At 37.2% G+C, this 144,179-nt stretch overlaps 1 protein-coding gene, 1 non-coding gene and 1 pseudogene across 3 annotated transcripts in view; 2 read left to right on the top strand and 1 right to left on the bottom strand.

The window, feature by feature from the left end:
• LMO3 (LIM domain only 3) overlaps positions 1–35,344 on the top strand; it is a 58,122-nt gene extending 22,778 nt beyond the window's left edge. For both annotated transcript variants that reach the window (XM_029206248.1, XM_029206247.1), the window contains exons 3-4: positions 22,544–22,669; positions 32,392–35,344. In XM_029206248.1, coding sequence (XP_029062081.1) covers positions 22,544–22,669; positions 32,392–32,497 — 232 coding nt within the window. In that variant the 3' untranslated portion in view covers positions 32,498–35,344. The remainder of the gene's footprint in view (positions 1–22,543; positions 22,670–32,391) is intronic.
• A 46,025-nt stretch (positions 35,345–81,369) lies between these two features.
• LOC114885449 lies at positions 81,370–139,982 on the bottom strand (annotated as a pseudogene).
• Positions 139,736–139,861, top strand: LOC114886282. The gene has a single exon (XR_003791289.1). It is a non-coding gene; the product is annotated as a small nucleolar RNA ACA64 (small nucleolar RNA).
• Positions 139,983–144,179: the final 4,197 nt, after the last annotated feature.

The following is a 144,179-nucleotide window of genomic DNA, read 5'->3' as shown; positions in this document are numbered from 1 at the left end:
CCCATTTTCTGTATTTTGACTGCTGCCTCAACTCAACACTTTTCCATTGGGTCCTCTGGAAGCCACATGTCGTTGTCAATAGTTATTCTATGTCTACAATATTTTGGCTTTTTCCATCAAAATATTGTCTTTAACTGAGTTTCATCATCGCTTTAACTGAATTTGCCTCTCCTTTAAGGAGGCGGTGTCCCTGTCAGTTGTCCATAAGGGCATAGTCCTACTTAGGCTTGTAAATCCCATGCTCCATGAAACCAAAAGAAGAAGTTGGCATTCTCTTGGCTACACACAACCATCTCCATCCACTAATAAAAATGCATCGTCATTCAATAAAATTCATACAATCTGGTTACACTACTTTTTACCTTTCTCATTCCTGTCAATTTCTCTCTTGCTATAAATTGTAGGAGATTTGAAAAGGTTTACAGTTGACCCATCTGAAACCAGTCCTAACTTGTTGAACCTCCTTAACCCTACATCCCCCCAGTCCAAGGATCACATACAGCTTCTTGTCCTTAAAGAAAAATATTTTATCTCAGGAATCTTTTTTTTTTTTTTTTTGGCCACGCCATGCGGCATACAGGATATGAGTTCCCCAACCAGGGATTGAACCCATGCCCCCTGCGGTGGAAGCATGGGGGTCTCAACCACTGGACCACCAGGGAAGTCCCCATCTCAGGAATCTTAAACTCCATAATATCATCTTGACTCACTTGCAATACAGCTGCTCTTTGATTTCAGGCATTCAGCTCTTCCATTATGTCTTTTTCTCCTAATTTGGTCAAATCTATCAGGCTTCTGTGCTTCACTGCCCGGCATGAACCCAACTGTTGGTCATTCAAGACTTCCATCTTCTACTATGCCTGCCTTTGTATCTCAGAGCCCAGCAAGGCTCTAGGGTGACAAATTGGCATTGGTATACCACTCCCTGCTTTTCTACTCCAATAGCATGGCTGAGCATTACTGGAAACAAGTAAATAAAATATAGATTGATGCTCTCACAAATAATTGGTTTTTCCTCTCACCCAGCCTCAAGGGATGAGCCAGTTATTGGTACTTGGCCGCCATCCTTGCCCACGACCTTCAACAGCTCTACTGAACATTCACAGTTCCCCTCGAGGCCCTTTTTTTGGATAGTTGTCCTGTCTCTTCATTCTCAGCAGATGCCTTTGCTGCCTCCTTCAAAATTGAAGCCATCAGGCTTGATATAAATCAGCTTCTTGCTACCATTTACATTTCATCTACTTTTCCATTTATCTTTAACTTGTTTTATCTCATCTTTGTGAATGAGGTGTTCCTGTTACTTTTCCAATTCTATGTCCTTGGCTCCGTTCCCTCCAGTATCCTGTGGGTTTTCTTGTGATGAGTTATCTCCTTTCTCCTTATTATCTTTAATATTTCCTTTTCTATAAACTTTTGACCCTCAACATATGAATATACTCAAGACTTTCTGGTTCTGAAAGAAAAAGCCTTATCCTACAGATATATGTTGATATTGTCCAATTCCTTTATTGTCCAATATTTTTAGAAGTATAATCTCCCCTTCTTCAACCTCATCCACTTGTGATCTGGCTTCTACCTCTACTCTGCTGAAATTGCTTTTCTTGATATCTAATTGCTGAAACTAATGGACATTTTCTCAGGGATCATCTTATAGTTTTTTTTCCTTTTAATAATGTTGATCACTCCTTTATAAAAGCTTTCTACTATCTTGGATGCCATGACCCTACACAGTTCAGATTCTTTTCTGGGTGTCTCATCCCCATCAGATACTTAAAAGTGTGAAGGAAAGTACCTTAGGAACACTGATCTTATTGAGGTATACTCTTTCCTGGGAGATATTATCTATCTTCATGATTTTAATTCCTCTCCTATTGTGATGACTCTTAAATCTCTACCTGCAGTACATTACTCTCCTCCACGCTTAAGCCATATATATTTAGCAACTTCCTTGGCATCTGCAATTTAATGTTAACAGGAAACAATATCCAAAACTCAACTTATACAAAATTAACGTAACTCTAATACAGTACCATATAGTACTCTAACCTGATAAAGATAATATAAAAATATATAGAAACTAATTGCATTTATGATTAATACTCAAAAAGTATTAGCAACTAATCTGTCAGTGTATAAAATAAATAATACACTAGGAACAAGTAAGATTATTTCTGGAATGCAAAGAAGGAACACCAGGATGATTTGCAACCTCATTTATTGTATTATCAAACTAAAGGAGAAAACACCGTGCCTAGAGCAGTATGTGCCAAAAAGGCAATTGATAAAAATTCAGCAGCCATTGCAAAACTTCCAGCTAAAGAGAAATAAGAGGAATCCAATTAAATGTGATTAAGAGAATTTACTGAAACCTAACAGCAAATATATAAAACAGTTAAATACTAAAGTCATTTCCACTAAACTCAGGGAAAAGACAGGGGTATCCACTATTGTCACTTTTCTTCAATGTTGTTTTAAAGGTTTTAGCTAATGTAACAAGATAAGAAAATGAAATAATCAGTATAAATATTAAAAAGAGAATTATTTTCTTTGGGGATGATTGGGAAAACTCAAGAATTAATAAGAAAATTTGGCAGAGTAGCTAGCTAAAAGAAAAGGTAAATAGAATTTGCAGTTTTACTCTATGCCAAAAAGTGACATTTTAGAAATGGAGAAGAAAATAAATTCATTGAGTGGTAATAAAACTTAAAAAATTCATAAGCATTCAGCCAGCATTTATATGAAGAAATATTTTTAAAGAAAAACTCTACTAAAAAGATTGTCCTATATTTTTCTGTTTACAAGTACTTGGCAAATATAGAAAAATTTCAACTGGACTGAGGGTAAAGGTGTTATCATGACAGTGGAATTATGAGGGTCGGTTTTAACATTGTGAAATAAAGTCAGCAGAAGTGAGACTCAGATGGTGGCAAATATTTCTTGAGGATCTACTCTATTCTGGATACTGAGATAGTAGCAGTGAAAATAAACAAGACAAAAATCTTTGCCTCCTGTATCTTACCTTTTAGTACTATTTAGGAGGTATTTGCCACCAGATGGGAACTGTGCTGAGTGCTTTACAGATGTAATCTCATGTAGCCTTTGGGAACTATTATTACACCCATTTTTGAGACAAAGATACTGAGGCACAAGATGATTAGGTTATTTAGCCAAAGTTCCCAAGGTTCAAGGGGTATACTTTAGTCTGCAGTAACTGTAGTCATAGTGTGCCATAATGCTGCCTATAGGAAGCAAGAGAACTATATTCACTCATACATCTGTGTTACCTTTTTAAGCCAATGGTACACCACGGCTAACTTGTTAGTTAATTAAATGTACACCTGGGAGGGCATGTAGTACCTACCAGAAACGTGTTTCTGATCAGTGGCATCAGATACATTAGATTTTAATTCTGTTCTGTGGCTCACCAAATAGCTCCCTATGAAGCCTGCCATTATCTTTCTGGTGATAATTTTCTGAACAAATAGAGAAATTTAGAATTATTCTTTGTTTTTGGTTTCTTAAGCCTATTGGAAAACAGCCAAACCATTTCATAATGGTTTCTCTAAATATATTAATAAAGTGAATGTAAGTGGGGGGTGTATGTATAAATATATATAATGCTAGAACAGAAGAAATTTTGTTCTCTTTAAAAAAAAAATCCCTATGGAAGTTTAGGACCTTTGTAATCAATGCTTTTTTTTTTTTTTTTTAACTAGGCTCTAGAGAGTGTTTGGGTTGGAAAAGGTCACCTATTTACAATGATATATTCTGTCAAGCATGTGTATAAGTGTAATATACTAGACCTTAACAATGCAATATATTTCGTTGGAATAAAGAACATTTTTTTGCTTTTTTATTTCAAGTGAGACTTTATTAAAGTTTACAGCTATGAATGATTTCTTCTTGAATGTATTCTTTTAGTGAATTAATGTAATTTAATTATTGTAGTGCTTTAAAATTTTTATTTGGTTATTAAGATGTAATTGACATATAACATTTTATTAGTTTCAGGTGTACAATATAATTATTCAATATTTATGTATATTGTGAAATGATCACCACAATAAATCTAGTTAACATCCATCACCACACAGTTACTATTTTTTTCTTGTGATAAGAACTTTTAAGATCTACTCTCCTAGCAACTTTCAAATATATAATACAGTATTATTAACTATAGTCACTGTGCTCTACATTACACCCCCAGGACTTACTTGTTTTATAACTGGAAGTTTGTACCTTTTGATCCCCTTCAGCCATTTTGCTCACCTCCCCAAACCCCACCTCTGGCTGTCACCAATCTACCTCTGTATTCTTTTTTTTTTTTTTTTGCGGTACGCGGGCCTCTCACTGTTGTGGCCTCTCCCGTTGCGGAGCACAGGCTCCGGACGCGCAGGCTCAGCGGCCACGGCTCACGGGCCCAGCCGCTCCGCGGCATGTGGGATCCTCCCAGACCGGGGCACGCACCCGCGTCCCCTGCATCGGCAGGCGGACTCTCAACCACTGCGCCACCAGGGAAGCCCTATCTCTGTATTCTTAAGTCTTGGATTTTTTTTTGGGTTGTTGTTTGTTTTTAGATTTCACATATAACTGAGATCATACAATATTTGTCTTTCTCTGTCTGACTTATTTCACTTCGAATAATGACCTCAAGGTCCATTCATGTTGGCAAGATTTCCTTCATTTTTTATGGCTGAACAATATTTCATCATGTATATACATCACATTTTCTTTATCCATTTATTCATTGATGAACATTCAGGTTGTTTCCAATCATGGCTATTGTAAATAATGCTGCAGTAAACATGGGGTGCATATATCTTCTCAAGTTAGTGTTCTTGTTTCTTTTGGCTAAATACCCAGAAGTGGAATTGCTGGATCATATGGTAGCTCTATTTTCGAATTTTTGAGGAACCTTCACATTTGTTCTCCATAGTGGCTGCACCAATTTACTTTCCCACCAAGAGTGCATGAGGGTTCCCTTTTCTCCGCATTCTCACCCCCACTAATTACTTCTTGTCATTTTAATAATAGCCATCCTAACAGGTGTGAGGTATGGAATTTTTAGAGTGAGATGTGAGCCTGGCCCAGGTTGGGATGGGTCTGTACTAAAGAGAGCACAACTTCCACCCCTCCCCCCGCTCACTCCCTTTCTACTCAGCTCCTCCCACTGAAGAGGTGAGAAATTATTTCGAATTATTTATATTGTCCAAGTGAACTAGGTAAAACAATATTTCTCAAACTTGAGTAGTTTATTCAATCTTTAGAAGGAAAAAAATTCTTAGAATGCCTCAGATACTCCATTCTATTTGAGACAGTTGCAATAACTGTCACTTTAGGTAGTTACTTAATATTTTCTAAGTTGAATTAAGCTATAAGAGATCAAAGCAAAGTCTCTGTTGCTTGGGAAGACTTATGGGAGGAGATGAGATTGATATGAAAGATGAGGAGAGAATACATTTCAGATGGAGTAGCTGCTCACCCAAGCACTGGAATCTATTGCAAATTTAACAATGAGGCAAATGGGCTGGTCCAATTAAGTGCAGAGTTGCCAAACAAAATCCAGGATCCCTAGTTAAATTTAAATTTCAGATCAGTAATAGGTAATATTTTTAGTATAAGTGGGCCCCAGGCAATATTTAGGAATCTTAAATTAGAAAAGAGGGAGAACTGTGGTCCTGTAGAATTGGCTCAGAGAGGCAACCTGGGCAGAATGAATATAATTATGTCAGTAATATGGAGCCTTTGAAAGTCATTGATCATATTAATGAAATGAAGAAAGTGGTGTTTTAAGGAAAAATCCTCTTCCAAATGTGTGCAGACTGGTTTGTTATGAGGAGAGAATGAACTTTTGTTGTCATTGTTATACCTACTTGTCTATCACTCCAGCACTAGACTGCAAACCTTTTGAGGACAGGGAAGGGTCTTATTTGTTTGACTGTATCCAGCATCTGGTAGAAAACCTGGCAGGTAGTAGGTGCTCAATAAATATTGAATGGAAGGCAGGAGGAGGGAGTGGGATAGAATGAAATACTTAGCAATGCTTGATTGCAATAAAGTAACAACATATATCATCAAAATAGCAATGAATAATTGTCAGATGGTTAGGAAAATGTGATTTTAAATAGCTGAGCTTCATGGAAGAGTTGCAGTGAGAGAAGGTTCTGGAAGCTGGAAAGGAGATTTAGGAGATGGATCTTGAGAATAAGAAGGAGTTGGGCTTCCTCACAACATGGAGGCTGAATGTTGGTGCACTTTTAGAGCTGCCTACCTAAGTTAGATACATCATATTATGACCTGTGCTTTGTGTTACTCTTTAGGGCAATGGGGTAATGATGGTAAAGAAATGTCACCAGATATGATGAGTAAAGATGACACCAGTTGCAAGTTTTCTGCAGCTGCTAATAGCTAAGTTCTGATGTTGCCACCTAAACCATCTTGAATATGATCCAAGACAGACCTAATTTGTTCTTAGTTTCAGCAAGTACTGATGATGTTGCCTAACATGGTCCTAGGGTAGCTTTACTTAGTGTAGCTTTGCCCTAATTGGGTTATTTCTGTAAGGTATAGTTCAGGAAAGGACATGGGGATGGTGGTCTAGTCATGTCTTTGTAACAGTTTCTAAATACTTTATTTTTGACTTCCACCTACAGGTGTTATAGCCATTATACACTGAGTTCAAAGTGGGATTTCAAAAATAGGACCTACTGTATAGCACAGGGAACTCGACTTAATAATCTATGATAACCTATTTGAGAAGAGAATCTGAAAAAGAATGAATATATGTATATGATAACTTTACTGCACACCTGAAACTAACACAGCATTGTAAATCAACTATACTCCAATAAAGCTTTTTTAAAAATAGGTGATATGAGTGTAGTAGGTATAAGTAAAATTCCTATATAAAATCTATTTACTTGACAAGGGAAGAGTGCTAATTTCCAGTTATGGCCCCGCTCTGTCATTCAGTCGTTTCAAAGCATAGGAATCTTATACGTGTCAGGCACTGAGGAAAGGAGAGAGCGTGCTCTCAGGGAGCTCACTATCCAGCAAGAAAGAAACAAACAGAAGGACATGAACTGGTACCAATGCTGTAAGGGCCATTAGTATATGAAAACAAGTGCTTAAATAGCCAAAGGAGGGTGTTACTCATTTTGCCTCAGGGAAATCAGAGGGATTTCATAGATCCAGTGGCATTTGAGCTGAATATAGAAAAAGAGTCATAGTTTGCCAGGAAAAATAAATTTAGTAGGGGCTCAACAGGCAGGTATGATAGAACAGGCATGAAAGTAGATGGTAAGTCCAAGGAGAGAATATTTTGAGGGTGAGGCACAGCTGTGGAACGGAAGACCAGGGCCAGAGAGAGTGACCCTCTCATGCCTTTGTGCATTTATTCTGCATGCAGGGAGGAGCCATAGAAGGTTATAGACAGAAGCAATGAATTGAATCTGTGTCATAGCCAGGTAACTGGCTGCAGAGTAGAGAGTGGAGAGCAGGACAAGGCAGGCTGGTAGAAAAGTCATTCAACTAGGAAATCACAGCCTGAGTCCAGGGGAGAGGTGATGCATGCAAAGGAGCATTTCCTTCAGGATCATTTCTAGAAGGATGTCTCTGAGAAGGAAGAAAAAGGAAAGGTTCTTATGGCATTTACGAGAGAGAACTAGCAGGGTTGGCTTTGGGGGTCTGAGGAGAGGAAGAACAGTCAGAGATGAATTTGAGAAGTCTGGTGTGAGGGACTTGCAGATGGTCCCGATGTTCATTTCAACATTGAATGTGACGGGGAAGGGTGGGGATGTGGTCTGCAGAAGAGAAAGATGTTATATATAAGGAGAAGCAAACTTGTTAAGTAAAGCCCCAGTGAGTGGAAGGTCTGAGGAGACAGAATTTAGCTTTATGTATGTGTAAGCCCTTCCTAGAGGTCAAGAAGTGAAAAGAGATCCTTAAGAGGTGGTAATAGTGAATTGCCCTTGAAGTTCCCTCTGTTCTATTGGGGTAAGAGGGAGATCCGTGTAGTTCAGCTCTGGGCATGTTACATAAGTCTGAATACCTCATTTTCCTTATCCATAAAATGGGAGAATAAACTACCACCTGCGTCATGCATTTGTTGTGAGGGTTAATGAGATAACTCATGTAAAATGCTTAGAACAGTGTCAGGTACAGAGGCAAGACTGAATAAACATTAGCCCTTACATAATTGTCCAGATTTCATATTGATATTGATTTGAGATGTTTCTTTAAAATGTAAGCACAGGAAAATCTTTTGACTGATTTGTCTAATTTGCTGAGGTCTAATTATCAGCGAGGACTTAGTCTTTTAGTTGCTTTTTCCATTATAAATGCTCTGTAGACAGAATTACCTTTAGTTTGTGGACATTTATCTCATGCTTATGTTTTCTAAAATAAGTAAAGCCTCAACTTTAGTGGTGTTCTATTCTTGTGGGTTTACTTATTAATTTTGTGCTCCAAAAGAGAATGATGAACCTTTTATAAAAAACACAACAGACATCGTAATATTAAGCTTAGATTATGCCTTGGAAGGCAATGCTGGGTTATATAACACATTGGATTGCCCTGTCACCTTTTGCTGGGTAAGAAAATATCTTTTCTCTTGTGTGTTTTTTGTGTGTTTCTCTTTGTTACCATATTATCACACTGTTTTATCGGTCAACGTGGATTAAGGGCAAGAGAGAAAATCCAGTAGAGTGAGCACCCGCATCTGGGTATCAGAAAACATAGACCTGCTAGGTTTCCATCAGTGCTACTAATTGACTGAAAGTTCCGAGGTGAGTCACTGCTGCCTCTGTGCCTCAGTTTCCCTACCTATAGAATGGCTGCCACCTCCCACCTCCCGATAAGCATGGTAAAGATAAATTTTCCTTTTACAAATTTATATAAGAATTTTTTTGTAATGGCAAAAAAAAAAAAAAAACTTTGCAGTTGGAAACAAGCTATTTATTTCCCTGTGTACCCTGCAGTTAACAGAGGACAGATACGAATTAATTCCATTGTCTCAGCTAAAAACACATACACACCTAAAACACATTGTTGGTGAAGTGCTTTGAACCTGTCAGAAATAGAGTGTAGAAAAAACACCAAGTAATATCAGCCTGCCAGTCCGGGCTGTCGGGAATATCTATTATGCCATCTGTCACAGGAGATTTTAGGTTGGAGAGCAGCAAATCCGTGACTGGGGACTCAAAGTTCAAAAGCAGGAGGCCTCTCCTCTCTTCAGCACACCATGCAGCGTCTAAATCACTATCCATTTTCAGGCGATTTCGTTGATCATACGTCGTGAATCTGCAACTTCATAAAAAAGGAAGGGAGGAAGGAAGGAAGGAAGGGAGGGAGGGAGGGAGGAAGGGAAGTAAAGAAAAAAGTTGTAAAGAGCCATCCTTTAGAAACCGTTCCAAGGGTTCTGTAATTTACATCCACGTGATTGCCACATGTAATACCAAATTTCGAGCCCTACTCTCTTCCTCTAACTGGTTCCGGGGTTTAGCGGTGGTAACATTTTTTGTAATAGCAAAGATGGGCAGAGTGGGTGGAGGAAGACTGGTTTTCCGGAGGGAACAGGTAAGCTGCAGGTCCACCACGTGGACACGTCTGCTACTTGGGGAAAAGAAGAGAAGTAGCAGTTAGGCGGTGGAGTAACGGGCTTCGGCGCGGGCTCCGGTTCCTAATACATTCCTTTCTTAATGTGACTTGATGTAGATGGAGTGAGGGCCTATCAGGTGTGAAAAGCCCTGCTGCTCCTGGCGTGGAGTGGCCTCCAGACGGTGATTTGGCAATGTCAATCTAGTCATGCTTGATTTCGACACTTAACGTGGTAAAGCAGGATTTCTCTACCCCCGATCAACTTCTCAATTAGCAAGCTGCCTTGTGTAACGGCCTTGTTTTGCAATCCCTCAGGGCTGCTTCAGGGGTCATTAGGGTGAGAAAACTTGAACGCCAGTTCCGGCTGAAGCAGAGCTGGGAAGGGAGCCTGAGAGCTTTTTCCTAAATACATATAACCCGTTTTCAAGTTGTTTGCTTTCATGGGATTGATTCTTGGCACATTAAGAAGCTTAAGGCTCCAGTATCTTCTTTAAACTACCCCCCTTATCGCTTTTGCAGCTGACAGGTTTTTTTGACAGGCTGAGGGTAAAAAGAGATAACTAGTAGGTTAGTACTTTATTTATACACGTGGACACACAAGCACATAGAAAGACATGCACGCACGCGTTCAAATATCTTTTAAGTTGTCTTTTCAGGGCCTCTGGTTACCAGTAAATATGAGCTGTCCAACAAATCCAGTACCTCTCTTCTCCATATTCAATATGTCTGAGTTCGACATCTTTGTTTCTGCTATGTCTGACTTTGTTCACGAATGATACTAAGTTTTTCAAGCCTTATTCACTATTTTCTCACTTAACCCCAGATAATATTTACATGAGTAATGTATGTTAATTGAAGGTTTATGTAATGAGCATTTATGAATCGACATTGAAATATCTGTAATTAATATTTTCCCATCATCTATGATTTAACTAAATGGCTTATTCCCAACTTTAATAGAAAAAAATTAAAATTTCAAGTGATTTTAAGCATCATTTTATCCTTCATAAGATGTATCTGGATAGGAAAACATGTAATAAATGCATAGAAAAGTATTTTGAGAATGGTACTCGTTACTTTGAAAACATCTCTGCTTTCAATCACTATAGGTTTCATATTTGTAATTTCCCATTTTGATAACCCACTTTCATATCCACATGGTATTATCACACCATTAGAAAATTAGATGAATGAGTTCATTCCAAATATTTTAGCAGATTCTGCCTTAATGTAATATTCTTAGAGTAAATTATTCTAACATATATTCCATGAACAGATTTTCCCAAAGTGGTTTGTGTAGATTTCTTACAAAAATATTTACTTTATTGACATTGAGCAGAGCTTTATATGGTTAATAGTATATGCGTGGCTCTAGAGATAACGGAACTCAGTGTATTTTATAAATTGGAAGGTGGATATATATTGATGTTACACACCCCAATACACTGTCTCTTTATGAAGGGTTTGACATCCAGCTTTAGAAGTGTTTAAGGAATAGTTAAAATTCTGGACACTGTGGCATAGCAATTTCTAAGAAGTACTTCAAATAATAAGTCCTAAAGGTGACACAACAAAGGAAATACCTCAATAGCTCTATCTTTTTATAAAGAAAATACATACACATTCCAAAAATGAAGTCTTTACTTAAACTCAGTGCTAGGGAAATAAGAGGCATTTTACAAAGGAAAATGCTTTAAAAAACTATGCAGAAAACATCATTTATGTTTATGAATGATTTTGTATGTGTATATATAAAAATCTACAGGTTTGACTGTAATTCCTTTTGTATAGTTTTACTACACAAAAATTTAACTTCAATATTTCTCCTCCATAGTGCTGTGTTAAGTGAGTGTTGTGATAATTTATTATGGAAAGCATCAAGCTTGGACAAATTAATACTCAAGAATTATACTTCTTTCCACAAAACTGTTTTTTTTTGTGTGTGTGGGGGGGAAGGGGGTCTTCTATCTTTTATGATTTCTTATTCCAAAAAGGAATTTGTCTAAGCCTACAAATAATTGTTTTCTTGGCTTTATTTTTATAATTCTTCTAAATCCTACTTTAAAGCAATTCAAAAATCCTTTAAAGGCTTCTCAAATTAAAAATTCAATTTGAATATATATAATATGCATTTTTTTTTTAAATACTAACTCATGTTGAATAAAAGTTGTATACTTTCCCATTTAACTGGGTTTTAAGAGAGTGTTACAAATTTAGTCTGACAACTAAAAGTCAGATTTTCCAAATTAACATTTACCTGAATCATCCAGTTACACTTCAACTAGAATGAAGAATCACAGAATTTAAAAATTATACAAAAGCCTTGGAGGGTATTTAGTTCAATACGACTATTTGGGTAAAAAAAGGAGCTGAAGAACAGAAAGTGTGAAACCTCTGAATTCTCATTGATCTTTGGCTTTACTAGAGTTGCCATATAATTTTCTATTCAACCCAGGACGCTTTCGATCAAGACAGAGCGCTGCTGAGAATTAGACTGGGCTAACGGTATACGTGCCAGCTTGTCCTGGACAAACTGTGACTTATGAATACCCTTACTACTATAGATAGTTAATCCATATATGATCTTTTAATGATAGCTTTTTTAAATGATAGTTTTTTAAATGGTAGTTTTGAAACCACTTTCTTGTAAGAATTAAGAACAATTGTCCATTAAAATTCTAAAGAAGTAAATGGTGTCAGATGTTAAATTTGTTTTGCAGAAAATAAATTTTTAAAAGAGAACAAATAAGATGTATTCCATGAATCTTTGGTGATTTATGTTAATGGAATTCAGAGCTAGGGTATACTGTGATGCCTCTGTAACAAAATATCCTCAGTTACAAACGAAGGTAAATATCTATGATAACATTTTCTGCACCTCTTTTCTTTAGTAAAGTTAACTTATAAAATCAATTATACAATGTCCCACATCCTGCTATTTACTTTAAAAGAAAATATTGTAATTAAATTGTTTCTTCAAAGAAGTAAGGTAAAAGATTTAAATAAAATTTGAAACTAAGTTGTAGATAACAGGTTCTCAGACAGATTGTCACTCTTATCCTATAAAGCACTTTTTCTTTGAAGTAAGACATAATAATTAATCCTAGAAGAAATGTTTGTCTGAAATTTTACAGGCTAGTCGCAAGAATAAATAAATGCTTTACCTATTCTAGCTTAAGTGACTTATTTACCTTTTATAAATAATGGAGCCATTACTGTCACTAACTCATAATCTCTGGATGTGAAAGATACACTTTACATCAGAATAAATGACTTTTGCATTGCAGTTTCGATTACACTGCCATCATGGCGTCAGAATTTCCCAGTGGAGCTTTAGTGAGTCTTGGTCAGTGCCGGAATGAATGAGTGAGTGGCACCTGGAAATACAGTGAAATTGACATATAAAATATTACTGGCTTATTCAAAGAAAGGTCTTTCCCATGGTTAGTTCTCAAATAACTGTTTACAAAATGACCTTCATCACTTCCCTGAAAATGCTTTGTTTTCTCATTTCTTTTCTGTTGAAACATTACAGTACTTCAGGTTCATTAGTTCTGAGATGGGTAAAAATAATATTTTCAAATAAGATACCTCTTCACTTACTTTCTGTTCACTTATTATATAATATATACAGATAAAAGTGTGAAAAGGAAAGTTAAAAGAGAAGGTAGTTATGGGCCTCTAAGAAGTCTGTAAAGATAGTAAAAGACTTCCTTGCTGATTTTTTAAGGAAAATATTACTTACTTAAAAAGTTTCCACCATGAAAGACCTATACAATTTTAAGTAGACAAAGCTTTTTGAAAAACTCATGATAGAACAGATTATCAGTTTAAAAAGTTATTTAAAACTTTTATTATAAAGTTGTATATAGCACAATCCAATTAGCATTTATTGTACTGTGGCTAAAACCAGTGAGGAATTTATTTTGATCTACCAACGACTTCCTTAGTTACATCGAGGGAGAGATATACAGTGATTAAATTGCCCACAATGTCTGTAAAAATAGTCATAGACTTTTTATGCTCATATAATTGTGACTGATTTGCCCTCCCCTTCATTAAAAACTTAAAATTAGAGCAGAGACGCTATAATGATTAGTTGAAATCTCCACCTCTATTATTTTAAAAAATCTATTCCCAGTTTCAGTTCATATATATTATCCTTTATTTTACTGTTTCTTGTTATTTCTACCTCTTATTATTCTAGCCTTTTCCATAACTGTATCTAAAAATTTGAAAAACCTTGTCTTTTACATATCACAGCCATAAATAGCAAGCTTGACACATTTCTTCTGTTCTAGCTAGAGAAAATTCTTTTGAGGACTAAGATTTTATGATTCTTGTATGAAATGTTGGTACAATTGCCATGTTTGCCCAGAAGTATTATCCTCATCAAGTACTGAAGGAAAAATACGCAATTTTACTTTTCTCTGAATCGCTTCTCCCAGTAGGTTGCTGTGATGATCATAAACAGCAGAAACACCTGCTCGTAAGGCTTTGGAAAGTGGGTATGAGAAGAAATTGACAGTAGTTTGTTGAAAGTGGAAGTATAATATTGAAACACTGTTTGCAACTTCTAACTGAGTCAGGTGTGGAGCGAGATGCCAATTCTGTAAATCAGCCCTCAGGTCAGCAACTTAAAGACTTTTGTCCAGTGCAACCCCTTCTTGCCAGATTTTTTTTTTTTTTTTTTTTGCGGTACGCGGGCCTCTCACTGTTGTGGCCTCTCCCGTTGTGGAGCACAGGCTCCGGACGCGCAGGCTTAGCGGCCATGGCTCACGGGCCCAGCTGCCGCGCGGCACGTGGGATCTTCCCGGACCGGGGCACGAAACCGTGTCCCCTGCATCGGCAGGCGGACTCTCAACCACAGCGCCACCAGGGAAGTCCTCTCGCCAGATTTTTACAGATGAAAACAGAGAAGCAGAGTGAGAAAAGGACCAGATTTGGGTAAGGAGGGTTAGGTTATTAGGTTAGTTCTGATACTAAATAGTGGTATAAGCTTCTGTACGTAGACGTGGGGTATCCCCTGCCCTTTATAGCAGCACTAGGGTGGGGAGGTAGCACAGGCCGTCAGCTCATTTTTCTTTACGTGTTATTCTGTTGCTGCCTTCATGGAAAAGAAAATAAGTTTAGAATGAAGTTAACACTGAGTAAGCCTAAAACTGGAAAACTAGGTGGGACATTGTCTTCTATTTCAGATTATGGGTGTGCTATCACGATTCACACTATTAGCATACCTACTTTTAAGTTGGAATAAAATATCTCTGGCCTACAGCAAGGATTTACTGTATAGCACAGGGAACCATATTCAATGTCTTGTAATAACCTATAATGGAAAAGAATCTGAAAAAATATATATATATATATCTTTTTCAGAATATATATATATTCTTTTTCAAAAAATATATATATATATAACGGAATCACTTTGCTGTGCACCTGAAACTAACAGAATATTGTAAATCAACTATAGCTCCATAAAAAAAATAATAAAATATCTCTGACCTTAGGTATAGAACACTGGCAGAGAGATTTCTAGGATGAATTTCAATTAGAAAATTCTATCTCTCCATTTATTTAACTATTTTAAGCCTTGTATATCCATGGGTGCAAGGAAAGCTGAGGATGTAGACCAGCGCTGTCCAATAGAAATATAATGTGATCCACATATTAATTTTAACTTTTCTAGTAGCCTTGTTAAAAGGCAAGTTTTTTAAAGGTGAAAATAATTTTAAAAACATATTTTTTAACCAAATGGATTCAAAAGATTATCATGTCAATATGTATTCAATATTTTTTAAATTATTCATGAAATATTTTCTGTGCTAAACGTTGAAATTTGGTGTGTATGTCACACTTAGCAAGACCCAGAGAGAGGGATGGCAATGGCTTCCACCAAAAGCTCTTTCTTCACATTTAGCACTCCTCTTTATTTTTCTATCGTTCCCAGTATAGTGCTAAGTAAGGATCACAAGAGGTCTGAAAACTAAAAACTTAACGTCTTCTCCCTTCCCAGGATTTCCCTGGTGGTCCAGCGGTGAAGACTCTGCACTCCCAATGCAGGGGGACCGGGTTCCATCCCTGGTCAGGGAACTAGATCCCTCATGCTGCAACTGAAACCCAGAACAGACAAATAAATAAATAAATATATTTTTTTTAAATCCCTTTAAAAAAAAAGTCTTCTCCCTTCCTATTTCAGGGGTAACTGTTTACCTATAATTTGATTATCCTCGCCACATTGTTTGAACGGTTTGGGTCGTGAGCTGATACTCTAAATCCAACTGGTCGTTGGCAGGTGCTGAGGAAGCAGCCCACTGTGTTGGTTTGAACACCCAGTCTCTCGCTGCCTAGGGCGATTCTGTCTGATTCAAGGAAGAGTGGAGTTTTGCTGAAGCGTGGGTGAGAGACAGATGCTGAGGATCCTCGGAAAATACTGCTGCACCAGACATGAACCCTCAGTCACCCAGGCCAGAGTCACCCATCCAGGCTTCCAGGCTTCTCTTCTTACTTGACCTAGCCTCAGCCTAACAGACCGCTCTCATATTTGACCTTTTTTTTTTTTTTTTTTTTTTTTTGCGGTACGCGGGCCTCTCACTGCTGTGGCCTCTCCCGTTGCGGAGCACATGCCCCGGACGCGCAGGCTCAGTGGCCATGGCTCACGAGCCCAGTCGCTCCGTGGCATGTGGGATCTTCCCAGACCGGGGCACGAACCCGCGTCCCCTGCGTCAGCAGGCGTACTCTCAACCACTGCGCCACCAGGGAAGCCCTGCCCTTTTCTAAACTAACCATAAATAAACCCTGACCTTGACCATCTCCAGACTTCTGCTTACCCTCTAACTTCCACCTGAGATTCTCTACTTTCAGTTCCCACCAGTTCTCTGCCTTCTCACATGATATCTGTCATTCCAGCCCTGCTTCAAATGACATCTCTCCCCTGGCTCTTCAGTACAGCTGACCGAGTGACTGCCATCCTGTCTTGATTGCAGAGCACCCTCACCTGCTGTCCTGGTATTGTCCTCACTAGTTCCTCGACAGCACACGCCCAGCCATATTCATCTCAGAGTCTCTCGCTAAGTACCTTGCACACAGTAGGCATCCACTTTCATTAAAAAGGGTTCATTGGGCTTCCCTGGTGGCGCAGTGGTTGAGAGTCCGCCTGCCGATGCAGGGCACACAGGTTCATGCCCCGATCCGGGAGGATCCCACATGCCGCGGAACGGCTGGGCCCGTGAGCCATGGCTGCTGAGCCTGCGGGTCCGGAGCCTGTGCTCCGCAACGGGAGAGGCCACAACAGTGAGAGGCCCGCGTACCGCAAAAAAAAAACAAAAAAAAACAAAGGGTTCATTGAACCTGAGCTTTCTGTCTGTACCATAAGTTGTCTCTGGGATTTTCAGGTAGCAAGTTGTTTATTTTCACATAATATACAACTATATAGCATGGGCCTTTGGTAGTTTTTTACTGAAATTGTAGTTAAGCACTTAGTAAGTTTTACTTAATTTTTCCATTAACCCTTTTTTCTGTGTAATATCTACCTACCTGGTGAGTGTGTGTGTGTGTTTTCTCTATATATATCCATCTGAACAGATATCTATATATAGATATGTAGAGAGATATCTATTGTCATATAAAGAGAGAGACTGTACACGTATATGTGAATATACATAGCATATATAGAGAATATACATATATACTATACCTGTATATATTTATATATATATTAAACATTACTTTCAGCAAATGGCTTTTATGTTCCTATTTGTCATGATCTACCTATGTTAATAAAAACTATCTTGTACCAAGGCTGAACTTAATACACTAAATTAGAGTTAATTTTATAGAATAAAAGTGCTTAATTATGAAAGGAATAATCTGTAAGTCTCCTTTAAACAGGAGATGTATCTAGTTCCTTTTTAATATGGTCAATTTTGGGGACTTCCCTGGCGGTCCAGTGGTTAAGATTCTGTGCTTCCACTGCAGGGGGCATGGGTTCGATACCTGGTCGGGGAACTAAGATTCCGCATGCTGTGTGGCGTGCCCCCCACCCAAAAAAATATAGTCAACTTTTAAAGCTTTTTTTTAGCTTAACTTCAGAAAAATTCAAAGTCATCTATGTGCATGCACCAATGTATTCTAAAAGTATGTGCTAAGTAGCCTAACTGTGCAACAATTAGAAACACAGTTCAAACTAATGTTAAACATTTCTTATATTTTCCTTGGTATATTTTTAAATGTTCAGTGTTTCCTTTTTTGCTTCTTTTCACTCCCACGTTATCTTTATCTCTATGACAGTGGAGTGCAGGCTAAAACCCAACAGGAGAGAGAACAATAGGTTCAACTCTCTTCAGCCTTGTAATGGGTGAGCTTTTTTTCCGTTTAAAACAAGAGAATTGAATGTTTAAAGTGTTTTCATTTTCTATCACTGCATTCCTTAGTTTAAAAGAGTGAAATAGAAAAGGAGATGAGAAGTATATTTGTAATAGACAGAAAAGCAATTGCCTTTCTCAGTCTGTGAAAATGTTCCATTCCTTCCCACAGAACATATTCAATAAAACTTTCCCATCCGGCAGTCAGAAATTAAAGATCTTTTCAACTGATTACAATCTCATATCCTTAGAAAACTAAACTTTCCTTTCTCTGTTCATCTCTAGTTATTCTGCAGAGGGAGGGTTTTTCACATAGGATAACTAAACCAAGTCTTATCCTCAGTATTTTAAAAAATATATACCATTATTTAAATTCATGTGTATTCAAGTCACTGAATGAGGGTTGCTTGAATACTAGGAGAGTTGCTTGATCTTTGTTCAAAATTAAAGTTTACTGCAGTGATATTTATTTATGCATTTTCCCCCAAATAATAAATTAATTTGCATCAAATACTATGCTTTCCATTGGCTTGGGGGAATTTGATTTAGTGACTTGAGCCATTGACCTGGTAAAAAATCTATAGAAACATCTGGTGCTGTGAAATAAAAGACACTACTACAATGAACACTCATTTTCCCCTGATGCCTGTAGTAAACCATATTCATTACTGCTATGTTAAATGATTATATGTCTTGAGTTTTTCTCCACCACCACCCTCCACCCCCAGGAACTTTAGTAATGGATATATACTAACCCATACAGAATTCACTTGATTTATGACTATGTAGCAAAAGCTGTTTAACATTTAGTAAAAATGCAAAATTTTCTGGGGACCCTTAAAATATATAAATGTGTCTTGTCTTAGTTCTTGCTATGCCACCCATACACAAGAATTATTAAGTAGTTCTCTATGCATGCTTACTACCACGTGGGAGGTGTTATACAGCATACAGATAGGCTGAGTTCTTAAGAAAGTTGTCTGTTTGGTTTTTATCTTTGTGTCTGTGTTTAGATTGCCAATACCAGGTAGTGAAAAAGAAAATTGAATGGAAAAGGGATAGAAACATCCTTTGGGACTCCTTGAAATGGTAATACGCACTGATATCGTATAGATGATAGTTGTCCCCTTTTATACTGTAGGTCTACTTTTGGTAGTGTGTCAGAAACAAGGTAAAGCTCATATGGCTTAAGCCTATTATGAACATAAATGGTAGGGAACAATCCATCCCAGAAATTGGCAAATTAACCCCTGCCATGCTTTAATAATCTGCAGGACACCTTAAGATGAACAAAATGGATCAGTGACCTTATTTTCTTCCCTTACCATAAGTTTATGAGCTGGTACTCTGATTAATTTAGGTAAATTTCAGAGAAATTTCTTTTCTAAATAAAGCTTTGTCTCAATATACTACTTACTAAGATTGCATAAGCACTATAAACAAGAGATTACGGAGATCTCTAGCTTACATGGAAAAGTGGATACCTCTTAACATCCTTATAAATGAGTCTGGGAGTGAGGATGGAGAGGAAGGGTTTACAAGAATTTCTCAGATTATGAATCGTCTAAATGAATTAGATAATTAAGAGACTCTTCCTGAATATTTCTTAGACATACTTGAAAAAATTCTGACCAATGAGGATTATGCATGCCTTCAACTTAATTGATATATATTGAAAATTCTTTTTGCCTGAAAATCCAAATGGCATTTTTGAAAACCAAAGGATAACATTATATATTTTGAAAACCCCGTTTTGTAAAAAAAAAAAAAGACTTGGTTCCTGCCCCCAGAGAATCTTCGGTTTGTCCCACAGAGAAAAAGGAGAACGTGAACGTGGCTATAGAAAGATCTCTTGATCCTTGGACAAAACTGAGGAAAAAAGTCTAACAAATGCATCGTTTTGCAGTAAATTAGATCAGATTTCCGCATCTCCGCACTCAGTCTGTGAGCTGACAGTTCAGTAAAATGTTCCCTTGTAAGGTTCACCCTCTTAGGGAAAGGCGCAATAATTCATCATTAGGATTTCAGAGTCCAGGTGTAGATGGAAACTGATGGAGCCCTCCAGCGAGGCAGGGAAAGTGCGTGGAAGAAGAAAATTTTATCTGAAGCCTAATTCCCTGGTTACAGCAGAGAATAATTAAGATAATATTGCTTCAAGAGTCCTTTAATGATTAAAAATCACATATGCAGAATCCATAAATTGGAGGGCAACAAATTGGAAGGCTGTAACGTCAGAGGACTGTTTTGTGCACATTGTAGTGGAAAGTACACTCGTGGCAGCAAGCTGTACGGGCAGCCACCAGAGACCAGGACCATTCCAAGGACTTTGTTTAGATGCAACAAATCATTTGTCTGTTATTAACCCAGAGCTTGTAATTATGCAGATTGCCATAGATTTTCCTGGGCCTGGAAGTGAGATTGAGGGTTGTTCGCAGTATAGCAGGCAGCTCAGGGCTGGCCATGCATTACTGAACTTGCCACATTTATCATGTTGACTGATGGCAGCAGAAGCAGGTCTCAGGTCCCAGTGGTTAATGTAGTGGGTAATTAACTGTCATTTGCCTAGTAATAGGCTGATGATCAATGGTTTGTGTGGAAACAAATTCTAATCAGGTAGCTGATAAATGCTCAGCTAGCGAGAGCAATTGAAATTGGGGGAAACTATGTCCAGAATTTCAAAATGGCATTGTGTGTGTGTGTATGTGTATGTTTATTAGATATAAGCAAACTGAGTCATTCTTAAAAACTGCTTTCTCTCATCCTAACCACATTTTATATGCACAAGTGCATCTATATGCATGGAGTATAGAACTTCTAAGATTTCCTTATTTCTCAAAAATAATAAACAGGAGCACAGAAGAAACAAACGGCCCACATAAGTGATGGGACTCCTGATCATGTGAATTCGCAGAAAAGTAAATGTGAAGTGTTAGAAGGCACGAGAAAATTCTGCTGACAAAAGAATAGGATGAAAGCTTTCGTTTGTGGTGGTTTCATTTGTAATGATGCAGGAGGAAATGGGAGATAGTACATTTTCAATGAAGTTCTTTTTACAGAAAAGTTATTTCCCAAAGTAGGGGCTGTAAACTGAGAACACACAGGTTATTAGAGTTATATTTGTTAAAATAAGACTATTAAAACGTTTTTAAAATTCTTTCAGGAAAAGAAGTGCCTAATGATTTTGAATTTAGTCTTCTAACATATAAACCTTTTGCTTACTTTTATCAAGAGCCCAGATTATGCTAGCAAACTGTTTAAAAGCATCTACAGTTTGTACCCTCAAGGTGCTTACGTTCTTTAAGAGACCATCTAACAAAAACACAATCATAAACATTTATTACACGTTTTGCCAGACACTTAGAAGCTGTTCTCACAACTCTTCCTGACAATGTCATTAGCCTGGTAAGAGGAAATAGTTATAAACTTGAAAATGAATATGCATGCCTTAAGCAAAGATCTATCTTTGGAGAATATAGAAAGTGATAAGTAGAGAAACTTCAGCACATTTGTATGTAATCCTTAAATTCAATAAAATGAAAGGCTAAGATTTTTTAAAGTACATTTTTATAACTAAAATGAGTTTTCTCCATAGCACCTTTGAATTCATTAGTTTAGAACTGCTTTTAATTTGGTCTTTCCCATGAGAGCCATTATATTTTTCTCCTGTCAGCCTGATGCTGGAGAAAAAAGAAAACTGGCAGATGTGGTGTTTTTCATCTAGTTTGCTTCCTAGTTAAAAAATGCATTAACTTGTATGCACGGAATATTATTTATAATAACTCTTCACCACCATTAGCAACTTTAAAGAAACTTGGTTTAAATATTGCCAGTGCAAATGGATAAAATATTTTATTTCCTTCCATTATGAAGCTATAGAGACATTTTATTTTGTACTGTTTTTTAGGTCATTACAATAACTATTTTCAGGAATCTACAGCAAATAGGGCTTTTTGAAATACCTTTTTTCCAGTGGCTCTTACAGTATATTCTATTTCAATTCCTGGTCTAGCTATATATAGTTTACAGCCTCATTTATTTTAATGTGCTACCCAAATAACATAATCATAGCTATAACTATGGTATAGGGCCATGAGGTACATGCACCTCTAATGTTTTTTGACTATTTAAATGGCTGGTTCATAAATGTTCTTTTAATAATAATGGCAAAGCTTTTAGTAACTAGGTATCAGAAAATAGTGAGTCATTCAAATGGGTTTCTTTTCCAACTAAAGTGTTTAATATGTGGCACTGAGATCAAAGTTACATTGCTTTTATATTTTAACAAGTAGAAGATTTTTGCTGTGAATTCACCCCTTTTGACTTCTGTTTGTGTGCAGTTATGTAAGCTTCCTAATGTATTTGTCTTTTCCTTTTCCTCTCAAACAAGATGTGATTTTCATCAAGGAAGGTCAACTGAGTATGTATCACCAAAGACTATTTATGTATACACCTAGGATAAAACTCACTTGTGTACATCATAAGGCATTGCGTATTGATAGCCTTATAGGGTGTTATTAGCGTCTTCTCTGGTTACCAAATCAGATTTCCCTGGAAGAGTTTGACAAAAGTGTTTATTGTTCTAGGCTCTTCGGTGTAACGGGAAACTGTGCTGCTTGTAGCAAGCTCATCCCTGCCTTTGAGATGGTGATGCGCGCCAAGGACAACGTTTACCACCTCGACTGCTTTGCGTGTCAGCTTTGTAATCAGAGGTAAGCAGATTTCATTCTGCAAAAAGCAGTAAATCTCTCTTTGCTGGCTATGTATTTAATAGGCAGGAATTATTTTAGTACACTTTACTTAAAGCAACTTATCTCAGCATTTTTGTTTCCTGCAACCATTCATTCAGGGCCAGAAACATATCACTGAGAAGGAGAAGGGTCGCAAGACTACCCTTCTACCCCAAAGAACTGCATCATAGAGCAGGATGTGATAGGAAATGAACAGTAAGATATATGAAAACTTTATAGAAGACTTTCTCTTCTTATTCATTCTTTATAGTTTTTCTGTCTTTTAAAAAGCAAGTTTAAAGTATGTTTACTTTTAGTACTACTTCTGTGAGCAAACAAATTTACACTGAGGAAAATACACAGGAATTTGTGGCAGGCAGTGTGTATTCATCTTATTTTTCATACTTACAGTTGCCCTATCTCTTGATTTCTTACCTTGAATTTTAACCTTGTTATATGTGTACTTTTCAAGTTGCTTCAAATCTCTTTGGGAGCAAGGTTGGATACACTTATCAGCATCAGAGAGGCAGCATTGGACGATGGAGAGAGTATTGCACAGGGAATCTAGAAACGTGAATTCCAGTCTGGACTCTCCCTAACAAGATGTGTGAGCATAAACCAGCTATTTTAGTTCTCTGGACCTCAGTTTTCTCCTTTATAACATAAGGGAGCTGGATTAGTCAATTTCAGAGAACTCTCTCATCTCAAAGTATTATGACTTCCTTCCATTTTTCCAAAGTAAAAATAATAACTTTTAATTCTAGTGTGAGCTATATACTACCATACCAGTTTTACGTAAGAAATGCAGAGGATGTTAGAATATTAAAATATACATATCATTAAAATACATTTCAAAAATTATTGCACTTGATGGATTTTAATGAAAATAAATTCAGCACAGGTGTGAAAACACCTGAACATGGAAAATATTCAGTAAATATTAGTTTTGTCAAGTTCTCAGTTACTATAATTGGCTGTTTTACCGTTAAATGCAGTATCTTCTTACGAGGCGCTGTAGAGTAGTAGAAAGAGTATGAGGTTTACAGTGAGAACTGGATTCAGATTCCATCCCCACCATATGCTAGCTGTGCAGTCTTGCGTAAGTCACTTAATTTCTCTGAGTTTGGTTGGCACATCCTTAAAATGGAGACACTAACGTCTATCCTGCAGATTTTGAAAATTAAATGAAAGAATTTATAAGTACCAGGAACACAATAGGTTCTCAAAATTTAGTTCTTTTACCTTGATATTTATAATTTACTTTTACCATATAATATTTCACTAACTTGGTTTTTACATAAGATATCTCCTGCTAAATGTAGATATTCAGAATCTGGCCTTGTATACCTCACAATGTATAATTTACCCAGGAAATAATTCAAGAAGTCATCTTGCAACATCTTGAGTCTTCCCAATAGATGTTTGGAATCAAAGTAGGTTGATTCAGTCTGTAGTGACACTTAACCAAAAGTAAATTATCAAATGCACATATTTTTTATTGTAAGGATATGAATACAAAAACACAAATGTCCACACATCCTTACAGACCCATTAATATGCATGAGCCTCTATGTGTATATGTTTTAAAGGTATATTAGTAGTAAATTTAGAATATTTTTGTTTACTTACCACATTTCATCCACTAATAGCATTCACTAACAATAGAGTTATCTTTGTGCAACAATAACATTTACCGCTTTTCTACTTATAAACAATTACATACTTATAGAGGAAAATTTAGAAAATAGAAAGGGATAAAGAATAACATTGCCCCATGTCTCACTGTTCTAAAAGAAATTATTTTAATATTTTGGTATGTGGCTAGCCATACATTTTTCTATGCATATGTGGCAAATGATATATAGCATATACTTTATATTATAACCACATTTAAGCATCTTAAAGGAAAGTAACAAGGAAGAATCCTAATGTTTGTCACTTGGACATTTTCATTAATATAGTGTACATTTTTCCCTGCCTTTAAAAATTCTTTTATGACATTTTAAGCTTTCTTGTGTTCAGTTTTATGGATAAAGCTTCATATGTTGTTAAATCAGTCTTCTGTCATCAGATGTGTAGGTTGTTTCTTCAAGTTTTTATAGCATCAGTATTGTCAATCTAATGCAGACTTTATAAACAAATACTCAAATCTGTGTCAGGCTAAATTCACAGGAGCATAGTTAATTAGACGAACCATATAACAGTTTAAAGGCTTACATTATATATTGCCAAAATGCTCTCTGGAAAAGTTATACCAATTATTCTCACACCAGAAAAGAAAAAACAATGCATTCCCTCACATAAGTTCCAACACTGGGAATTATTATTTTAAAAGAAATCCTTGTCACCTTGAGGGATGAAAGATGGTATCTCATTATCATTTTTAATTAGCATTTATTTGATTACTAGTGATGCTTTGATATTTCTTCTATTAGGGAACTGCCTGTTTATTCCTTTTGTCCATTTTTCTATTAGGGCAGGCTTACCTATTTTATCCGTGTTCTACACAGAAAATTAAAACATCATTCAGGTGCTAAACCCAGCCTGAATTCTATTATGATGCAAAGTAATTGTAGGTTGTTAATGCTATTTACAAATCGTATATCAATTTTATCTCACCATTGAAATAAAAAGTTGCATTCACAATTACGTCTGTCTCCTCAGTGGAACTCAGTCAAGTAAGACAAACACTCCTAAATTTTGACTCTAAAACTGTTCACATTCTTATTGCTGCAGAATACTGTTCTAGTATCATTATTAAAGTACCTAATATATTTCTGTGTGCGCTTCATTTATTACATGCCATAATGGGACTGAATATCTTTAGTGCTGGTTATGCACAATTAACACTTAGTTATTGTCTTGTCACTTCCGTCTCTACAAGACAAACTTCTTTAATGCAAGAAGTCAGCTAATCTTCATCAGTCAAGCAAAGCAGACACATTTAGTTACTCTGAATCCAGAAGTTTTCAATATAGGAGACTCTCCTTATCCTTTGGCGTCTGCTTGGGAAATCTCTCCAATAAAGCCATCTGCCTCAGGAGCCTCTACTCATAGTAGCCAAATCATTGTCTTAGTATTGCACCTTTTCAAGTGACACACAAGGCCAATAGGTAATTTACAGGCACTTTCCCTTAAGCAAACTTTCTTGACCCCTGAAATTATGATTTTATAAATGCTTATAATTTTATTTAGCAAGTCATTTCATCTTAACTTTTAATCACAATATCATTAAGTTCTAAAGCATTTCTGAATGTTTAAAAAAGATGGTAGTAACAATGAACTTTCAAGATGGGTGATCTTCTCTGTCCTTTTTAAAAGGGTAAGGCTAAAAATGTGAATCCTGAATTAAAATCTAAAAGTTCATCTATTTTGAAAGGACCTGAAGAAGGTTATTTTGAACATCTTGTATGATAACATGAATCTCATTCAGAATTGGAAAATTCTGAGTAATAGGTTAATTTCTTAAAGATGAGTAAGCCCCCCCCCTTAGAAAATTCTAGGAAACTAAATGATGGTTTTATAAGAGAAGGGAAAAAATGCTTGTTTGTAATGAAATTGCCTCAAATATGTAGAACTGTGTAACATTAAAGAAAAAAAGCACTGTGCTAGGCTCTGTGGAAACAGAGGTGAATAAAATCCAGTTTCTCTCTTAGGGGTATCTAGAGTTTAGGGAGAGACATGACATCAAAGACTCACAGAAGAGAAGAATGTAATCGATGCTAAACAGATCTATACTGAGGGAAGAGAGGTCTGTGCTTCTTGAAGTCTTAAGAAAGCACCAAAGGGTTGATGTCCTGGATGTTAAAGGACTCTCTAGGACTGGTTAGGATATAGGAAGTGTGTCTGGTGGGGGCGTGGAGGAAGTGAAGAAGGCTGGGTGCAGTGAGGAAAGGATTTTCCAGACAGATAGAGAAGCAGGCAAGGCATGGAGGTGTGAAAGCAAGTAATGTGTTCCGGAAATGAAAAGTGGCTCAGTGTGCTCAGAGGTTAGAGAGGGAGTTTTGTGGGGACGTGGAGGAATATGGGGTAGAGAGAGGAAATTGTAAAGGTAGGAAATCAGTGGACTAAAGTCAACATGAGTCCAAATTTAAATTATTCGTCAAAAGTATCTTTGTTCTTTAAGGCTATTCAGTTCTAGAATAAGTCTTTCTTCACCAACATTTGTGGCCCACCCACTTCAAGTGGTAGTACAGGTTACGGTGGTATTTCAGAGGGTTCAAAAGAAAATTTACTCATGGTCATTTACCTCAGCACTGCTGCCCAGAGTGGGAAACCTGTTACACATTCATGAGAAAATTTGAAATGCCAAAGTAAATGATACACCAATAAATAAGTGCTTTGGGAAAGATCAGAATAAGTTGACGGGGTCAGGGAATACTGATGGAGGGAATGGAAACTACAGAATTTTGATTGATTGATTGAAGTACAGTTGCTGTACAATATTATATGTTACAGGGGTACAATATCCACAATTTTAAAGGTTCTACTCCATTTATAGTTATTGTAAAACATTGGCTATGTTCCCCGTGTTGTACAGTATATCCGTATAGCTTATTTTATACCTAATAGTTTGTACCTATTACTCCCGTACTCCTATATTCCCTTAAAAAAAGAATTTTTAGAATTTACGTAGATGGAAAAAAGGGAGAAATATCCCTGGCTAGGGAATAGCTAAGCAAAGGTGAGAAGATTATTGTTAGCAAATAATCATGAGAGCATATTTTTATACAGTGCTGATCACACACCAGACATTGTTCTGTTTTACATGTGCTAACTCATTTAATACTCAAAATAACCCAGAAGTAGGTACTATTATTAGCCTCATTTTACAGGTGAGGAAACTGAAGTATAGAAAATTTAAATAACTTGCCCAAGATTACACAGATAGAAAACGGTAGATTCAAAATTTGAACACAGGCAGTCTGGATTTAATCTCTGGATTCAGAGCCAGTATGAGGACCCTGACCTATTTCGAGATGAAGATTTGCTTTTCTGACAAAGTGGGTATAAATGGGAGTAGATATAGTGCAGTTAAAAAAAGGTAGATGCTAAATAATTGATAATAGGATTTGTGGTGTGGGTAGTGAAACTTGGTACAGAAAAGATTGTTTGGAATGCATTGTGTGATGACAACTGGGCTGTCACTGGGAAAAGACAGTAAATTTGTTCACAGGTGTACAATGAGTATATAACCTGCACTTCTTACTGAAAACACAGTACAGTATCAAAATCTCCATCTTTTAGTAACTGAGGATGCTAAATAGAACAGTAGAGACATTGGAAATATGGAATGGATCCCCTTTCTTTTTAAAGTGCTGTGGAAATGGAAATTAATTATAATTGGCAGTCACTAATGTTAGAAAAATAAGATGACTAAGTTAACATTTTCATTCTTAAAGAGGATATCACAAATGAAAGCTTCCTAGCAGAGGCATTTGATAACCCGCTCAAAACTACTCTAAGCCCCGTATTTGATAGTGATGGTTTCTTAATTATTGTCTGTACTTTTCAAGTCTCTAAGACCGTATGAATTCAACTAGAGTTACTCCAAAATATCTGGAAATTAAATCTATGATTAATTCTAAAACATTTAGATTAGGTGGCTTAATAATCTGATGGGGCATCTTTTTATTCCTTAACATATTTTTTTAATGATGGCAGAATTAATTGAACTGACTATATCACAAGCGATTAAGATTAATTTATAAGGAAGATTATCAGTTTATTTTCAAGAATTTTAGCCTGACCTATTACTATATATACATACACTATCCTCTGGCCATCACTATTTTTATAATATTTTTCTGAAATGCTAAATCTCATCAGGACCTGGTTATAGAACATTGGAAATTAGCCTTTCTTACAAAATCACAGTTATAGATCATTTTGTTAGGTGTCCGATATCTGCATTGCTATTCCTCTAATTTCTTCATGTTTATATATAGGACATTTTAAAGGAAGATATCAATCCTAATTGCAAAGCAATCATAATCTGTTCTTAACTATAGCTTTCAAAGCTGTTTTGTTTAAGTTATATGTGTGTGACATTCCTCACCTATGTTCTGTTTCATTTTGACCTTTAAGTATAAATTGATATGCACATAAAAGGTACTTTATCCAGTTGACAACATATTAGTATCAACATATCTCAGGTAGGAATATTTTAGATGAATTCCATTTATATTGCAAACATCTCATTGAATAATAGGCTCTCTTTTGAAAAGCTATGTAAAGAAGTAATAATAATACAAAAAACCTATATAACTTCATAGCCTCATGCTTTACCGCCTCCAGGTAGAAGCATGGATTTTTTTTAATTGCTTTCAGTCATTTATTTGTTTTTTTTAAATTGAAGTATAGTTGATTTGCAATGTGTTGATTTCTGCTGTACAGCGGAGTGATTCAGTTATACTATATATATATTCTTTCTTATATTCTTTTTCATTATGGTTTATCACAGGATACTGAATATGTTTCCCTGTGCTATACAGTAGGACCTTGTTGTTTATCCATTGTATATATAATAGTTTGCACCTGCTAATCCCAAACTCCCAATCCATCCCTCCCTACCCCTCCCTCCTCCTTGGGAACCACAAGTCTGTTCTCTATGTCTGTGAATCTGTTTCTGTTTCGTAGATAAGTTCATTTGTGTCACATTTTAGATTCCACATGTAAGTGATATCATATGGTATTTATCTTTCTCTTTTAGACATACTTCCCTTAGTATGAAAATCTTTCGGGACTTCCCTGGCAGTCCAGTGGTTAAGACTCCATGCTTCCTTTGCTGGGGGCACAGGTTTGATCCCTGGTCAGGGAACTAAGATCCCACAGGCCATGCGGCATAGCCAAAATTAATTAATTAAAAAATTGATGCAAAAAAAATCCATAATGAACAAAAAATTAAAATTAAAAAGAAATCTCTACATCCATCCATATTGCTGCAAATGGCATTATTCCATTCTTTTTGTAGCTGAGTAGTATTCCACTGTGTGTGTGTGTGTGCGTGTGTGTGTATGCACCACATCTTCTTTATCCATTCATCTGTGAAAGCACAGTTAGGTTTCCATGTCTTGGCTATTGTGAATTGTAAAAGCATGGATCTTGAATCCAAAGAGACCAGGGTGCTTTTCCTTCCTCTACCATACACATTCTAGCTATGGACCTTGGGCAGGTTTTTAAAATTCTGGGAGGAAGTGTTAGGTTTTTCATCTGAAAAAGACAATGTTAATATTTACTTTCTCAGTTGGATTTAAGGAATAAATGTGATCACTGTATATACATGCTTAGCCTTAGCACATGGTAAGTAATTTATAAAAGGTGATTATTTTAATTACCTACATTCCAAACATTGAGGGAAGGCTTTACATATTACATTTCTACTCTTTACTGCCAACTTACAGAACTTACTGATGTTAAAGATAAAAATCCTGAAGTTTCATTTTCAATATTGTGAATGGAAGGTTGGAATTTGAACCCTATTCATTGCAAATGTCTCTCTGCCTTTCATATACTTCTTATTTTAACATTCCTACCATCCAGTGATGTAGTTGTTTTATCTTACCCACAGAGAACTGACTCAGAGAGAGTATGAAATACACCCTATATCTTGCATTGAGTAGGTGAGAGCCACAGGACTCAGGACCAAATCCCCAGGCTCTTGGCTCAGTGCTTTTCTCACTATAATTACTCCGATTGTATTAATCTACAAATAGAAATTACCTAAATTTCAAGGCCCCTGAAGGTAAGGATGACATGACACAACATGACAAAAAAAAAACAAAAACAAAACACGTTTTTATTTGATAGCAAATAGAATTTGGAGGCTTGTTAACAAATTAAAGCAAAATTTTAGACAGTATGAAGTTGAAAAAGTACTTCCAGTTTAGTCGGTTTTTAGGGGAAAATAAGATTCAATAACATCGGCTGGAACACAAGAGTATTTTATTAAAATTATTTATTTTTGATGGATATTTTATTATTAGCTTATTAGTTCAAATTCATTTCAACATTAATATAAAGTGAAAAATTTGAACAGTAATCAAATATATTCTGCATGCTACTTTATATAATCTCACATAAAAGTTAAGTATCTAATTTGGCTACTTACCCCTGCCCAACAAAAGAAATATTTCCTTTTATTCAACATATCTTAATGATCAGGATAATCTACAAAAACTGGTTTATTCAAACACTACTTTTTAAGCACAATATTTCAAGTTTATAGTTTGCAACTAATAAAAAGAAGATATACTTAAAGTCCAAACTTGAATGTTCATGGTATCGAATAGCCTTGACCACAAACAACCGCAGGATTTCAAGATCAGGGCGTAGTCTGTACTTTCAGTCAGCATCATCAGCAGGCAGTAATCCTGGGGAAAAAAAGTAAATTCCACAAATAAACAGACCAATCTTCCTTTAAGAGGAAAGCTAATTCTTTTCAAACTACTTTTTTTATTACACTATTTTCCCCTCTATCTACTTAGCTAGAATAAGGATAAATTTCCAAAGCTACCCAGTTGGAAAATAAATAGGTTCGCTGTTTGTCTAGCATTCCAATCTTTGCAAATGTAAATCAGCCCAACTGCTCCTCATTTAAACCTTCAACTCCACAAAACATTAAAGGGTGGCTTTCATGACACAATTTAATCTATCCACTAAGATTTCTGCTTGAACATCATTTGAAATTGACTATCTGATAAAGAGAGACTACTATCAAAGGTCAGTGAGGTCAACTTATATAATTACAAGTAGTTTTACTGGGTCAACTCTACCAGACACTGCTGTTTGAAGGTTAAATTGTTACAATTAAAAATATATACAAATCTCCCCAGAGTTACTTTATTGTTAAATGTACCGGAAACAGCACAAGCATTTTTTCTGACCTTAATTGTGTCCAAAGTGTCACCACTGGGAAATTATACAAAAAGAGGACTTACTAAAAACATTACAGTCTTGCACATTAAACAATGCTTTATAGAATAAAATACATAATTAGCTACTGGAAACTAGTTTATTTATCATATCAATATTAAGAAGTTCATCAGGTTACTCCTTTTGGTTTAATTGGAAGTACTCTAAGAAATACATTTACTACTTCATAGTTGGTGAACTTGCCACAGACAAAGGAATATGGCCCAGCATCTGAGTCTGATGCTAAAATAACTTTCACTTCAGAACAATTACTTCCAAATTACGAGAATTTAATCACATTTTAATAACAGAGTAAAAGGAAGCTTTAAGTGAGAAGCTCTAAAATGGGCTATTTTCTAATCATTTGATTCATTTTAATGCCTTTTACTTTTTTTATAAAATGGATAAAAGGGGAATGATGAAAGCTTCCATAATCACTGCCGTGAAATATTATTATCATTGTTTTAATGAATGTAAATATAGATCAGTTCTTTTTTTCTTTCCAATATGGTAAAAAAAAAAAAAATCACCTTTGCTGCCCAAGGTGTTTTCCTCAATGTTCTTACGAGTTTTATATATAAAAGTAGGATTTCAAATTTTGTGTGTAGCATTTCCTTAAATGACCAGAATGGTTTAATTTTGACAACAAGGCAACTTTCTAAGCCAACCTTTCAAACTCAGGGAATTACCATAAATTGAAATAATGAAATGATGATTAGGAAAAGAAATCTTCAAATCTATAGATCTGAGTGAAGTCATCTTAACCATTTTATTTTTGTAAATATTTTCAGATTTTGTGTTGGAGACAAATTTTTCCTAAAGAATAACATGATCCTTTGCCAGACGGACTACGAGGAAGGTTTAATGAAAGAAGGTTATGCACCCCAGGTTCGCTGATCTATCAACATCACCCCATTAAGAATACAAAGCACTCCATTCTTTTATCTTTTTTGCTCCACGTGTATATAAGAATTGACACAGGAACCAACTGAATAGCGTAGATATAGGAAAGCAGGATGGTTATATGGAATAAAAGGCGGACTGCATCTGTATGTAGTGAAATTGCCCCAGTTCAGAGTTGAATGTTTATTATAAAAGAAAAAAGTAATGTACATATTGCTGGATTTTTTTGCTTGCTATTCGTTTTTTTGTGTCACTTGGCATGAGATGTTTATTTTGGACTATTGTATATAATGTATTGTAATATTTGAAGCACAAATGTAATACAGTTTTATTGTGTTACCATTTGTGTTCTGTTTGCTTCTTTGTATTGTTGCATTTAGTACAATCAGTGTTTAAACTTACGGTATATTTATGGTTTCTGTATCTACCAGCTATTTTAAATGAGCTGTAACTTTCTAGTAAAGAATTGAAGAGCAAATCTCACTAATGATACACATATAAAGCAAGTCTATCAACATTAAAAATACTGAAAAAGAAGGACACACAAAGCATTTTAGCAACATCCACTTATTGCCACAATGATTTAGAGTCTATCAGTGTTCTCATTATCACCCCCTATTTTCAGGGGGTTAAAGATCAGCTTTAAAAAAATGCATAAAAATTTCATCTTAAAGCACTTTCATTTTTTACCAACGTGAAAAGTGCCATTTTTAGAATAACTTTAAAGCTTAACAGTTATCCTTTTAATACCCTTTTTTTGTGTGTGCTCTTTACCTAGTAAATGGCTTTGTTTTGTTTCCTTTAGCCATTCACCGCTTATGTGAGCTAGTGCCTTTGGGTATCATGTAAAAATTTTCCAAAGGGTTACTTTAAAAAAGTGTTACCACAATTATGAGATAATTTTAAAATGATAAATTTCTTGTACAAATTTTGCCCAGATCTCTCCATAAGAGGTAAGCGTATAATAACTTTATGATTTGATACATTTCTGGCACCAAAAGGTTTTGAATGCGGATCTACTGAAACCATGATAATGCACGTTGCATCTATGATCATATTTGAGGAGTGAAGTCACTTTTGATCAGAGCAACATAGTGCTCACAGAATCTTCTAGAAGAAGAGAAACAAAGGGATTGATAAAAAGCTGAGAACTGGTGATTATATATTTTTCTGTATTTACCTGCCACTTATTTTAATGTTCAAAAGTGAACACTTTAAAATTTTGATGTGTCTTACTCTCATTGCTTTCTCTAAGTAATTACCCACTCAGAATTTATCACACTTGGGCTGAAATCTGTCATTCCATTTTTTAAAGGTGAAAGATTATTCCCTTATCTACATGATAGCTGATAAAAAAGAAAGCTTTCTAGAAACAAAAATTTTGGAGACTGATTATTTCAATTACAATTAAGGAAATAAAGTTGCGACTGTGTTCCCTTCTTTGGGGTTGCTCACACTTTGCTTCATTGCTTCTGTTCCCTGTACTCAAAACTACTTTTCAGCAGATCTGATTCCTCAACAGGCACAATGAAGCATATTTTTACTAGAGCAACTTTTAGTGCTGTGGGCTTTCTTTTTTCTTTTCTTCTTTTTTCTTGATCACTTGTATAGGAAACAATATTTCCCAGTGTTACTTGCATACATACTTTGTCCTGCCGAATATGCATTGCAGATAAAAATTAAATGTGATACCTGAATTCTTGGTTTGGGGCCAAGATATTAAACTGAAAAAACATGCTGGTGTGGATTTGAGTTGTTTTCAAACAAAGCTTTACTGTGAACATGCATGTGAATCTGGATATTGCCTCTCATTTTTAAGAAAACGGTTCTGTGAAAAGTGAACGATATGTATTTTTACAGATGCTTCATGGTTGAGTGTTCAAGTCACATGTCCTCCAAATTTGAGATATACCCCCAAAAGAGAGTTTCAAAAATCACAGTTTGAGGCCCACAAAATAACTATTGATATTATTTTAGCCTTTGAGCCTTACATTTATTTCATGAAAAGACTTGCATAGCCAAAACCAAAAAAAAGCAAAACAGAACAAATGGGAGGAAGGTGGGGGAGATATGTAAGAAGTGGTTTTCCTAGCACATCCCTGCTAATCCCCATTAAGAGTTGTTTGAAATTCATGTGGATGTAAAAATGTAATTGTCAGTATCTTTTTGCATCATCTTTTTTAGATTTCAATGGTTTTGCATATGCTTATCAATATGTCAAAATTCTTGTAAATTGGGACCAAACTTCTCTCAGCTTCTTGAAGCTGTTCAATTATCCCTGCCACCCAAAGACCAACAAGGTCTTTTGCTTAATCCTTTGGGAATTAATTCTTATGCTTTTTACTACAAACAAAATTACTCACCTGGATTAAAGATTAAGGCCTTAATCTCCTTAGATTATCTTTAATCTCCATAAAATGGTGGAACAAGACAGAAATAGGCCATTTTACAGCTAATTGCCCATAAATAGTAGCATTTTTGACTGAAGTACTAAGCTAATTGTCTTGACTACTCAAAGTCCCGGAATTGTTGTCAACTTCCCCCTTTGTGTTGTGTAGCCCTGACGTCACTTAGCTTGTTATCTGAAGCCTCCAGTAGAACATCTCCGATGGAGCATTGATTTCACAAGCAGCGAGAGCTCCCTTTCCAACACGCATCTCATATAGGCTGCCTATGATGAAGGACCAGGCACTTCCACTCCACTAGAGCGCTGGCTGAGTTTAAAAGCTGACCTGTGTTTGTAATTTCACTTTCATCTTGCTTAATAAATATCTGCTGGATTCTTTCATTCATTTCTTTAATATTCGGATCTATGTTTTTAATAAAAGGGGTAGTACACTATTTGATTGCACTTAATGGGCAAAATCTAAGATGATATCTGGAAAGCATACTATGAAAAAGGAAAAGAAAAGTGTGTAAGGACATTTACTTTCAAAAGGTAAATCATAAGCAGGCAAAGTACCTCAGGTGCATTCTCCAAATATTATATTTAGGATCTCTGAGCTAGGTAGTTTGTTGCTATTTACTTTTGTGGGGAAAATAAAACTGTCAAAAATGAAGGTAGCAATTGCTGGGTATAATTTTGTACATTTATACAAATTTTAAGGGATCTTTCTGAAAGCAACCGTGTTGCTCTTGTCAGACTACATTTCCAATTTCCTGGTTCCTGCATAATGAATTAAAACAAAAAACTCAACTAAATCCTACATTTTCAGGAAGAATGTTGTTCCTTCACTGAACCAGGGTGCTAAAAATTACATCTGTAGTAAAACACACCATAGGCAAGCTGATTTCTTTTTAACTATCACTTTAGGCAAACCACTCTCTGGATAGTCACTTAAACAATTTCATAGAAATGATACTGGCCAAACATATTTAGTGTTCACTTAACTAAGCTGCAGAAACAAGGTACATGTTTATTGTAATAGACCATTAATGCAGAATACAATTTTGGCAAAAGCCCTTTGATTATTACTTTTTCTTAAAAATGCCATTACAGATATTTCCTAAATGTGATTTTAATGCAATGTAAGGTAATAGGAAGGAAAATTTTAATACAGCTATTATTTCACATGACATTTATTAAGTACCTACTATGTGACAGGCCTTGCCCTGAGCACTCAGCCTCCTTGTGAGGCCAACCTAGGATACTTTGCGTATCAGATAACTTTAGGAAGTCTTCGCAGTGGTTTGTACTCAGCTCAAACCTGCGAATAACAAGCACACAAAAGCAAATACCGTCTTCTAGCTATTCAGCGTGTCATTGGTATGAAAGCCCCAGAAAATATCTCAAGTAATCAATGTGTTCAGAGAATTATCTCACACAAGTTACTCATTAACTCAATAGCACATAATAAAAAAGAACATCAATTAATTAATGAGTCACCCTCAGATCGCTATGATTACAGTAGCGCTCTGTTGGAACAGCCGTTATAAATGGAGCTGCCTCTCTTTATTCATTGTTTGCAGTTCGCGCATTATTTGGCTGAAACCAGTGTCATATTTAACATGTGCCTGTAGGTAATTGTGTGATTAGTATCATAAATGAAGAATTCTGAATATCTACTGCTTATAAAACCTTATAAATGGTCAGGGAAAAAAATCAAGAAAAATCTCATTTTTGCTGTAGCTTCTTTTGAAGCCAAGCTATTGAAAGGGTATTACCTTTCTAAAAAGTATACTTTTTACATTTATAATCAAGATGTAAGATTTCCATGTTAAACATTAGAAGGATTAGCTGCTAAACAAAAGTAAATTTTCCAATGTTTTAGAATACACATAATTTCAGGAACTTTTCACAAAGACTAAAATATGCATGACCAGTTTTGAAACATTTTGGTACCCTCCCAAAAGGACTTTTTTGCCTTTGGTGGGCCAGGTTGGGGAGGAGGTGTGGGGACTGGCAGTGATAGGGGACAAGATTATAAGAAATGCCAAGTATTAGATGCAAAGTCACCAACAAAAGTTTCCCAACTATCTTGGTAAATGCCATTTCACTAAGCTTATAGAATAATTATGACAGTTCCCTCAGGTAAGTAAGAAACATCTGTTGGCAACACATAGCAGGTGTTAACAATTACACATACTGAAATTTTTTAAAATGTTAATTAAAAGAATTCTGTTTTCTGAAAAGGAAATTCAAAGATACTCCTGTTTTCAGCGTGCAGATCACGTAACGCACAACACTGTAAAGCCCAGATCATCTTGGATCAAGTAGGTTTCGTGTTTGGTTCAGATCATTGTAATCAAAAGTGAACTGGAATTCATTGCACTTTTTACACAATGGGTATTCTGGGCTGAGGAGCTGAATACTCACGAAATTGGCATAGCGGAGCAGGTTGCAGAATATTTTGGCTTTATTGGCAAGGCGGTCGTCATTAACTATATCAAATTTAATGGACACAGTACAAAGAAAGATGGGAGCAAGAGGCATGCAGGTAATAGATTATCCAAATCTCTTTTAACCCTGCTTCTGCAAAAGATTTTCAATCACATGAAATGAAACTGTCCATTTGTAACATGTAACATTATATTCCTCGTCATCAGTAGTGTCTAACAAAAGGGAACACTCACTGAACACTCACCATGTAGTATGTATGGTAAGTGTTCAGTAAGTAGTATAAGTAGTAGTATGAGATTTTTTCATTGCCCAGGTAATTTCCACAACAGCCTCCTAACGTAGGTTCTATTAACCCCATCTTGCAGATTTTAAATAAAAGTAAAGAGAACTTACTTAACTTGTCCAAGGTCATACAGCTAAATAGTGAGATTTAAACATAAGTTTTCTGACTCTGGATCTACCTCTCAGAGAGTTTTCATTCTTATTAATATCATTATCATCATCACCATCATCACTATTATTATTATGTTCTAGCCCAAAACTAGAAGTAATCTGTGCTTGAGCAAAAATTCCAAACATTTCAGAGTTAATGCCACCTTTAAAAATGAAAATTGGAAATAAGAGTGATCATATTTTCCTACATGCAATCCACTTAGGAGCTCCTTCTTTCAACCTTTAAGAAATTTATTTGAGGCTACAGAGCCAGGAATAATAGAGGATCCCTAGTAGAGCAGTATCAGGAACAAGAGGCAGTCAGCATAGACGAGAGTATGAGTAGAAACCTGCAGTTGTCTGCAGCAGGATAAACATGCTGTGATGAGGTAAGGCTAGACTGCTGCTCTCCAAAGTCAAGATAATAAAATTAGTGTGTTACCTGTCTTTGATATTTTATAACTTACTTCCACAAGATATGGAACAAACCGGAAGTCAGAATAGCAATCTGTGTCAAACTATGTGTTCACTTGTCTAAAATACACAAGGTGTCGAGGATGCTTGGTCCAGATCAGTGGCCAAATAATTAAGGAACTCTCCAGTCTCAGATTTACAACGGCAGGTTGAAGCAATAGTGGGCAAAGCAGCTATCCTTAACATAGAGCAAAATGCAATTACCTGCATTCTCATATGACCACAGAAAAATCTGAGACCTCCTTCTTTCCATTGCTTCAACTTCTTGCTGCCATCACCACAGCCACTTCCATGTATTGGGATCCTTTGGAACTTAAATCATTCCAGATTAAGTGATCCTAATGGGAATTTCCACCCTGCAAGTGTTCCTGTATTTTCAGTATATAATTAGTACTTAATCTGAAGAGTTTAGAGCTGTGATGATTACGACAGAACATGGTCATACACAATTGCATAAACAATGTGCAGTTCCTCAACTTAGGAAGCACAGTGGAAGACCCAAGAATTTTTAATTGTGTGAGACCTTAGGTTAATTTCAACATGACTTGCTACAATATCCCTAAGAAAGTTTGGTGGAGCTGCTAGGTTGTCTCAAAGTTAAGCTTGACCTATAATTCCTTTATTATTCTTAGAGTATCCTCAGTTTAGTATGAATAGTAGCAGGGGCTTGGTGAAGACATAGAAACCACATCTGGGGCAGTTATTGATGCGTGAAAATAAAATATGGGATTGAAAATGAAATAAAAATTACATAGGAAAAGCCAGGAAACTTTGTAAAAAAAAAAAAAAAACAAACTGTTGGGCACCTTGCATGTGTGTAGCACCATATTAGGCCTTTCTAAATTTTTTCTGCCAGAGAAACTTTGGTGCATAAAATATAATGTTCATTGCTATTTATTCTTCGTTTAATGCCCAATTTATTAAATATACCACTCTAACAAATGTAATTTCTCTAAATATTTGTACACCATTTGAACAGCTAGTAAGCCAAACTTGTAAATTTAATAAATCAGATCCAACCATTTAAACATTGATTAGAATCTTAGTCAAATTCTTCTAAGCATTTCAATAAAATCCCATCTAATAAGCTTCAGTTCTTTAAAACCAGACAGAAATTCTCACTATGAGTCAGAATTTCTTTAAAAAAATTAAGGTTGTAACAAATATTATTAATTTAAAATAATATTTCTATATTTTGCTTCATATCTTTCTAAGATTACTTTAATAGTGTGTAATTCCTTTTAAAAATTAGAGAATTTTCTCTCAACTAGCTGAGGTTACAGGGTCTTTTTGACTATCTGAACTTTGGGGCACAAGAGTGAGCTACTCTGACCTAAATGATTCAAATTTGAACCAGTGCCGTCAGTTGGCCAATAATTTAATAATCATGCTTTTCTTTTACATCAATGGAACTCTTTAAAGTCTAAGTCTTTCACATAGGTTATAATTTCCCATAACTCAATGCTTTTCTTAAATTGATATGTGCTGACATTATTGAAAGCTTAGGTATGCCATTTTAATATCTTATTATAAGCTATAGGATCATTTAGAGATTTTTATCTCCCAAGAAATAAGGAATTGAATCTATGCAGTCAAATCTCCTATTAGGACACTCGGCTAATCCTCTTTCTTGCACAAATTATTGGAGCTTCTTTTGAACTGATTATAATACCTTACCACCTGTGTTGATTAGTTGATCAGTGTTTTTGGTATGATGTCACTTACAATTCTCTACATTTAATCTTCTCTACTTGGAAAATAGAGGCAAATATGAATTGACACTCTACGTTCAGTAGAAGAAACAGTCCACATATACCATTTTATTTAGCTTTTTTGTATTAATATTTTAACTATTTTGTGTGCTTTACATTAACTTTTCCCTATTTGAGTACAGTCGTAGACCCATACTTTCATAGACTGGAAAGCATTGCAGGTGGATTTAGTAGTAGGTTATGTTTCAAGTATTTTGTGTGTGTGTGTATGGGTGTGTCTGTAGTTCTTACTGTAGGTGTCAATCAAAAAATTTGTTTTGAAAAATACTATCTTAGAAACTCAGAAAGCCAAAAATAAAAAGCTTGCGAGAAAATGCAGAGAGTAGCACAACAAGGTGAACAAAGGTGAACTGTTCCAGAAAAGGGTACTCAACCTGAAAACTGCAGCAGCAAAACAGCTGCTGTGTAAAAGCAAAGGTAGAGGAAATCATTTTAGAGGGAGGGGACATTGGACATTGAAAAGAAGAGAATGAAGAAACAGAAGGGAAAGTCAAGAGCTGATACCATGACTTAATCAGCCATATCTGCAAGAGTTTACCTCACTCTTCACTCAGGATATTTGACAAGACCTTACTGATGCTACACTCTCATCGTCGGGTTTATGCAGACCTTGATTACTTTTTAGGTAAATATGGTGATTCTTTATCTCAAAACACAATTTTCTTAGACCAAATTAACCCTTATTTTTTTTCCATTGAAACCATTTAAGACATAAACATAGTGGTTAGCAGCATCAGCTTTGCCATCAGAGTGACAATAATCTTGAAAAAATTAGTTCTATTAAGAGCAGTTTTCTCATCAGTAAAATGGGTAATAATACCTACTTCATAGGGTTTATTGAAAATCAGATGAAACAATCTATGTTAAGTCCTTAACATGACACCTAGTAATAGTATTGGGGTTATTTTTACTATTATTATTTTTATGAATTCCAAGTTCTACGAGAGCCTCTTTAGTGCTATTTGCCTTGATGGAGGTTAATCAGTGTGGGTGAGCCTCAGGGGTGATTTATGCCCCAATAGGTAGACATGGGGCAAAGAATAACAATTACAGGTGAGCATCCAACAAACAAACTAGAAAATTCCTCCTAAGCAAAATATTGAAATTAAGAGAGGAAATTAAATTGGGGATCTAGGCCATAGTCAGAGACACTGGGTGATAAAATATGTTCTTACTCTCTTTTTTTCATCTCAGAGATTTTGTGTATGTGTGTGTGTGTTGCCATGCATATGCCTAGCATTTATACTGGGATAACCTTCATTTCTGTTATTTAGCCAGAAGAACTCAATAATCACTATATTCACATAGTCAGTCATACAGACATTTATTGGACACCTACTGCATGGCAGAGTCTCCTCCATGTCCCCTGAGGAATACAATAAATGATCCTTGCATTCGAGGGAAGACAAGCCAATGACTATTAACTATGAAAGGTAATAACCTAGAGAGCAGAGCTATCCACAAAGTGCTATGGGGACATTGGGGAAGAAGTGATATCTTCTGTCTGGGCACATTAGAAAAGGCTTCACGATAGACATTTTGATTCAATCTTGAAGAACCATTGGCAGATGGGGGGAATGTTGGTGTTTTACAGGGACCAGTCTCAATTAAATTCATCAAGCAGTTGGTTTCATGGTGACTCATCTAGCTGATAGGCAATAGAAAATGATCAAAGATTTTGAAAAGATATAGAGTATAATGAAGGCCAAAGTTTAAGAAGATTGACTCTAACTGAAATGTAAAGGGGGGCTAGGGAGGGGCAAGAGGAGATGTTGATAGTTCAGACAAGAGAACTTTGTAAAAAAGAGATAAGCACCTACATAGCATAATAGCTATTGGGAAATAAAAGATGAGTGGGAGTAGTGGGGAGAAGCAATAGGAAAGAGACAAATTACCAAGTATGACAGTTGGCTAAACGTAAAGGGAACAAGGGGGAAAGGTCAGATATGACTCTTAAGATGTGGAGATTTTTACCCTAAATTATTATAGCTAATGTAGCAAACCTAGAAAAGAGAATAAGAAGTATACCCTGTTTGATGACACCCTGGACGTAAGGCACACATCTCTCTTCAAAGTGCAGAGTTAAATTCCTGCTTTAGAAATTCTTTGGGCTTTTAAGAAAAAAAAACCCATAAGACTATAGGTTGCTTGTGGGAGACCTTGCTAGGTGTCTATGCCCTTTTCCCCTTCATTCTTACTAACAGCATACAGGGCAGTGGTGTGCCAAAGCAAACATTTTCATTTCATGGATTCTTTTGTATCCAGGGATGGCCATTTGACACTGTTCTGAACCATGGGATGCAAAAATGAGTCACTGGAAGATCTGGGGATAACTTTTGCCTTTCCTGATCCAGACATCACTTTTTCCTCTCTATTGGTCCCTTCTCCCCGCCTGGAATGTAAGTGGGAGCTTGTGGAGCAAATCCCAATGGGAGATTTGAACAGACTTGTCCAGCTTACCTCTGGACACCTTGTCACTGTGGTTAGGTTCTTGTTACATGGGGTCAAAAGCAACCCCTAACTGATATATTTGTTTACAGAAACTTGAGAAATTTTATGGGTACATTATCTGACTTCAGCTGTAGCCTGATTCAGAGAAGGGAAACTGCACTGAGTTTATAAGACCCAACATTATGGTCTCCTTTCTTCTCCTCCCAGTTTAGCTCCCTCCTGTCACATGAGAACCCATAATCCTCTAACAAAAGAAGGCAGAAGGTAAATTTTCTCGTATATGTGTCTTATTTTCTCTTTGATCTTACATAACACCAAAACTCTACCCTGACTTTTTGACATAAAGTTAGTATTTCCGTTAGAATATTACAATTTATCTAATTTTACATATGGTCAGTGGGGAAGGCTGAGTTCTTATTAGACTGTCATAAAATAATATAGGTAGAAAGATGCGGGGAAATAGCGAAGGTATTTTCAAGTAATTAGTTGGAACTACAGACAGATCAAAAAGAAAGCCATTGTGCAAATGTCAGGCCATTCAAGGTTATTTCACCTTGAGGAGATAATGTCAGATCCCTGCTTTGGATATAAAGGAAGTTTTGAAAGTTTTTCTGCCTCTCCCAAAATCTTGTCTGGAGATCATTCCTGATCTCTGAAGTTTTTCTCTTGTCTGAAGAAAAAAAAAGAAAAAGAAAGATAATATTTACGTATGTTTTACAAAACTATACTTATTCAAAAATAGTTCTTCAATACGATATTTACATTTCCTACTTTGGGGGCATATACTAATATCCTTTATGAAAATACAATGATGGTAGATAATAGGTTTCGTTCTTTTTTATCTTACTTGGAGAAATAGTCACCCACTTCATTCTGTTTTCCCTATTAAGAATATATAGATATATTTAAGTGTATATATAAAATTGTGAAATCCATTAATTTGAGGTTGTTTTTTTGGTTGTAAATCCAAAATCTCATTTCAAACCTTATGTCCCTCAAATAAGACCTCTCCATTTCCTAAATACCTTCCAAACTAATCTTATTCTTCGCTCTGTCCAGAGTCCAAGTGCTATGGGCTCCTCTATCAGCAGAAGAACTAACTAACTTAGTAATTCAGTATCTTCCAAGGCACCCATCATTTTTCCTTCTCTATCCATCATTTTTCCTTCCTCCCTATGCTTCTAGGAACACTTATTCAGTAATTTCTATACACCAATCATGTTACAACATCCAGGAACATGGAGAGAAAAGGGATGGAGACGAAGGAAGAAACACCATGCCAGAGCTCCAAGATATACTTTCTACCCTCAAGTAGCTCGCAGTCTGTTGGGGAAGTGAGGGTAAAACAGCTCCACAGTTATGGGATGTGTCGGAGTATGCACAAGATACTTTGAGAGCAGAAAAGAAAGGAGTGGCTGATTTTGAGGGCATCAGCCATAAACTCTGAGAAAAATCACCTGAGTCTTGAGAAGTAGGGGTGCTTCCAGTAGATTAGGAAAAGGAAGGAAAGTTATGCCAGACACGTGCAAAGACTTCAAAGTGGGAGAGACTTCAGTGGGTTAAAGGAACTTCAATTAACATGAGGAGTTACAGATTCAGATCCGATGATGAAGGGCCTTGTTTCCATTCACCAGTGTAGGATAGTGGTCTCCAAATCTATGGAGCTTTAAAAGTATAGATGTGTGCGTGTGTATATCTGTGTATGCATACGTGTGTGTCAGATATTCTGACTCAGTAGGTATGTTGTCATACCCTAAAATCTATACATTTTAACAACTCCACAGTGATTCTAATGATTCATCAGGTGTGGATATCACTGCCCTAGATGATGAGGGGCCCCTGAAAGATTGCAAGGCAGAGGATGACACGATCAGATTTACATTTCAGGAAGTTCAGTCTGGCGGCCTTATGAAAGGTAAAGTGGGGGCAGCTGAGACTAAAGGCTGGGAGCCCAGCTGATGCAGTTGAAAAGAATGATTTAAAAGCAATAGAGCAGAGCTGGAGAGGAGGTCCACTTCAAAGACACTCAGGAGACAGTCAATACAGGAGCAGTTGGCAGTTTTTTGGGGAAGAAGATGAGTTTTAGACACACTGATTTTGAATGGCCTCGGAATCGAACTTGGAAATATAGGTGTTCACACTTTAAAAGAAAGTTCACGATGAGGAACCTGAAGAAACTGGATTTTGTGCAGCTGGGTGGTAAAGGTACTACTCTGTACTCTTTAAATCGTGTTACTTAGACAACTTACTGAAATCATAAGACAGATCTTACTTTCTATTTTAAGTGTAAAATCTTACTTAAAATGTTAAATATAATCTGAAGTTGGTAGGATATGCAAGGGTTAATTGATTAAGGAAATTAGATTGACAGATGATGTGTTACCCTAACCCACCAGATTCATTTGAATAAAGTATCATTTCAGGGTTGCCTTTTTAGCACCAAAACAGAATTCTAACCAAAATGACCAGTTTCTATTAGCCCTACATGATCCCAAGAACTATTCTTTAATGTCTTTACTTCTCTCAAAACCATCTCTTCCACTTGTCCTTCAAAAACACAACTGTGGTTACAACTAGATGGAATTGATGATTCTGAAATTTTGAATTTCATTTATCCACTCAGTTCTTTCACACACAGTGAACCACAGGAAGTGTCATGACAGATGGTAATACAGTAATCCCCTACATACAAACCTTCAAGTTACGAACTTTCAAAGATGCAAACATACACTGTTAGCTTTTGAGGCACAGGACCCAAACGTAGAACGGTACATGAAGGCTTCAGCAGCCGTTCAGAATGCAATCCAGTGCTACTGTGTCATCTGTGATGAGAAAAAAAGAGCCACTACCCAGACATCAATGGATCGTTTTTTCAAGAGGGTAGATAGAATTGAATCCAGCAAGGAACCAGAACCTGTGCCATCAGCGTCAGGCGTGAGTGAAAGTGCAGCCTGCCCTCCGTCTCCTATCGCTGACGATCCCTCAGCTCTACCATCTCCCCACTCCTCTCCCTCCTCCAGTCAGTAACTCTTCTTTCCTGTTCACTCGATGCCAGCCCCTGTATGCCAGCTGTTGGACTGTACCGTTGTACTTTTCAAGGTGCTGTACTGTAAGATTAAAAGTGTTTTCTTTATTTTTTGTGTTTGTTTTTTATGTATTATTTGTGGGAAAATTATTATAAACCTATTACAGTACAGTCTTATATAGCCGATTGTGTTAGTTGGGTACCTAGGCTAACTTTGCTGGACTTAGGAACAAAATTGGACTTAACAAACGTGTTCCCAGAATGGAACTCGTTTGTATGTATGTAGGGGAATTACTGTATATCCATCCATGTTACAAATTCCTTCTAGTCTTGTTCAAAGTCAGAGTATAAAACTAAATGGATAAAATCATTTTTTAACTCCTTCAATAAAGTGTCCCTAAACAAGGAAATAGCTCATTATATAGACTATCCTAGTAAGAGGAACTGCTAGTAAAAGCGAGATCCCACCCAGGTTTTAAATGGAGATGAAATAACCCTTTCAAATGGTCGACAGCCCTCTTCAGCCAACATTTCTCCTTTCAAACCTAAATCCTTTGTGTTTCACTTTCAGCCTTTTCCCTTCTTTTCTGCCTTTAGTAGTGATAGATAAAAATGCTTATCAACTGTTCTCTAATAAGAAACTTAAAATACTCATAGATCATCTTGAAATCGTTTCTCATCCAAAATAATCCCCAATCTTTTGATCTTCTCTCAAAGGTCTTATTTTCCAAAACTTGGATAATCTTGGTGGCTTTCCTCTGAACATTTTTGATGCTTTCACATATAATTTTGGTTGTGGAGCTCAGAAGTGGGTACAGTATTCATCCTGGTGTGAAATGTGTTAAGAACCATAGCTAACGAGCACTGTATCTTATATTGCTGCTTTATGTATGATATCAATAAAGTTCTTTTTTTCTAATAAAAATTCAGCTTCACTAATTCATGGCCAATTTGCACCAGAGCTAATGGTTTCATGTTGCTGGGGGATGCCCATGATGTTTGTATAATCTGATTTTCTCTGCCACAAATGAACACGTGTGTCCATATCTGTCATATTGCAATTTGATCCAGCAAAATGGTATGTCTTCTATTTATATTAAGATTCTTTAGAATTCTTAGTATTTCCCCAAAATGGCTAAATATCATTACCTTTCCCAAGCATGTTTTGCGAGGTCTCTCTTTGTCAGCCAGTTGTATATATTCAACACGGAGCCTGCAGCTGACTCTTGTGAAAACCACTTGTTCATTGATGATCACTCTTTAGGTAAAATTTTCAGTTTTGTGTCCACTTGGAGGCCTATAAGTGCCACCCTGGTAGGAGAAGGGGTGGTTTGGCAAAACTGGGAGGTAGGCTAGGGACTAATACAAAGAGTTATTATTTAAGGCAATGGGAAGACCAAAACAAAAGGCATCCCACAAAAAATTTAGACTTACCATTATGAAATGATCTGGTAGGGTTTAGAGATATGACAGCCTGGCTTAAAAGGCCTGGGAGGAGGGACCAAAGCTAGGTAGTACGGATAAATTTCCCAATTGATTACCTAGTATGTTATTATGAGATCAAAGGAAAGAGAAAGTTCAAGTTGAGAATGGCTATCATTTCCCGTTGATCCTACCAAGTCGAGCACTATCTCTGAAACCAAAGAAAAACGTCGTTGTTTAGAGAATTAAAGATGCAAAACTCTTTTTATTACCCTGAAATTCTATTTCCTGGATTAAAAATCAGAGCTTCCATATTCTTTGATAGGGGGAGGTTATTTTCTGGCTCTGTAGAAAGCCATCTCTATCCCTGCTACACACAATACATAAGGGAACATTTAGCCTCGTATTTCATATGCCATCCCTTACTATATAAAGCCCCCTAGAATACATAATAAAAAGATAAATGAAAAGCACATTAGAAACGCACCTAGTGGTGGGAATCCGGCCAATGTTGACTGCAGATGTTTTGTTTGAAACAGTGGCTATATTGAGGGGGGGGAGACATGCTCTTTATATAAAAGCTAGTCTTGCCAGGGAATTCTGGGAGGAAAGAACATACTCTAATGAATACCACCTTTATCTCAAATTTGCATATCAAATGTATGCATTTCACTGTATTTTCTTCTAGGTTACCCTAGGTATTACATATAGGTCATGTTTTTTTAATCATTTATAGTTATTCTTTCAGAGTATTTCATCAATACTTCTTCATTACATGAAGTTAACAACCTAAGGATGCACTCAGTTTGAGTTGACGCACCACCGCGTTAAAGTAAAAGTTAAAATTCCATCGTTTCCAACCCCCCAAATAGCAAACATGGCTTCCTGTAGTCCAGACTCATCTTCCACTTTTCTGTATGCCCTGTGCTCCAGCCACACTGAACTTTTCACTCTTCCCTAAATAAGCGTGTTCTATGAGGCCTCCTTTTTCTGTCTAGGCTGAATCCTCTGCCTGGCAAACACCTACTCTCCTGCCAAATGCCTGCTCTAAAGATATCACTTGTGGGAAAGCTTCTCTAATCTCGAAGACTGAGTTAGACACGGCTTCATCAGCCTCCCTCACTCTGGCACTCACAGCACTGTGTTCTAATTGGTGGCAAATGTGTTTTGCATCCTCCTCTAGACCATGAGCAACTTAAGAGTTCTCCAGGGTGAATAACAATATCTGGCATAGAATAGGTGCTTAATAAAGATCTGACAGACTAATCCATCAGTTGGACAATGAGATTTACCATTCAGGAATGTTTACATAATCCCAGAATCTCCAGATCAGTAATTCATGGCTAAATTATTCAATAATGTGCCAAAGAGGGTGATGAGCTAGGAAAAAAATTTAGGAACAAATTAACCCGGAATAAAGCAAGGCTCAGTAAATAAAGTATGGCTCATGGAAAAGCAGATGTGCGTGTTTCCAGGGGGGCCCATAGAGATAAATGGGGGGGCTGAGCCTCCCAGCTTCTCGGTCTAAATGATATGGCCACTGGCGATACTGATTCCACAAATCAAGGGTGTGCAGCCCTGCTTTCACACCCAGAAGCTACGATGAATCATGCACACCCTTACCTTTCACGTTTTCCTTGACAAGTGAATGTTATAGTGGAGTGCAGATTAGCCCTGATTCCAGTAAAACAGACAAAAATTAGAGTCCTCTGTCTTCCAGATGCCAGCTCTTTAAAGCAAAACAAAATGAAAGAAAACCAGAAAATCAGCCTTGTTTCTTTAAGTACAAGTTCATAAAAGACAACCGGCTCAGTTCACCAGCTTTGTTTTAAAGTGGCAGCAAGAAGAAGGAGGTGCTGTGGCAGTTCAAGGTCCCAAGCTATGGTAACATGTCTTCTTGAGCTTCACCTGAGAGTCAACAAGGAGACATTTCCTTTTTTAAATATTTATTTATTTATTTTGGCTGTGCCAGGTCTTAGGTGCGACATGCGGGATTTTTAGTTGCTGCAGCATGTGGGATTTTTAGTTGTGGCATGAGGGAATCTAGTTCCCTGACCAGGTATCGAGCCGGGACCCCCTGCACTGGGAGCGTGGAGTCTTAACTGCTGGACCACCAGAGAAGTCCCAAGAAGACATTTCTGATTAACATTATTAATAATCTCTCTTGGGATTTGTGGGATGTCTTAGGTGAGCCATACAAAATTTCATGCATTGGGTACCAAAGTGACTCCAAATATTAAGACAAAACAGATGTGGTTTAGGTCTTTCAGTATTATTTTGTCTACAGAACATAAAACAAAATGAACAATGCATTACGTGAAACAGCAGACTTGTCAAAATGCTCAGGTAATATGCTATGGAGAGGTGAAAAAAACCCCCGCATTTATCTAATCCACCCTCCGGAAATGGCAGAATTCCAGGTTGTTTGGAATAAGAACCTCTGATAGAGATGAACCTTTGTGGATCCTGGAACACTCCAACTCAGTGTAGTTAGAATAGCTATTGTCCCCGATGAGAAAATCAGCTGTTTATGCTTCTGGTTTATAGCTCCAAGTTCCCTTTTTTCCTCTGTTGAAAAATCTCACACGTTAATAAACATAAATGAAAAAATATTTCTGGTCTAAAATTAAACCCTATTGCTTTGATGGATCATTAAACCCCACTCACAGATTCTTTCCTCCAATCTGAAGTTTTTGTGGCAAGAATGTTAATTTTTTAACTCCCAGCAACCATTTCAGCTCAAATTCTTTGACAGAGACGACCAGGGACACAGAGGGAATGAAACACTTAGCAGGGCTGGCCTTCGTGCTTTTTATGCCCCAAGTAAGGAAACAAGAACAAGATTATAGTGGCCCTGAATGGAATCAGAAATGGGAGAGAGGTTTTCTCCCCCGACAAGAGGCTTCTTGAAGGAAAACAACGTTAAGATGCAATCTGTATCGGGGAAGCCCATCAATGCCAGCTCCAAGTTCCTGTGATATTGCAGTCCATCCAGAGCATCGACACCTGAAGACAGTGCCCCCAAACTTCTGTTTTCTCCTGGACATGAGTACATGCCTGGTTTTGAATTCAGGAAGCTGGAGGCACCCTAGACTCACTGACAGATGCATAGGAGATGCCAAGGGCTGCTTTCAATTTGAGCCTGAAGTTTTACATTTTAAGAAGACAAATGAACAGCATTACCTGTTTACTTCAATATTGACAGAGGAAAAGCCCGTGTCCCCCTTGCACCTGTTAATACTTGCGCCTTCTACTCATGTGACCCAGGCAGCTGCTCATTTCAATTAGCCCAGGGCCAGTCTTGGCATTTACCCACAGAAACAATACAGCACAAAGAAGTGCCTCTGTGCCTCCGTGCTGGCGGGGCTCCAAGTCACACTCAGCTTTCAAAAAAAGGTGAAAGTAAAGAAAAACATTGATGTTAAGAATTCTCCTTATTTGAGGGACAAAAGAGGAGTATGGGATTAAGAGATGCAAAGCACTATACATAAAATAGATAAGCAGCAAGGATTTACTCTATAGCACAGGGAACCAGATTCGATATCTTGTAATAACCTATAATGGAATACAATCTGAAGAAAAATTAACTGAATCACTTCGTTGTACATCTGAAACTAACACAATATTGTAAATCAACTATACTTCAATTAAACAAAGATATTTCTTGATTTAAAAAAATTGAAAAAGAATTCTCCTTATTTGTCTAATAATAATTTTTAAAAATATATCTAAATAAGAAGTAATTGCCCAGCCCGTATCTCTTGCCTTCAGTGTTGTTTGTTTTCAAAATTAGGTCCTCTGGTTAGAAGGAATTACAGACTCTCACTTCCAGCTCATGTCTACCATCGTTTGGAGGAGGGGCCTGGGAGCATGGAGACAATCTCTGCGTATATTCAGTGATAAAAACATCGATGGCAGCTTCCTCCCTGAATTGCTGCTGAAAGCCCTACCATTCTTTGTCTCTCTTTCCCAAGCACCATCAGACATTACTTTTTCATGTGAGTTATATTGAATGTGCCCGTATATGACATCCCTAAGAGATGCACAGAGACATTTCTTTATTCACTTCCCAAGTCTTCACTGCTGCTAGCACAGGAAATTTATCACCTCCTGGGCAAAGACCATGCTCTTACTTTTAGTGAGGCTCTAATCTTGCTGGGAGACACTTGATATATGCCTGGTGCTGGAAAAGTTCCTTCATTCAGATAATGAGGGGTGGGTACCTTCAAAACTACCTGTCTGTTCTATTACACATGGATGGAGAAATATCCTGCTCTGGCCCATGGTGGTGAGTTACTTCCTTTTGCTTCATGATAGAAAATGAGCCAGCTGACTGGGTCTGCCTTGTGTCTACGCAACCATCTGGAGCACCATGTCAAGGGGTAAGCAGACATGTTTCCCGGGCCTTCACTGCCTCCATAAACTGGCCTCAGTGGGGAACTTCTCTCTCATTTGCCAGGAGGTACATCTGTAGACAATCTCGTTTTTCAGTCTGAGTGTTTACACATTTAGTAAGAGGGCAGGTTCTATAAAACTCCTATATCTGTATATATTTGTTTTGCTGTCAAGTTCCCTGTAGTTTTTGTTTGTTCAGGGCCTGAGTTTGTAGCAGGTGTTTGGAACAATTAACAGAAGCAGGGATACCAGTAGTGGGCAAAGGGTGCAAGACTATGAAACCAAAGCTTGACATTTTAAAAAACAAAAAGACACTTAAAAAATACTCTTAAGAACTGCTGACTAGAACATACCAATAGTGTCATTTAATCTATTATAATTAAACTATGAATACACGCCTTGGCCATAAAATATTGGACTAAGTATAAAAATGTCACATTTATGAATATATTTTATATGATTCCTTTTTAATACTAAAACCATATTCGATAGGACTTGTAAAGCTTGAAAAGTGAGACATATATCAGATCTGTCTATGCAAATGACAGAATCAGTCCATTCTATTTGCTCCAGGTCGGGAAAATGCACATACAGAGAGAACAACCAGGAATGCTCTGAGCATTTTTGCTATTTGCAGAAACTTATAATCAGATGGAGGGAGGCTTTTTGCTTCTGTGTGGGTGACTAAGATAGTTAACTGGAGCTATGCCAAAGAGTCTTTTTCATATCAAAGCAGTTTGGGGAAAATTATATTTATTTGGATGGTTTCACACTTTGAGTTTTGATTTCATTAAAATCAGCATGAATTTACAATTATAGATTTCCAACTTATTCCATAAGCATAAATGCCAACTAATTTATGTTCTAACAAATAACACAGGCCCAAACACTTTGCCTAGAGAAGAATAACTGGTCTCAATCCTCTGTTTTTCATGATTTTAACAAAAGAAGTTTGAGCAGTTCTTTCTACTCATATTCATTGACCCACTAGGTGCTGGTGTTATATGCATGGGGGAGATTTGGCCCCTGTCTGTAGAAGTTCCCTCTTTATTTGTGAAGACAGGTATATTAAAATTTATAAAAGACCGTATAATCCTTCACAGAATTGTGTCAACCGGTTACTCCCAGAAGAAGGAGTAGTACTTAATTCTGCTACTGCAGTCATAGACAGTCTTTCTGAAAAGTTAACATTTTAACTAAGCCTCCGAGTATAATTAGAAAGAAGGTACTACATCAAAACATTTTCTCTGGGTGCTTGAATTAGCAGAATATCACTGCGTTGCTAGATAAGGAGACCAGTGGGCTATTAAGAATACTGAGTCATCTTTTTTTTTGCGGTACGCGGGCCTCTCACTGCTGTGGCCTCTCCCGTTGCGGAGCACAGGCTCTGGACGTGCAGGACCAGCGGCCATGGCTCATGGGCCCAGCCGCTCCACAGCATGTGGGATCTTCCCGGACGGGGGCACGAACCCGTGTCCCCTGCTTCGGCAGGCGGACTTTTAACCACTGCGCCACCAGGGAAGCCCTTGAGTAATCTTTATAGCGAAAGAAGTCAGCCTTGCCACAGTGGTGTGGATGCCTTAGGAAAGATGAAAGTCAATGTCCAAGAATTGGTGGGCAGGAGAGAGAAAGAGAATGAGACACTACGAAAGAAACTTTATATAAAGTAGCACTAAAGGGGAAAAGAGCCAAATAAAAGCAGAAAATGTCCCTAAATTGGTGGTCATATGTAGAACAAAAGAGGTTAGGTGGATTAATAAACGGTGTGGGATTCAGGTCAATTTAGGCCCCTTCTCTCCCTGAATCATTAAGGCTAAGAGCTCTCACTGACTTTCATCTTCCAATAAAGTCTAATTATCCATAAGGACCTAGCCAAGTAGTTGATTATTTTTCAGATTGGTCCAGTGTCAGATAGATATTAAATCAAAATGGCATTCACCCTTCTACCCAGGCTTACCCCTTTCTCCAAACTACATTAACTCTTCTTGGGGACCCCACATTCCTATTCTTCATGGCAAACTACCCAAACTACACTTTTCATTCAAGCATAGATGTCTTTCTAGACCAAGTGATGAATAGATTCACATAACAGACCTTACTAAGTATTGTCGACCTTGAGTGTATTGCTAGCACTAAAATGTATATTCTCTCCTATCCTTTTACCTAGTGTGTCTTGCATTAGGCTTTCCCACTTATCAAAGACAAAATGATTGGAAAGTAAAATTCATCATTTGTGGCTATTAAGCCACCATAAATTGATAGTATTTCCAAGGGAACAGGCAGATGGCTAGCTGTCTAGGTATATGACATTAGGGAGGAGAAAACAATGTTTCATAAATACTAGATATTTTTCTTTCTTGTATGATAACCTTCTTAAGAGTATGTCTTATCTTTAGTTTATTTGGACTGTCTGTTTTTATTTTTATTCCCAATATCTTTAAACTCTGTAAATCAACTCTCTCTATATAAATTCCCTTCCAAAACTCCTCCCCATAAAACTGTGTCTTGAGTTACATTTAGCACATGATGATATATATGTGGTTGACTATGGACAAGTAGGCACTGGACACGGCAGTGCAGCCAGTGAAAATTTATGGGCTAGCCCACAGAATAAAAAAAGTGAACATTGCTTTGTAGGGAGAAAACAAGCCAAAATGTTCTGGAATTAATTATACTGTTAATTCACAACTTGGCTAGGTCTATAGTACCTGCCCATTCTAAAGGAAGCAGCTCAATCAACCCTTCTTCACAGGGCACAGGAATAAGATTCAAAAGACCTGAATTTGAGTTTATCTCATATATTTCCTGGCTCTACAAATTTAAATAACATAATCTCCTTGAGCCTTACATTCCTTTTTAATAAACTGGGGATAATAGCACCTTTCCTGCCTGCCTCATGTACTGTTTGGAAAAATCAAATAAGGTGATGTATGTGCTAGGTTATTGTGCTGGGCCAGACCACAGAAGCTGGTTCAGTTTCGAGGATTAGTGAGAAGGACCACAACGAAGACTCCGTGCAAGGTATACAGGCAAGATAAAGGAGAGATAAAGATGGGATGGGATGCACCACCCTGATGACTTCTTATTCCCACTGAATGTATACCTGAAGTTTGATGGTCTTAGCCATCCAATAAAATATTCACCAAGTCAGAAGATTCCAGAACTCATTGCATTTTAAGTCACTGATGGCTGGTGGAGCAGTGATTGGAATAGGTTACATGTGGCCAAATTACCCAAATTTAATATCTTGGTTCATAATCTCTTTCTGCCCCATTGTTATGTAACCTACTATTTCCATGTTCAATTTCTTAGACTTATTCAAAATTTTCATGCAATGAACCTGACCGTGGCCTATCACAGTTCCAAAATTTTTTAAAAATATGATGTTAATGCAAGACAAGAGGCTATTAGGTTCATATGGTTTGGTCTTACAAAATACAATTGCCTCTAACTTATTAAAGAGCTAATTATGATGTTGTGGATTATTCAGGACTTTAGAATTTATTCTTTTTCCTCTTTTGGTGCACTTTTGAAAAATTCATTATTATTTAATATATACAAAGAGACTAGATAGATAATAGTGGGCATAATTTACATCACAGAAGGGCTGAAACAAATAACACCATCATTACACCAGGCACATAAAAATGGGCCTGAAGAGATATTTTTACTGATGTACAATGAACTCAAAATGAAGTACCGCCATTCTCAGTTCTATCCTAGAGCTAGATAGCCTCACAGCCCAGGAAGTCCTCTCCTTGAGATGGATGTAGATGAGGATGGATGCAGCAATAGTTTATCACAGATCATGACTCAGCCCTTTTAGAACCTGAGTCCCTGTTCACAATAGAGATGGGAGTTTTTAGAGCAGGAATAAAACATGGTTTTAACACACCAACTGCAACAGCCATGTCAGACCTAGGCTTAGAGCCTTCAGGACTCACTTGTTCTACATTCTGGTATTTAAAACAGGGTTTCTCCCTTCCTAACTCACCTTTCACAAGGCTTTTTTTTTTTTTTTTTTTTGGCTGGGATCTTAGTTCCCCAACCAGGGATGGAACCCTGGCCCCGGCAGTGAAAGTGCCAAGTCCTAACCACGGCACCACCAGGGAATTCCCCCAAAAGTCTCTTTATTTTGTTATTTTTAAAATATTTATTTACTTATTTGTTTGGTTGTGCCGGGTCTTAGTTGTGGCAGGCGGGCTCCTTAGTTGTGGCATGCACGTGGGATCTAGTTCCCTGACCTGGGATCGAACCCGGGCCCCTTGCATTGGGAGCATGGAGTCTTATCCACTGTGCCACCAGGAAAGTCCCCCTCACAAGTCTCTTTAAACCAATGTTCAGATTTATCTCTCATTGACTTTTGTCCTAAGTTGCTATTATAACTGGTTGTTGTTATAACTCCTTTACTTAATTTATGGTAAATAAAATATGGTAAATAGAGTAAGAATATGTTCATGGCCAGGCCTTGCTAATGAAAATAAAATCATGTTTGTAACTTTTTTTTTTAAGGAACAGACTGCCCTTAAATATAATAGTGTTTATTTATTTTTTACTTGTTGACAGTTTGCTTTATTTATTTATTTATGGCTGTGTTGGGTTTTCGTTTCTGTGCGAGGGATTTCTCTGGTTGTGGCAAGCGGGAGCCACTCCTCATCGCGGTGCGCGGGCCTCTCGCTATCGCGGCCTCTCTTGTTGCGGAGCGCAGGCTCCAGACGCGCAGGCTCAGTAGTTGTGGCTCACGGGCCCAGTTGCTCCGCGGCGTGTGGGATCTTCCCAGACCAGGGCTCGAACCCGTGTCCCCTGCATTGGCAGGAAGATTCTCAACCACTGCGCCCCCAGGGAAGCCCCATGTTTGTAACTTTTAAATGGAAAAACATACTCAGTATCACAATCTTAACATGATTACTGTGAGTTTCCTTTTTTTCCAAAGAAGATAATCTAAACGACATTCTGTAAGAAAGTTCTCATGCACACTCTAATTTCTTTCAGTGAGATGATGAGGTAATCACAAACAAAAGTTTACACTATCTCCTAAGCAACATACCACACTAGGAGACTGGATGACAGTAAAAAGAATATTCCAGTGGAGTGAGGAGATCCTTGTTTTAACCTGAGGCTTGGCCATGTAGCTTTGTGTAAATCACTTTGCTTTTGGGCAAAGTGATTTCTCACTTATAGAATGGGTTCCATCATCCTTAAGGTCCCTCCCTGATAAAGTCCCTCATCTATAAAATGACTATAATAACAGTAGCCACCCCCAGGGTTGCAGTGAGGATTAGATGATATTCAGCACAGAGTTTGTTTTAAGCACATTAACAGAAGTTCAATAAATTAAATATTTCCATGCTAATTTTATTATTAATATTTATCCTAGTTATTTATTGTCAGGACTGTTATACTACTATGATATGAATATGCTACATTGGCATATTTACTATACATAATATAAATATCTAAGCTCTTTACAGAATATTTAGATGTGTACAATAGTTGCAAAATATACTAGAAATGAAGGCCAAAATATTGGAGTTAAAATATCTTAGAAGTTTAGGTTTTGATTTTTGAAAAAACAAACTTATCATTACTGTTTTATGAATTCTAGAAAACAGCCAAACAAGTTTAACAGGTTTTGTCTGTTTCCTCTGATCTTGTTTTTCGTGTGTTTTAGTATCTGATTGGCAAGGACTTGGACCTGATGAACTGATACGGTCAGCATCACCAGGGAACTTCTCTTCATGCAGGGAGTTGATGGCCAAACCTTGGCCTCAAGCATGATTAATATGCCCAATATTCTCCTTCAACCTCCACAACTTATTCAGATCCTAAGGAAAGAGACACTTTGGGGAAACAGACTATTACTTTGTTTCCAGCTGTTTTCTTTTCCAAACTTGTTTCCAAACGTTTTGGACTGAAGTTTTGCAGCATGATTCATAAAGACATTAACCTACATTAATGTTTGTAGATATGGATGTTAATTTGTGAGTTCTTATTTACATGTGTAATTCATACGTTCTCCTGTGGAGCAGAAAATTCATTTCCTCATTTTTTTAATGCTAACTCATTCTCATCTCTGGTTTCAGCTAAGGAAGTACAAAAACACTCTCGCAAATTTCAGTTGATTGAATCTTTAATAGCAATTTAAAGTCTGAACTAAGGAAAAACTTGAAATGTTTACAAGGTAAATGTTCAAAGATTAATACCACTTTCTTGCCTAGAAAGACTTTGTAACTTACTAAGACAAGACATATCGTATACGACTACAAGGACATGAAGCTGATTAGCAAAACAATTAGATAATTATATTATTATATTAATAATCAGCCTTTATAATAATTATTACTATATCAAAATAGAAATTGCTTTCCAAAGTAGTTACCTCATCAGACTATATGCTTATTCTAACGACTCTGCCATAGCTCAAAGCATTTTGAGATCTCCTCCTCCCCTGTAATTGTATTCATTATCAATTTCAGTAAGAAATTTAAATAATATAGAGGTTTACCTGAAGAGTAAGTTTCCAGTCTTGATTATTCACATTCATTATAGGAATACCTACTAATAAATCTGTGCTTTTTCCAAAAATCAAATGCATCCTCAAAAAGTAAATATTGGCCATTTTTTAAGGATTTTGGAATAACAAATAAAATGGAATCATAGGTCCTTTGTATAATATACAGTAATGAAACATTTTTTAATTACCAAAAAACATTACCAAAACTAATACAAAAACAATGCCAAACAAGAGGTTATGATTATACACATAGGGAGTCCAATATGGGCAGAGGTAGGAAAGAAAGCTTCAGGAAGCAGGTGAAATTTAAGTGAGGTCTTGAGTGATAGATAGAGGTGGATAAGTATGTAACACTACAGAGTAATATGTCACAGATGATATGTTTTAGATCTAGAAGAAACTCCCTAATTTTATTGTTAAGGAAACAGAGAACCAAAGAGATGTGATGACTTTCTCACGGAAATCCAACTAGTTAGAGAGCAGGAATTGGTTTTACTGAGGGTTGGTTTCGGGCTCTTCATGATAATAGGAATACCATCTCTGTGTTCAATCAAATCCATAAGTGGTTTGGAGTATGGAATAGGATTTTTTATTTACTGCATTAGAAAACCTAACAGATTGTTTTAATGTTAAATTCAAATCTAGCAGTGTATTCTGTTAACATTTTAAAATGTTGTTTTCAAGTTTAAAATATGTTACATGCCTTTCAAGCTAAAAGAGACCCTTTTATATTTTATTAATTTCTAGATAATTACGAGTACGCTCATGAAAATTGGTAGAATGACAAATGTGATATAAGATCCCCACGATGGGAAATGTTCAGCATGTATAGATAAGGCGTTGTCTGGAGATATAGCTTGATTACCTTTAAAAAGAGGGGAACAAAAAGGTTAGAGGAAGCTAAATTTCTCTATGTGGAAAATATTTTTCTTATAGCTATCAGCACACTTACAAAATTCACATCTTACTGCAAAGATAGAGTTGAAACTCTGAAAGCTGCTGTGATTACTATAAAGAAGTCCCGGTGTTGAACTAGAGGGAGCGTTTCACAGGAAAAATGCTTTCCTCTGCCCGTGTTATGAAGGGGTTAATTATGAGACCTGAGATAAGGTGTTGGAACATCTAGGTACTTCATCAAGCCATGGAGTCAGGAAACAAGGGAGAACAGATGAAGGTGCTGGGGATAATAATGATGGCAAGTAATGATTTCCCTAGAGGTGAACTGATCTATGGCCACAAGCAAAGAAAAAAAGGCTAGAAAGTACCATAACATTACCTTGGAGTACTTAACAGACTCGAAAGCAGTAACCCTGTGTCAAAAAAGGCCCGTCAGCCTGCTCATTTTAGGTAAAAGAGTTATGCCTAAGTACAAGAGGGGAATGCAAAATTCACATATGAAATTAAACAGCTGAAAGGTATGATTTAACAATGCTCAAAACTCAATAAGCCAAAGATAAACAGCAAATTAGATGACTCAATGTCAGGAGGAAAAAACATCTTCCATCGATCCCATCGTCAAAAATTAATCTGCCTGAGAATGCCCTCTGCTCCAATCCCCGAGCTGACGAAGAGTGGAGAAATGGAGTAAAACCTATGTACGAACGCTTCACCTTCAGGCTAGACCCTGATTACAATCTCCTGTGAGACATTTCAGCATGAAGCGCCTCTCATGTTGGGACTACAAAATTAAATTGCGATCAATACTTTACAAAAATAATTGGGGAAAAATGTTCAGAAGTCAGAGCTGCACTGTGTGGCCACAAACATATGAAAGTTATTTTTTTTTCCTACCTTTCTGGGGGTTATTCTTCAGGATAGATCAGTTCAAAGGTGTCTCTTGACAATAGTGTTCTTGGAACGGTTTCGCTCACCTTGTTAGGGAATTTTAAAAGCAGAGGAGCATTTACAGCTTACCAAGAATGGGAGCTTATTGCTGTATTCTGCTTTCTTTCCTTTGGAGTGCTAATCTCAGCCTGTAAGTTCTTCTTGTCCCTCTCCCATTGATGTTGATTTAAACTCCTTTGCAAATTAATTTTCGTCATTAAACAGAAATGACAAAAAATGTTATATTCCAACGAAATTAAAGAAACAAACAAAACCATAAAGATTTGGTAGATTTTGAAAACTTTGCTGAAGATTGGATTCTGAATCCCTCACTACATTTAAATGTTGACCTCTGTAGTTAAATTTAGGGTAAAATGTATTGAATCAAACTCTTTCCTGCCTTGAATAATGCGTAGTATTCAGCTTTTCCTTCTTGTCTCCCTCTGAATGAGTTCTTATTTTTGGCAAAGATTTACTTTTTAATCCGTAAAAAGAGGGGAAAGTGGAAAATGTAAATGCCTATGTAAAATTCTTGCTTTTTCAATAAGTGCTTATTTGGGGTTTTGTTAGACAGTGAGTTCAAAATATTGTACTTTTATAAGTGCTTTTTTGGAATCTACATAGGCTTTTCTGGGTTTTTATTTGTGGTGCGAACCTCTGAGAAGACAGGCTACTGATTTTCCTCATGTGAATCATTTGTTATAACCTGAGTCACACAAACAGAGGGAAAAAAAGGAGCTGCATTAAGAATACACAGTACGAACCACACTAAAGTAGGTGGTATGTGGCTAGCTCAAGGCGAGTACCCGAAGAGTAGTCAATGGCTTGGTGTCATCCTGGGGGAGAGGGAGGTATTGAGTAGTGTCTTATAGGGCTTTGGGACTGGGGGAAGGGATTGAAAGTGTGCTTATTAAGTATGAAAATGACTTCTTGGACTAGATTGCAAACACCTGAGAAGAGGTGAATACCATTTAAAGTGACCTTCACCGAAGAAATGACAGCACCCTCAAGAACAGTGGGCAAGGGCACATCTTATTGGGCACCCCCAAATGAAACAGACAACTTGTGTCTCATGAATTAACTGATAAATTTCAAATCGGTTACCTTCCACTACTCTTCATGCTCTTGAACAACTGTTATTATTTTCACACTGTTATTCTGATCAGAAAGATAGAATGCAACATGATTTTAAGATTCACTGGAGGTGAACATAACAGAGATGAGGAAAAAACTATGCAGCAGGATCAGGAAGGAGAGGAAGGAGAGACATCAAACCTTCCCTTAGACAACCTATGGCCCAACCTACTGTGTCCTCCACACACTGCACTCCCACAAAATACACTTTCTGCTCACTCAGAAATATACCTTCTGCAACGTGCTTCACAATTGCAACTGTGTCACAATGACTCAACTCCTCAAGTCTCAGTTCAGACATCTGCTTTTCTAGAAAAATCTCCCTAAATCTCCCAACCCCATAATTAGGCATCTTGACCCTGTGTATACATTTATTATGGCATTTCTCTTAATATATTAAAATTAATTTTTCCCTACTAGATGGTGATATTTCTATTAGACTGGTTTGTCTTTTATTCATCTTTGTACATTCAGACATTTTTCCAAAGTAAATAACCCAATTTCTTTTCAATGTTCTTTCACTGATTTAATTTTCCAACTTTTAACTTGCTGTGTGTCACATGACTTATCGACTTGAGGTTTGGATTCTTCATCTCTAAAGTGAAAGGGTTGGACTAAATAAAATGTCTCTAAGGTCCCTTCTGGGTCTAAAATTTCAGGCAATAAAAATGATTGAATATTTCTCTTAAAAGCTAATCACAAGGCCTGCCCCAGCCATACCCAGTTCTACATGGAATGAAAGGACTCTTTAAAAAATTATTGTTCTTGTTTGTTTGTGTTCTACATGACACCGCCTCACCCTTGGCTCTAGCAATGGTCCCTCACCAGAGACATCACGTATTAAGTCATACGACATGAAATTGCTGCTACTTGCGTATTTTGGCATATGCACCTGTTAACTTTAGGTGGATCAAACTAACATCTGACTATTCAGAGAATGGTGGCATGGCTTCGTAATAAAGTTTGAGTAAGATCAATCTGAGTCCCTTCCCAGAATTGAAGAGTGAAACCAAGAACCAAGCAATTAGCAGAATGTGGAAGCTGCACATAAGACTGAAGAGGTAAGAAGCAGAGGACAGGTCAAAATGGGGAAGGTGGTGTCTGGAGATGCAGGGTCATGGTGACCTGAAATTGCAATGTCCATTTGTTAGCAGAAAGCATGAGGTGAGGAAAAGAGATATGCAATAGAAAGACGAAGTGGTGAAAGGAGAATGGAATAGCGAGCAACTGTGCCATGTAAATACTGGAGTTCCTTAGTATATACACATGAATGCCAGCTACCATAGTCCCACTGCCACCTTGGATCCACTGCCAGTTCAAATATTCCTCAACTGTGGTGTAGTTTTTTACCTTTCTTCTCTCGATACCCATCTTCTTATGACCAACCATAACTTGACGTTCCTAGAAGCAACCACTATAACCTGAAGCCAGATAAATAAAACAAATATTAAAACACAATACCAGGCAAGGCTTTAAAGGCTTTATAATAATGGTGTCTACAAGCCAACATGTGTCTATCACGTGTCTGGCACTTTATGTATTATTTACATCCCTAAAGGCAGCTCTGGGATGTAAACATTACTAATCTCACTTTACAGATGAGGAAACTGGAACTCAGGAAGAATGGAAGGATTTGTCCAAGGGCACACAGCAGATAGAGCTGAAGTCAAACCCAGCCCTATTGTTCCAGAGTCTGAACTCTTCCTACTATAGCACACTGCCTTCTCAACCCCTGAAATGCATAGTGATGTTAGAATTAGAAAAGTTTACTCCGAGTCTTTTTTGTATATCATATACAAGTTATCCATCCAACTAAAAACATATGAAAGACTTCCCAGTTTAGCCTTGGTTCTGGCATTATCAGCAGAGCTATTTTGATTCATGTATTTCCTAATAAATCAAATGTTTGCAATGGCCTCAGGCCTCCAGGTAGGAAATACACCTTCTGTAGTGCTCAACGTCTACTGGCTTTGGATTAATGCTCTGGAGAGAAGCACAACCTAAACAAATTTATTTTGTCCTAAAAATCAGGACTATTTTTGAATCCCATGGGAATGTCACCATCTGACTGAGATAAACCAGTGAGTTTGAGATGGGATACTTATGCTAATTAGATAATGGCCAGAGTATACCTGTACAAGTATACTTCTGTTATCTTCATTAAAATTAGTGTTACATATGTATAGGATACAGTAACAAGCATGACAGAAAAGATCCTGCTCTCATGGAATATATATTTTATGAGGGAAATAGATTTTTAAAAAGGAAGAAGAAACTAAATGTAATCATTTTGGATAGTATTAGCTTTCATAAATAAAATGTTTCAAAAACAAATGAGCTGGAGTAGCGAGAAGGGGCTATATCAGATAGGGGTGTCACAGAAACCTTCTCATTATATTTGAGTTAAGGCCTGAATAATGAGCAGAAGCAAGTCACAAAAAGGTTAGAGAAAAAAATTCTAGGCAAAGAGAATAGTAAGTTCAAAGGCTCCCAGGCAGAGGCAACCTTGACATGTTATCAGAACAGAAAGAAGAGCTGTGTGGCTTGAGTGATACAAGTGAAGGGAAGAGTCAGAGAAGACGAGATTGCAGGCAGATGAGGTAGAAATTCGTAGGGCACGTAAGGAGTTTGGATTTTACTCTAAGTAAAAATGTGGAAATGCTGAAAAATTTTAAGTATGAGAATGACCTGAGGGCACATAAATGCTAGATAATCACCATAGGAAGACTATCGGAATTTACTTACATTCTTCTATGTTGAAGACCTCAGTGTAGTATCCATCACTTTGGTCAATGTATCACCACCCAGTGTCTGGTCCTTAGGCTTCTAGGACAAAACTTGATTTTTTTTCTATCACATCAAATGAAAATATATCTCTTAGGGTTAAATGCACCCTAATTAAGGACTTAAGGATCTAGATACAAAGCCAGAATGGCCATATACCAATCTCTAATAAATTATTGGAGAGTCCAAAAAACTCAAAGTCCTTTTGTTTCAACCCCCGGCATTTCTCTCCACTTTGCTAATGAATCTGGAATAGTGCAAGTCCACTGACTAAAACTCTCTCTCTTCAGCATACTGCTCAGATGAGCACAAGAGCCAGAGTTGCCTATGACACTCACCCATGGCCATGTGCTTGTGATTAGCAACCTGCCTTCAAAGGGAAGTAGTCTTTCTTTGGATCTGATATATTCAGTCAGATGATCATGGAGTTTGCTGGCCTGGGAGCCATTCTGCCTCTTTCCCATGACTTTGCATGTCTATTCTCAGGTTACATATTGATCTTTCAGTGTCATTCCAATTTCATTCACATCTAGATTCTTGGGGGTTCATCCCACCATAGACACCAAAAAGTGGAACAAGGGGAATGTAAAGATAAATCAAATAATCAATTAAAGGATTGTAGACATTCCTGACTCCCAAAGAGTAGGTATGCTCGCTAACAGAAGTTATGGCATCTTTGGAAGTGGTTGACAGCTTGACTTTCAGTCCCTTAGGAATCTATTCTTTCAGACTTTGACTCTCTCAGCCCTGCCTCAACTATTTTATTGTGTTGATTACAGTCAACAGGCTTGGCCTCGACCCAGCCCAGGCCTGCAAGCACACATCAGCTCAAGGAAGCCATTCATGAGTTGCCTTCTTCCTCACTGGGATCTCTTCACATGAAACCTCCTGGGAGGGCTACTGCCTTCATCATGTTGCATATTTATTCTGACCTCAAACCTCACGATGGGAACTCCTAGAATTTCAGGTTGGGGACCACCTTGTGAATTGTGTAGCCCTTCCCCCAGATTTGCAGATGCAGAACCAAGTCCTTGAAAGGTTAAACAACTTGCCCAACTGGAGATTCAGTTCATGGCAGAGACAGAACTAACACTCAGGTCTCCTGATACCTAGTTGAATATCTTTTCCATAAAATCTTACCAATGTTCCAATGTTACCTGTTCTCTCAGGGCCTTGCCAGGTGCCTGTATCATCAATTTATTTGAGTTGGGGGTTTATGGCTGATAATAACTTGATATGTTATTTCTCTTAGATAACACTTTTGCCTAATGGAAAGACTAATTCAGGGAACATGGTGGGTTAAAAGGACAATAGTTTGAGACAAGATGATCTAGATATTTCAGACTCTTTTATGTGAAATGCTCCGGCCCACAGCCCGGGCTGGAGAGCCAGTGCAATGCAGACCCCATAAGCCAGAACTGATTGAGTCAGTGCTGGCCATGTGGGTTAGGAACTAATGATAAGGACTGACATTTAAAAAAATGAGCAATTAAAATTCTTTTTTTTTTTTTGACTTGTTGGTCTTTGTTGCTGCGCACGGGCTTTCTCTAGTTGCAGAGCATGGGCTCTAGGCAAGCAGGCTTCAGTAGTTGCAGCACGTGGGCTCAGTAGTTGTGGCTCACAGGCTTAGTTGCTCCACGGCATGTGGGATCTTCCCGGACCAGAGATCGAACCATTGTCCCCAGCATTGGCAGGCGGATTCTTAACCACTGTGCCACCAGGGAAGTCCCTAAAATTCTTCTTTTTTTTTTTTTTTTGTGGTACGCAGGCCTCTCACTGTGTGGCCTCTCCCGTTGCGGAGCACAGGCTCCGGACACGCAGGCTCAGCGGCCATGGCTCATGGGCCCAGCTGCTCCACGGCATGTGGGATCCTCCGAGACCAGGGCACGAACCCATGTCCCCTGCATCGGCAGGCGGACTCTCAACCACTGCGCCACCAGGGAAGCCCTAAAATTCTTCTTTTTAGGATTTGTAATAGGAAGTACAGAGAGAACCAGACTGAGCAGTGAGGGCTAAAACTAAAAATAAGTAATGAGAGAGTTCCTAGAGTTCATGAAAAGCTGAAGTTATGAGGGAGATGAGTATGGTGAATAACTATGAGTAAGATGCAGAAGTAGATACTATCAGTAGGCGGAGGACTTAAGTACATATATTTATATATATATACACGAAAGAATGACCTATTTGATAATGACACAGAGAGAAGCAAATATGCAGACTCCTAATCATTGCTCCCTGGGAGGAAGAGTAGATGAGTCACAAACACTTGCTCTGGGGGTGCTGGAAATGGTCATGGATACATCTGGTTACTAAACTCTGTTTCTCTCTGGGTCCTGGCTGTCAGGTCATATAACTGAATGGCTATGCCTGGATTCTCATGAAATTACTCTTTCCTTATTTCCAACTATATCATTTTAATGTGGCAATACATAAATAACTCAGATGAATTTCTATTTTTTCCATGAAAAGAGCCTAGCTAAAATTTAAGAGAGGGAGTCCATCTCCGTGCTGTATGCACATTGCCCTCACTGGAAATGGTTAGTTTATTTATGTAATAGATTAGCTTTTTGAGGAAGTCCAGTGGTGCTGGACATGGCTTCTGTCTACCTCTGTCCATATCAAAGGATCAGACTTGAGTGGACTTTGTGTTTTGCCTTGTGATGTCATACAAAGATTTCATATTTTCAGGCGTCAATGAAAATATATAAACAAGTATTTATTTTCAGAGATGAAAAGGAATCATTGTAAAAGATTGGAAAATAATTTGAAATAATCAACATTTTGCAGTTTAAAGGTGCTTTGACGTTGTTTCACTGCTCAGAGGTATTAGAGTGAATCAAAAATTCAATGGAAAAAAAAAATTCAATGGGAAAAACACCATTAGTACTAAATGACAACATTGCTGTCTTTTCCAACTCAGCAACACGTTGGGATCTAAAATGTTAAAAATTCAATTGATGGATATTTCTACTAAATAGACCTATTGTTCTCCAGAAATGATATTATCCTCTGAAAACAATGCTTATTGGAATTTCTTATTGCTACCAAGTACAGATTTATTGCAAACCCCCCCATCACCCACGTCCACATCCTTCACCATGTATGTTCTTGGTGTGCACGTCCATGCAAACTTTTCAGATGCAGAGGATCAAAGTAGTCAGAGGAAAAAGGAGAACTAGCAATTTATAGATACAGTCATTATTTTTTTAAATTATTATTATTTTTTTTTTAGATGTTGGGGGTAGGAGTTTATTAATTAATTTATTTATTTTTGCAGTGTTGGGTCTTAGTTTCTGTGTGAGGGCTTTCTCTAGTTGTGGCAAGCGGGGGCCACTCTTCATTGTGGTGCACGGGCCTCTCACTATCGCGGCCTCTCTTGTTGCGGAGCACAGGCTCCAGACACGCAGGCTCAGTAGTTGTGGCTCACGAGCCCAGTTGCTCCGCAGCATGTGGGATCCTCCCAGACCAGGGCTCGAACCCGTGTCCCCTGCATTAGCAGGCAGATTCTCAACCACTGCGCCACCAGGGAAGCCCCGCAGTCATTATTTTAACTGTATGCTGATAAAGTTGTAGATTATTCTTTTACTAAAAATAAACTTTGACCTGAAACCAAGACAATTCTTGAAATCCAAGTAGCTTTAATTGTTTCTAAATAAAAATTCAGAATGACATAAATACTGAATGGCTCCTGGGCAATGTGTCACTACAGATTAAATATGTTTTGCCCCGGAGACTGCAGTTCATAGGGTATAGATAACAAGAGGAATGAAATTGGTGATCCCAGCTAATCCAGAGTGGATATTAACATATATCACATAACTGTCTCCAAATGTGACCCTATTTTCACTATTAGTGTCTCAGTCCCCAGGAAACTGTTGCTAGTGAGAGAAAAGGAGGACAGAGGAGAAATGTGAGGGTTCTGTAGTGGTGGGAAGGGCACATTAACAAGACTGAAAAACTGGAAGCTTCTCCTGATCTATTCTTTTCATTCTCTCTCTTTTTTAAGAACAAGGAAGAAGAAATAGCATCTCATTTCTTAGCCTAAAGGGAGCATAAATAACCACATCCTCTAGGAATGCTAGGACATTTCCTTTTTTTCTCTCAAGTATTTCTGATGTTTTGTTACTAGAGAGGGGAAAAAATTGCCTATATGATTTTTTTAAAGTTTATCAAATCAGCACTTACCAATTACTGCCAAGTTTTGTTCCTTGAAAACTGAGAGAAAAGAAAAAAATCAGAATAGGTATCTAAAAGAAGACTAGATAGAGAATGCTCAAACCCTTTAGGAGCCAAACAAAATCTATGTTTTTGTACTATTAAGTATAGTACAAAAAGGCAAAGTCATGGGCATTAGCCCCGTAGGGGCCAGTTCGCTGGATTCAAATTCAAGGCCACAGAATAATCTAACTTTGCTGCTGGCAGTTAATTATATCAATGACCAACAGGGGGAATAGAAAAGTGTCTTCTCATTGCCTATTTTAACTTTGCCTAACACTTTCAGCTTGGCTGTTATCATCGTCAAAAAATTTTTTAAAAATTGGAAGCGGGCTTCCCTGGTGGCGCAGTGGTTGAGAGTCTGCCTGCCAATGCAGGGGACACGGGTTCCCTGGTCTGGGAAGATCCCACATGCCGCAGAGCAACTGGGCCCGTGAGCCGCAACTACTGAGCCTGCGCGTCTGGAGCCTGTGCTCCGCAACAAGAGAGGCCGCGATAGTGAGAGGCCCGCGCACCGCGATGAAGAGTGGCCCCCGCTTGCCACAACTAGAGAAAGCCCTCGCACAGAAACGAAGACCCAACACAGCCATAAATAAATAAATAAATAAATAAAGCAAACTGTCAACAAGGAAAAATAAACACTATTATATTAAAATAAAATTGGAAGTAATTCTAATATCATATCAATGTTAAATGTAGACATATTTATGAGCTGCTATACAGACATGACATTTGTAAAATACAACCAGGTGTCTCCTTTGTAGATGGGATTTTAGTATTTTATTTGTCCAAAGCTAAGACCAAATAGTCTACTTTAGCCTCATAGTACATACTATGGTTTTTCTCATTGTAGCTTTCTCCACCTCCCAAAAAAGCTTATGAATATCATAGTAAACAATCATGAGAGTTTTAAAAAGTCCCAACAATTGTTTTTGCTTCTCCTTTCTAAATTATATCATGGGTAAATATACATACTTAACTTTTCTTGACTAAAGACTTCATTTTTAGAACCAGGAAGAAATACCTAAGTCTTAGTTTTATCTTCTGCTTTGGTATAATTTTCATAGGTTTCGCATAATAAGATAGTAAATGATTTTACAGTGTTATGGAAAAACTAGAGTTTCAGGGTTAAGCAAAAGTATTATTAAAATATCAATATTATATGAAAAATTCTATGCTATATGTAGGGAAATGTTTAATATATGTTTTTAAAATGCATATTGGAAATGGAAAACTAAGCTTTGCATGTTGATAAGGTGATGGGCGGCAATACCAACCGTTGAACCAACTGAGTAAAGATAAACATGACACAATATTGCAATGTGTTAAAACATACTTTCTGTTTCATCTGTAACTATTTTTGCAAAAATCTAAAAACAGTTTGCTAATCACTATTTGGTGAAACTTTCTTGACAATAGCCTGTTAAAGGTTGTGAGGAAAAAGTATCTCCCTCCCTTCCTCCCTCCCTCCCTCCCTTCCTCCCTTCCTCCCTTCCTCCCTCCCTTCCTTCCTTCCTTCTTTCCTTCCTTCTTCCCTTCCTTCTTCCCTCCCCCGTTGGTTTTTTTTTTCTTTCTTTCCCTCCTTCCTCCCTTCAATGTTTAAATATGATCAGATCCCTTGTCATACCTGCAGACTAAAGCAGAAAATTCTGGAAGACTGAGAGAAGCCCACTGCAAGTTGACAGAGCGTGCTGACTGCTCTGGAAGTCTGCAAGAACCAGCAGTCCCCAAGTTTCCTTGAGGTTCATGTGAGAAAATAATAACTAACATTTATTGAGGACATATTATGTGCCCACACTCTTCTAAGCTCTTTACATAGAGTATCCCATTTAATCTTCATAGAACTTTACTTCCTACAATTGAAGAAATTGTCTCGAGAGAAGTATTTTAACTTGTTCAGAAGTTTAGACAGATAACAGCTATTATGGAGTCAAGATTCATTTCTTTATACTGTCTCCTTTGTGATCAGGTTAGAACACAAAGCTATGAATCATCCCTACCTAAGTGTTTCCAAGTTGAGAATTCTGGAGAGAGGATATACAACCTAGAGCAGTGACTTTCATCTTTGCTCCTGTAAAGTTTACTTCAGGCATGAGAGACACAGTCAACAAAATTGACTGGAGAAGATAAAGAGGTACTGAAAACAGATAGTGTAATGGGAGCACACTCAGGCATGGATGGATGTATATTTAAGAATCAGTACGTAAGGTCCACTGTCTGTCTGGTTTACTCGCTCTGGATGTACAGATCTTGACAATGGTTGTCAGTTAGGGTCCAGCCAGTTTATACATCTAAATCAAACAATACCTAATGGGGTTCTCTAGCCAGTCAATTGTGAATGACTAAAGCTCCGCTATGAGACAAACTTTCTTGCGGCTGAATGTCTAAGACTATGCCCTGCTTTATTTTTAATGTTCAGAAGCATAAAATCCAAGATTGATGGTGACATGATAAGAATGATCATAGGAGGAGGGATGTGTAAATGAGAGAAGAAAGAAAATAGAGCAAGGTAAAAAAATATATATATGGTAACCATGTAAGAATTCCATTGCTTGTATATTCATAGCACTTCTTTCTTCCCCATGGAAGTGAGAAGAAGGGCCATAATAATTAATCTATATGTCATTATTAACTCTGTCTTAAGGCAATTTAAAAAACTGGAAATATTATGTTATTTTATACAATCATCCTAAAGGGTTAATCGACATTTCCTGTGAAAGGAACAATGATGCTTAGCCAAATGGTTTTAAAACAGCAGACAACAAAAAATAGCTTCAATAATTCATATTAATTCAAGTCCTATGGTTAATGAGGCAAATGGAGTGCTCTCAGAGGGGATAAAAGCACAGAGCGGCAGCAACAAGACTCTTCAAACCACTGCTGGCAAAAGATACTGTAAGTCCAAAATACCCCTAACCACCTACTGTTCATACTTTATACTCGGGAAAAACTTACTATCACTCTAATTTTGCAGATGCGAGCTAAAACGGTGCCTATACAATTATAACACAAACAAACCACTGCTTTCATTCTTTGTTGTTACGGTTCTTAGCCTTCATGACGCCATCCAATTTGTCTGAAATGTACACTGTATTAAACTTGTACTCATTCGATCAGGCACAGAAATAGTGGGGCTATGATGAGCTCTATACAGCCCAACAGTTAGACTGTTGTCAGGCTAAAGATATATCAAAGTTGAAAGCCAAATCAGGGATCGGATTACCAAATAGAATGATGAATAGTCAGTCTGAATTGTTTAGAAAGATGATGGATTCATCAGAGATCAATCCTTTAAAGTCTAAATACATGTTCATTTTATGAACATTAATTAGGCAATGGCTATGTAGTATGCGTTAGGCACTGTGTCAGGCACTAAGGATAGGAAAAAGCATAAAACTTCCCTTGTGAGTTCTAAAATTCTCCATCACTATTCCCTCAGATTTAATGTAATAATGCAACCTACTCTAGTAGTACTATACTCTGATGAAAGTAGCAAGAGAGAAAGGGGAATTTAGCTTCATAAGGAGAAGTTCCTTTTTGAGCTGAGTTTTTATGAATGAGGAGGAAAGAAGGTAAAATTGCATTCATTCACTCATTCACCAAGTATGTACTGAGCAACCATCGAGTACCAAGAACTTTGTGGTACTTTAAGCATATAATGATGATCAAGGTAAGATGTCTGCCTTTAGGTTGCTTATCGTCCTGTGGAGACTCCAAGTATGTAAAGAGCTCCCTCTCCCCCAAACACACAGACACACACACACACACACACACACACACACACACACACAAAAGCAAGTTGAAATCAAGGAAAGGTAAATAATTTGATATGGCTGGAGCACAGGGTGCATGGAGAAATGTAAACATCTAATCCTGTCCCCTCTTCTCCTTTCCTACTGCTCACTCCTCCCCCTGTTGCTTTATTCTGGTGCTGGTTATTTTCTGTCTGAGCCAATGCCACAGTATCCTAACTGGACTTTCTACCTGCAATTTCACTAACCTCAAACAACGCCATATAATTCTACTTCAAAGGCTCTCATGGTTTCAGGAAAAACTCCTCCACAAGGCAGTCAAAGCCTTTCACAGACTGGCCCCACTCACTTACCCAAACCCTTCCTCCCTAACCCCCGCTGCTTTTCCTTGCACCTGACGTTTTCTCTCTACCAAGCACATCGGCCCAGTGGTATCGTCTTTCTCAAATCTCCAAGCTTTTGTACACTCTGCTTCCTGTATCTGGACTGCCCTTACTTCTTTCTGCATCTAGGGAAGCCTCCTTATCTTTGAGGACTCTCTCATTTAGGAAGCTTCTCTGACTCTCCTGGCCCGCATCAGTGCCCCTCCTATGGACTCCCATAAATCCACGTGGTTACAGCTGCCATAGGGAAGTCCATGTTATATCATTTTCACTATGCTGTTGACTGTGTCCTTTCATTAGGTCTGGAGTCTCTACAAAATAAGAGCCACGTTTTTGGTTTCAGGGGCATCAACATCTTATACCATGTCTGATAATAGTAACTCTACAAAATATGTTTGTTTAGTGAATGAATGAATGAATTGTTGATTCAAGTGTTTGATTAAAGCAGTTTAGATCACATGCTAATATTTTATCCTCTATACTATTGGACAATAATAAAAAAGTAGTCTTTTTTCTTAAAGGGTCAGAGAGTAAATATTTCAAGCTTGGTCTCTGTTACAACTATTCAGCTTGGCTTGATAGCACAAAAACAGCCATAGGCAACAAGTAAATGAATGGATACGGCTGTGTTCCAATACAATTTTATTTACAAAAATAAATGACCAGCCTGCAGGCTGTCATTTGATGACCTTGGCTCTATACCATAGGTCACAGACACAAATCCCACAGATCAGATCTGCTGCAAAAACACGTCTTTGTTGTTGTTGTTGAGAGATAATTCTTCATGGGTCTCTCATGTCTCTGCACATCACACAAGCAGAAGCACTGATGGCCTTTGTTGTTCCACACTATCTTTGCAAGGATGTTCGTATAGTGAACAGAGGTGGAAGCTAGAGGTAGTGTCCCCTTCTAGGGTAGAGGGCAGACAAGTGTACTGTCCATTATAAAATGCTCAGGTTCCAAAGCCCAGGCTTTCTCCCCTGTAACACAACCCACTACGTATGCAGGTTCTCATGACCCTCTTCATGTAACCTTTTGGGAATTGGACTTCAGGAACCAGGAGACATGCTGACACTGGCTGTTGCTATGACCTTAAGTAATAATGTCTTTTATGCCTCTTGTGTTCCACCAGCATCTATGAAACTATAGCAGGCTAAAATGTAGGAGGATAAGGCATCAGACCCCTCATGGTGCTTGATGGTTTTTCCTAAATCACACTTTAAATACTTAGAGCCAATTATGTTCAAATGGCAAGAACTAAGTGGCATCTGTCTCCACAGGCACGATGCCTCTCAGCTATTTTCTGACCCGATTGCTTCACTGATTTATATTCCTTTTCTGACTCCTATGGGCCTTTGATTCTGTGACCCCTGCTCAAGACAATAAGGTGCCATCAAAAGCATGGAATTAGATCCGTGTTTTAGAAAGACGACTCTGCTGACAATGTGTAGATGAATTATGGTGAGGGAAATCTAGAACGAAATGTTGGAGGACAAGGTAATATTCCAGAATACGAAGGATGAAATGACAAATATAGTAGATAAAAAGGAAATGTTTCCAAGGAATTATCAGGGCTTGGTGCCATATTGGTATATCTTGTGAGGGAAAGAAGGACGTTGTGAATTCTGCTTGTGATCCATTGGATAGTAGTGATGCCCTTAATTGAAAGTGAAATTGGGAGGAACTTGATATAGCTTTGATGAAGAAAGGAGTCCAAGGAAACACTGATTACCTGAAGGACCAAACTTATGGAACCTAAAGAAGATTTAGCTATAGATGCTAATAAGCAGTTGAGTCTATCACTCTGGAGCAGATTGGCAGATTGTCTATGGGTGAATTTCAGGGAGTTTGTAAAGCCTGAGAAAACAAATATAAAATGTAGTATACTTGTTGCCTAGTTGTCTTTTTTCTTCTTCTTCCTGGTGCTGATGTCTTTCATTAGACTCTAAGGGGCCTCTGGTAACTCTCTAGCAAAGGTTGGCTGGAGTTAAAGATTTGGGACTCATCCAGAAAATGGTTGAAATTATACTCTGGAATGTGTGTATGGTAAGAAGAGAAGAGAAGAGGGCTAAGAAGAAGTAATTGGAGAAATAAACACAAAATATTTTGGGGAGACAGAAACAGGAAAGTTCCAGAAAAGAATGCTAAACCTTCAGAGGAGTCAAGTAGATTAAGGCCTGAAACAGGGCCATTAAATTTGGTGACTGGTAATCTAAGCAGGTCTGGAAGCCAGGCTTCAGTGGGATTTTAAAAAAAAAAGGAAGATTAGAAAGTGAGGGCAGCATGAGTGAGCTATTTTTATGGGTTGTCTGAGTCTGAGGATTAGGGTGAAAGATTGGATTTTAAGGAAATTTGGGGGAATTATTCAGGATGATAAGAGACTTGAATATGTTGGAAATTGAAAAGGAGATACCAGAGGAATAAGGTAATTAAAGATGTTATAATAAGGGCAAAAGTTATGAATGTGTGAGTATTCAGAGCATCTTTAAATTCCTTACTTCTCCCGACCCCAGGCCCCATGCCCTCATCTCCACCCTAGCCTTATCAGCCACATTGCGGGAATTGTTGGAGAGGAGAACCAGATAAGAGATTGAAGGGTAGGGAAAAAGAAAGAGAAAGGATAGAGATTTACTGGAGAGAGCATAGGATAAATTTGAAGGAAAAAAAAAAGTAGAAAAAGAAAAAGGCCGTCACCATAGGCAATTTATTATGGGAATTGAAAGTCTGGAGGTAGAGAGAAAGAGGTACCAAAGCAGCAAGTGAGAAAGTGGTAGAACAAGAGGAACAGTGGAAAGTGGATTTAAAGAGTGGAACTGTGTATTTTATTTATTTATTTGGCCATGCCATGCATCATGCGGGATCTTAGTTCTCGGACCAGGGATGGAACCCGTGTCCCCTGCAATGGAAGCACGGAGTTTTAACCACTGGACCACCAGGGAAGTCCCTCGATTTTTAAACAAGACTTCCTTTCACGATGTTTGAGAACTGAAAGTAAAGATCTGGATTCCTTTTCACTCCCATCGTTTGCTAGAGTGTGTTTCTTTGAGTATCGTGCAATATTTAGACTGGACTTCTTGGGGCTGCAATATTTATTTGGGTTACACAAAAAAAGAGGAGGTTATTTAACCGTACAGCTCTGAGTAGGACCAGAATTTTCTCTTCCAGAAGGTACTTTGTACATTCAAGGCCCCAAATCCCAGCACAGTATAGCAGTAGTGTTTAGGCTGACAGGATGGACAATTATGAAGCCATTGGTAGAAAGGAGATACAAGTGTTGAAAAGAAATTTTACATGTTCTTTACTTCTCATTCTAAAAGCCAGGAGAGTTGAAGGAAAAGAAAGATGGCGGAATGATTGTCTTCTATGGATTACTACTTCTGACCCCTTCCACCCTAAGCTTGGGGAAAGAGAACAAAGATTGGAAATAGGGAGGTGGGTTGGGAGATGGGAACAGAACATCTATGAAGCAAAGCTAAGAATGAGGAGAAAAGTAGGAAAAATACCATTTGGCCAACTGTTCTTTCCTCTTTTCCTTCCCTGGAAACCAATCACATTGACATTCCTGTCCAACCCAAACTATTTTAGAGAGCGATAAGGAAAGGAGAAAAGAAAAGGGAAAAGAGAAGATAAAACCTAAAGGGTAAAAACACTTATTTAACTTCTCCTTCCATTTTCTTCTTCATTTTTACTTGGCACCATCCATGCCAACCTCAACCTGGAGCCTCCATCCACCAAGATTCTATTTGACTTGTGCCTATGTCTGTTCCTTAATGCCATACTGCTCTACTTCAAGATCCTAGAGCTAGCACCAGTGGCTTAAGAAATTCCATCTTCCTCTGGCTGTCCCATAGGAAGTGTTCTATAATCTAGGGCTAAGATTGCAACAGGCAAGACATGCTCCTGATACCTGGAACTTAAAGTACAGAATTCCTGTTCCCTTATTCACATTGTTTCTGCCCTAGATTCTTTCTGATTCAGACAATACCTTGTATAATATATGTGGGAGAGGGATAATCAAGAGAAGAGGGTGTTGTTTATATTTCAAAGGCCTCAGTTAGTTTTCTAACCATTTAGTAAAACACTTTGTTTGACCTCATTGCTTTTTTATATTTACTTAAAATTCAGCATTAGCGAAGTACCACTGTGAATTGTTTTATTTTTCCCTTTGTAATTTATCAACGACTGTTTTTAGTTGTATGAGGCTTTAGGGGCTACATGCAAGTACCTATTTTTCATTACATTTTAATTTATACAAACACTACAGAAAATAGGAAGATATTATCTCAATAAATGGTAGCTATAAAAATTTGCGGGTTAAAACTCCACCATAGAAAAACATCTTTGAGGTTACTTTAAGCAAAAGGTATAATCCCACACAATTGTGCATATTCACTAAGTTTTTGGACAGATAATTTCAAAATTTTCAACTGAATTAAAACTTGTAGATTCATAGTTTGGTCTCAAGTCACCCTAAATACCTGAAAAGCTTACTAGCTTAATGGAATGAGTCTACATAAAAAAAAAAGTAGATCATAATTTTTTTGTCCTGGCATAAAATCTTTTTATAACCTACCAGAAAAGTTAAAAAGCCATATTCATAAAATATTTGCTATCATTTGCCTGTGTGTTTCTAATTATTTCCATATCTTGGAAGCAGTTTGTCTCCTGCAATCACATAAAATAAACAGCAAAACATGGTTTTTATTTGTTCAGATTGGAGCTGTAGACATTGCTTCTCAGTAATATTAAATAAGTTATTTAATTCATTTCTGTTTAAATATTGATAAAGTTTATTATTTGTACTCCAGATTCTTCCACAACCTAGAATAATTTAGATAATTAATAGAATTTTTGATACATTTTAGAATAATTTAAATTAATATTTAATTCACAGTTCTGTTTGATATCATAAAAAGTAATGATAAATATGAGTATTTTGGCAACCCGTAATTCTTTAATAGCATTCTCTTATGGAGATAAAATGTTTAAATATTAATTAATTTAGTACTATCAGAACTGCATAGTTATTAGGAATTTCCAAATTTGGAAGAATTTTCATTACACAGGAACTGGGTAATGAAAAAAGAAAACTAAAAGTCCTCCTCTAGTCCTTATAGGGGACAGATCAAATGAAATTTTCTAATAATCTGGAGATGTTTCATAATTGAACACTTAGTAGTCATTTCCAAAATAACAAATATAAGGCTTCATTATGGCCTAGGATTTTCAAGTATATCCACGTCTGTCTCTATACCAAATAGGTTTTCATTACTCAAGTAGCATATGGTAGTAAATGAACCAAAAAGGAACATGTTGCATTATTTTTCTGCATTAAGTGCCGACATTATCTTTTTCACACTGTGTGTGTGGTTTTATGTAATGAGAATCCTTTTAGAGACAGTTTGGAGATACACGCTCTACTCTAGCTGATACCTTTTTGAAGGAGCCCATTTTCAAAATAACATACAGTGTGTGAATTATGCCCAATCTAATTATCATGCAGTACTTTGGGAATTTACTCCTAAATGGCTGCTATTAACATAAACAAGTCAATTTACATGTCGCAGTGAGGTTCAGGTTAAAAGAAAATATATAATGGATTTCTGTATATTTGTGATCTATTTTAACTATGCTTTTATTTAAAAGAAAAAAAAAGAAGATAAATAGATATACTGATTTTTCTCCATATAAACTTTGCTCTTATAATAGCCATATGAATAGTTAGTGGTAGTTTTCACCATCAGTCACATATACTTTTTGAGTGCCTACTATGTGTAAACATTGTTCTGGACAAAGGCCTTCAAAGCAGATAGGTCTCTGCTCTGGCAACAACTACTCTGAACTAATTTTGCCTCAAATCTCTGCAATAACAACTTTAGAAATCTAGAGGAAAAAACACTACCGTCAAAGGGCAGGGATGACTGGCATACAAAGAGGGTATTTTTCTGTTTTGAAATGAGACCTTGTAATATGGAAGAAACGTTAAGTGTAAGGCAAGTTAAATTTTTTTAATAAATTCAAATTTAAAACATTGAAATTGGTTGAAATGTGTCGTTAAACTGATGAAGTCAGCAAGAAGTTAGGCACTATGTAGTTAAAGGAGAAAAAATTTACAACATGGATATAGAATCATTAACCCAAATTTTCCTCAATCTTTTAAAATTAGGATGATTTACCAAGCTCAGGGAGGAAGGCCAGAAGGAGTTATAAACATACTTTTCAGAGTGGTAAATAAGTATCATGAAAAAAAGTTAGATTAATCTTGATGAGTGAGTCAATTTGAGCATTAAAGATATATGGTTATTCAGCTGTAATGTCTTTTTCCTGGCATTGCACCAGAGCATAGGCTATATTTTCAGGGAATTTAAGTTCTATGGAAGGAGGACATTTGACAAAGAAACATTTCCAAATAAGACAGTCGCAGGATCTCCTTTTCTGGAGGTATGTAGGGAAAAGCATTTTGGTTTTGGCTGTTTCTACAAAGCAGCCACATAAACTGAAAAATAAAACCTCATTCAAGCAAAAATTAGGGGTTCCTCATCTAATTCCAAATAACTGCTGTGGTTATTCTCTCTAGTTTTATCATTATTACATAGACATGTCTCTTGTTCTATCAAAAAGCCCAAGAATGGTTTTGGTTGGTGGCTTTCAAAATCAGAGAACCTTTATATGCACAAAAGCTGAAGCTGATTATGACATCAACTTTTAATTATAATCTAAGGGAAAAAATAAAAGAGAATGTATGTTGGTTGGAAGACCATGAGCTGTTATCAGGGGGTATGACATCTAATTGATTCATCCATTCAATCATTCATTCTTTCAACAAATACTCATCGTGCGTTTACTAAGGTAGGTGGGCAACAAACAAACTTCCTCAAGAAGTCTAACTTACATTCTAGGGCAACAAAATGGAGAGCAAAATAAAGATATTCTCTGCTTCAGGGACTCCGGGTTTGATCATTACAATAATAGCAAGAGGGGGAGAAAGAGGAAGATGAGGCAGAGAAGGAAAAAAGGAAGGAAAAATTAATCTTCGCATATACAGTAAGGCTGAGAACAGCGCTTGTTACCATGAAAAACCTCTTCTTTTCTAGTTTATTGTTGCCTCTGAGTCATCTCAACCAAATATTTTATATTTTCCAACTATAGTGGTTACATTTTGCTTAATTTTCAGCACATTATTTTAATGGCACAACTTTGAATTTTGTTTTGAAACAAAAGCACTGCTACAGGATTAAGCTGCAAGTGTAGTTTTAAGATAGAAGGAGAGTGAACTCGATTTGGAAACAACTTTTCCGGCAACGGTATTTTTTTTAAATTATGAATTATTTAAGAATAAAGTCCAAACTCACTTCTGAAATTATCCCCTAGAATTCTAGCCTCCTTGAGATTTTCAGGATCTCCTTTGTAAAGATCCAAAATGACGATCAAACCCTTTTTACATCTATTCATACCTTTATTATTAAACAAAAAAAAAAACTTTTAAACTTGACTGATTTATTTCAAACACTCGTACAACTGAACTAAGAGGGGGGGGGGGGGGGGAGGGAGTGTTTCTCCAGTAGCCTTAGAAAGAATGTAGCGCTATTGTGTTCATAGTTTAATCTGCTGGGATTCCATAACCGAGGAAAGATGGGTGTCAGATCTCCACGCATAATCTTCAGTACATCCGGACCTGAGAAACGGAGGTGGAGAAAACGAAAACAAGATAAAACTGAAGCAAGCTTGCCTTTAACTTTGTAAGAATGTGAATCAAATAGTGTAGGGGGGAAAAAAAAAGCCGTCATCAGTTTCAGGATTGGGGCTGAGACACCGACTCTAACGGGGTTCCCTGTTTCTGCTCTGTGCAGATACAGCTAATGCACCACTGAAATGGGAGGCAGGTGGACGGCAAAGCCAGAGAAACTTTTTTTTTTCTCCTCCATCAGATTGAAGTGAGAACAGGAGCCATACTTCGACAAAAAAATAGAGAAACAAATGGGGACAGAACACCCACAAGTGCAATGGAAGCCCTTCACCCAGTCCTGGTAGAATGTTCTGGATCTGATTCCCTCATAGTTATCTCCAGAGCAAGATAAGTGTCGCCTTCAAGATTAAATATTCTTTTATAGGGAAAAGATATGGCAACCAATACCCCTCACTTCATCCTGCTTGATTAAATGGAGACTAACGATTCAAAGTAAATCATTTTTAGGTATTTAGACACCAAGTTAAATAAGTAAGTTTTTCATTAGCATAATAAAAACACGTGAAAATGCTGTTGTTACTGTACCCAATTTGAAGAAAACACTTAAATGGGAGAGACAATATATCAAAAACTGAAAGTTCCTAAAAAATCCCATTAAGAAGTAACTGAATTACTTTTTGCAAAGTATTATACCCAAAGGCTCTCACTAAATATAAATTTTAAGAGAATATTTTAAAATATTTTTAGATGTATTTTCACTGCCAACTCTGAACTTTTTTTCTGATGACCCTTTAGATCTTAATACAATCCACGTCCTTATTTTCATCACCTGAGTCTCCTTTTTAAGTCAAACATTGGTTTCAGATTCTAAAAGTGCTGCTTTAATGTTCATAAATAGTGTAACACACTATCTGAAATAGAGATGGGCAGTTCGGTTTCTAGACTGTAGAGGTTTTGGCTTGCTTCTTTTTCTGTTTGTGTATGAGCTACCTGGCTTACCAGTTACTGGATAAAACTGGCTTTTCAATTACTTGTATTAATACATTTCAATTTATTTTAATCTCATTTCATGTTTTATTTCATCATCCAATCAAACATTTTCTAACTACTTTCTGAATTTGTTACCAACCTTTGATACCAAACATCATTTCCAAACTTTGCTTTTCCTTTTCACTTTACCATATATACAGTGTGAAGGTGCTGTGGTCTTAATTCCATCCTTCTCTCTTGATTTCAGACCATACCTTTAAAGTGTCCTTATTACTTGCTTTTTGTTTCTTTTCCACTTGTTGCTGTTGCTTTCCTGGGTTTGGTCTTAGTTTTTGTTTTTTGATGCTTGTTAACACTGCCTCACTTTGCTGGTTCAAGAAGAACTATTATTTGCTCTATGAGTTTTCTGTTTCTCTTGGTGACTATCAGCTTCTGTTTCCTATTTTGGGGCAGAAAGGAAAAAGCCTGTGAATGATGGGCTCTGATTTCAAGACTAGCCCTTTAGAGCAACTTTCTAAAGTGCCAACCATTTAATTCAGAATCACTCAGAAATCTTTCAAGGAATGCAGATTCCTTGGATCTCACCTTTTCCTTCCTGGCATAAGATGGATTTTTTTTTCTTCTAAGAAAACAAAGGTTATTCTTAGATAACAGCTCCCAGGTTAGTTCCTTTCTATAATCTATTTCTTTCTCTTTTAGCGGTCACTAAACTTTAGAAATCTCTGAGGATATTTATTGGGGGGGTTACATAAATGAATGCATTTATTACAGGCTAGCAGTGTTTCCCATGGTGGAGCTTCTGATCTTTCCATTCCTTCTGTCTTCTGATGATGGACTTTTCTGTGACTGCAGAAGTGGTATTGTAGGGTCAGTACCACCGGCTACCATTTTCATGCAGGAACCACAGTGCCAGACACCCACAGCTAGCTCTCCCTCTTGGTTTTGTGACAGAAGGAGCAAGCGTACTTGGTGTGCTGGCTCATTTCAATTTTCTTCACCATTTTCCTGAGGGAGACACCATAACAGGTCCTGTATTTACGGACAATTGCAACCTTCTTGGTGCATTTAGCCTTGTAGCCATAAATTAGGTCCAAGATCAGAGATCTCTGAGGTTTTATCAGTGTTGTTGTTGATGTTGTTATTTTAACGAATAAAAACTATATGATCATCTCAATAGATACAGAAAAAGTGCTTTTGACAAAATTCAACATCATTTATGATAAAAACTCTCCAGAAAGTGGGCATAGAGGGAACCTACCTCAACATAATAAAGGTCATATATGACAAACCCACAGCTAACATCATACTTAACAGTGAAAAGCTGAAAGCATTTCCTCTAAGATCGGGGACAAGACAAGGATGATGACTCTCGCTACTCTTATTCAACATAGTTTTTTTGTTTGTTTGTTTGTTTTGTTTGTTTGTTTGTTTTTCGCTGTACACTGGCCTCTCACTGTTGGCGGCCTCTCCCGCTGTGGAGCACAGGCTCCGGACGCGCAGGCTCAGTGGCCATGGCTCATGGGCCCAGCCGCTCCGCGGCATGTGGGATCTTCCCGGACCGGGTCACGAACCTGTGTCCCCTGCATCGGCAGGCAGACTCTCAACCACTGCGCCACCAGGGAAGCCCTTTTTGATGATAGCCATTCTGACAAATATGAAGTCACCTGGCAACCAACCAGACCAGGGGCCAATCAGCCTACCAGTTAGCCTGCCACAACAGAAGGACTCACGCAGCCCTCCTAGGGGAAATCTCTGGAATGTATAGCTTGGGTGATGAGAGGGAAGTGCACTGCAGGGACACAGAGGGCACTTCTCCAAGTTCGAGACATGTAACTAACCTACTACATACATAAAAATACCAGTAGTGAAGAATGAACTAATGCCATTTGCAGCAACATGGACGGACCTAGAGATTGTCATACTGAGTGAAGTAAGTCAGACAGAGAGACAAATATCACTTATACATGGACTCTAAAAAAATGGTACAAATGAACTTATTTACAAAACAGAAATAGAGTCACAGATGTAGAAAACAAACTTATGGTTACCAAGGGGGAAGGGAGGGACATAAATTGGGACATTGGGATTGACATATTCACACTACTATATATAAAATAGATAACTAATAAGGACCTACTGCATAGTACAGGGAACTGTTCTCAATACTCTGTAATGACCTATATGGGAAAAGAATCTAAAAAAGAGTGGATATATGTATATGTATAACTGATTCACTTTGCTGTACAGACGAAATTAACACAACACTGTAAATCAACAATATTCCAATAAAAATTAAAAAAAATAAAATCCATGTTGTAAAAACAATAAATAAATAAAACTTTTAAATTCTTCCTGTTTAAAAAAAATTACCAATAGCAACTTAGACAAAATGAGGCAGCAGAGGAATGTGTTCCAGATGAAGGAACAAGGTAAAACCCTAGAAGAAGAACTGAGCAAAGCAGAGATAAGCAATCTACCTGAGAAAGAGTGGCCATCATTTTTTACATTAAGGAAACAAAGCCTTAGACAAGTATATTTCCCAACACCATACAGCTAGTAAGTATTTGGTACAATCAGAATTTTAACAAATGTTTGTTTTATCTCAAAGTTAATGCTTGTTTGTTGTTGTTTTGTTTCCCTGGTCAAAAAGGTCATATAAATATAGAAAAAGTAAGAATTGTTATGACTTGCCTATGGAACAAATGAATTCTATTTTAGTGAATTAGAAGCCAGTAAATAAGGACCAAAGGCAGTCTGGCTTCTGTTTGACGATAATTTTCAACTACACTGTAAATTCCAGACACAGGTTTCTTTAAAATATTGACATGTGCCAATGGAATTTTAGAACATACTTGGATGTCTAGAAAAGGAGACTCTATGTAATATACTAGTAAATGCTTCTAATGGGAAACTGGCTTATATTAATAGCCATCAAAGCCACCTCCCCTGTAAGGTCTCTGAGTGGTAGAGATGATAGATCCATAACCTGTAAAGGTGATATCATATAATATAACCTCTAATTACAATTAAACATTAATTAAATATTTTTGCAATTTTGTCCATTTCCTTGCAAAGAATTTTATAGATTAGCCTCTTTCTGTTTTCATAGTCCAGCTCTTAAAATTAGTAAGTAATTGCTGTTATCTTGTTTAAACTTGTTTAAATACAAAGTGCACAGTGAGATATTATTTTTGTAGATATTATGCTTCAAATCAGATATCCTCTCAAAAGAAGGTATCATGAAAATTGAATCTGCCAGACCATCAACATGCATTGCAGAGACATCTAATATTAAAAAATAACAATAAAGGAAATCCTGTGCTTTCCACATGACATATTCTGCATTCATAAGTGTGTAAAGGACAAGCTTCTTTTTTTGTGAGTAATACAATATTTCTTAAAAGCATGCATTTTTATATTCTTTATTGTTAATCAGAGAGCATACTGCTATGATACCATTAACTCACAAGAGATTTCTGACTATATTTTTATATTGATGACACACAGTATCCAGCACTAAGCCAGTTGAAAACAACAGGCACCCTCTTATGTTAAAGTGAATTGGAATGATTTGGATCAAAGGCAGAGATATTTAGATCGAGGAACTAAATCCCCCCTTGAGACAATCTATAAAGGTTCCCTTCTAAACCTAGATATTGAAGCTAAAATTAAGCAGTTCTTTTAGCTTAAATAGAGTGTGCTCAAGCTGACATAAAGTTTCAGAGACGACTCCTGTCTGTATCCCCCAGAGTTTGAAAATTCTCATGATCTGAAGTTCGAGATGGAACAGATTCTTCAATGTTTGTCTTCAAATGGCCTGTGACTACTTGAGGCTAAGTGGGTACAAAGCTAACCTGAGACAAGAGGTTCTAGGAATTTCCTGACAATATCCCTATTCAAAACTTTGGTCTCTGCCATGGCCAAGTGAGAAGAGTTTTTAAACCAAAATTCTTCTAATCCGTTTTATAAAATTTCTTATTTGTCATTGCTATATCAGGACTTCACCAACTGAAGATGGCCAGAAGCTAAATTCAAAATAATTTAAACCAACACAATATTGTAAGTCAACTATGCTTCAATTTTTAAAAAAATGAAGTTAAAAACACATTTTAAACCAGTTTCCCAACTTTTACTCTATCAGAGTTACCTGGAGGGCCTGTTAAACCTTTGGGCCTACCCCCAAATGTTCTGATTCAGAAATGAGCATTTCTAACAAGTTCTCAGATGAAGTTAATGCTGCTGCTCCAGGGATCACTGACTTGAACAAGTAAATAAAAAACAAAAAAAGCTCATGTGATTTTTAAGTCCAGTGGTCCAGGAGTCCTATTGCTGCTTCAGGTCTGGGTGGCCCAAAGGGAGGAACTTAAATACTGTAATGAGAGCTCTAACTCTCCAATTATTAGTCAGATTCACTCTGTGTAAGCATTAAGTGGTCTCTGGCACACCCATAATCATGGTATACAAGATAAGCAAATTCATCGCAAAGAGACAGTCTTACCCAATTCTCTGTAAGGAAAGTTCTGGGGAAGGCTCTGTTTGGTCTTAGCTTATTCACATGCCTATTTCTGGGGGGGAAAAAATGACTGAGCCTAGGGTGAATTGTGATTGTGCAGGTCTAGGCCATGTGCATGGCCATGTGTCCAGAAGAAGTTCCTTCAATAGGCTTGGTCATTTCAATCCTATTTATTTATTTATTTATTTTTAACATCTTTATTGGAGTATAATTGCTTTACAATGGTGTGTTAGTTTCTGCTTTATAACAAAATGAATCAGTTATACATATACATATATCCCTATATCTCTTCCCTCTTGCATCTCCCTCCCTCCCACCCTCCCTATCCCACGCCTCTAGGTGGTCACAAACCACCTAGCTGATCTCCCTGTGCTATGCGGCTGCTTCCCACTAGCTATCTATTTTATGTTTGGTAGTGTATATATGTCCATGCCCCTCTCTCACTTTGTCACAGCTTACCCTTCCCCCTCCCCATATCCTCAAGTCCATTCTCTAGTAGGTCTGTGTCTTTATTCCCGTCTTACCCCTAGGTTCTTCATGACCTTTTTTTTTTTTCTCTTAGATTCCATATATATGTGTTAGCATACAGTACTTGTTTTTCTCTTTCTGACTTACTTCACTCTGTATGACAGACTCTAGGTATATCCACCTCACTACACAAATCACTCTAAAAGAAAGAGGATAGCATGGAATCCTCTTTCTTTTAGAGGGATTCGTGTCCATAAAATTCCTCAGCCCTTCATGTGAGTATGCTTTGGCATGGCAGCTCCTTGGCAGGATGATGCCTGCAAACGTCCATATCTAGTTTGGAAAGACAGTCTTGACCCTAGCCCTGGAACCTACATGTAAATATAGAGTTTAAATTACCTTAATGGCAATTTTTTAATCTTTAGTAATGTTCTAATTATGACAGTAGCAAATTTTAAACAGTCTCTGACGGTGTTCTTACCAGTCCAGAGAAGAAAGAATTCAAACAATATGAAAATTAGTGACGCAGATGAACACAGACTTGTAGCTCAACAGTTCGACTGATTTCTCTCCTAAGCATAAGGTAAATTCGTTCACATTCAGAGGCTCTTTAAATGACATGATTTAATGTGACTAAAGATGTACAGATGGCACTACACTGCCTCTACTGGGAGGAGAGGTCAGACAGCAATTGGCTCTAACACAACCCATACTAATGTATAGCTACAAGCTGTCACATCAGGGTCCATCCTTCCAAGAGCCTGTTAGGTGAAATAATCAAGCACTGTGACAGTACTCCCCAGATGCAGGAAAATATGGTGACATTAATGCTACCCTAAGTAATGTCAGACACTCACAGAATGACTATTCAGGAGCAAGTTTTTAAAAATTGATTACCTATTTATTTGCCTAATAAGAAACCAAATATTATAGAATATAAAAAAGAATATATATAGAAACAGAATCACTTTGCTGTACAGCAGAAATTAACACAACATTGTAAATCAACTATACTTCAATTAAAAATAAATAATTTTTTAATTTAAAAAAGAAAGCAAATACTATAAATATTAGGTGAGAAATCTAATATGAATCCAGCATCCTACCGATCGTTGAATTTTTTCATAGGAGCACTGAAGGATGACATTTAAAATCACAGCAACATTGGTATTTATACTTTTAATACATATTATCAAATGTAATTTGTATACTACATACTTTAAATAATAAGAATGAGAGAATTAGACCAATCAAACAACACAAAATTCCATTGATATAGATAAAGGATAATTGGTACTACCTTGATATTCTAAACTCAAACTTGACCTCATAAACTAATGAGTGCCTCATGGAAAATGACTATTGAAACACTGTGGCTTTCAAAATATTAAAGACCGGAAAAAGGTCATTGTCAAGAAGAAAAAGTTACTGATCATTTATTTCATGAAAGAATCTGTACAAAATACAGGTGTGCAAGGACCAAAGAGACACATTCATTAGGCAGAATATGACTACATATAATTCCATCTATAAGAAATGTTAAATTTGGTGATATGATTTGTGATGGAAGTAGCCCAACCTACAGTTGCATCTGAAAAGCAAAATGTAAAATACTTAAATTTTCCAGTTTAGAAGCAATGCCTCTTCCAACTAACAGGAGGTAAGGGGCATGTTCTCCTACCTCCTCATTACTGAAGAGAGAAAAATGGACAATGAAAGGCAAAACGAGACCTGGAAAGGACAAGTGACTACTGAGAATCGCCAAAGAAACTAGCAGTAGAATTAGAACAAGAATACAGGTCTTGTCTACCAGATCTGTTCTCATTCTACCATAACGTTCCTCTATGTCTCAGCCATCTGCTTGTGGGCTAACTTAAAACAATTAATTACAGTACTTAGGATTATTAAGTACTGTGATCATTTACTTCCAGCTCCCAGTCAACAAGCTGTGATGTATTTTCAGTTCCATTTTGCACATAAGGTAATTGGGATCAGGTGATATGTCAAATACTAAACATCTGGTTGGTTTTGAAAGAAAGACCGTAAGTCAGATCTCCTTTTTCTGCTGCAGTATGTTGTCTTTCAAAATAACTATGCCCCTAACTGGGCTTGAACCACCAACATAGCAATTAAAAGCAAAACATATAAATAATTGTAAAGAGATTTTGGTTAAAGCTCACATTACAGGAGATGTTCAACTTCATACTCTCTTAGAGCCACTCCCCTCATTCTTTTAAATTCTGTTGGTTACTGTGATATTGCTAAATAAATTGTTCAATTTCTCATTTCTTAATTCATTAGCAATAAAATATATTTTCAACTTCCTGGTACTGAAGGTGGGAATGTAAGTCACATTCTTTCATTTCTCTTTAGCCCATTCTCCAGGCAATTTAAAAATTATTAGTTAAATGCTTCCATCATTCCCATTGTAACTGTAAATAATATATTTAAACCTCTAGTACTTGTTCCAGCAATTACAGATGGTATGACTCCAGTGGTGTCTCGGCTATATTAAGATGATGTTAATACACTTACTCTTTTCTTCCTGTCTCCTCTTTAGCCCCTTCATCATATCTATAATTACCTGTTGCATCTCTGTGCTTCAGCGAGATAGGCCATCATTGACTGTATTGTTTTTATCTAGTTTTGATATCAAAATATGCTAATCTGATAAAAGTTAGTTGGAAAGTCTCTCCTCCTTTTCTCTTCTCTGGAAGAGTATATGAAAGATTGAAATTATTTTTTCCTTGAATATTTGGTAGAATTCAACTATAAAATTATCTGGGTTTATTGCTTTTTTGTAAAAAAAAATCTGATTTCTTTTATTGAAAAACCTGTTCTGGTTTACATGCTCAACTGAAGGTGAATATCCAGACCTCACACACTGGTCTCCTGGAACAGCTTTTCCTGGGGAGACTTCACAGTAGCTAACCTGAGTTTCCACCATTGTTCTATGTAGTCTGGAGCAGTATACAGGATCTTGCAAGGCTATACATCAAATTTCCATACGAGAAACCCTGGTCCCTAGGCTTCAAAGTTTTTAAGTTGCATGATTAGGGAAGAACCAGCCTCCTTGGTGAAAGCACAGAAGAGTCTATAACAGCAAAAAGATATGGTAGCTTCTTCAACATTCATGGTCTGGAAGAGATGTGATCAAGAGCTGGCATTCAAGCCCTGAAATTACAGCAGTGTGATCAAGCGGAACCTTTGTGCCCTGTACTTTATGACCACCTTAGCTTTTAAAGATTGGGGAGCACCAACTTTTTCCCTGGTCGGAATTCCAAAACTTGTGATTCAGCTACATGATATGATGAACCAGCATCCCGATCTACTCTGTCAGCATTCTTCCAGAACTGATTATATTAAGCACAAGGCTCTGACCAGTTTTCATGGAATTTTCCTTGAGACCAGACTCCTTTTCTGGGAAAGCCAGGCCGTAGGAAATGAGTCTTGGACAAGTTGACCCTTACCTCTTAGGTTTTCTGTTTTTCTTAAATCACTTTTTCTAAATAGCTTTTTTAAAAGGAATTTACTTCATTGAGTTTATCAAATTTCTTAGGACAAAATTTTCATACTATTCACATTACTTTTTTTTTTTTTCTTTGGTACGCGGGCCTCTCACTGCTGTGGCCTCTCCCACTGCGGAGCACAGGCTCCAGACGCACAGGCTCAGCGGCCATGGTCCACGGGCCCAGCCGCTCCGCGGCATGTGGGATCCTCCCGGACCGGGGCACGAACCCGCGTCCCCTGCATCGGCAGGCGGACTCTCAACCACTGCGCCACCAGGGAAGCCCTTCACATTACTTTTTAAATTTCTCCTTTTAAGAAAATTAATTTGCCAATTATTTATTTTATGTTTTTCAAAGAAGCAGATTTTTAACTTTGTTTTTCTATTACTGTAGCTTGTTTTTACATTCACTGATTTCATTTACCTAACAAATGTTGACTGAGTTCCAACTATTGGCTAAGCATTCTTCTAGGTACTGGGAAAAAATAGTTTAAAAATCCCTCATGTAGGGCTTCCCTGGTGGCGCAGTGGTTGAGAATCTGCCTGCTAATGCAAGGGACACGGGTTCGAGCCCTGGTCTGGGAGGATCCCACATGCCGTGGAGCAACTAGGCCTGTGAGCCACAGCTACTGAGCCTGCGCGTCTGGAGCCTGTGCTCGGCAACAAGAGAGGCCGCGACAGTGAGAGGCCTGCGCACCGCGATGAAGAGTGGCCCCCACTCGCCACAACTAGAGAAAGCCCTCGCACAGAAGCGAAGACCCAGCACAGTCAAAAATAAATAAATTAATTAATAAACTCCTACCCCCAACATCTTCTTTGAAAAAAGACAAAGAAAAAAAAAGCCCTCATGTGATCAAATATGCCATTCTAATGTAAATGACACAAACATGTAAGGTATATTCTGTGTTAAATGGGATATACTCAATGGAGAAAAATATATCAGAGTAGAGGAGTTAAGAAGAATGAGAATAGAGGTGTAATTTTGTAAAAGGGAGTCGAGAAAGGCCTCATAGAGAAGATCACATTGGGGAAAGACATGAATAAGAGCAGGAAATGAACCATGTTTCTCTCAGAAAAGCATTGTATGTGGAAGTGTCAGCATGCTCCTGGTGTGAGAGCAATGTTTTGTGTTTCTGAGGTTCAGCAGAATCCTTGTGTGACTGGTGTGGAGGAAGCAAAAGAGAAAGAAGGGAATGAGAGGGAGATGTTTGCTCTTACTTCATTATTCCTTTTCTTCTACTTTCTTTGGATTTAGTTTGATGATACTTTTTCTAATTTCTTTTTTGGGCCTCTCACTGTTGTGGCCTCTCCCGTTGCGGAGCACAGGCTCCGGACGCACAGGCTCAGCGGCCATGGCTCACGGGCCCAGCCACTCCGCGGCATGTGGGATCCTCCCGGACGGGGGCACAAACTTGCGTCCGCTGCATCGGCAGGCAGACTCTCAACCACTGCGCCACCAGGGAAGCCCTAGTTTTTCTAATTTCTTGAGTTGAAAACTTTGCACAATAATTTTAGGTTTTCATCTTTACTAATATAAGTATTTGGGACTACACATTTTCCTCAAAATACATGACTTTTGCTACATTAGTTGCATTTTATCTTTTATGCTTATTATTTTGTTGCAATAATAGTCCAATGTCATTCTGACAGGTGTGAGGTGATATCTCATTGTGGTTTTGATTTGAATTTCTCTGATGATTAGCAATGTTGAGCATCTTTTCATGAGCCTGTTGGCCGTCTATATGTCTTCTTTTGCAAGATTTTTATTCAGGTCTTCTGCCTGTTTTTAAATCAAGTTGTTTGTTTTTTGAAACTGAGTTGTATGAGCTGTTTATGTATTTGGGGTATTAACCCCTTTTTGGACATACCATTTGCAAATATTTTCTCCCATTCAGAAGGCTGTCTTTTCATTTTGTCAATGGTCTCTTTTAATGTACAAATGCTTTCAAGTTTAATTAGGGCCCATTTGATTATTTTTGCTTTTGTTTTCTTTGCCTGAGGAGACAGATCCAAAAAAATATTGCTAAGACTTAAGTCAGAGAGTGTTCTGGCTATGTTTTCTTTTAAGAGTTTTATAGTTTTTGGTCTTTGATTTAGGTCTTTAATCCATTTTTAGTCTCTTTTTATATATAAAGTGAGAAAATGTTCTAATTTCATTCTTTTACATGTAGCTGTCCAGTTTTCCCAGCACTGCTTATTGAGGACACTGTCTTTTCCCCATTTTATATTTTGCCTCTTCTGTCATAGCTTAATGGACCATATGTGCATGGGTTTATTTCTGGGCTCTCTATTCTGTTCCATTGATCTCTGCATCTGTTTTTGTGCCAGTACCATACTGGTTTTCTTTTTTTAACTTTTTGTTTTATATTGGAGTATAGTTGATTAACAATGTTATATTAGTTTCAGTTGTACAGCAAAGTGATTCAGTTATACATATACCTGTAACTATTCTTTTTCAAATTCTTTTCCCATTTAGGTTGTTACATAATATTGAGCAGAGTTTCCTGTGCTGTACATTAGGTCCTTGTTAGTTAGCCATTTTAAATATAGCAGTGTGTACATGTCAATCCCAAAGTACCATACTGTTTTGATTACTGTAGCTTTGTAGTATAGTCTGAAGTCAGGGAGCCTGATTGGCTCTTATTTTTGAAATTAAGCTTCCATGAATTTAAACTTGCTGCCATTACATGATTGCTATTTCAATCTCTGTGGCTGACTGGGAGTTCATGGAGACTAGAGCATCATCTTAATCACCTTGTTTCCAGAGTAAAATGAGATACCTAATGTATAGTAGATCCTCAAAATAGATATTTGTTGGGTGAGTAGAGTTTATTATTGTCACCGTTGTTCTATTTATTGATTTTCTAGATTGCATTCTCTTTTTTTCTCTTGGTTATTTGTTTTTCTATTGTTGGTTTATTATTTGCTTCCCTGTCAGGAAAAACAAAACAACCTTATAAAAAGGTTTTGTGACTACTTAGAAATCAGATTTTTAGGTGTTTCTTTGTAAGTTTCTTCTATTTGTAGTATCTAACTGGACTGGGAATTCAGTTCTGCTTTATAAAAATGAGAAGATTTGTTTTAATTTTTTTTAATGTTGCGTTTTTAAGAGAATAAGAGGAGAAGTAAACCCCAAAAACACAGAAGGCTAAAGACTGATTTTCAGAAAACCCTTACAAATGAACATTTTTTAAAGAACTGGGATATTTAATATGAAATTTATATGTTTACAATGCTGCGTTGCTGATCCTGTCCATTTCCCCAAGTACCATTAAACTTGGCTAACACCAAAAAGTCTTTTGTGAGAAGTTTATCTATGACAGCAGGTAAGCAAAATGAGTTCCATCTCTAGGACAATATGATGGAAGAGGGGCAGCTTGAACAGGGTACCAAAATGACTCATAAGCTGACCTACTTTGAAAGAGGCAAAAATCTCAAATAGGACATTCCTTCTTGCACTGGACTTTCCACTAAACATTAAATAAAGATTGAATCCAATCTTCCTTAGATTTTAAGAGGCAGTTGACAGTTGAGCATTAGTTAGCTGTAGAAAAGAATGAAGAAGTGTCTATGATTGTTCAAATGCAGTTGAGTAGTAGAGAAGTAAGTTAGTAGGTTTGCAACAAAACAAAACAAGACAACTAAAATATATACTTGGAAGACACTTGTTTGTATTAACCTTTTGGGAAGCTGCTAAAATTAACATTAAGAATGATTCAGTTTATACTACACAGAAAGGAAAAAACAAATTTGGAACTAAAAATGGTTTCATGCATTTAACTTATCTTTAAATTTAAAAGTTTACATGTTATTTTTTAAGTTATATATGAATAAGACAGATGCTACTTGTGAGCTCTGGGTGTTCAAAGAAAATAGCTGGTAATCTACTTAGCTGAGGACAATAAGTTTTACCTTATGCTCAGAAAAATATCAGGAAGATATTTTTACCGATTTTACCAAAACAGCAGGATAAACTTCAAACTAATCTTTCTCTTTTAGCAAAACCACATATAGAAGTGAATGAATATAAAATCTTAATATAATTCCCTAGATTTGAAGAGCATCTTTCTTCCAAGAGCTTAAAGCAATTTGCTTTATGTTCTTATTCAGTCTAGAAACCCTTCTGTGACAAAGATATGCATTAGACAAATAGATGCATAGACAAATATGTGTTTTTGCCCTCATTCTATGAATTAGAGAATTAATACTTGCTAGATTAAGACTGGTTGGCTTAAGATTACAAAACTAAATCCAGATCTCCTGGTTTCAGCGGCCAGATCTCTTTCCAAAGACTTTATTTACACATTAAGCAATGCAGAAATCCCCTTTTCTCCCACTTGATTTCAGAGAATGACCTTGACTGCTTGTCAGGCAGATGCCATGCTGTCTTCTAAAAACTAGATTCTTTCTCCCTTCCATATTTCCATCCACGTGGAATGCCCTTTCTCCCTTTGATGTATTCAAATGCTTCCCTCAGGTCCCGCCTCATCTAAAACTTATCCTCTGACTAAAGAGGCTCAACTTCTGTTGGTTCAACCAAAAAAATGACTACATTCAACCAATGTGTTTAACCAACCATAACCATGATTCTGGTATGGTAACAATATCAGCATATTTCAGAAGAAAGTACACCATTAGGTTGTCTTCTTTGAGGACAGGGACCATGTCTTAGTCATTTCTGTTTACTCAGTCCCTACATAGGGCCAGAAATACAGTAGACAATGAGTGTAAATGCTTGCTGAGAGAAGGTTGTTGTATAGACAGTGTTGATGTATTATCCTTTCTGAATATTTATGGAATAGTTGAAATATAGAACAGCTATTATTATACACTTATGTTAATATGTTTAAATCACAGAGCACAATACCAATTCAGTTGATGGTAAATAAAGCTGGCAACTACCTCACAACCGCTGCTGGCTCCCTGCCCATCCTGCAATGTCTGTCAACTAGGTTATGATGGTTAAAGACGTGAGGAGTCTTTTTAGTTGTGCCCTCACCACAACACACCACTACTTAGTCTCTAGCTCCATTCCCTGGGGTTATCCCCCTTTCCACTCTTTTGGTTATTCTCCACCAGCTGCTTGTATATTACCAAGTCCTCACTGGATTTGGAGCAGGGATACAAGAGTTGAGGCATGTGGTGGTAGATTGTAAGATGGCAGTTGAGGCATCTGCTTCGTCTTTCTGGCCATGATCATTTTTTCCTCCCTTTTCCAACATCTTCGACTCTTCTGAACTGTCAGACAGGAATTAGAGTTTTCCAGGTGGTTATGGGTTTTCTGTTTTACTGTACCATTTGATCTGTGGCTCTCTATGTACCTAAAAAGGAATCAAACACATAGTAGATGCTTGGTAAATACTAATTAATTCATCAGCCCCCAGGAAAGGGAGTTCAACAGAGGTACTCCTGAAATACCAGAAGGAAGAGCCAAGGTGACTGACGTTAATAAGAATTACTATTCATCCCCCAAATCAGCAATAGAATTGCTATTTCCAAAATCAATTCTTAACCAACATAAACCCAATCTAGCAAGCCATATTTCTATTTAGTTCAATTGCTGTCTATTCTACTCCTCTTAGAAGCATAAAAAATGCTTTTTAGTAGGAGTCACAGAACCATAAACTTCCTACTTTTCCAGCTTCTTGGCTAACTGGAATAGGAAAACAGAAATGGTATTGCCATTAAAACTGAAGTTATGTAAGAGAAACTGAGATCATCAAAAGTACTGGGATTCATTTATCTATGAATAATTAAGAATCAAGTTTAAAAAGTGTGTTTTAAAAGATGGCAGATCCCCAATAGCTTAGAAACTTCGGCACTTGCATTTTTAAAATTATGTTCATCAGTTTTATTACAAAAGGCAAAGCTTTCAAACTGAGAACTCATTGATTCTCTTCCTTTTCACTGTTCATTAAAAAAAATAGGTGTGGGAGTCTCTCACCCATTTTTATGAACATTCTTTAACATTCATTGAACAATTCATGTATATGCTAAGCCTTGTTAGGGAGATAGCATTGGTTTTGCGTTTTCCACGGTCTTGCAAAGGCACCTTCTGAGACATTTGCTACTGTAATCCATAAATGGATCATGATTGTACCCTTTGTTTCACCTTAAGCCCAAAGCAGCTCAAGTTAAATGCCAAGCTTCCCTGAGTTACAAATTTAGAATCTCGCCCAGGTGCTTGCTCACAGGGTGCATTAGCCCACTGCCCGGGTTGATTAGCACGCTCTCTCCAAGTAGTATATTGACTACCATGTGCACTTATCATTTATCATACTTATATTCATTTTATTCTTATCCCAATAACGACAGCTTTCATGTAAAATGAAAGGAGAAAATGCAATTAATATCTTCTCAGTACACCTTTCACATCATGCACAAGCACACGGGCTTCTGAATCAAACACGTGTCTTCTCTGAATTTGGATTTTAGTCTTATTATTATTATTGCTCTCATTCAAAAATAATCTGAAGATAACCATTTGTTGTGTCTTCAGAAATGGTCAAGCAATAAAGCTGGCAGTGGGGTAGGGACAGCAAGGAAAGGGGATAGAGTTTTCTGATTTGTCAGTGAGGGGAAAAGCAATGACAATGGAAAATTAAGCCAGTCATCTGGCCTAAGACAATGCTTGTTTTCAAGCTTAATCATTGGAGAATATATCAGAGGTATGTATTCAGCTTTGGGGTCAAGTAATTTTGAAAGTCCATTTTGGTGTGGATAGCCAAGAGCCTTAACAAGTTTGAATGAAATCCAACAAGGGCAAACTCTTTTAAGTATGTATTCTATTGGTTCAGAAATAACAGGGTGGATGGCAGGTGGTAATGCAACTCCCCTCTCAGGAAATCTAAAATTAGAAATCTTCCTTACAGTTCTTCACCTGGAGCTGCAAAGACACTTTTGCATGTCCTGTCAATTTAATGACATTTTTCCTTCTTGCTATTGGGCATACAATGGTTAAACAGAAAACAAATTTTGAGCAGCTGCCACAAGTAGGGTGGGAAGGATGAGAAGATGTTTACTGGTGTTACTCAAGGAATGTCATGGTGTTTATAGTTAACAGTCCGTGAAGGATGCCTTTCCAACTGGAACTTGTTCAGGAGGGATCCTTTCTGTGGAAGGTTGTGGAACAAATCTCTCACTCTGGTCCGGGATGGCACAGAATGCTCAGGTTAGACACAGAGCTGCTGAGCACCTTATTTCCCTATAGAAATAAGATGACAAAGATTGCTACTTAAAATTAACTTGAGGCCACTGCATTCTTCATGATTTGCGAATAGCAAATAGCAGCACAAACCATGAAGCAAGTACATGACCAGTCAAAACACACAGAACACAGTCAAGAATGGTGTAGGAGGAATGTCAGCGATGCCGGAAAACTGAGAAGCTAGCTAGAAATCCACAAAATGGCTCTCATCAGTTCTTAGAGAGGAATATGAAAAATTAGTATGAGAAGCCCAAAGTATTACTTTTATAACTGCATATATTTATGCTTAATTTAATTCACAGTATAGTGAATAGAATTCTCCTTCCAGAGTGTGTGGTCAGACATGCCAAAACTTTCTTTGGTTGTGTTCCTAATGCCCTCCATTTAGAGCAGGGTTTCTTAACCATAGCATGATGGATATTTTGGACCAGAAAATTCTTTTTGTGGGTGGAATGCCCTGTACATTGTAGGACGTTTAGCAGCATCCTAGGCCTCTACCCACTTTATGTCAGCACTAACCCCATGGGAGTGACAATAAAAACATCTCTAGACATTGCCAAATGTCCTGGGGAGGGAGGGATGCAGAGACTAGATTGCTCCCTTTGAGAACCACTGATTTAGAGGGATATATAAGCCTTATCTTATACTAAAGTCAAGCTTCTAGCCGACAGATTTGAAAATTGTCTAGTAGAAATATGGATGGAATCTTGGCAAGGTTTATTTCTGACTATACATGCTTCATGTAAAAGGCAGGGATTGATTTCAGCTAGAAGAGACATTTGTGCTAAGGAAGTTCTTTTTGCCTTCATGGAAAAACTAACCTACAAAATGTAAGGAGTTAAGGAACTGACTCAAGGATTTCCAGATGTCATCGGAGCTTGGCTCAAAGTAAACATTCCATCACTTATTTTAGGAAGGGATGAGTTTTTTTAGTTTGTTTTTGGCTTTTTTTTTTTTTTTTTTGGCCTCTCCATTTGCTGCCAGTTCAGTACAAAACCAATTGAAATAAACCATTTTCAACTGCTTACCTACTTAAAGAGCATTTTTAAAACTCATTAACCCTCTAAGCATCTCCATTTGGTTATTTTTAGTTATCCATGGCCATGTAGGATTTCACTATGCCCCAATAAGGATAAAAACAAATTAAAAAAAAAAAATCTCCAAAGACACCAGCCACTTCAGGAAGAGTTTATTAAATTAGCAGTTGAAGGGGTTCCCTGGTGGCGCAGTGGTTGAGAGTCCGCCTGCCGATGCAGGGGATACGGGTTCGTGCCCCGGTCCGGGAGGGTCCCACATGCCGCGGAGTGGCTGGGCCCATGAGCCATGGCTGCGGATCCTGCGCGTCCGGAGCCTGTGCTCCGCAGCGGGAGAGGCCACAGCAGTGAGAGGCCCGCGTACCGCAAAAAAAAAAAAAAAAAAAAAAAAAATTAGCAGTTAACACATCAGCACCTTGGAGGGTGGAAATGTCATGTGATAGATACCAGCTCCAGCCTCTAAGACTCACCGTTTTTCAGCTCAGGTAAGTAATCAATTGTGCAGGTATTTGCCCAAATTATTTAAAACTCTTGATTTCTAAATATTGAGAAGATCTGGTTCAAAACAGGTGGTCACATTGTTAGTGGTATTCATAGTTTGGGCAGTATTGCTAATTAACAGATTCATTTTGACCCTCAATTTTTTTCTTGGTTGTCAAGGAGGTAAGAGAAAAGCTGTTTTATAAGTACCTTTTATGGGCCAGGTGAGAAGTTGGCTGACAGAGTATACAGATTTTATGCACTTAGAATTACTCGAGGGATTAAAGTAGTCTTAGAGAAGAATGTGCATAATTTATATAATCTCAGAGGAAAGTCTTTTATATTCGCTTAGGGAGAGGCAAGGAACGGATGAACAGAGGTGATGGGCTTAGGGAACACCAGGAATTTGATACGACTGGAGCATTAGAGAGGTATGTGTGTGTGTGTGTGTGCATGTGTGTGTGTGAGTGTGTGTTCATTTGAGCTCTACACTTGGTAGGTATTCTGTTCATTGCATCTACCTATAACTTCAGAGATGTATCAAGGATGAATTTGTCTCTGTAATAGTCTTTCCACAACACTGGTGAGTTGTCAGGGAAGATACACATTTGTAAGCCTATATTCTGGTCCACCCATTAGTCACTCAGCACAGGATTATTCTGCTACCATCAATGGTAAATTTAGTATCAAATTAGATAGTGTTAGATTGTCTTCTGGACCTGTAAACTGAACTTTTGTAGTAAATACATTTTTATCTAGACTTTGAACTACAAGCCAAAATTAAAGGTTTGGATTTTTTTGTTTGGTTTGGTTTTCTGTTTTTTGCTGTACAGCCCAAATTTCTCCCTATTTTCCTCATATGTAAAAATCACAGCATTAAAAAACTGAGTGTTAGTTGCATAAGAAAATTTTGTATACAGAAATACCATAGATAATTATCATTCACTAAAAAAATTTTAACAAAACTGATTAGCTTATTGATTGATAAAAATATTAATAAAATAAACAGGTAAGGGTGATTCAATTTTAATATCCCATAGTGTAAGATTACCAACTGAGAAAATAATTATTCCCCTAAATAATGGTTTGTGTTCATGTTGTATATTTCTGCTGTTCTCCAATGTCCTCAATATTGGTCACTGCCAGAGGCAAGTGTTAGACAAGAGAGACAAATGGTCTGATCTAGAATGGCAAATTCTATGTTTCCTTAATACAGTCTCCTGGAATGACAGCAGTTATGTATTTTTAAGTCGGCTCTTCCATTATGGCGATAAATGGTTATTTAAATACAGTCAGGTTCAAATTACACTAGTGGAAAATGCAGCAGGAAAAAGTATCAAAGACAAAGAACTTTTAAATAAATCTCATTTCTCCTCCCGCCATATGAGGTAATTTCCATGCCAGATGGCAGATGTTTTTGCTGGTACTTAAAAGAAGTAAAAATTAAATGGATCTCAAAACTTAATTGTTTTTAGTTTAAAAATGCTCTCCAAAAAGTGGGAAGCTTAGAATGATCTCAAAAACTCAGGATCTTAATATATAATTTTAATTTGGGAAAAAATAGTCAACTCTTAAGTCATTCAATTTTTTTAGAGTCCATTATTGAATTTTGATATTATTTTTCAATCAATTTAAAGGATGCCATTTTTTCTAGAAGGGATGGCCAAAAATCTTCAAAGGACTATATTTTAATGTGTAATGATTCAATCAGCTCTTTAAAACTGAGCAACAGATGACGTGTTTAGACACTGTTAATCATTGTCTGTATCAGTATAAATCAGAAAAGTTACCTATACAAGGCTGTTGTGTTTTTTTTTTGCGGTACACGGGCCTCTCACTGCTGTGGCTTCTCCCGTTGCGGAGCACAGGCTCCGGACGCGCAGGCTTCAGCGGCCAAGGCTCACGCGCCCAGCCGCTCCGCGGCATGCGGGATCCTCCCGGACCGGGGCACGAACCCGTGTCCCCTGCATCGGCAGGCGGACTCTCAACCACTGTGCCACCAGGGAAGCCCCAAGGCTGTTTTTTTTATGATGAGGATCAACACAAGGCAAAAAACAGAGGATCTTCCCGAAACAAACAATTGCTACATGAGCAACTCCTGTTTACCCAGACGAAACCAATCAACTTACCAATGAGAAACCTCTTCTTGCCTTGAAAGCTTAGTATGATGGAGAAAAATTTTATTAATATAACATGTAAATTAATTGCTCAAAAAAGCAAACTTGACCTGGTTGTTATACAGAGACTTTTCTGTAAATACATTAACACTGATCAGAAATAAATCCTGTTTTCTTGATCTAAAATGCAGGATAAATGTTTTAGCAAATATTTCTGGAAATCCCAGCTGAAGGACAGCTCTAAGCCCAAATAACTCTAGCAGTCCTTTAAAACTTTTGTATTTGGAAAAATCCCCCAAACATTTCTTTTTGTACTATAAACAGTATAGAACAATGCCCAATTATGGGAAAATAATATTTAGATTAGTAAATTATAGTGAAACATTCTAATTATTAGTCGTAGGAACTAGAAAATCTGTAATATTCTTGAACTTCTGAAATCTGAACAATTAAGTCAACAAACCTCAACTGAGCCCCAGTGATGAGTTTCCTGTTTTACTATGTATAGAAATATAATTTCTGTGTAAGCAGAAACATGAAACAATCTCTATCTTCAATTTGTTTACAGTTTTTTTGGTGAAGACCTGGAGGCTTTTAGAAAAAGAAGATATTTTAATTAACCAAGGCTAGTTTCAGCTTCAGTTTTTGTTCTTTTACAAAGCCTAAAATACATTCCTGTTGAATTTATTTGAGGCAGAGTTACAAATTGCACAACCAACAAAGGGTAGCTTACTCTGATTATCTGTGAGATGCTGACTTCTGAGGGACTTAAACCTTGACAAGTTTTGCCCATAATTTACTCAAGAGCAGGCATCCTTAACACATCCTTGATGTTCTCCACTCTTCAGTAGGCCACAGACGCTCTCACAAGTCAAGCCAAGCTGCTTTCTTAGATTATCACAGTCCTAGTGGAGGATAATAAGTGGGTCCATGGATTCTAGAATGGCAGCTATGGAAAAGAGCATTTTGCATTTTTGTGAGTTAGAGTGCTAGCGAAGCTGCAGTAACAAAGCGACCACAGAATACAATCACTCAAATAAAATAGGACTCTAGCTTTCTCACATTTAACAGTGCAGAGATGCGGGAACTTACACACAGCTTTCCCCATCTAGATTCCTTCTGCTTTGTTTTCTACCATTTCTAAGTGTTGCTCATCTCGCATGGGTGAAGCAGGCTCACCACTACCCATGAAAATGTGAGAGAAGTAAAAGACAAGCAGTTTGATTGTTAAAGAAATGACCTAGACATTGAACATATTATCTAGCTGCTAGCAAGATTGAGAAATGTAGTCCCTAGCTAGACAGCCATGTGCCCTGCTAAAACTGGAGTTGGGAGCTAGGAAGGATTCTGTTCTTACAAAAAAGAAGGGGTGAATAGACACTGGGGGGGGGCGGGGCAACTAGCAGTCTGTACCTTTAGCATTTAATAAATGGTTTATAAAATAATGCTTTTGATTAATCTAACTTCCAACAAATATTTCCTGAGTGCCTACTCTGTATACAGCACTGCACTAGGCTCCACAAAGAATTTTAACTATATACAGATTTTTACTCAAAAGAAACTCTTGATATTTGTAGAGACATAAGTTTTATACACTGAATACCACCGATAATATTATCGATAATGTTGCTAATAACGTAATATCGTAGGCGCTCAATCAGTGGTGCAGAAAATGTGTGATATTAGTATTCAGTATTCCTTTCCTGAAAGGAAAACTAAAGGAAAAGGCAGCAGCCAGCTCATGGATGCCCATTCTTCTTTTGCACTTTTCACCTAATAATAACAAGGACCCAATACAAATAAGGTCATTTCAGTCTTCAAATAGTAAAATTATCTTTAGAAAATTATATATATATGAAGTTGTATATTTATGTATATATATATGTATATAAACTGACTGAGGGCATGCTTATTAATTTTGGCATAGAGGTTATGCCTATACTACTCACCTTTTAGTTAAACAGCATCCGTTCTTATTGTTAGTGAGGATGAATCAATCAACTGCATTCTCTAATGATGGAAGCAGATGGAAATAGAATGAGCTTCTGAATCTTCCTCAAGGGCATTGTAGAGAATGCTGCACCCTTAGCTGAAAATTGCTCAATTTCGCAATGGGGTTGGCCAATGTAGACATAGTCTTATATTTTCACTAATTTTGAATTAATACTCTAGAAACCAGCAGCTGACAATGAGCCTGAACAGTTGGTTTAACACCTGAGGCCTCTTTTAAGAGACCATTCTCATCACAGTCAAACAACAGGAGGATATATTAGAGGGGAAATGAGTGCATTTTCTCTAAGACCACTTAAGTAAGAGTTTCTCTTGAACTAATTAAGATTCAATTCTATTTCAGAAACTAATGTCTGAAGCAGACATTCTGTTTGGGAATAATTAATAAATGAAAGCAGAAGGTTCCAGATCACTCGAAATGGTACTTTTTTGCCTGGTGGATGTTCAATAAAAATGCTTGTTGAAAACAATTAAATAGAGAATAATATTTTAGACATAATAGCAAACGTTCGAGGTGAATGATTATGGTATATAAAATTATTAATAAGATCTAAGAACTTTTTTAAAGTGGAATAACGGACACCCTTGACCATTAAAAACATCCCTGATCCCTTCAACGTTAAGATTTCAGCTCTTACAGTTCTTAGGTATCTGAGGGGAACAAAAGACTGCAAGCTGACTGGTTTTATTTTTTCAGAATAGATTGTGTATAATATGAATTATCATTCCATTTCGAAAGGAAAAATATTTAAATATACATATAAAACTTACATTTTGGATGTGATGGTTCATGCACCCCAATTCAAAAAGATGAGCTGGTCTAAACCAGAAAAATGCTAATGTAGCATGGAGGGAGATATTTTTGCCTGGCAATTTCAATAAGCACTCAAAAGTTGTCTGAGTTGTACTTTGCAGTTCATATAATAAATTTCTACACATGTAAGCAGTAGACCAGGAAGCACTGTCTTGCCTTTCACGTAATGCATCTTTCACAGAATCTTGAAGGGGGATGTTACATTTCTCTTCTAGTGATAATCATACCACGTGAGATTAGTGACTGCTAAAAGCCCTTAGATTTGTATTTTATATCATATGACAACCCCAAGTTTTTTTCAAATAAAGAACCCTCTCTGTGACGCTCCCTGTCATTTTATTTTAATAGCAGAAAGAGTCGTTCACCAAAGTCATCTGCCACCCACTATGACGTCTCAGTGTCACTCTGCCTTCTACAAGTTGCATAGAACTGGGATTATTGGGGGAGAAGTGGTAGTTATCAGTGCTACAAAATTGTGGGAAATGTGAAATCTTCAGGAAAAAAAGGGGAAACATCAAAATGTTCAATATTCAAGATTTCAGGGTAAGCAGGTTTTTAATACCTGACACAAAAGAGAAGGTGTGTCAAGAGAAAGAAACATAGAGTTAATTGCTTAACTCCTCCTTTATCTCTGTTACCAGTTTCCATCCAGAGGAAACATATACCTAATTGGGATTCTAACAGTTTTGGGCAGTGGTTCATTCTGTCCCACGCTGATGTAAACAATATCCTCTGCTTTAACTGTCCTAGGAGACTCATTCTTCTTCTGTTCAAGTAGCTCACGTCTAATGACCTCAAAATAGCAATCTTTTCTTCTTCAGTGTAGTATCAAAACCTATCTTAAATCAAGGTTTATGAATTTAAGGTTTGATGACAAAAGTAAGCTATATTAGTCAAGTTTTAATAACGACATTCTCAAAAGTGTCAAAGTCCAATTACAAGTCAAGTCATTATGCTGTATACTTCACCTTATACGTACTGTATGTCAATTATATCTCAATAAAACTGGGAAAAAAATTTTTAAGTTCAATTACATACAGTCAAATCCTTCACTTTTCATCACACTCATTATGATTAACTTAGATAGCTATTTAAAGATGTCGGGTTTCTGTGAGAGGGATTGGGGGCAAAGATCCTGAACCATTCATAAATCTCTTTTTTCTTTTTCCAGGGCACAAAATTACACTACAGTTGCCAGCCTCCTTTGAGGTTCAGTATGGCCTTGTAAATTCTGGTCAACACGTGTGAGCAGAAATCAGAAATGGTGCATGTCTTTTAAAAAATGTAATAACTAGGGCTTCCCTGGTGGCGCAGTGGTTGAGAGTCCGCCTGCCGATGCAGGGGACACAGGTTCGTGCCCCGGTCCGGGAAGATCCCACATGCCGCGGAGCGGCTAGGCCCGTGAGCCATGGCCGCTGAGCCTGCGCGTCCGGAGCCTGTGCTCCGCAACGGGAGAGGCCACAGCGGTGAGAGGCCCGCGTACCGAAAAAAGAAAAGTAATAACTAGTAATCAGTTTATTATAAACATTCTTTTTTCTTTTTCTTTTAAATTTTATTGAAGTATAGTTGATTTACAATATTGTGTTAGTTTCAAGTGTACAGCAAAGTGATTCATTTACACGCACATATGTATGTACTCTTTTTCAGATTCTTTTCTATTACACGTTATTACAAGATATTAAATATAGTTCCCTGTGCTATAAAGTAAAAGCCTTTTGTTTGTCTATTTTATATATAGTAATGTGTATCTGTTAACCCCATTTTCCTAACTTATTGTTCTTAAACATAGAAGCAATTGTCTTTAAGTATACACAAATATCTCCATTAAAATGAATTTTCAATTACCAGGGGGGGAGGGGGGGAGGGATAAACTGGGAGATTGGGATTGACATATGCACACTACTATGTATAAAATAGATAACTAATGAGGACCTACTGTATAGCACAGGGAACTCTACTCAATACTCTGTAATGGCCTATATGGGAAAAGAATCTAAAAAAGAGTGGATCTATGTATATGTATAACAGATTCACTTTGCTGTACAGCAGAAACTAACACAACATTGTAAATCAACTATAGTCCAATAAAACTTTTTTTAAAAATGAATTTTCATCCTTATATCCAGAGAGACCTAAATAGTTTAAAAACTGAGAACGCTTACAAACCAAAAGATACGAAAGAGAAAGGCTGAAAGGACTAAAGTTGAAGGGGTGAGGAGATGTAAAATTGGGAGCAAAGCCCATCACACTTTATGGTGTAAGAGCTCCAATTCATTTAAATATTAACCAGTTAAATTTAGATCTTAAAATACAAGATGTGGATAGAGTTGAATCTGGTTGATCATACTTTCCCATCAACTGCAGTTCCTTCAGAGTAAAATGAATAGAGAAACAGCTCCATGTACTCACCTTGCCTCTTATAAATTTTGAGTTCAAAGGATTCCACTTACAAACAATCTCCTACTGGGTCAGTGGAGCTTTTCTTCCTTGTCTAAGCACACATCTTGTCACCACGCTCCACTTTGCCGTTATCCAAATTAAAGTCCAATAACGAAAGCTTCTAGTCGCGCATCTAGGATACATCTGGAGCCCAGGTTGGTCACACATACACTGCTCTGCTAAGAGGTGATGTTGATGCAGGAGTACAGTATTTCGAGTTTGTTTTTCCAAGTGTGTAGAACACACAGCACTGCTGTATCAGGTAAACATGTGCACGGGAGAAAACGAGGCATGGGCTCAGAGAAAGCAGTCCAAGGGAAATCAAAAGGACTTTCTCTTTGAGAATTCCCCTGTCTTCGTTTGTAAGGTATCCAATAATTTAATTACATCACATATATAGCAGAGGACTGCTAAGATCTGGGCCGTGGAGGGGCCCCGAGATGGAAGGATCCTTGGTGTCAGTGCCAGCACATAAAGCCTCATACCAGTCAGGAACGTTGAACTGTCACTTGAGCAGAAAACACGTAACGATCATGTTCAGGGGCTGAGATGTTGAGGTTATTTGTCACAGTAATACCAGTGAGTACCTCTGTATAGGAATTCAGGGAAGACGGCCTGGTTCTTGAAGGCCTGCCTTCCCGTACTCTACGATGGAATTACAACAATTGATAGCTTGCTGATTTGCCCTTTAGCAAAACACACACAGCCCCTGCTTAATTATTTCACAGGAATCTTAGAGTTACATTTTTAATCATATAATTTTCTGAAACCATATCACCATAAAGGTGAAAGAAATCACTCTTTCACCAGAAAAACTACCGATTTTTCCAAAGGAAGAAAAACAACAGAAAAACTTTTCTCTAGTTGCTACCAGCCTAGGAGAAGAAGGAAGATAAATCATGGAAGCTTTTTCTGTCTATGTCATTAGATATATTAAAGTGGGGAAAATAAAACCGTAATAGGAGAAATGTTCATTTGTGTTTCGACTGCATTGTGTTTCATGATAGTTACTATTAAGCATTCACTATATGCCAGACAGTATAGGAAGTGCTTTTACATAGATTCTTTTTTTTTTTTTTTTTTTTTCGGTACGCAGGCCTCTCACTGTTGTGGCCTCTCCCATTGCGGAGCACAGGCTCCGGACGCGCAGGCTCAGCGGCCATGGCTCACGGCCCCAGCCGCTCCGCGGCATGTGGGATCTTCCCGGACTGGGGCACGAACCCGTGTCCCCTGCATCGGCAGGCGGACTCTCAACCACTGCGCCACCAGGGAAGCCCTACATAGATTCTTTTACATAAATCTCATGACCTATAAAGTTAGTAGTATTTTTATACCAACTTTACAGATGAAGCTCACAACCCCATAGTCAGTGATGAAACTGGCATTCGAACTTAAGCTAATTCATTGAAATAACTTATTATCCTCTTAGTTTCAGTTGTCCCCAAAGCAAACCCCACTTTATTTTGTTTTTTTCTCCCTGTTACTTGATCACTTCTATTTTGTTTCACTATTACTTAATTATTCAATAGCCACTTGACCCATTTATCCTACATCATCTTCCTCTGAGTATTCTCTTAAATCTCTTCTACTGTGCAAGTAGGTCAAATAATCACCAACGCCATATGATTGAAGAGACACCAAGAAAGCTTCTTGCTTTATACTATCTCCATTAACAGCCTGACAGAGCCTCAAAGTTACCTTTTCAGAGTGGTTTATTACGGTTAAGGGACTGCATCTATTAAAACACAAATGCCCCCATGAGTGTTCATTCATTTAATTATCCACTCAATAAAGACTTGTTTTTTAAAAAGCCATTGCAGTTTAATCTGAAATTAGATATGAGATTATTTACCAACGACGGAGCTCAGAGAATAGTGATTAGAATTGATTAAGCTGGAGGTGATTAACAACAAAAACCACAACACCCAGAACATGACGCATTGCTCCAAAAAAGCTGACCTGAATTAGACACCATCATGGGAAGCACTGAGCAGTCTCAAGTAGCCTGGGACTGACGCACTCAAGATGAGATGAGAGTGCCTGGGAGGAAAAGAGATCACTGGAAGAGAGGAGAGAGATCTTAAAAGGAAAGTAGGGGTATGTGAGAGAAAATGTTTAGCAACTTTCCTTTGGCTCTAGACCCATCTGTGTTCTGGGTACCCCCCCTCAGCTTGCCCTCCATGAACTCTGACCCTCCAACCAAACACATGGCCTCTAGAGTTCCCTCAATTTCTGATTTCTTCAGCAGAAAATTGCCACGCCAGACTTTTCACTCACCATTTCATTGAACGATAAGAATAGCTCAAGTGGACGTTTAGTTTTTCATCCAGACCATTGCAAGGGGACACTATAAGAAACTGGGGCTATCCCAGGCAACCCAGATATATGTTGTCCTACTAACAATTAACTTTTATTGAGAGCTCCTTCTGTACCAGGCACTATGTTAAATTCCTTACGTGGACTATTTCATTTAATCCCCACATCAACCTTACATATGAAGCGTCTTCCACTACTATCCTTATACCACTGAGGAAACTGAGATCTAGAGAGATTTAGTAACATTTCCAATCCATCTAGCCTTTTATTTCTGTAACACAAGTGGTTAAAAACTGTAGCATTCAAATTCATAAACTATGCCTCTTCCATAGCCCCATGTGAATCATTATTCCTGTTTTAGATTGTTTAAGCAAAGCTCCCTTGTAGAATTTCCCCATAGAAAAGACATGACCCAAGGCCATATTCAAAGTAAAATTTCCTGCTGGGCTTTATGTATCTCATCAAGGTTCCCGAGGGCTAAAGACGTAGTTGAGAAGCTGAGTTCCAGAACTCTTTGAGATTTTCTAGCAAAAACCTGCACCCCATTCGAAATCAGGTAAGATTCTCCACCTTACTCCATGGCTCTTGATCTGACATTCTCTTCCCATTTCTCCACCATTTCGGAGCTCAGCCTAATTAGAGGTTACTCAGTAAGGAAAATCCAAAAATAAAACTTGGCTCTGTGTACTATGGTTAAATTAATGTTAAATAATAAAAATCGGACAGAAAGCTTTTAATTCCACTTTCTTCCTCTGTCTACCGCATTGTGCCAAGTTAGAGGGTCCCGGGCAGCTGGTAATCCAAACACCCCAAAACTCACGGGATTAGCAGAAAGTTTCTTAGAAGATGGTATTATTATCCTCACACTTCTTGAGGTGTAAAATTTCCAGGAGGTTGGGAATCCTCAAGAGTTTACTATTTATCATTTGATTAGGAAATGAATGGAAGAGACAAATAAGAACTGATTTCTTGAAGAATTGTCATAAAGTTTTAACAGATACAGTTTTAAGCATTTTATAATTTGATAATAATAGGTAGGCCAGAGTTGTTACCACAACTCAGTAGTGCTCTGGGTATAAAATACTGTCCCAAATGGCTTGGAACTGTTTAGATTTCTGTTTGAATTCCCAACTTTCTCTCTCTGGCCCAGCAGGATGGGTCATATAGCTTCCTTTAACAAGCCACTACTTACTACTGAACGTGGAGACTTCAAGATGTACTTAACCTTGATGGAGGGAAACACTGTATCTAATAAAAAGGAGTCAAAATTCTGAATTACTGCAAAGCACTGCAGCAGGCAAGCTGCAATTCCAGTCATATGAAACCTCTGTTTACAGTAAAAAGATGATATGAATCACAACGACTCTCACAGAAGGACTCAACTGCCTACCTAGTCACATTCCATATATTTATAATATATAATTTCATTTCCATACCAGCTTATTACACATATTAAAGCAATACTTTTCCTTGTACAGCCAAGATTCATTGATAAAATAATGAAGTGAACTAACACCCTTCCTAAATAAAGTTTCACCAATAGCACTGTATGTTAATGGACCTATTTCATTGTTAATGTGACTGACTGCTTATTGATTCTTGCAGGAATCCAGCAAGGGCTTCAGAGTACAATTTAGTTTGGAGAGCTCTGGGTCCAACATCTATGCTCAATTACAACTTTCAGAAGGGGAGATCAATAACATTTAAATTGCTTATGGTAATCACAACTTCAAATCATTGAGATCAGCATAAGCAATCTGCTGACCCCAGCCAAGCTCCTAAATTGAAACTTGTAATGAGTGGTCATTTAGTTTGGGTCCATTCATATTATTTTGGAGGCAGGTGATGAACAATTAAGGATCAGCCAGCACCTTCTCTGCACAACCTTCCCATCTTTATTCCCAAAGTATTAATATGCAGTAACCCTCGGGTTCATGTTTTGCACTTCTTTAATGGGTATTCTGTATGAATAAGCAATTATATTTTCTATTAAACAATTTCAGTGTAATTGAATTAGCAGTTATAATATTGCTAGGGCAAGCAAAAGCTTTCCTAGGGAAAAATTAAGTGATATTGGGTACTGCAAATTAATTTATAGAACTGAAAAATGTAACCAATTAAATAGAATTGCCTTTGCTTCCCCCCCTCCTCCAAAATACAATTAAGCAGCACATTGTTTCAAAGAATATGTTTCAGAGCAATTTGTTTTCAATCATAATAGCTGTTTTTCATTCATTATGAAAAGCTGTCTACTATAATGAAAATTTCATAGGCAGTTTTCCTTGACAAAGCAGGTTGCAAGTTTAAACAAAGATAACCTGCAGATTACTTCCTTGATAAGGAGTCACCTTAGAATTACATTTTAATAAATCATGGAAAATAAATCTTCTGCATTACAGCATGAAGGTTTAAAGAAAGAAAAAGCAAGTAAAGAGAAACTAGTCAATGGAAATCTCCTGCTGCCAATATAATAATAGATGGACCAATGATAATATATAAAGCGTATTACACTCACACACACAGCCAAAAAGAAAAATGTAAGATAAATATCACGGAAGTCACAACTGTCACAAATGAGACTTGAGTAATAATCCCATCTTTACCATTCATCATTCCTACTGAGCCTCCTCCAAACATTTTGCTGAATTATAAACTAGGGTATTTAGGCCACATTTTTTGCAACCTAATGAGATGGCCATCTTTAGATTACTACTAAGATTTAAAGCATCCTACCAAGTTTTTCCAAACGAAGTAAAATATAAATATATACATATATATGTAATGTGTATATATATATATATAACACACATATAATATATGATAGGTATGTATATATTTAGAAAGGAAATTAAAACTATTGTTGGAACAATTGTAAATATTTAATAAATCTACATTAGTAAGAAAATTGTAGTAAAAATATTTAGTAATACCAATGTCATTTCTTTTATGAATGCCTGGATCTGAAAAGGCCATGGGTGTCTCCACGTGAATTCCATAAAAAGGATGGTTTAGATTCGTTAGCATTGGATAGCCCTTAAAAGGCTTTTATGCAGGCAATGACGAGTCAGGTTCTAACTTGGGTGCCTCGAGGACTGACTGGAAGGCCAGAATGGGCTGGAGCGAGGGAGGACGGGTAGTGACTCCTGCACTCGTCCAGGTTAGGAGGTGGGCGTTTGAATTAAGGAAGAAGTGGAGAAGGAAATGAAGTCATCCGTTTTCAGAAGCTGAATCGACAGAACTTCACCTTTGATTGGCTATGGAGAAGGAGAGGACTCGAGAATAGCTTGAAGGTTTCCGTTTTGGAAAAACTGGAAGGCTGATATCACTATTTATGAGTTAGAGAATGTAGATTAAGGAGTATGCAGGGGAGGTGACTAAGTTCATGTGTTCATTGAGAGTATTTCCAAAAGACTGAATTAGATTAATGTTATTCCTGGACCCTCTGCCTCTACTGAGACAGTAGTGATTGAAAAAGGCATTTACTACAGAAACAACTACTGATGTTCCTTTGGTAAATTTATCTTCACAGAATCCCATCTACCTATTAAATCAGTGTGAGTTAGGTCCATTGTCTGAGAGGGTATGGCTTCTGTACTTAGACAAAATTTTTGGCAATCTACTAAAATAGCATCTTTGGATTGGTACTAAGGTTTAAAGGCATACTATTGATTTTCTCTAAAAAGATGGAGAATATATATTTCATTCAGCCTCTAAGTTTTAATGATAAACATAGTGAATAATGGTTTGAGCCTGTAAGAAATTTCATCTAACATTCAGAAAATATTTGGCAAAGATTTATATTCATTTAAAAGAAGTGGATATCAAAATTCTTCAATTGGGAGAAAATAGTGAAGCTAAGTGTTTCTAAGGTTTATAAAGTTTAACAAACTGTAACTAGAATGTTTTTAATTTTTTTTTAATTTTAAAAATAGGAAGACATCATGGAGCCTGGCACAATATCTGGCACATAATAGAAACTCAATTAAATGTGAAATAAATGTGTTTATATTTGAAATGTAAAGTGAACAGCTGCCCATACATTTTAACTTGTCCATATATTAAGGCAGTTGTTTATGTATTTTACTATCAAACAAATGAAAATGTTTTGGCATTTAATAATTCAATATAACTCTCCACACACACACTATAGTAATTCACCCATCACCTACTCTGTTTTAATAACTTACTGCTGACATTTTTATGGTTATACAATATTAACAATATAGTTCATATTTGAACTTTTTGGAAATAGACAATTGCGAAATATATAAACTACATGGATAAGAAAAATGTACATGAGTTTCGTGACTATTATAAACTTAACTTTCTTACACATATTCCTGGAATTTAAGATCTGATGAGACATAGCAATAGATGATGAAGGATTTCTCTTTTTACACAGTTACCTTATTTATCCATATGCTCATTCATAGACTATTTTTTCACTTGATGAGGCTACTTGATTCTGCTGTTTCTTTCCATTCTGTAACGTCATCTGCTTTATCCCCTGAGGACTCCCCTATGCTATTCAGCATTTCCATGCACCCAATCCGTAATAAAACTTAAAACTTCCGTTCACTTTATCCAACATTTATTAAATACCTACCATGTGCTGCAATAGGTGAAAAAAGAGCTAAATTAAATTCCTTCTTATATCATTTCTTCCTCCTTGATGATATCAGTGGCTATCATATGATCCAGCTATTCCACTTCTGGGTATTTATCTGAAGTTAATTTGAAAAGATTACATGCACCCCTGTGTTCACTGCATTATTCACAATAGCCAAGATATGAAAACAACCTAAGTGCCCATTTATGGATAAATGGATATAGAAGATGTAGTATATATGCAATGGAATACTACTCAGTCATGAAAAGGATGAAATTTTTGCCATTTGCAACAACATAGATGGACCTTGAGGGTATTATGCTAAGTGAAATAAGTCAGGCATAGAACGACAAATAATGTATTTCATTCATATGTGGAATATAAAAGAATAATAATAATAAATGAACAAATACAATGAAAACAAACACATAGATACAGAGAATAGTGGAGTAGTGGTTACCAGAGTGGAATGGGAGCGGGAGAGGGAAAAATGGGTCAAGTGTATGGTGACCGATAGAAATGAAAGTTAGTGGTAAGCACACTGTAGTGAACACAGAAGTCAAAATATGTTACAAACACGAAACTTATATAATGCTATAAACCAACGTTACCTTGAAAACAAGAAGAGTGACATTGCTCTGTATAATCCAGTGGACCCTTTACTGTATGACTTCTAAACCTCACTTTCCTCATATATAAAATGGAGATCAAAAATAGTACACACTTGAAAAAGAATAGGTATATGTATATGTATTAACTGAATCACTTTGCTGTACACCTGAAACTAACACAACATTGTTAATCAACTATACTCCAATATAAAATAAAAATTAAAAAATAGCACCCACATTATAAATTTGTTGAGGGAAAAAATGCAATGTTGTCTATAAACTCTTTAAAACAGTCCCTGAAACATAGAAGGTGTTCAGTTAATGTTGGCTTTTATTCTCCTGTGCATGGATCCATTTTTCAAACCAGTACGATAGATTATTATGGGACTATGTATGTTTACTTACATCTAATTATAGTCCTCAAAATTCTATGAAAATTGCCTTCCTGTAGCCACTATCAAAGTTTTCATTCCATCATATTTATACCTACTTATTAATCATTTACTGCAGATTAAGGACTGGTGGTACGAATATGAGTAATCTTTCTTTCCATATAGACTTTTAGTTCAATAAACTCTCTGCCTTCACATTTTCCTAATGTGAGACATCAACACCATCTTTTCCTGGTTCTCAAATCTCCCCACTCTTTCCTCTTTGTCTATTTAAATTTATTGACCATTTTTTTATATTAACTACAAGTTTTATCAATGAATCAACTTTGGTTCCCTGAATTTCTTCTTTACACACTCTTACCTAAGGTACATTTTTACTCACATGGGGCCATTTTTTTCCAATAGGAAAATTACATGTAAAATGATTTACCCCTCATCTCTTCTTCGCTACATCTTTACAGGTTATTTTATGATATCAACAATCAAAACATGAGACAGCTTAGTCATAGTTGAAAAAGAAAGCACTTTAGGGTCAAGTAGACCTGTCTGATTCCTAGCTGTGTAACTTATCTGCATGACTTCGGTCAACTTATTTGACTTCTTTCTCCTTTTCTCATCTTTACAATGAGAATAATTGCACCTAGCTTTTGGGGTTACAATGAAGATACATTGAGAGAGTGAAGTAGAGAGTTTTGTACAATGCCCTTGTTATCTAAGTGTCATTGGAAATAGATGAATTGGAGAGAGATTAAATTATTGTTATTTAATTATTTAATATATTGTTCTTGTAAGCTTCCAGAATTTTCTACTTAAAGTATGTGAACTATGGAGTCCCAACTTTAAAAATGTTATTTAGCAATGTAATTTGCCTATTAGAAAAAAGTCAGTTTCTAAATGAAATAATTTATACCAGTGCACTATTACCAGTAAGCTGCCGCCTGGGTGGGAGGGAGTGCATCGGCTCTGCCACTGGCTATGTGATTGGTAGGTGGAGAAATCACTTCATTTCTGAGCTCAGGTAATCTCATGTGGAAGATTAATACGGGTTTCTAAAGTTCCTTCCAATGCTAATATTTTATGATACTAAACATTCCTTTTTTTTTTTTTCAAAGTTAAACTTATGGTCTGGGTTGAACAATGTCTCTTCCAAATGCCTGTGTTGAAATCTTAATTTCCAATTTCTCAACGTGACCTTATCCGAAAACAGCATCATTGCAGATGTACTGTTATTGCAGGAGGATGGGCCCCTCATCCATGTGACTGACGTCCCTATAAAAGTGGAAAATTTGGAGATAGACAGGCACACAGGGAGAATGTCATGTGAAGATGAAAGCAGAGATTGAGCTGATACTTCTAAAAGCCAAGGAACATCAACGAGAGCTAGCAAACTACCAGAAGTGAGAAGAGAGGAACAAAAGAGATTTTTTTCTCACAGGACTCAGAAGGGACCAGTCTAGTTGACATCTTCTTTTTTTATTTTATTGAAGTATAGTTGATTTACAATGTTGTGTTAATTTCTTCTGTACAGCAAAGTGACTCAGTTATACATATATATTCTTTTTCATATGCGTTTCCTTTATGGTTTGTCACAGGATATTGAATATAGTTCCCTGCGCTATACAGTAGGACCTTGTTGTTTATCATTTCTATTCAATATATACAATAGTTTGCATCTGCTAATCCCAAACTCCCATTCCTTCCATCAGACTTGTAGCCTTTATTCTGTGAGACTGTACATTTCTGTTGTTTAAGCCATCCATCTTATTGTACTTTGTTACGGCAGCCCTAGGAAACTGATTCTTCTTATTCCATAATTAACTAGAAAATGCTTAGCTTTAATTATAATACAAATACATTTATATGTATTTGTAGGTATGAAGAATATACACTACCAGAAAACTTATTTGATTGATTGATTGTTTGAAGCAGACTGTTGATTGAAATATTGAGCAATTAATCATGGAATTCAATAACTGAACATTAGCGTCTCCAATTGAGAAGAGTAAGGAAAACAAAGCTTCAAAATTATAATGGCTTTTTAACATCAGAAAGGTCCCTAAATATATTTCCTTCTCTTTGAAGTCTAAGAGGATGTTGCTATCTCTAGATTGCCCCTCTCAGTTTTGAACTCCCTAAATGTGTTTCCTTAGCCCATGAGAAGTGCAGAAGAAACTTTCCCCATCAGCATTCTTGGTTCATATCACACTGGCTAGTTGCCTCTGTGGAATTTTGATTTTCTTATGAGACTGCTTTTCCCATTTGCCTTGCATTTCTTTTTGTTTCCCTTTCTGTGAACACTGTGAGGGTAAGGTTTAGAACAGTTTTGTTAAATTTAAGAAATATCTAGTTGACCAATGCCTACAAAATAGCGTAGTATGTATACTTTTGTCCTACAGAAAGACCATGATTGATCATTTAGGCACATCTTATCATAAATCCTTCCCCCCTAAAACTACTAGGGGACCACTTCTGGTTGAAAAGATCCAAGTTCAGGACCAGAACATTTTAATGCCCCGTCATTCACTGGAATGTAGTCGTAGCTGCTTCTATTAGGAAAATATCTTCGGGATATTTTCTAAAAGATTTTTTAGTTTATATAAATATGCCATAGTGATGAAGAACACCAGCTACAGAGTTAAACTAGACAGGGTTCAAATCCCAATTCCACGGCTTTAATAGCTGGTGGTTCTGGGATTATTATGTAACCTCCATAAACAGAATCCTCATCTCTTCTAATAAAAATACAACCTTGCAAGGTTGTGGGGAGGATTAATGAGATAAGGTGTGTAAAGTACTTAACACAGCATTTGGAGCATAGTGTTGAGTATGAAGTGCTCAATAAAGGCATACTGTACTCTTCTTAGCAGTGGTAGTAATATTAATAGCATTTCCAGCTTTCAGAGTCATTATCAACAATGGAAAATTTCAGCTTGGCAGATTGAGTGCCTCCTAAGTGATCACAAGGCAATTAAACAGGCTTAATGTTATTTGGCCACTTCGTATCGACACAAATCTAAGTTGGGCCTCTGAATATTAGGACGTGGAATTTGAGATCATTCACTAGTGTATGATGTGGCACTCTTGCTATCCACATAAACATAGCGTTCACTCAGGGAAAGTCCAATGTATGACACAGAGATATAATACAAAATAAAGATATAAGCTGTAAATAACTACTTCTAATTGAGTAGTTCATCATAAGACAAAGTAAAAACTTTTTAACTCTCTACAGTTTTCAGGATTTTGTACACTGCCCACGTTTAGTTCCTCTGTCAGACCTGCCATTTTATGTGTAATATAATACTGCTTAAGGTTATCAATCTTTAAAAAAGTGTACCATTGCTTATAGCCACTCTTGCTTTGCAATACAAATGACATAATTACTTGTTCTGGCTGGAGGGGGTCCAGTTCCTCTAGTTCATTTTTTAAATGCAAATCTTATTAAGTATTTTATCCTAAAATGGCTAATGCAAAAAGGGCAGTGCTAGACTAAGATGGACAACATGCCTAAAAAATAAATACTAGGCAAATAATGAAAGCTGAATCAAATCAGCACACTGGAAACCAAATTGATTACTTATCGAAATATGTTAACATGGTGTAATGGGTAACAGCCAAAGTCAGATATAGAATAATATTACATGAATCATTGTCAGATAATCACAAAGGATTATAAGAGCAATAAGAAATTTTAAAAACTTTGCCACCAAAATCTAGATGCTCATAAAAATATTATAGGTAGTAATCTGTATATTATATAGTTCAGTGTAAGGACTCTTTTCTTTTTTACAGGTCCTCTTTTTTGTATTTCTCCAAAATTCATAGGTCTGCTGTCAAACAGAATAATGGGCAATTCTTCTACAAAATCTTGTAAGAAACTTTTATGAATGCTAAATGCATCATCTCTGCTCAATTCACTTTAAGATTTCAACTATGGAACAAAGTCTCTTTGAAAATTCCTTTTTATTTGGAAATGTATAATACATATAAAAAGTATATCTTGTATACTTTTACGTGTGTGCAGTTTAAAGAATAGAAAAATAAACACCCCTGTACTGTACACATCACTGTCCTAGCCTAAAAGACTGTCATTTCTGTCTTCGGAGCTACCTGGGTGGAACAATGCCTTTTAAGAGACTGCTTTAATCTTGAAACTATACTGAAAATAATTAATTGTTCGGTTGCTTGAAATATATCCATTGGTTTCTAGAATGTATCCATTACCACTTAAAGTTAAAAAATAAATAAAAAAACAATTGTTTCGAAGTCCAGTTCAAATAACTTGCAATGTAATTTTGAAAACTGAAATGTTAATACCTCATATGTTTGTTCAGTGTTTAACAATTACAGAGCTCTTCACAGCTATTGTTCCTTTCCAAATTATTTGTAAACTTAAAAGATAGAATTCCTGAACAGCATTTATTTATTTCACAGCAGTTAAATAGCAGTAGGGAAAAGCTGGGACAGTACATCAATGCAAACTCTAATAATTATACTACTTTGAACTTTAGACTGGTCCTTTATGGCTCAGTTTCCCCATAGATATATTTGAAAAACATACTAACCACCCCTCGGGATTGACAAGATATTTGAGTATTTTGTAAGCCTGATCAAAGAGAGCTCAACAAAGAGGGAAAAGACCATTGACTCCTGCTGGGAAGAAAGTGACTTCATTAGCACATCCTAGGGGTGCCCTTTTGAAAGTGTGTTAAATTGTGTTAACAGTTTGGTTAAGAGGTGGGAGTGTGACTAGTTTAAACTTGTCTTATTAAAATACTAGTGTGATTCGGAGTTGTGTTTTGCAAGACCGTTACAGTATTTTCTCACTCCTCTCCCTAGAATTCCTTACACTTTCTACCTCTCAGTGGCTGACTGTTATCAAGGCTCCGTTCTTGAGTGATTTCTAGCCCTAGGACTCTTTCTTTGTTTCAGTCATCAAGAACTATTAGCAGCTCATTTTCCCAAGGAAGGGCCATTTCAATGTATTCTGTTGTTTCAGCAGCCCTTTGTCTTCCCCTTGAAGAAGAAATGAACCACCCTGCTTTGCAGAAAGGCCAGCACTGAGGGAAGCATATTGCTTTTTGTGATGAGAGACGTAGAAGGAGGCCCAAGTGACTGGACACACACACCCTAAGGGTTATCCGTGCAACCAGTAATTAAGTTTTTCGAGGCTGATTACTTTCTGTTGCTTAGATGCAAAGCAAACAGAAGTGTCGTACACAGGATAAAAGCCAAAGAGCTGAGTACGGGTAAACCTCTTCTGGAAGATTTATTACATGTCACAACGTGGCTATAACTTATTCTCATCTGTCCCTCTTGGCACTTACCAACAGTGATGAAAATGGAGAGTCTTTACTCAGGGAACTCTTGACTGCATTACTATTAAATTATTTGCATATTGGTAGCACAGAGGGATCCTAGGATGGCATTTTTCCAAGTTTCATTACCCTACCCCTCACCACTCAGTAAGAGTTCCCACAATTCCAATGAGGTGGAGAGAAAACCGTAGAGCTATTTGCCTTCCTAGCATTTTCACTGTTAACTAATGAAGAATGCAGGTGAATGACACTAAATGAAAGAACGGAAGGACGGAAGAAGAGATGGATGGATAGAAGAACTCAGTTGTTAATTAACAGAGAAAGCTGTATGGGTCATGGGGACAGGGGAATTTAAATGAATGAGTACAGTTCTATTGCAATACCAACAGAGCCCCCTATTGGTAATACAATATAGTTTCTCTTGCTTATTGCCATTCTATTTTGATGAACACTTCCATCATTGGAGCACTTGTTATGCCATAGACAGACAGATGGCCATGGGTCTTTCTCTGTCCAGCTGTGTGCCTTTCACTACCTACAAAGTGTATCCACCTGGATATGCACTACAATATACTCACCTTAACAATCAGACTTAACACATTAATGCATTTTATTAGCAGAATCAGGATAGCTTGGGATGAAGTTGGAGAGAACTAAATGTCTTCCAAATCCTTAGTAGCCTCCCAAAGTCATCTCAAGTTAAATAATTACTTAAATAATAAGAGAATCAGCAAATGTGTGTTTGAAATTTTCAACTTAATATTATGTTCACTGATCTACGTTATAGACTTAAAATGCAACCTCAAGGCAAGTCCCCTGAATCTGTTTTCAGCTACAGATTTGCCCCAAATCTCTATCAACACAAAATTTCGGGAGCCATTGCTCCTTTTCTTCCACCCTGATATTTTTCAGGTTGATTTCCTCGTGTGCATCCCAGCAGCAAAGCCTTAATCCTGCTCATGCTCAGCTGATGGTTGAATTAACCCTATTCTCCACATCTATCCCATTTCATAATGATTTAATCCAATTAGTCTTCAACTCAAAACTCTTACTCTTCTTAGAAATTCTTCCTCATTGAACCCTAATCCTTGATTCACCCACAAATCCATGCAATCCTTCTTTTGTTAGTCATACAAATTATTTTTAAAAATTCAATAAGTACTTAATTAATTTAAAGTGCAACAGAGTGCCTAAATAAATATTTATGTTTCTGTCCCACTTTCAGCCTTTTCTGGATTCTCTTAATCTGGCATCCTTTAAATATTGTTGTTCCTTGATTTTGTTTTTAAAATTTTTTCTTTCTTTGGCCCTTGTATAATCTTCCTTGAAAATATCAACACCCTTATAGCTTCTTTTAACTACTACCAATATACAGATGACTCCCAATGCCTATTCAACATTTTTATCAGGATATACCAGAATTCCTTCCAACTCAACAAATCTATTTATTCAACAATCATTTACTAAGAGACTTCCAGTTCAGGCCATGATAGAGTACCTAGTCTTTTAATTAAATTCCTACCATAAACAAATAGAAAACCTAGAAAAAAATTTATAAGGGAAAAAAATGTATACGGGAACTGCTTGTAAGTATTCGACAGTAACGGAGGCAAGGCTACAACCCATGAAAGAGAGGCCCGTGAGTGAGCACCACAATCACCTATCAGGACCTTGGATAACTCCTGGACCAACCATGCACTGAGGGAGCTTCCAGGATGCCTAGCTGAGAGCAACTGCTGGAAAGGAGTGTAGAGTGCTCAACTAAGTCAGTTCTGTTATGCCAGTATTAGGACCCTTGCTGGGGATGCCTGAGACCCTTAAACCAAAAATTTGATAGTCATGGAGTTGTTCCTCTCTGATCTCCCTTCAAGGAGGACTTGCCATTCAGTTGTGTTGAGTATAGTTAGCTGACAGCCTCCACCTGCGATGCTTTAAGGAAGCAACTCAGCTTTTGAGCCAAGGCCATGTTCTTTCCAGGCAGCACCAAACAAATGACTAAGCAAAGGAAAAAGGCACTTCAAAAAGGCACTTCAATGGAAAAAAAGAATGTCTTTCCAACATATGGTGCTGTAACAGCTGGATGTTCACATGCAAAAAGAAACAAAAAGACAGGAAGAAAGAAAGAAAGAGAGAATCTAGATACAGATCTTATACCCTTCATAAAAATTAACTCAAAATGAATCATAGACTTAAGTGTAAAAATCCTGAAATATAACATAAGGGAAAATCTAAATGACCTTGGGTATGGTCATTTCAATAAGATTCTAAGAACTGACAAAACCAAATTTATCTAATTAATATATATAGAATATTATATGCAACAACCACAAAATGCATATTCTTTTCTAGTGCATATAACACATTTACCAAAATAGACCATAATCTGTCCTTAAAATAAGCCTTGAAAAATTCCTAAGGATTTAAATCATAGTCTAATCATTTAAGTAGTAAATTAGAACTGAATAACAGATAGATGACTAGAAAACCCTAAATATTTAGAAATTAAGCAACACACTTCTACATAAGCCTTGATTCAAAGAATAAATCACGAGATAAATTAGAAAATATTTTGAGCTAAATGATAATAAAAATACAACATGTCAAAATATATGGGATACAGCTAAAGCAGGCTTACCAAGAATTATATGCATGTATCAGAAAAGAATTGTCTAAAATCAATAATTTAAGCTTCTACCTCAAAAATTTAGAAAAAGAACAGTAAACTAAATTGTAGTAGAAAGTAGAAGGAAGAAAATAATTAAGAGCAGACAATAGAGGCATACAATGGAGACAATCAACAAAGCCAAAAGTTGGTACTCCGAAAAGATTAATGCAATTCATTAACTACTAGTAAGATGGACAAAAAAAGGGGGTGAGAGTAAAAAACATAAATTATCACTGTCTAAAGTGAAAAAAGGAAGAAACTATACATTGCAAAGACATTAAAATGGGATAAAGTAACTTTTAAAGAAACTTCCATTCATGATTTTTTTTTAAATCAATGAAATGGAAACAAACCCTTGAAAAACACAAATTATCAAAACTGACACAAGAAGAAATAGAAAATCTAAATAGTTCTATATATTTTCAAGTGTTTTTATCCAAATTAAAATCTATTGATTCAATATTATTCCAATGAAACTTAGAACTTTGTTGGGGAGGTGGGAATTGAAAACTTGATTCTAAAATTTACATGAAAAACTAGGGACCTAGAATATTCAAGATAATCTTAATGAAGTTCAAAGTTAGAAGACTTGCTCTACCAGATTTTAAAATACAGTAATTAAGACAAACTTACCGATGGTTTAGAATAGACAATCCAAAAGTAAACCAACACATATATGGTTGCCCAATTTACTACAAAGTTACCAATACAAGCTAGTGGGAGTAAAGATGATCTTTTCAATAAACGGTTCTGCAGCAATTGCATATCTCTATGGGATATAAACAAACCTTGAACCTTTCCACACACCTTACAGAAAAATTAATTTGAGGTGGATATTAGACCTCAATTTGAAAATTAAACAATCAAATTTCTGTAAGAAGACAAAACAATATCTTCATGAACTTGGATGAGATAGAGTTTTCTTAAAAGAACATGAAAAGAACCAATAGATAAAGGAAAAATAATAAATTTGATTCAGTTAAGAACTTCTGTTCATCAAAAGAAAGGCAAACAGGGCTTCTCTGGTGGTGCAGTGGTTGAGAGTCCGCCTGCCGATGCAGGGGATACGGGTTCGTGCCCCGGTACGGGAAGATCCCACATGCTGCAGACCGGCTGGGCCGGTGAGCCATGGCCGCTGAGCCTGCGCATCCAGAGCCTGTGCTCCGCAACGGGAGAGGCCACAGCGGTGAGAGGCCCGCATACCGCAAAAAAAAAAAAAAAAAGAGAAAGGCAAACCACATCTGAGAAAATATATTTGCCATACCTCTGATAAAGGAATTGCATTCAGATATTGCATCCAGATATATAGAGAACTCTAAAAAATCAATAGAAAAAAGACAAACAACCCAACTAAAAATGTGCAAAAGAATTGAAGAAGCAGTTTACAAAAGATGATATTCAAATGGCCAATAAGTATATAAAAACTTGCTCACCATCATTGGCCATTAAGGACATAAATGTAAACTCTATCTACAAGGAGACACCACTATATTACCACCAGAATGGCTAAAATCAATGACTAACAATATTAACTGTTGGATATGGAGCAACTGGGACTCTTATATTTAACTTTGGAGTGTATAAATTGACCCAGCCATTTTTAGGAAGTAATAATATATTATAAAGCTAATCCTGTACCTATCAAATGACCCACCAATCTAATGCCTAGGTATATACTAAAAAAAAAAGTGTAAATTTCCACATGAAATAATAGGTACAAAAATATTAATAGTAACTTTGTTCATAAGAATGAAAAACTATAAATAGTTCATATGTTCATGAAGAAGAGAGTGAAAAAATTCATGACATATTTATGCAATGGAATTCTACACCACAATACAAAAAAATGAACATGTAACAGCATGGTTGAGTCTCAAGAACATGTCTAATGAAAGAAGTCAGACTCCAAAAAAGTAAATACTAAGTGATTCCATTTATAGAGTCCATATGTAGTTGTAGATCAGCAAAATTAATTTACTGCATAAGTTAGAATAGAACTGGTTGTGCAGAGAAGGTGTTGACTAGGAAGGGGCAGGAGGGAATCTTTTGGGACGTTGGAAATGTTCTATGCCTTCATCTGAGTAGTACTTACATGGAGGTATATAATATAAAAATTATTGACCTCTGCACTTAAGCTTTGTATATGTTACCATATCTATATACACAGATAAATAATTTATCAATAAATAAATGAAAAGTACACACATGTACAAGTAATCATTTATTCATCACCTGTAATGTAGCTGCCACTGTATTTAAAGTTAGGGCTTAAAAGATGAATAAATATCCTGGCCCACAATCTGGTGGTAGAGTTGGGAAGACAGCTATTTTAACAGACACATTAGAATAGAATAATTCATTTTAAGAGTCATTATCATGTTGCTGTGGAAATATCTAGGACAGGAACAACTAAGTCTTTGGGGGACCGATGGAGAAGTCTTCACTCAAGGACCAATTTCGAGCTTGGAATTTCAAAGGAAACAGAAATGTGCTGGGGAGAGAGAAAATAGGGTAGGTGGAGTTTGATATTCCCAAGAGATAGAATAATATATATAAGGTGAGATTCTAAAAATATGGAGTTCATAATTGCTGATGTAATTAATGAAATGCATTATAGCCAGATTACAAAGGGTTCAATAATTTAACACTAATGACTCCTAGGCATGAGTTAGAAAATTGTGGGCATGTCAAAACCATCTTGGAAGTTTCTTTATAATGCACAGTTTACTCCAGAGATTCCCATGCACCTCCTGCACTTTCCACCCCTCTACCTGAGAAACACTCTCATAGGAGGCCACCGTAACCAGCAGCAGTATACTAGGTACCATCAGTATTTGAGAAAGAAAGATTGAGAATCTGCTTTAGGGCAAGGCTGTGGTGAGCCAAGAAAGGAAAGATGAGGGTCTCATCAAAGGCAAAGGCAGAATTTCAAGCTATTTCTGAATTAAACATAATTGGACTTATAGTCTGATTGGAGGGGCAAGATAAATTCACTCTTCCAATTGTGGAGAATATTATCCTTGGATATTTCTGGGTTTCTACCTTGCCACGACATTGGAATAGTTCTTACTAAACATACCTAGTTCTTGCTAAAACAATATTACATTAATTATAAATGTAATGAGAATCTTTCTCAAAGTGTATATTTTTAATGTTCACCATGTCCCTCTTTGCACCAGACAAATGCAACCCTGAAATAGCCTTCTGGTTTTGTGGCAGGATTTCATGCAGTCATAAGGGAATATAGATAGTTTTCTATCTGGCTTTTTTATGTCTTACTTTTTTCCACACAATTTATGTTACACTGAGAAGGTGGAGATTCCTCACCTTTCATCTATAAAAATATTCTGTGTTGTCAGACTCTCTGAGCAGTACATTTGACAAGCTTTCATGTTCCATCTTTCCCATTAAAAGTCTGCACCATGAATAAACACTGCCCCCAGTACTTAGTTAAAATAGTTTCCCACCACCTTTCACCCCTTTTGCTCACAGGAGTAATCTAAACCTAGCACATTAAGGGAGAGATCAAAGTGATGTTGCTGTTTTATGTACAGTAGGTGCAGCTGGCTCATTTGTGAGTTACCACTCTCTAAGGCAGAGATAAGGCATGCAAACCGTTAGTTGCGGCCTTTCACCCGCAAAATTGAGTTCATAGTGAAATATATGCGATGCACAAAAGAGATAAATAGGAGGAGATGTAGAAATCAACATAAAGAGGGAAGGGAGGCAGAAACTAGACACAATTTGAACATTTCCTCGATACTGAAATGTCACAGAATTTAGAATGAATAATTATGACAGAATTTAAATTTCTTTGTATGTGCTACCATGGGGAACAGGCCTTATTATCTCTGTCCAACAAACACAGGACAGACAGACCAGGAACCATGTAACCTCCATTCATATGTTAACCCCTAAAAGTACCCTGCTAAGCAATTTCTGAAAATTCTTTTCTAAATTTGAAACTGATTTATCTCCCAAGTTACAAGCTTCATCACCAGTCTAGTTCAAATATCAAACATTGTTCTTTGAAGGAAGAAAGTTACTCCCCCATCGTCAATGTAATTTTATGCCAGTGGCTAAGGATCACATTTTCCATTGTGGACCACATTTTGCTTTTTCTTTTGTCCTCCTCTCCTTTTATAGAAAAATCACTTTAATCCCAGCCAGTACGTGGAAGGCTGATGTCCAGCCACTTCAGGAAAATTCCGTAAGGAAAATGGCAGTTTTGACTAACGCAGACAATGTACGACTCTTGCCGTATTTCTTTTGAGGATGTCTTCAAGTTTGTGCTATGTAGCAGATTTTATGAGCTGAGAAGCATTGTACTATATTTAGCATAGTATTGTCTTCCAAGAGCGGGCAAAAGCTTTTTTTAAAAAAAATTTTACTGTACCACATAAGTAAGCCCAGGCATGCCAAATAGTTTTAAAACAATGTGAATGCTGGGAAGGCAACTGGGTCCTTCCGGAAAGGCAATCAGGGATACTTTAAGATATTTAATCTGCGTTTTTCACTTTCTCTGTGATAAACTACCAACAAGTAACCCTCTGATAAAACTCATGAATAAATACATCTGTGAGGGGTTAATGTCTATTCTTTCTTTTTCTAATTTAATTTTATTTATTTTTTTAAAAAGCAGGTTCTTACTAGTCATCCATTTTATACACATCAGTGTATACATGTCAATACCAATCGCCCGTTCATCCCACCACCACCACCACCACCCCGCCGCTTCCCCCCCCTTAGTGTCCATATGTTTGTTCTCTACATCTGTGTCTCAATTTCTGCCCTGCAAACCAGTTCATCTGTACCATTTTCTAGGTTCCACATATATGCGTTAATATACGATATTAGTTTTTCTCTTTCTGACTTACTTCACTCCGTATGACAGTCTCTAGATCCATCCACGTCTCAACAAATGACCCAATTTCGATCCTTTTTATGGCTCAGTAATATTCCATTGTATATATGTACTACATCTTCTTTATCCATTCGTCTGTCGATGGACATTTAGGGTGCTTCCATGACCTGCCTATTGTAAATAGTGCTGCAGTGAACATTGGGGTGCATGTGTCTTTTTGAATTGTGGTTTTCTCGGGGTATATGCCCAGTAGTGGGATTGCTGTGTCATATGGTAATTCTATTTTTAGTTCTTTAAGCAACCTCCATACTGTTCTCCATAGGGGCTGTATCAATTTACATTCCTACCAACAGTGCAAAAGGGTTCCCTTTTCTCCACACCCTCTCCAGCATTTGTTGCTTGTAGATTTTCTGATGATGCCCATTCTAACTGGTGTGAGGTGATACCTCATTGTAGTTTTGATTTGCATTTCTCTAATAATTAGTGATGTTGAGCAGCTTTTCATGTGCCTCTTGGCCATTTGTATGTCTTCTTTGGAGAAATGTCTATTTAGGTCTTCTGCCCATTTTTGGATTGGACATTTAGCTATGAATTGAAGAAAATCAAATTTAGAATACAATAAAATTCAGGGTGGAAGTTACTCTTAATTTGTACATTTAATTGGGACAAAGAAATAAAATCAGAACGAAATTAATGAATAACAAGACTATGCTGTGAAAATTTATGATATCAGCTGTATCCCCTGGTCCTAGAATAGTGCCTGGCACATTGGCATATGCTAGGTGCTCAATAAATATGAGCTGAACTTTTTAAAAAGTGAACTTCTTAGTTAAGAGATGGACAGCCTTCTGTTAGATTTATTTAAAAGAGGATCTCAGATGAATTTAAAAATAAACAATACAAGAGTTATATAAATCTGCAGGGTTAAGCTAACTAAAAATATCACTTATATTCTAACTTTCATTGCTTATGTTCTGTCAATTTCATAAAAAATTGTTTTCTAAACAAACTAATATCAAATGTGACCTTTGCTGTTGAGGAAACCACATAGTGAAGCTACCAAAGTGGGGTTAAATTTACCTTCTGTCAAATCGTTTTACTATAAGAGTTCGTGGAAGTCAAGCATACTGGCTAATTCCCCAAGGAGATCTGAATGTTCCAAAAATAATTCAGAACTCCCACTCTTACCTACTAAAAGAAAAAAGAAGAATAGATGGAAAATATACGAGGTGGGAGAAAAAAGAAAAAGTAAAAAAGAAGAATGGCTGTTCAATTAAGGTGACAATGAATCTTTGTATTACCTAGGGACTGAACAAGCCATGGAATAATTCTCTAAGAGTCTTTCCTAGTATCCAGCATATAGACACAAGCCAAATTTAGTTGAACCATGTTAAAAATTGAACAGAAACACACACACACACACACGGACTGAAATAAAATAAATGGGAATAACTTGGAACTATAATAAACATAACAAGTGATCACAAGAACCAGCAATTTCTGTTGTCTAATCTTGTGTTTTAAAACTAGAAAGTATTTTACAATTCTTCATAGCTCAACTATATGACTTTCTACCACCATTCATAAAATGCATTTCTTTCTCATTTGCATAATGTTTCATGATTTTTACATTAAAGATTTGTACTTGATGATAATTTCATTCATCCATTCATTATCCATTCATTTATCTGTTCATTCAATGAACATTTTGGGCGTGCCTATATGAGGAATATTCTTATTGGTCTAGATAGAGTAAAAATAAATACGTGCTTATATATATATGTGTGTGTGTGTGTATATATATATATATATATATATACACACACACACATATATATGTATATATATGCATGCATACATACAAAGTACAGCTCCCTAATGGGTTGGTGAAATGGACAATATAATGGTAACTGGGGAAAGAGATGGAAACAGTAGAAGTTAGTTTTGAAAAAGAGAAGCAATTTTCTCTGATAAAGGGAAAAAAGTACTGGTGATAATATAAATAATTTAGGAATTGTGAATAGGAGATTCCTGACAATATGGAAAATTAGCATGCGCTACTGGCTTCCTCTACCAAAATTATCCCTGCAGATTTCAGAAAAGAAAGAAGAATAGACATAAGAAATCAATATAAAAACTAACAGAAAGCCTTGGGGACATTGAAGCCTGCCTTAAATTGGGGGGGGGAGGTGTTTGATGGTTAATTTTGTGTGTCAGCTTGACTGAGTCACAGGGTGCACAGTTACTTGGTCAAACTTTATTCTGGATGTTTCTGTGAAGGTTTGTTTTCCTTTTTTTTTTTTTTTTTTTTTTTTTTGCGGTACACAGACCTCTCACTGTTGCAGGCTCTCCCGTTGCGGAGCACAGGCTCCGGACGCACAGGTTCAGTGGCCACGGCTCACCAGCCCAGCCGCTCCGCGGCATGTGGGATCTTCCCGGACCGGGGCATGAACCCGTGTCCCCTGCATCGGCAGGTGGACTCTCAACCACTGCACCACCAGGGAAGCTCTGTGAAGGTATTTTTTAAAATAAGATTAACATTTAAATCTGTCCCAAGGACACAAGGATTCTTCAATATATGCAAATCAATCAGTGTGATACACCATATTAACAAATTGAAGAATAAAAACCATATGATCATCTCAACAGATGCAGAAAAGGCTTTTGACAAAATTCCACACCAAGTTATGATAAAAACTCTTCAGAAAGTGAGCATAGAAGGAAGCTACCTCAACATAATAAAGGCCATATACAACAAACCCACAGCAGACATCATTCTCGATGGTGAAAAACTGAAAACATTTCCTCAAAGATCAGGAACAAGACAAGGATGCCCATTCTCGCCATTATTATTCAACATAGTTATGGAAGTCCTAGCCATGGCAATCGGAGAAGAAAAAGAAATAAAAGGAATACAAATTGGAAAAGAAGAAGTAAAACTGTCACTGTTTGCAGGTGACATGATACTAAACATAGAGGATCCTAAAGATGCCACCAGAAAACTACTAGAGCTAATCAATGAACTTGATAAAGTTTCAGGATACAAAATTAATGCACAGAAATCTCTTGCATTCCTATACACTAACAACAAAAGATCAGAAAGAGAAATTAAAGAAACAATCCCATTCACCATTGCAACGAAAAGAATAAAATACCTAGGAATAAACCTACCTAAGGAGGCAAAAGATCTGTACTCAGAAAAACTATAAGACACTGATGAAAGAAATCAAAGATGACACAAACAAATGGAGAGATATACCATGTTCTTGGGTTGGAAGAATCAATATTGTGAAAATGACTATATTATCCAAAGCAATCTATAGATCCAATGCAACCCCTATCAAATTACCAGTGGCAGGGCTTCCCTGGTGGCGCAGTGGTTGAGAGTCCGCCTGCCGATGCAGGGGACACGGGTTCGTGCCCTGGTCCGGGAAGATCCCACATGCCGCGGAGCGGCTGGGCCCGTGAACCATGGTCACTGAGCCTGTGCATCGGGAGAGGCCATAGCAGTGAGACGCCAGTGTACTGCAAAAAGAAAAAAAAAAAGGGCAGAAGACCTAAATAGACATTTCTCCAAAGAAGACATACAGATGGCCAAGAGGCACGTGAAAAGCTGCTCAACATCACTAATTATTAGAGAAATGCAAATCAAAACTACAATGAGGTATCATCTCACACCAGTTAGAATGGGCATCATCAGAAATCTACAAGCAACAAATGCTGGAGAGGGTGTGGAGAAAAGGGAACCCTTTTGCACTGTTGGTAGGAATGTAAATTGATACAGCCCCTATGGAGAACAGTATGGAAGTTCCTTAAAAAACTAAAAATACAATTACCATATGACACAGCAATCCCACTACTGGGCATATACCCAGAGAAAACAATAATTCAAAAAGACACCTGCACCCCAATGTTCATTGCAGCACTATTTACAATAGCCAGGTCATGGATGCAACCTAAATGTCCATCGACAGACGAATGAATAAAGAAGTTGTAGTACATATATACAATGGAATATTACTCAACCATAAAGGGGAACGAAACTGAGTTATTTGTAGAGACGTGGATGGACCTAGAGACTGTCATATAGAGTGAAGTAAGTCAGAAAGAGAAAAACAAATATCGTATATTAACGCATATATGTGGAATCTAGAAAAATGGTACAGATGAACTGGCTTGTAAGGCAGAAATAGTGACACAGATATAGAGAGCAAACATATGGACACCAAGTGGGGAGAATGGGGGGGAGTGGCAGTGGTGGTGGTGGTTGGATGAATTGGGAGTTTGGGATTGACATATATATACTAATATGTATAAAACAGATAACTAATGAGAACCAGCTGTATAAAAAAATAAAATGAAATTCAAAAAAAAATCTGTAGACTAAGTAAAGAAGATTTCCCTGCCTAATGTGGGTGGGCTTCATCCAATCATTTAAAGGACTGAATAGAGCAGAAAGACTGATCCTTCCCTGTGTGAGAGAGAATTCATCCTACCTGACTGCCTTCAGACTCAGACATCAGCTTTTTCCTTCCTTTGGGCTCGAACTGAAACATCAGCTTTTCCTGGATTTCAGGACTGCTGGTTCTCAAACTAGGGCTAGACCAACCATTCTCTTGGTTCTCAGATTAAGGCTGGAACTACACCATCAACTCTTCTGGGTCTTCAGCTCACCAATTCTCCCTTCAGACCTTGGGTCTAGTCAGCCTCCATAATCATGAGAGCCAATTCCTTATTCCTCTGTCTCTCTCTCTCATTCTGTTTCTCTGGAGAACCCTGATTATTATAGTGTGTGTGTGTGTGTGTGTGAGAGAGAGAGAGAGAGAGAAATTTAGGGGTGAAGTTGTAGTATAGGGGTGACAATATGAAGTGTGGGGCAACAAAAGCAAAAGTGGAAGTTAAGATGCTGAATCATTTTTAGGCTCTATTTTTGGTTTTCCCCCTTTTGTCCTTGAGAGAATCATTATTTGCTCCATCACAACCAGGAAGCAGAAATCAATAGGAAAAAACTCAACCACGCCATGTTGACTAGGTATTATGCAGGCTATCCTAGGCATTTACTCATTGACTACCACTACTCCACGTCCTAACTGAGCTAAGGGACGTGGGGGAGGGAAGAAGAGTGCCATTTAAGAATGTTATAGGAAGAAAAAGATTTGTAACTACATGTGGTGATGGATGTTAACTAAATTTATTGTGGTGATCATTTCATGATATTTACAAATATTGAATCATTATGTTGTACACCTGAAACTAATATATCTCAATTTTTAAAAAAGAATATCAAAAGAAAAATTATAAGAACAAAACTTCAACTAAAAAGCAATGAGTTTCAAACTTTCAACTGCAACACTAGAGTAATTATAAGAGAAATAGAAAATAGCTAAAAAAATCCAATATACATGTCTCTGAAGAAGAACAAGTGTTAAAAACAATAAGTTTTGTAAATGTGAAATTAAAATACCAGTTGAAACTAGATATACAAAGAGCATAAAATGCTTAGGTAGGAAAAAATGAACTCTGAAGAGCCAATACCAAGCCATATTCTTTGAAACACCACTCTTCTAATTTGGTTCTTCTGATTTCCTCTGGGCTAGGAAATCAAATCACAGAGATTATTAGAAGTTGTAAATTGAGTCAATATGGCCTGAGTGCAGGACTGGGTTTTCTTGCCTCTACTTCTACGTCTCTACAAAATTCTCTGATTTTATATTTGTTGCTATTGTTAAGCTCACCTTCAATGTTTCTTTTTCTCGAGGTTCTTGGACATTTTCTCATTTAATTATATACCAGTGATTTTTAACTTTTGACACATTTGAGAACCTGATTTCTTAAACTGTGCTAAATATACCCCCCAAATATAAATACACACAACACTTTTCCTAGAATTTCAGGAAGTTCCTAAATCCTTGAACTCTTAGAAGAGTTCATAGAATTTGATATATGAACTATATATAAGATATATGGACTCTTAGGTTAAGAAATATATTAACTGTTAGGGTAAGGAATATACAGAGCAAGGTCACAGCTCTGGTGTGAGACTAAAAACCTCTATTTAAACCTTTAGTTTAAAATCTTCAATATTTGGGGATGGGGATACTTGTGTTGAAGGAACCTAAGGCTCATATTTGTGATGAAGAAAGTTATATCTTGCAGGTGATTTGCACTTCTTTGAAGAAAGATATTCCAACCCGCTGAATGCAATCTTCTTTTTCAACACAGCTGGAAAAAGCATTCTCCCTAGCATAGAGAAGAATGGAATAGTCTAAAGGGCCATTTTCCATATTCATTTCCTTTTAACCTAGGAACTATAGTATCATGAAAACTCCTTACATTTGTGTTTTACTTCATTTTACCAGTAGGTAGTATAGGATTTGTTATTCAAACGAAGAGTGGTTGGGTAAATTGCTCAAAACCATGCAGTAAGATAGTGGTACCACCACTCCAAGACCTTCTAATTCTCTATCTAATATTCTTTCAGTTATACCATATGACTGCCTGTATTCATTAATTCATTTCCTCACTCATCTAAGAAACATTTATTGAGTGATCAGTCTATATATGACTTCTTGACAATAAATCCAATTGCATTACATGACATGCATTTGTCAAATGCTAAATCTATCAAATGCATAAAGCTTGGTCCTGTTGTAGTTATAAAAGTGAACAAAACAGAGTTAGTTTCATTCACTGAAAATATATTTATTGAATTATTTTTATATGCCAAACATTAGGCTGATTACAGGGAATACTGCAGTGAAGTAGGTAACTTACAGTCTGACAATGAAGATTTTAAACAATTAATCATGTATTGTATGCTATTAAGGAAAAGTTCATGTTACCATAAATGTTTTTTGGAAGATCAACATTTTCTAGGGACTCAGGGGAGACTCCGAATTATGGAGAGATACTTATACTGAGACCCAGGAGATGAGCAGGAATTATCTAGTTAAACAGGGGATTAAGGGCTGAGGGAGAGATAAAATAACCTGCATCTGGCCTGGCAAAGTTTATATGAATATACTAGAAGAAACATCGATAGGCATTTACATAATTATTAAACTTATTTGATGTAAGAGGGGGAAAAACAGTGAAAAGAACATAGAAGGAAGAATTGTCTAATTTCACCTGGGAGAATTTTTAAAAGATGGTCATTTGAATTTTTCCAAGAAGAATTAAATAGAATTTTTGACACAAAAGAGTAGAATGAATGAACACTCCAATCAAAATGAACAAGTGATACAAAGCCATGGAGACAGGGAATCATGGTGCGTATTTAGGAAAGAACTCGTATAGCCAAAGCATAAAGTCAGCAGTACCTATAGTGAGTAGTAAGAGATAAAGGGGGTATCAAGCAAATATATTATAGAATCTTGATAGCAGAAGGAAAATAATATTAAATGCTGTTCAACACTTATTGGATGATGGTTTTCAGATCAGAGCAAAGAACATCATGCTATTAAATTTAAATTGTGTCATAATGGCAATGAGGCATCAAGGTTTTTTGGATCAGAGAAGAAAGTGATCAGATATCCCTTTAAAAATACAAGTCTCTTGGCAACATGGAGGGTTACTGGTCAAGAGAAGAGACTGGAATCAAGGAGTCCATGAGGAGTCTACTGAAATCATCAAGGCAAGAGATATGAAATCAGAATGTATTAGTGGCAGTAACAATGGAATGGAGGGAAAAATGAATGAAAGTATGTTTTTCAGAAATAAAATGGATGTAAATTAACTTACTGGGTTGAAAGAAAAGGATTTGAAAATAAGTGCACATTTTCACACTTGAGTGACTAGAAAATAGGGAATCAAGACTGGGTTTATGGAAAATGAGGACTTAAGTATATACAGAAGGAACTGCCCAGTGAGCAGTTAGACACAAGGGCTTGAAGCACAGGGAGATTCTGAAGGATTGCAGTGCATTCTTGAGCGACTGACTTTCCTCTAGACTGTGCTTTATAGCTAGTTGTCATCAGGTAACTAGAAATATCTTTACCGGTGTGGTGTCCTGTAGTTTAAGAATTACTGATGACTTTTTAAAAATTTTTATTTTATATTGGAGTATAGTTGATTAACAATGTTGTGATAGTCTCAGGTGCACAGCAAAGTGATTCAGTTATACATATACATGTATCTATTCTTTTTCAAATTCTTTTCCCATTTAGGTTGCTACATAATATTGAGCAGAATTCCCTGTGTTATACAGTAGGTCCTTAGATCAAAAGAATATTCCACTTAATAATCAAGAGTTCTGATAGAAAAATAAATGTTTATAAAAAGTGAAACCAAAAAGTTAACTCATGTATATATATAAAGTAATAAACCACACAGTGTGAAACAAACAAACAAAATGAAGATACAATGAGGTATCACCTCACACTGGTCAGAATGGCCATCATCAAAAAATCTACAAACAATAAATGCTGGAGAGGGTATGGAAAAAGGGAACTCTCCTATACTGTTGGTGGGAATGTAAATTGGTACAACCACTATGGAGAACAGTATGGAGATTCCTTAAAAAACTAGATATAGAACTACCGTATGATCCAGCAATAGCACTCCTGGGCATATATCTGGAGAAAACCATAATTTGAAAAGAACATGCACCCCAATATTCATTGCAGCACTATTTACAATAGCCAAGACATGGAAGCAACCTAAATGTCCATTGACAGAGGAATGGATGAAGAAGATGTGGTACATATATACAATGGAATATTACTCAGCCATAAAAAGAACAAGATAATGTCATTTGCAGCAACATGAATAGACCTAGAGATTATCATAAGTGAAATAAATCAGACAGAGAAAGACAAATATCATACAATATCACTTATATGTGGAATCTAATTAAAAATGATACAAATGAACTTATTTATAAAACAGAAACAGACTCACAGATCTCAAAATCGAACTTATGGTTCCCAAAGGGGAAAAGTAGGGGGAAGTGATAAATTAAGAGACTGGGATTAACATATAAATACTACTATATATAAAATAGATAACTAATAAGGACCTACTATATAGCACAGAGAACTCTACTCAATATTCTGTAATAACCTGTATGGGAAAAGAATCTGAAAAAGAAAGAATATATGCATATATATAACTGATTCAATTTGTTGTACACCTGAAACTAACACAACATTGTAAATCAACTATACTCCAATAAAATTTTTTTTAAATGAAGAAAAAACAAATCTAGGTTTCAGAAATATATTGTGTCCCTTCTTAGTACTTTTTTTTACCTGTAGGATCTTGTGACTATCTTATTACCTTTAGAAGAATCCAACCATCTTTTTATGCTTAAGTGGATAAAATACAAAACAAATTGAAACTAAACTAAACTAGTCCATAGTGGCCATAGATAAAAAAATAAAAAATTCATTCTGATCCTGTGTCCTTCCTACCTGAATCAAATCAATTCAGGGTTACGGCTAGAGATGTTAGGTTCCCAGAAATACCAATGAGAGATGGCTGTGTGAATCAGATTTTATTCCTTCCTATAGATTAACTCTACTAATTAGTTCCAAACATGTCTGATTTTGTTTCTTTTGTCAGCATATATATAGGTGAAGAGAGTTAAAGGAAAATACGCGGGCCTCTCACTGTTGTGGCCTCTCCCATTGCAGAGCACAGGCTCTGGACGCGCAGGTGCAGCAGCCATGGCTCACGGGCCCAGCCGCTCCGTGGCACGTGGAATCTTCCTGGACCGCGGCACGAACCTGCGTCCCCTGCATTGGCAGGCGGACTCTCAACCACTGCGCCACCAGGGAAGTCCAGGAAAAAATTTACTTTGGGGAACTATGACTCGTAGACTTGATCTGTGAGAGTAGAGTAATAAAATAGAGGATATATCCCACTTTCTAAGTCTGGGGGCTGATGGTATTTTTAATGATGATGGGAAAAATGACAAGGTGACAGTTTAAAAGGTGAAAAGTTCACTTTGTGCCAGGTTTAGCTTGGATGGGTGGCAGTACACGTATATGCCCATGTCACTCAGGCAAGAGTAGGTGTAAAACTGGAGCAGAGCTGGGAAATTACGTGCTGAGATAAAGATTTGGAAAACATCTTCATACATATGGTGGGGATAAGTAAAGAAATAAGTAACAGAGCACAGTTTTCAATCCTGGACCTCAGAGGAAGAAACAGTTAACTGGAAGAAAATATAAAAATAGCAAATCAATGCCCAGGCATGAAAAGGTATCCATGAGAAAGGAGAGTTAGATATTATTAATGGCAATTTATAGATTTGGGAGGTCATAGACTAGATTTTGCAAAAATGGCTCGAGATTTTTGCAGTTGTACGCAAAGGACTTTACTCCATTCCTGTATACTTTCGGATAGGAAATGCACGTTTCCTATCCAAAAGCTCTCTCAGGAAGATAGGTCAAGGCGAGGTTGATTCTATGACTTCTGTTGGACTTAAAGACTGTGACATATTCATGTATGTAAATAATATATCCTTCACAAGTAAGATGCTAAAAACATTTGATGATTGATTAAATTTAATGCACCGTTTGTTTAGCATCTGCATCTCTTCTTGTTCCTCTAGAAGACAAGAAGATGGATAAATCATGGGTCTTGCTCTCCACTGTCTTACAATCTAGTTGCAGAGAGAAATGTACATAACCATAATACAAAGCTGGATAGGTCATTTATTGAATGTAAATAGAACTGTCCTCTGGATATGTTATGGAAAAGGAAATAAATTGGATGGATTGGGGAGACTCTCAGAATTGATGGAAGACTGGAGAACCAAACTAGAGCACTGAGAGCCACCAAGACCAGACGGGAGGCTAAGATGCAGGACCACCATAGAGGAATGATAGCAGAAAGGATCTGGTGAGGCTGTCCCTGCCCAGGTGGAATGACCATTTTCTGAGAACAGAATGGGAGCACAGGATTGGCCTCCCATGAATCAGGTGCCCTTGGATAGAGGAATGAAATGGAGAAGCTATCATCCCAATAATAAAATTCAGAGGACTTTTAGGAAGGAATAATTGATATTGGGCAGCAAAATAACAAGTACCCAGGTAATTAGAGTCCAAATAAATGTACAAATGAAATACTTTCAGAGGGCACATGACGAGTAACCTAATTCTAGGGATAAATAATAAACATATATACAACATGGATTTTCTGTGCATAGGCTATAGACGTAACGGACAAACAAAATATCTCAGAACTGGTTTTTTGTTTCACATTGAAATCAAAATGTTTGCTGTGACATATCCTTATGCCCAATCGCATATACTGGGAAAAGGGAATACCCAGATGATTATAGGATTATTGAATACCAGGTCTGAGCTGGTCTTAATACACAAGGACACAGGCCTGATTTATGCTTCCACATGAAACAACTAAATAAATGGAAGAAATACAGGAAACAATAGTTTTCAACATACTAGACATTAGGCAGTGGAAGACAGGGATCCCTGAGGGGATGAAAAAGAGAGCTGAACTCTGTGATTGCTCCAGGTTACTGTCCCGAGAGCTTACAAGCTCAAAGAGGGGAAACTGAAGCAGAGCTCAGCAGACTTGTTTAGTTGAGGAAACAAGAGGGTCTGGGGAAAACAAGGCAGCTAGAGTTTGCAGGGCAGAGGGCTATAGATCAGAGAGTGGGTACCGAGAGGATGCAGAGGCTCCCTTAGACCATTCAGCTGAGTACTGATCAGCACGTGATGTGAGAAAAATCACCCAAGACTCAGGAAAGAATCACCCAAAAGGACTAGAGGAAACAATATCTGGGGCTCAGACATAGGAAAGGGGCCTTGTTCCCTGCAGCCAGACTGGAAAACCTTGTAATTCATGAGGCATGGAGTAGGGTACTCAGAAGAGTTTTGTCTCAGTAATTAGCTCTAGGTTGAACTCTTTTCCTGCACTCACTAACAAATCTTTAAAGCAAGAACCAAAAGGATAAGGCCATTTCTAAGTAACTTAACAAGAATATCAAGTGATTGTGTGCCCAGAAATCTAAGGGAAGTGGTACATTTGGGATCAGACACATGCAAGTTCAGAGGCAATAGCACAAGACCATTACAGGCAGGTAGCCCATGTCAGCTACCACTGTTGCACCTCAGCTCACTCCTATGGCCTCATCTGGGTTCCCTTATGATCTGAGAATGCTGAAGGAAAAAATTGGTCTTGGTATATATGGCTCAGGCTGAAAATGGGTCATCTTGGTGTGTGTGGAACCAGCTGAAACTGAATCCTTACTTAGAAGTGGCCCTGAAGGACAGTTGTGAGAGGAAATCCTCACATTGAGCAGAGATGTGGTTGGGATACCCGATGATCCACATTGTGTAAAAAGAGAGGTGTTTCAAGATATATATATATATATAAATCTATATACAGTTAGTGGAAAATGGATTGGCCAGTTGGTCAGAGGCTTGGAAGACAGCACTTGTCCCCCAGAAGAACTCAATAAATATTAAGACAGAATGACTCAATCAGTTGAGGTTGGCCAGTTTTGGCCAATGGCCATTCCACTGTCAACACAATGGGTGCAATAGTGGAGTAGTTAAGATGGTGACATGAAGACTATGCATGGGCTTAGCATGGACACTCAATCATCAAGGTTGATCTAGTCACTGCTCCTGCTGCCAAATGTTCAACCAGCCAGCCACAGAGATTTAAAGTGATGGTAAGAGACGAATGCTGGGTCCAGATATGGCATCATTTCTCAGGGAGATCAAAACAGCCACTTAATGTCAACTTAAATACATTTAACCCTTCTGCTCTGGAAGGGGCAGTTATCCATCTTGACCATAATGGGCACAGATTTCAAGCATGAGTTTGCCTTACTTCCTATGCTAAGGCTTAGAGAGTGTCTGACCCATCGGCATAAAATTCCATCTAACATTACTCCAGACTAAGAAACTCACTTTACAGAAAAGGAGGGATGGCAGTGGGTATATGACCATAGACCTATCACATACGCACATACCATACCATCCAGAAACAATTGGTTTGATGGAGTAAAGGAAGAGGTTTTTGAAGGCACAAGTGAGACAAAAATTAGAATATGATTCCATACGTGAATAGGACAATATCCTTTACAAGCAGCATATATCCTAGGAAAGCAACCTTCAAATTGAGCTGTGCCCTCAATAAATAGAATACATGGATCTAGAAATAATGAACTACAGTAGAAGTGGGCCACTTGGGGAATTCATGCTACTCACTCTTGAAACTCTGGACTTCATAAGTTTAGTGGTCTAGTTCCCAGAAGGGAAATATTTTCACCAGGAAACCAAACAAGACTCTTATGAAACCTCACATGAGACTCCTTATTCCAAGAAACCAGTAGAGAAGGAAAAGAGTAGCCATATTGCTAGAAGCAACGCACCCTGATCAATCGGAAGTGATAAGGCTACCCTTAAATAATGAAGGCATAATGTGTAGTACTCAGGTGATCCACTGGAATGTCTTGTGTTTTTCCCTTGCCAATTTTATTGATAAATGGTTATGTGCAATAGCCATGGATATAGTGACCAGGGATTTAGATTCCTCAGGATTGAAGTCTGGATTACCAGGTCAAGTAATCTAAACCAAGAGAGATGGTAGCCAAGAGTGGGAGAAATGGGTAGCAAAGGATAGTAGAGGAAGGAAAGAAGAGTATCTATTGCAGCCTTGAGATCAATTGCAGAGATGGGCTGGTAATTCATCCCACTAACCTTTCTCAGGCAAGTGTTCCCCCAAAAAGAGACCAATCAGAATTCCAGAGAAATTGTTCCCAGAATTTATCCTGCAAAACAAATGGATCTCGGCGTTGGTTGAAAATCACCTGCGGCTTTGGCCGTGGCCGCAGGTGAGACTCGGCGCCCAGAGCCACCGGGGTCTCAGCTCACCGCCCTCTGCTCCGTGTGGGGAGGTGAAACCCAGGCCCCGACACGTGCCGCCGCTCCGGGCCCGGTTGCGGCCGCTCTCATGTTCCGGACTCTGGTACCTGATCCCTGAGCTCGTCTTCTACCCTTAGGATGCCTGGATGCTCAGAGCCTGAGGCCGATGCCGCCATGACCGGGGGCGGGGGGCGCAGGAAGGGGGGGCTCTGCTTTCGTTTTTTAATAAAGCTGTTGATCTGAAAAAAAAAAAATGGATCTGAAAAACTCAACGGGTAGACTGTAATGGATGCTAGGAGCCTCAGCTAATGTTTGAAGGTCCTCAGTTGAGTCCTTCACTGGCATTCGCCCACAACAGGAGAGGAGTCTCACTCAAGGTCACCTCCCCTTCTCATGGGCAGCCCAAATCCACTCATTGTTTGATGAATAAGAATAAAGGTCCAACCCTGAAGATTAATCCCAGTTTCAGAACTCCCTTTAGGATCCAATGAGGCTTTGTTGTGATTGCATCACAATTCAACCCTTCCCTCTGCCATTCTCCACCTTTCTCTCCATCACAGGTGTTGATCCCAAGAGCACTCCTCAGTTAACATCCTGCATGGAAACTTCTGGCTCAAATTTTATTTCCCAGGAAACCCAACTTAAGATAGTTTTCTAGTTACTTTTAAAAACATGTAAAAAAAAAAGATATATTCTGGAAAAGTTCATTATGAGAGTAAGTTCAGTGTCTTCAAATAACAAGTGATATAGATTTTCCTTAGATTATGAATGTGCTCAAGTTTGTAGAATCAAGATGCAATTGGTTTCCTGAACCAAAAGACATGAATCTGCAGTTAGGACATTTTCCTCCCAGATCGTAGTGGGCATCCTGATGAGGTGGTCTGAGATATCAAAATGCTCCTGAGTGTGATTATTTTAACGAATTAATATTTTTAAACCACTGATGAAAGAGATGAGAAAAATCATTACCTTGCATGATTCTTAAAGCTAATACATAAAGACAAACTTGAAAGAAAATTAAAATAGAAATGAATTGTTAGCATAAACATTTCCTTCTAAATCACCCTTAATCCTTACACTGGAATCAAACTGCTTTCAGCATTAATATACTTTGGGTTTTCACCAAAATCCCTCTAGGAAGCCTTCACCAGCTGCCAATATGTCTTCATCACAGACCCAAGTAGTCTGTTCATTCTGATTAGACTGTTGGAGCTAATTTAAAGTATGGCCTTTGTTGTGTCTACGGAAACCCAATCAGCTAAGAAGATTCTCTGTCACCCTGGCATCCAATCCGTCTCCACATCACTGAAGCAGGAAGACAAAGATTATGGCCATCAAAGTATATTTTCAGGCAGAGATGTGACTCTCCAAACTAGTGCTTAGTTAAAATTGTCATGTTTTAAAATCACTTCAAGGATATTCAGATTTTTGATAGAAGGAAGGTCAGAAGTGTCTCAGTTGTTTTATCTTGACTAGGTCTCACTTCCTAACTAGAGGGTAAGTTCCTTGCATTTCCTACAGTATCTTACAGATACACTGGTTTTATATATATAAAATGGTGTATATATATATATATATATATATATATTTATATATATAAGTGTATATATATGTATTTAACAAGGTAATTTATTGAGAAAGTTTCTTGTTACTTTGAGTTTTTTTCTGATGCCATCTCACCGGAAAATAATAAAGTTTCTCCTCTTCCGTCAGTAAGGATAAACCAGAATTGTGTTTCTAAAGTTCTGGGTTCTGCCTTACCACTACCCCCTGGTGAAGAAAGAAAGCCTTTTCTTCAGAGCCAGAGAAGAGAATATGCCAGGCAAGTTTTGGCTCTTTGAAGGTGATAACTACAGAGGCTTGTGTGTTAAGGAGATGTAGGCTCAGGTATCTGAGAAGAGGTAGGAACAGAAGATATTGAAGAGGGAATGACTCAGACCCAAAATGCCTGGTTAGACCCCAAAGACTGGGAAAGAAGACCTTTGGATTTGGGTTTATGGGATTGGTGGTGACCTGGCCACAATCAAATGAGTGATAGAACCTTGGATAGAAATGACAACAAGTGCTTGGTGAAGAGGCCTGATTTGGGTAGTAGAGCCACCATCTCTGAATAGGGCACATAAGCCTGGACATCAACAATGATCTTCCTCCAATGAGACTCATAAACTCTAAACATATATGCTCCAAAGGGTAGGAGTGAGATCTCCAAATTAATCAGGGGACTTTTTACTAATCCTTGAAATGGACCAAACTTTGTTTACAATATAAAGAGATGTGTCATTTCTTGCCTCTGAGTATAGAGAAGCAATTTATACCTATCATGCTTGTTTTGTTTTAAAATAGTAATAGGAAAATCAACATTTTTGAACACTCACTTTGGACTAGACACCATATTAGATTCTTTTTACATATCATCTTATTTACTCCCCATGAGTTTAGGAGTGAGGCTTTATTATTATTATCCCCATTGAGACAACTCAAACACAAGAAAGTTAAAAAATCTGTCTACGTATATCTAGTTGGTGGCAAATGTGGTATTTAAACACAGGTTCTCTGCCTCCAGAGCACAGGATTTTATCTTTCTACTTCTTGATGAAGGCAGAATCTTTCAGAAATTCTCAATGAGTATGAAAGTTTGCTCCTGGGTACAGGACAAGTAAGGGAGGGACCTGAGCTTGGTTTCTGGCACCACGTGTTGAAAAGTGATGTTTGATTAGAGAATAACAAACATTATAAGCCCAGCCCTTCTGCTGGTATATCTGTTAATCAAAAGAAATATCTAAATGTTAGCCCTTCTTCCTTATTTATAATATTCCCTACTTCATCTTCAGGGTTTTTTTTCTCTCCTTTAAATTTTGTTCTTATCCCTGAAGGTGGCATGGTATGCTGCAAAGAACATGAACCTTGGAACTAAACCAGCCTAGTTTCATTTCTTTTTACTTTTTTTTTTTTTTTCGGCCATGCCACACAGCATGCAGGATCTTAGTTCCCTGACCAGGGCTCCTGCCCCCTGCAATGGAAGCAGCAGAGTCTTAACCACTGGACTGCCAGGGAAGTCCCATCATTTCTGAGTCTACCATTTACAAACTGTGTCCTTGGGCATAGTATTTAAAATATTTGAATTTAGGAAATTCCCTGGTGGTCCAATGGTTAGGACTACACTTTCACTGCTGAGAGCCCGGGTTCAATCCCTGGTTGGGGAACTAAGATCCTACAAGCCATGCAGCATGCAGCACGGTCAAAAAAAAAATTGAATTTAGTTTTCAGTAAAATGAAGACAAAAATCCCTACCACATAAGACTGTTTTGTTGATTAAATGACACAACACGCATAAAACTCAGGGCATCTCAATGACACTCAGAAATTGTGAGTCCTCTTTGCCCTGCTTTGAGTGCTTTATTTTCCTGATGAAGAGGTACAAGTGCAATCAGCCACCAAGTCTTAAAAGTCTCTCTCTACAGCAAGGAGTAAGGAAGAGCTGCTCAAGCTGGAAATTGAAGATATCCCATCTCCCACGTGTATAATCGCTTTAACTTAGTCATTAAGAAAGGACCTCAATTACGTTTAAATACTTGTCTTGATACTTTAAATACTTGCTTTTGTGCTTTTATATTTTAAAACCAATACCTTTGATGTTTTAGTACTTGTCTTTGGGGATGTTTCTTAGGTTTAGAATTTGATCCCTATTGTAGGGACTTTAGGGCCCCTTACCTCAGATTCCATAGGTTACTTTTAATAGTTCCAGAATACTGAGGCCCTTAGTAACCTACCGTAAATTAGAGGTACTGATTTGTTTACATCACTGTGAAGCATTTTCTGCTTTTGGTATTGGTCAGACTTTTAAACTTCAGAAACAATGTGGCCTTATAGCAAAAGCACTAAGCCAGAAATCATGACACCTGGATTCTCACCTTGACTCTGCTACTCTCTATCAGTAAGACCTGGAACAAAAAGCTCTCTGAGCTCCTCCAGGAGGGCAAAATTTCTCCTTCTTTCTTATACTCAGAGTCCAGAAGAGCACCTAGAACAAAGTAAAAACTACAAATAAATGTTTGTTGAATCAAGAAATACTTTAGTCAATTAGACAATCCATCAATACAGGAATTGTAGGCTAAAGAACTTGGTGCATTGTCAGCTGGTTACCCTGTGGTCATGCTTTGGGTCTGGATAGACTATGACAGGTGAGATGAGGAATGAAAATGTAAAAAACAGATTTTGTAAGGCTATAGCTGCCATAGGTAGTGATTCCGCTGATGGATCTGGGTAAAGTAAATTGAAAACCTTTTGGAAAGGATTCCCTATTCTAGATGCCATTAAGAACATTCATGATTCATGGGGAAAGGTCAAAATATCAACATTTACAGGAGTTTGGA

The sequence above is a fragment of the Monodon monoceros genome, unplaced genomic scaffold (assembly GCF_005190385.1).
Source record: "Monodon monoceros isolate NGI ecotype Baffin Bay Population unplaced genomic scaffold, NGI_Narwhal_1 Super_Scaffold_6, whole genome shotgun sequence".
In the NCBI taxonomy this organism is placed as follows: domain Eukaryota; kingdom Metazoa; phylum Chordata; class Mammalia; order Artiodactyla; family Monodontidae; genus Monodon; species Monodon monoceros.
The sequence above is the reverse complement of the archived record's forward strand: the minus strand, read 5'-3'. Positions and strand labels throughout refer to the sequence as shown.